This window comes from Apus apus, chromosome 9 (assembly GCF_020740795.1).
Source record: "Apus apus isolate bApuApu2 chromosome 9, bApuApu2.pri.cur, whole genome shotgun sequence".
NCBI classification, from domain to species: domain Eukaryota; kingdom Metazoa; phylum Chordata; class Aves; order Apodiformes; family Apodidae; genus Apus; species Apus apus.
The window spans coordinates 806,602-928,497 of NC_067290.1; the positions used below are offsets into that span (position 1 = coordinate 806,602).

The 121,896-nt window shown below is 43.8% G+C and overlaps 1 protein-coding gene across 5 annotated transcripts; it reads right to left on the bottom strand.

Annotated features, from left to right (window-relative positions):
- Positions 1–8,008: 8,008 nt before the first annotated feature.
- FGD3 (FYVE, RhoGEF and PH domain containing 3) lies at positions 8,009–120,917 on the bottom strand. Of its 5 annotated transcripts, none has more exons than XM_051627702.1 (19): positions 120,710–120,916; positions 62,500–62,670; positions 59,576–59,744; positions 57,842–58,439; positions 49,144–49,233; positions 47,779–47,915; positions 45,992–46,148; positions 37,123–37,261; positions 36,226–36,284; positions 33,457–33,603; positions 32,795–32,887; positions 32,289–32,368; positions 31,209–31,239; positions 30,624–30,725; positions 26,855–26,920; positions 20,096–20,218; positions 18,001–18,153; positions 15,529–15,669; positions 8,009–9,414 (listed from the first exon to the last, which is right to left on the bottom strand). In XM_051627702.1, the coding sequence occupies exons 1-19, from the start codon at positions 120,846–120,848 to the stop codon at positions 9,190–9,192; spliced, it is 2,820 nt and encodes a 939-aa protein (XP_051483662.1). In that variant the 5' UTR covers positions 120,849–120,916; the 3' UTR covers positions 8,009–9,189. The 5 variants fall into 5 exon arrangements, with proteins under 5 accessions (XP_051483662.1, XP_051483666.1, XP_051483665.1 ...); XM_051627706.1 differs by lacking the exon at positions 120,710–120,916 and adding an exon at positions 89,570–89,684; XM_051627705.1 differs by lacking the exon at positions 120,710–120,916 and adding an exon at positions 89,110–89,519.
- Between the last annotated feature and the right edge of the window lie 979 nt (positions 120,918–121,896).

Here is a 121,896-nt window from a genome sequence, read left to right on the forward strand (position 1 = left end):
GAATCCTAGCTCTGTTTCTGAAAAGATGGAATTCACTTCTACTAGTTCACTGCAAATAAATTCAACCTAAATTGCACTCTAAGTTAGTGCTTTGTTATTAAAAGCGTATGCATGAAACTTTCAGAAAGAGGAAGCGAAACAAAGCTTTGCACTTTTTAATTATTGTTATCCTTCCCACTGCCAGCTCCTTTTCAGCTCAATTTTTCTGATGCTTGTGCAGAAATCTCTACTAAATCTGCCATTAAAGTCAGTGCTAATGGCAGTAATTAAACCTAAAGACTGCTGATAGTTACCAGAAATCACAGTTCAGGTTATTGGCAGTTCCTGTGCTGAGATATCATGGGTGAGCTTGTAAGACATAGTCTGGTGCAAAATGAAGAAAATGTCAGCACCTGAAACAACTTTGACTCATAAATGAGTAGCAGGCTGGCAATCTTCTGCTTTTTAATTTATTACTCACTTCTGTGATGGTTCCTCTCTCCACAGAGCAGCACCCTGAAGGTGAGCATCGAGCAGCCCCAGGGAGGGAGCACGGCTGCCCTTTGAGCCTCCAGCCAACGGGCCAGAGGCAGTGGCAAGGGACAGGGCACAGGTGCCAGTGCCACCTCCCCAGTTTGGTGCAGTCATAGAAAAATTAAACCATCATCAGGGTTGGAAAAGACCTTCAAGATCATCAGTTCCAACCATCCATGCTGCAAGCCCCACCACTGAACCACCTCCTGGAACACACGTCCATCCCTTTTCTGAGCCCTGCAGCCTGTGCCTGGTACCCAGCACCAGCACCTCAGGCTGCAGCAAATGCAGGTTTCATCAGTGGCCCAAACTGGACACAACTATAGGACAATTTAAGCTGAGTGGGTGTATACGACCAGGGAATGTGCAGGAGCCACAAGAAACACTTGAACAGAGGGAAGGGACACACTCACCCCTACACACCCCTCTGCCTCCCACACCATTCCCAGTTGCAGCCAGGGCTTATTTTCTCTTAATTCATGGACCCTCCATCCCCTACCAGGAGCCCTGAACTGCAGGCAGGTATATCAGCTTTACTCTGCAGGAATGCTCAGGATGTATTTGTACAGATGATGGTGACTGAAATGTAAAAGGGATTGAGCTTAAACAGCCTGTCACAGTTTGCATGGTGGGATGCTTGTGATTAATATCCAAACAACATGTTGTTGGGTCTCATGAGATCAAAGTAGGATAAATCCATACATTTGAAAAAAATAAATCCCCTGTCAAAACACAAACCGCAAAATCCAGCAGCTACTCATTTTCAGGATGACACTGCTGAAGAATAAACAATTTTAATATACATCCAGTGGAAACTCTTCAGAGTTCTTGTAATTAGAGGTGTGAATGTCACAGCACTGAGACGAGACAGCACCAGGTTGAAGCTGGCAGCTTCATGAGCACGTTTTGCTTTTGGCCACAGGTCCCCAAGCCAGGGCACTGTCGAGTTTCTTCCTGCAGCTGGGCAGCTTGGGGCTTCCAGGGAAGCTCAGGACAAGCTCCTATCAATTTGCAAGGAATTGTTTTGTGAGTGTGAACACAAAAGATGTGTGAAAGGAACCAGTGCTGAATTTAACTATATCGAGTCAGACCTCAGGAAGATGCATGTGGTTTCAGCAGCTGAAGGTACTGCCCCTGCCCATCTCAGTGGCAGGTTACCATCACCACAGCTGATTCAGGATGGTAGGGAGAAGTGCCCCAGAACCCAAATGCCAAACCAGCCTGCCCTGGTTTCAGTCAATGTCTACAAAGCACCATGGCTCAGGTGGAGCAGGGATGGGCACAGGTTTTATCTGAACTTCTGCATCACTGGGGCTGCAAGGTGGTGAACAGTCCTCTGCTGGAAAGGAAAACTTCCAGCCATTGCCCCGTGAGCCACAGAAGCTCAGCTGCCCGTGGCCCATGAAATATCAACACCCTCCAGAGCTCAGCCACACATTCTGCCTTCCAAACTAGTGCTGCTGGGAGAGCTGAAGTAGAAGGAGGATACTTGGTGGCAGCATCAGGCAGAGAGTAACCCAAGTTAGAAAAGAAAAAAATGTTTTTTCAGCAGGAAGAGTTCCTGTTTCACAACATGGTTAAGCATAAGACAGGGAGCAGCATCAGGTATGTGTCATTAAGGAGTTGCTTTGAGACCTCATTAGCAAAGATGGAGCATGTTTAATGAGCAGGGGCTCATTTCTGCCCAGGGAGGTGGTGGAGGCACCATCCCTGGAGGTGTTAAAAAAAGGGGCAGATGTGGTGTTTTGGGAGATGGTTTAGTGCTCACAGGGTTGCAGGGTGGGTGGTTGTACTTGATGATCTTGAAGGTCTTTCCAACCGTGATGATTCTATCATTCTTATGAAAGACTAAACCAGCACCACAGAGCACTGTATCATTTGAATCAGTCAACATGAGGAGCAACCACTGCCTGTGGAAGGGAGCACTGGAGGACTGGTAAGTACAGTCACGTTCAACAAGCACAGGAGCAGTCCTGAAGCAACCCATGGAGAGGGAGGGGGCAAAGCACAATGAAGGGGATCTGGGGAAGTAAGAGGTTTGCAGCAATGGGGAAAAGAACTAAGACAGAGCAGAGGGAAAATAGAAGTGAAGAAAAGTGGGTGGCCCAAAGGGGATGGAAGCACCCTTCTGTTTCTGTGTGCTCCTGCTTATCCTCAAGATGTTTACTGCATCTTCTCCAGGGTTTTGTTGCTAGAATCCCATTTTCTTCACTACTTGGCAGCCTAGCAAGAATGTGGCATGTTTTAGAGAACTTTGTCATCATCTTTGTTTCCAGATTTGTCTCATCAGCAAATTTATTTTTTATATTTGTTCAGATTGCTGTGACTTGCTTATTTTTATAGGAACCAGTCTTGCCTAGGGGAGCACCACAGTTTTATCAGTCCCTGCACAGCAAATCTGTCCCTTCTCCAGCTCTCAGCTCAGCAAGGCACCATCTCCCTCTTTTGTCTTTTTTTTATATTTAGAAAGATTTCAAGACGTCAGTCACCATCCCCACATGTGGCCCCTATTCGAGCAACAATAGCAAAGGACACCAAAGAATAAACAAGAAAAGGCAGATGGGGAAAGGTGAAGGACTAAGATCAGAAAGTGCTTTTGAGGAACTCAAGGAGCACCAGTCCCTGATGCTGGACTCTCCTCTGCCTGGGCCAAGGCGCAGGAATCCAGCAGATCTTTGGATCAGCTGCAAAATACCCCTCAGACAATGGCACAGGGTTTAGGGGGGTGATGCAAATTAAGCTTCTCCACCAGATGACAAGTTGCCTCTCCCTGCTCTACTTTGCAGTCACAGAGCCCAGGCCCATTTTCATGTGGCTCTGTGCCCACTGCACACCAAATGCTACTTTTTAAGAAATGAGGGCTTTACAGTGATGAAGATTAAATTCAGCCCCAGCTCAGAGTAAGTATCTCCTGCTCCCATCTCCAGCTGCTATTTTTCCCATCAACCAAACATACAAATAAGGCTACCCAAGGTATTTCCTTTAAAATAGAATTTGGGAGGAAAGGGGCTGCACAGCTGCACACCAAAGCTGTTTGGTACATCCATGGGATCCGACTAGAAAGGAGGTGGCAGGAAAATGGAAATTCTTCAGGAATTGCCACGTTCCTCTAAATGGTTTTGTGTGTCTAATTAACCTGCAACTGCATTAATTGGTGCTTTCCACCTCAGTGCCACCTTCTTGCAAACAGTGAAACACCTTCTCAGGAGACTGCTCTGGGATTTATCACTTGCCTGTGGCCCCACCGGGCAGGACTGGGCTGAAGTGGCTCTTTTCAATGGCTGGAACAGAGGGTAAAAGCTTCACAGGGCAAATACACCTTTTTTTTTTTTTTTTTTTTCTGTTTTTCAGTCCTCAGGATCATTTTTTCCCCCCAGTTAACTGGACTCAGGTCTTCCCCAGCCGTTTCTCTCTCTGTGTAGTACTTATTGATCTTCCTTCCACATCCCTCAGGACTTGCTGCTTTAAAAACCACACAAGCCTCTAGTAATTTCAGATGATCACTAGACTACAGGAGACAACATAGTCACGTTGTGGTGTCTTACCTGGCCATTTATTCCCTAATGTTGTGCTCAAACATGTATCTGGGGCCTCGAGTCACACACTCTGACCAGCTTCAGCACTCTCCCTCCACTGGCTGCCTTAAGCAGCCATGGACCACAGGGCTCCACGAGGTTCCCCCCTTTGGGTTGTCTATTTAGAAAATCACCAACAACTTCAATAGCTCTAGAGCAGCATGAGAACTGGACAAAGTAAGGCCAGGAGGAGGGCTGCTAGTGCAGTTATCACAGCAATCCCACTCCTGCCTGTGCCCTGTGAATTGAAGCTGCAGCCCCACACAGGCATGAATCTGGGAATTCCTCCTAGGCTGCGTGGTACCAGGGCCCCAGCACTCCTCAGCTCCAGAGTCATGCAGAACTACAAAACCATTAACTCAGCAAAACCACTCACACCACTCCCCCCTCCCAAATCCTACTTGTAATTTATTTTATAATATCCTATAATAATTCCATTCATTAGCTTACTGTAGGAATCTTTGCTGTTGCATCTCTTTGGATAACCAAAGTGGGAGCAAGCCAAGGCTTTTTTTGATTTCTTTTTAAAAAATGAAATTACCTTTTTAAGCAAAATCTTTCAACCCTCTCCCTCTCTCCTGAAATTTTGAAAAATGTTACAATGCAAAAATACAGCCTGAGAACTGGGCCATGTTCAGTGTCCATTGTATGTAGATGTTGAATTCAATGCCCCTCTACACAAGTTACACAGTGCCCAGGATGAAGCTGCCCCAGGGAGGATTCAGATCCACACAACTGAGGAATTTATTGTAATTTTGATGAGGAAGTAGTCTCATTTTGTGCAATGACTGCAAGATGATTCCAGCTCCTCCCTTTCCCCAGAACCTTTTCCACCCACAGAGGAGGCTGCTGCACACAATGCGGTTGGGTCCCACTGGCTCCCAGCACTGTCTCCTTTCCTGTGAGCTCTGATTTAGGAACTAGAGCCCTATGGCAAGTCCCCTTCCTACTGAGACACACATGGACACAGCCCTGTGTCACACGCTACTGACAAAGCTCAAATGACATGTCAGTTGGTTTGATTAAATCAATCTAGTCTCACACGGCCACCTAACGTGACTTTGAGAAGATCTTTTTACTGCCCCCCCAAAAAAAAATTGGGTGTTTTTTGACACTGGTTAACAGTGGAATTTGGGGCTTGATTATCAAGAGGGACTTCCTCACACATATTGATGAGCATGTGGTCTGGTCCAGACCTTCTCTCTGCGCTCTCAAGTTCTGCAGATAAGTCTAACTCTTCAGGTAGGACATGCACAGGACCAGGCATTATTTTAGCAATGGGTGTCTCTGACACAGCCTAAGGGACAGGCTTTAGATTTTCTCTCTTCTGTAATACACAATTTTACTACCCAAAGCAGAGCACTATTGCTTGCTCTCCCCAGCTGCTGACACACCATCCCTGAATCCTACCTAGGTCTAAGAGTTGTACGAGGCACACGTGGAGTTTATTTCCGTTTCACACTAACTTCAGTAAAAGGTTTTCCTATTTTAATTCCATTGCTGAGTTATTCCCTTCCTCCATGATGTGTTTTCAACAGCATTTGTTTTGATTAACACAGACTTCTAAAAACCCAAGGTATCATCTTCCTTGTGAAAAAATTCAATAGACTGTCCACTCTATGAACAGCACAATGCACTGGAGCTCCTAAAACACCATCTAATCCATGACTGCTGTGGACATATCCCAAGACTTCTTCTAGATTTGCCAAAAGCACCCAGACTACTATAACTTAATACCACAGGCAAGTTTGAAGTGTTGAAAACCAAAACTGCCAGAGATGCCTTTACAGCTTCAGTGCAACCTGAGTCAATACTTGGCCTTTTATAAACCAGAAATGCCCTGCCCAGCGTGGAGAGCGGAATTAGTAACGCATGCACAAGGCCAATATACCATGTTGAGTTATTCTTACCCAATTCAGAAGTCAGCTGGTACTTGCTGTCACCAGTTTCACGCCAAACGTTGGCACCTTCAGCTTGAAAGTTGCATCATCTTCAGCACTAGAAGTGGGACAACATTGCATTTTTCAATTTAACCTCTTCCTGCAAGTCACAGACCACCATGGAGCAAATGGTTAATTTTTGTAACACAATGTGGAAGTCTTGACAGCTTCTTGCCTGTTTTGTGATGCTGCTGTAACTGATCATTCCTTTTCAGCCTTAAATCCATGAGCTACAGGCCCTATGAAATCTCTTTGATCTGACTAGAGAAGGCAGAAACTCCCAAGTCTGCATCATTCTGAAACACGGGGAACTTACTTGACATTTGAAAGGAAAACAGGTCCACCTGACAAATGGATTTTGGAACCTGGAGCTTAGAGCTTTCCAACACAGTATGCAGAGTCCAGACACAGGAACACAAAGTCTCTTTGAGTTGCTGGGATCTCCATTTGTTTCCTTATCACCAAGCTGAGCACTGTGCCTCACTGGTCAGCGCCCGCTGCGCACCCGCTGCTCTGAAACCAGCTCTGACCCAGCCTGCTTTGGAGGGGACAGTGCAGAGTAAGGGGCCAAAAATACTGAGAAGAGGAAAGGCTTTTTTCAAATCTACTGTCACTCCAAACCAAATCAACATTACAGGGCTACGCTCACCTAGATGCATTGGTGAAGTTAATACAATTTATTCCAGGTGAGGATGTGCTGTTTGAATTTGGAACCACTTTGATAAGACACCTCTAAGTAACAGTCTTTTAACACTGGTATGTTAGCAGCAGCTCTAAGGTTAAGTTTGTTTTGCTGCATTTGAGCAAGTAATCTACAGAAGCTGGTTACAGCTCCCCAGAACTTTCAGAAGCTCCACATGGACTCCTTCCTCTAGCCCAACCTCCTGTGCTCAGGGATCACGCGGCACCTGCGAGCACAGCCAGCAACTGCTTGCTGAAAAGCCCATTTTGTCACCAGTTCATTTGACACCAAAATGCAACCACTCAACTCCACCAACCTTCCCTGGGCCTGCAGGGTTGTCAGGCCAAGTGCAAACCCAGACAAATTGCCCAAGAGCAGAAAAAAGAGAAATGGTGGGGGTGGAAAAAGGGAAGGTGCCTCTTTACCAGTTATGCAGTCGTTTATATTTAACAACTAGATGTTCCATCTGCTGAGGGAAGTCAAGCAGCTGGCAGGTTAACCACCAACTTTAATCTACACTTTCAGTATGGCTGGGCAGCTGCTTCTGGGAAACTATGCTGCGACGTAAAACAGGCAAGAAGACCCTTTATCATTTGTTACATCATCCCAAAGAAACAAGTATTGCTGCCTCTTGTACGAATAAGAGCTACTAAAAGGTAATATTTATCTCTTCATTTCTTGGAGTTCACTTTGGGCCTTGAAAAACACCTGCTAAATGGGTGATTTGATTGTCTTTTTTGAAGAAACCAAATAAACGGAGAAAGATACTATATTCATTTCAGAGCTGGATCGAAACCAATACATTTTGGAATAAAAAAGCACTTTTTGCTTTATCCTTTGATACAAGTTCTTTTCCATTATCAGCCAAAATGCTGGAAATCCAGTGTCCTGTATAAGAAGCAAGTCATCAGTTTAAAGAAAAAAAAAGTAAAAATTACTCTGCAAGAAACCTTTCCCTTGGTAACTGACTGGAGCAGGGGCAGGGAGGAGAGAGAAGATGCAGGTCTCAGGAAATGTCACCAGCAGATAATTAAATACATGGCTTCTATTTTTAGCATCAGGGAGTTCAGGTATATGATTTGTTACAGCAACGTTAAAAACAAGCAAACCAAACAACAAGCCCCAAACAAGGAAAAAGCAATAAATCCTTTTCTGTGAGTAAGAAAAATACTCACTGATGCAGGTCACTAATTGTCAACAATCCTAACAAACTCTGGCTGTAGGGAGTAGCTGTTTCTTTCTACTACTACCAGAAAATGTAGAAGGCTGAAGAGGAAACAAAAAGTTAAACCAAACCATTTAAAAATACAGTACTGTGACAGATTTTATTTCATTTTTATCAGTACCACATGCTTACTACCACTAGGAACAGACATGCCTTTTTGTTTTGTTTTGGTTACTTGTTTTGTTTCTTTAAAACCTATATTAAATGTTGATCTAAAGCTTGCTGAGCCTTGGAGATCTGGCTCAGGAGTTAACTGCTTGAATTTTTATTTAAATAGATAAACTTAAGTTTGAAAATAAGACAAATACAGATGAACAGGAAAATTAAATTACAAATTCAGTTCATACAAATATCTCTTATTCTACGCACTAAATCCTGTTAATTAGTTGAGGTCTTTTAAAAATTCTTAAAATACTTATGAAACATTATTTACAAATTATATAAATAAATTGTAGGTCACTTTAAAATTAACCAATACAACAAAAAAAGTCACCTTTTTGTGCTGTGTGTACTAAAAATGTTCTTGTTTATTGATCATAACCCAGTTTGCAGTATAAAACGTTTGTTCACTTACATCAAAATGGGTTCCAATAAAAGGAAGGTATCGGTTTCAAAAGAAAACAAAACAACATTATAAATGCTTAAAATCAATGAGGCTTCTTAATGTTCTTTTCTGCATCATTTGCAGTCACTTTTAGAAGTCCATTCTACAGTATTTGTCTTGTGAACAGGTCATCTCAAAATAGCAGAGACAGTTTCAGCCCAGGGAAGATACTCAGCACATCGCTCACACGTCACAAAGACCTTCTACCAGGAGGGCAGGGACAGAGGAGGGAATGTCAGTGGCCAGCACAAGCCTTTACAACATTTAACTTAAGAGCCAGCAGTTATAGAACTAATCACAGACTATACACATCCTGCACTGAACAGCAATCAAAAGGACTGGAAAATATACATTGAGGAAAACAAGAGACGGATGGTTTTCCAATGCCTTTGTTAAAATTAATGCTTTTCTTGCCTTTTGTTTTAAAACCAGCATTGACACCACCAACAACTACAACTACCTTTTCCTTTAACATCATCTATGCCAGGTAACTACTGTACGTGAGAAATGTACAATAAAAGCAGAGAAACCACTCAATTTCCTATGCAGACACGTGAAAACATAAAGCCATAGAGATTCCAAAGTGCCATGAATACCAAATTCAAGTGATGGTTTATAGCATGTGGGAAAGAAACTAAGTGGAACTTTCTCTATGGGTTGCTGAGTCCTTCAGCTGTATCTTCAGTTTCCCCTTTGGCTGCTTTGGTGAGAATTTCCATCCATTTTATCTGCAGCTCTTCATCTTCTGCACTGAAATACAGAGTTTGCTGGGACTGGCAAAGCTTAAAAACATGCTTCACTTCAAACTTCTCACCAGAAACTGGTAAACTGACTTCGTATCCAGGCAGAGGAATAGGACGTGGGCTCCGTCCATCCTAAAGAGGAAACAACAAATGTCAAAACTCAGGAATGAATGGTGTTTGAAAGTGGAGGAGTGGGGGTACCTCCATGGGGAGAGGTTTCCTCTCCATGGGGTTCAAGAAATGCCCATGTCTGATGGTTTGAAACTGTTTTCAGTTTTGAAACTCACTTTGAAGTAGCAAGATATAGTTGGAGATGCATTGCCCTACACCAAGCCATGGTCCCCCAGCCAAGCAGCTCCACTCCAAGTCCCACCAAAGTGGAGGGCACTGAAGCTCCAGCCCCACCAGGAGCTGGAATGGGCACAGCCAGGGGCACCTGCACCTGGCCCCTTGCCCAACACTGTGCTTCTGGAGCAGAGAACACTCACTACCTACCCTGAAACACCAAAAGGCTACAACAACTTCTCTGTGTTTCTCCCATCTTCCTCAACAGACTCCCCTTCTCAGTGAGAATGCTGAGCCAGCGGTGTCTCTGGGGACTGCCGTGGAATTTCACATAACACACACATGTTGTAAGGCCACCAGTATTGTGGTGCATTTGGGGTTCATCAGTGCCATGTTTGCTTGCTTTAGCACTGCCCAGAGGGCTGTGCTGCCATCCAATGTGACCTGGACAGGCTGAAGAGTTGGGCAGAGAGGAACCTAATGAGGTTCAACAAGGGCAAGTGTAGGGTCCTGCACCTGGGGAGGAAGAACCCTATGCACCAATACAGGTTAGGGGTGGAACTGCTGGAGAGCAGTTCTGGGGAGAAGGATCTGGGAGTCCAGGTAGACAGTAAATGATCCATGAGCCAGCAGTGTGTCCTTGTGGCCAAGCAGGCCAATGGAATCCTGGGGTGCGTAAGGAAGAGTGTGGCCGTTAGGTGGAGAGAGGTCATTGTCGCCCTCTACTCTGCCCTGGTGAGGCCACATCTGGAGTATTGTGTCCAGTTCTGGGCTCCCCAGTTCAAGGGAGACAGCGGGAGGGGGTCCAGGGAGGTCAACAAAGATGACTGGGGGACTGGAGCATCTCTCTTAATGAGGAAAGGCTGGGAGAGCTGGGACTGGTCAGCCTGGAGAAGAGAAGGCTGAGAGAGACCTTATCGATATATCTCAGGGTGGGTGCAGGAGGATGGAGCCAGACTCTGTTCAGTAGTTCCCAGTGACAGGACGAGGGTCAACGGGCATGAGCTGGAACATGGGAAGTGCCATTTAAATATGAGGAAAAACTTCTTAAGAGTGGGGGTGACAGAGCCCTGGGACAGGCTGCCCAGGGAGGTTGCAGAGTCTCCTTCTCTGGAGATGTTCAAGCCCCCCCCCGATGCAGCCCTGAGTAATGTGCTCCAGGGGATCCTGCATTAGTGGGGGAGTCAGACTGGATGATCTCTAGAGGTCCTTTCCAACCCTGACAATTCTGTAACAGAAGCTTCCTGATTTATTAATCTGCTTACTGTTATGCAACAATGCTGGAGTCCATCTACTTGAAGACCAAGCCCTATTCAAGGACATTTACAGTAATTTTGGTTCAAACAGAATTCAATTCCCCTTTGAGTGCAAGACATTGTGTTAAAAGCAGCAACCAGTTTCCTGACCCTGACACCACAGCCACATCACACCTACAAGGAGGTCCTGCCGAGCCCAGGTTTGCTCTGGTGTGTGCAGAGCAGCTCAAGGCCTGCCCAGGTGGCAGTGCTAAAGCAAGCAAACATGGCACTGATGAACCCCAAATGCACAAGAGTATTTGCCAGCTAAACCATGCCTGCTTCATTGGTCTGCTTCTAGAAAAAGAGACACTAAGACTTGGCAGATGAAAAATGGGAGTGTCACAGTTTGACTACTCAAACCAGGACATAGAAATGGTATCATCTGGAGCCAAGAAGTGCAGTGCAAGAACACCTGACATTTCCATGGTACACGTTCAACCTACCCAGCACGTGCAGGCACAGGCAGGTGAAGCAGACCACCTTCAGTCTTGCTTCCTCCCTTTTCTTAATGTGATGCCTCTGCTACTTTCTCTGTACCTGCCTGATTCAAAAGGGAGAGATTTAAACTCCCTCTGATTTAAATTCCCTCAGTAGCTGCCCCAATGACAGAGAATGATGAAGGTCTCAGTCTCCAGTCACCCCACACACCCAAACCGCTCTCTCTGCGGCACTGTGAGCATCTCAGGATTCCCACTGCCACAGAGCCCTTCCCCCCACCTAGAGTGCAACAAACTCAGGGGTTGTTCTGCACCCACAAGGAATCTGGGACCTACACCCAGCACCTTAGTACAATTTACAGGCCCAACAGGCAGATACATGTAATATTCTGTTTTTAAGAGCCTACTGGATTTGGCTGGTTGAATTGTGGTGTGTTTTTTAATATTTCTGTATGCAACATACTTGGGTTGCACAATATCAGTATTTCACCAAACCAAACCAGAGAAGAGATTTGTTTTGGGGTTAATTTCAATAGTTTTCCTGAGACAGTGAGTGATACACAAAAGTCTGCTGGATGTGTAACACTGTCAGTCATCACAAGCACTGTGCACTCATCTGACTGTAAAGCAGGAGAATACTAACATCTTATTTGTCTAGCTAATTACAGCAGCATTTATTTATTGCTTTACTACAGCCATCACAGCACCCAAGGTTGAAGATCTCCCACCACACAGGCAGTTCTATTTTGTGCACCTCTCCACAGTCACTCATGGATGGACCACTATAATTTTCCCCAACTACTTTTGAGTAGGCTTAGAAAATCTCTGGTTTTCCACCCAGATTCCACTTTCTACCCACTTACAATCTAATCCCAACCCTGCACAAATTGTTGAGAGTCTCCAGTGATGTGATGGCACACCAAGATGCAAAGTTCTGCAGGACCATGACAAAGGACAGGCAGAGTTTTGTGCAGGTCAGCAGACAAGTCACAAAAAATACTTCTCTAAAACCTCAAGCTCAACTTCTAACTCATCATGAGTAAATCACATTTACATGATGAATAAAATATTTTTCTTCAAAATTTATGAAGTAAAATTTTATTTTGGATCAACCCTGGTAATTATGATACACACTGGCTCTCACTACACTAGATTTACTCTCTGTGTTTCTCCAAAACTCATGACTTCCCTAGCTAGGACTCCTTAGTTCTGTGTTTCTCAATCAGATGTAAGGCCAAGTCAGAGCTCTGGAGGTAGTTGTGCATTTTACAAAGCCAATAGGTGCAGAAGCTCAATGTGGAGCCTTTGGAAAGATGGACTAATTCTGTAAAACCATTCATCCTTAAGCTTGAGGTGGTCTTTGCTTATAAACAAGCTCTTGTAATTCCACTCAGATAAACACAACATCCAGCTGAACAAGTTCTGTCTCAGTTTGAGGACAGATCAATTTGGTACAATTTCCACACCTAAATAAGCTGTGACTTTTATCCTCATGCATAAAGTCTTATGCAGGCCTTAAACCATGAACACTCAGGGGATTAGTTCATTCTCCTGGAACAAGGATCTAAAGCAAAAGAGCAGTTTTCTTGCTATTTTAAAGCCTAGGAGTTGTACTTCTATTTGCACTGGCATTTCTTCCTTCAGTGTGAGGGCTGGGGGTGCAGAGGATGAAAGCTGTCAGGGCTTTTACTGGATCAGAAGCTCCAGATTCAGCTTGGTTTGCTCCTGCTTCCCAAGAGGCAGCTATTCTTTCTTTTAAAAATAATCTCCCAGTTTTCAAGCTCCTATGGTCATTCTTGGTCTGTGTTTCAAGACGTTTAATACCACTGCTGGCAGTATCATTCCCAAAAGGCACCTCTTTTTAAGGCACTGAAATACTTCTTTGCAGGCCTAGAGAGGTTTCTGGGATGCATCAAGGTGGTTGTAAAAAACAAAACAATGCCTGGAAAAATAACATGAGTGTTTCCTGACTGATCCCAGACACTCAGCCACCAGGAAAACAGCTCTGGAAGAGATTTTTCTCAGAAATGTAGTGTGTATCACATAAACCAGAACTAACAAGTTGGATGCAAACTGAAAAAAATGGGAGTGGGAGCAGCAGGCCCTTGAAGAAGGGACTTATTTTTGCTGTTTATAGTTACAGTCTGCAACTGGCAATTCCTGATGGTAAAATCCAGGCTTCATTATTGAATGTAAGACAGATTAGCCTTGTCCTGGATGCTTTCTTGTTGCTTTACTGGGAGCTTTATCTCACACCTGAAACAGTTGAGGACACTCATCACTACATGTGACTGTCACAAAATCAATAATCAGAGTCAAAGGCACCCTTTTTCCCTACAATATAGGATCTTACTAATAGTATCATGAGGCTTAAGACCAAATTTAGCAGGACATGGAGCAAAGAAGCACAGTAACATCTGAAGCTCCTCCAGCTTCCAAACCTGGCTTGGCACCATGTTCAGGAGAGGACCTGGAGGACTAGGCATTATTCTGCTGTGCACTAAATACAGCTGCTTTATGTCACCTGGGTTACTGCTTGTGCTGCCCTGAGGCAACCAGCTGGGCAGCAGGAGAAACTATCCTTCTAGGTCACACCATTTAAGAGCTTCCCCATTGATGAGGAGAGAAGGCAGGCAGCAGGGATTGAGAGCTTCCTCCAGGGAGGTCTGAATCCTAGAGGAAGCCAAGTGAGCTGTGCCTGGAGCTCCAAATTCAAGCTTTCAGCCCCTCGAGCATGATGCTTAAAGCATTACACACACTTACTTAAAGCCAGGGGTGCTCCTGCTGGCAAGCAGCAAAACCAACACCCTTCTGAGGACAGCATGAACTCCTTGTTGAATACTTGCTGTGGGGTCAGTTTTCCTTGGAAGAGCTTTATGCAACCACAGGTAATGTTTAGTTCCCAGCCTGTTCCTAGACACAGCCATACAAACAGGCTAGTAAAAAGTAAACCCTTCACATCACTAAAATGAGAGCAGAGTAATGGCAGGCTGAACTTGGACTAATTTCTTCTTCCATCCCACCCAGGAGATAAAGCAACACTGTATAAAAATGTGTGAAGTGGCAAGTACAAAACTGGACATGAGGGATCTTATTTCAGCATTGTCATTCTTTATCTTCAGCATGAAGGAAGCATGACTGGAATTTTTGTTTTGGGTGTTCTTTTTCAGATATAGATATTTCTATCACTTGACTTCAATCACACACAACAAAAGCTGATCACACCTAGAGATCACAAGGACTTTGGGAAGTGACAACACAGGAAGTTCCACCTCAACCTGAGGAGAAACTTCTTTCCTGTGAGGGTGACAGAGCCCTGGGACAGGCTGCCCAGAGAGGCTGTGGAGTCTCCTTCTCTGGAGACTTTCCAGACCCATCTGGACACATTCCTGTGTGATCTGCTCTGGGGATCCTGCTGCAGCAAAGGGGTTGGACTTGATGATCTTCAGAGGTCCCTCCCAAACCCTGTGATTCTATGACAAATGCTAGTTAGTTTCAACAGCACACTTCAAAAAAACCACCAATGCTTACCACTGTAATTATTTCAAGTAAAGATAAAATCAAATGATGCTACAACATTGGACACTTCCATAGAGTTGTTTAAAAACCATGTGGATGTGACACTTCAGGAGATGGTTTAGTGAGCACAGTGGTGTTGGGTTAATGCTTGGACTTGATGATCTTAGAGGTCTTTTCCAACCTTAATGATTCTGTGACAAGGAGCTTTACCAAAACCAGTCCATTTTTCAGGCTGAAGAACACCTACATTTCCACAATTCCTCCATCCTCTCAACCCAGAACTAGGTTTATAAAAAAGGAGAAGCTTGAACCAGCAACTGCCATTTTCAGACTGCTTTGCAGTCCTATGAATTTTACAGGAAAGGGCTTTCCCTAACGACAGGGTAATAAGACCTCTGAATATACCTGTTTAGAACCTCCAAACCAACCAAAACAGAATCAAATTATCCTTGTTTTGTTCTTTTTTTGTTAAAAAATGGGAAAGCTGAGCTTAAACATTTGCTCACACCCGTATCAGCACTAGCTACACATAACAAGTAAATATGAAATTTCTGAGGCTTTGTGCTACATTCAGAATACCAAGCTCATTTTTGTTGTTAGAACCAAGCCAAAACCTTTGACCTGTTTCTCAGCTTGACATATTTAAACTTAGGCTTTTTGTTTTTTGGTTTTTTTTTTGCTGTTAACCCTCATGAATGTCATTTTACCTGGCTGCCTCCTTGCAGATACAGAACAAGAGGTTCTGTCTTGGGGATGGTCACCCACATTTTGTACCAAGTCCTCCCTTTTTCAAGGAACTGGAGGTAGCTGCTGAAGAGGCTGTTTTCAGCTGCAAAGATGCTTTGCTTCTGGATGGAAAAAAAAAAAGAAAAAAGAAAAAAGAAAAAAGAAAAAGATGTTTCCACTGATGTTTACATGGGCAAAATACTCCAAATAAAATAAAAAAATATACTTGATTTAAGTAAAATAGTAAGAGTCAAATAATACTGCAGGGACAATGCTGGGGAGCCCATTCTGAACAGAAGTTTAATCATTATTAACCATCAAGAAATAGCACTGTCAGATGCTGAAATAACATTCCCAGCAGACAGGAAGTTAAATTCCACCTCCACCAAGGAAACTGAGAATGGTATTTAAGATGATGCAGATATTTTCTTGCTTAGCAAAGTAGGCTCAGAGAGGATTTCAAATTAATGCAGAAAAACCAGACATACTTGTGCATGGAGCTAGAAATGTGAGCCAAATCAGAGAGGGCTAGGGCAAGAAAAGATTGAAATAAATTCTTGTTTTCTGATAGAAAGCAAAGAAAAAACAAATTCTGGTGACATGAGACTTTGCACAGAAGTCTCCTGGGGACTTCTGGCATCTGCTAATAACATTTGTAAAGTGGCAATCTTCTCAGCTGCTAATAAGCTTGTTAAGAAAGTTTATTGTAAATAGGAGGGAAAGAAAGAGACTGGCTCTCATTTTACTTTTTTCATACCCTTTCTTTCTTGCATTTTACCTGATCCTTTGAAGATTTAGCAGAGGGCCAGAAGCCTGAGCATGTAAAGGAAAAATTACTCTTTTCCTTGAGTTTTTACAATTGTAAATCTGCTTTCTGAAGAAAAGCCACAGGTCACATTTCACTGGTTTGGTTTTTGGCTTGTAGATGAGCTGAGCTCTGGGCTGGGTGTGTGTAGGTCTTCACCTCACTGGGAAACAGCTCTGCTGAAGCACTGCTGGAGGGTTATCCCAGAACACAGTGATGCAGATAAAATGCTCAGCTCCCATGGGCATACCTGTAGTGCAGATCTCAAGTGCTGATGGTACCAAGCTCTAGTTCCAGCTCCTTCTCTGTGCTCTGCAGACGTGGCAGTGCAGGGAGTGCATCTGTAGCTTTGTTCCTGAGATTCTGGAACCATTTGGGTACAAAGCAGACAAAGCACCTGAACAGCAGAGTTCAGATGCACACCTGGCACATCATGCTGGTGTAATTTTAGCCTGGCGAGAAATATGATATGCTGGGAAGCAGAGCACAGTCTAAAAGGACTATTTGAGGACTCATTTATTATAGGAGCTCTGGATGTGCACTGGCAGGTTTGTGCTCCTTGCTCAGCCCAGCTCTTTTCCAAGTAGTTTGGTTCTGATGAGGAGCACAGCAAGGCTGGAAGGCAACCTGATGGTGGTGTCTTCCAGACAGGTGTTTTTCAGGGTAAGAAGTTTTTCAGTATAGGCTGCAACTCTTCCCCACTTTTCCATGCAGTGCTCCAGGCAGGATGGTGCTGGTCAACATATGGGGAAGATGGCTTGCAATGAAGTTCTCAGTGTTTCAGTGGCTCTTTCAAGTATCTGATGTCTCTGTGGGTCCACTTTAAACTGAGATGAATGACCGACCTCTTTTACACATGCAGTGACTTCTGGCTGTATTTCACAGGTAAAATAAATACAACCTTTTCTTCAGGGTGGCCCATGAGAAGCACAGCATGTAACAGTACTCACAGTTCTGTCTGCTGACTAAAAAAAGCACTGGTAAGAGAAGGTTCAGTTGTTTTGGGTAAGGATCAAACAAACCAGTTTGCCAATATGTTTCTTGTTCTTGCACAAAAGAAGGGTAGAATGTACCAGCATCAAGGTCTAAAGCTTGGTGCCATCTGTGGCAATTGTGAAGCAGTAATTTATTTACACTGTGCATTTTGTGGAAGTCAGATCTTGGAGAAGAGAGTCTGCAGGTTTGAGAAAGTTCCAGTGAATCCTGACAGTCTTTCAGAAGGATGCCAGGCTTTTGTGAACTCAACTCAGAAAAAAACCTAGTTTCAATGGTATCATGATGTGATGTGAAATAAGGAGGGCAAATGTATCTTCCAGACGGAGATAACACTGAAAAAACAAATCTGGTTTTGCCAACACTTGTTGGAAATGCACCGTAATAGAAAGAAGACAGAATTTTTCCCTCTTTTTTCCTTACTTTGAAAGCTGAAGTTTAGCTGCAAAACCTGTGAGCATCCCTGCATGACCAGCATCCTACCATGAACACTCACAATCAGCAGTCAGGCTGCCTGCACATTTGAGTTACTGGGGGGGAAAGAGAATCAAACCATTTTCTTTGTTTAAAATAAATACATGGCGGGGGGGGGGGAGAAGAAAGAGACTCACAAGGGCAGCCATTGCAGCAAAAGGGACTTAGCTAAATACTGTACCTCTGCAGCTAGTCTTTTCTTTTGCTCTCCAACTGTTTCCACCCCAGGGCTGCACGGGCTGGATGGTAACTGCAGGAAACACTCTTTGCACACCCGGTTGTGACGGCTGTTATCTGCCAGTGGCTTGAACTCGGAGCATTTTGCACAGATCACCTGTATAAGGATGGTGCTTTATTAGCTGTCATTAAAACACGACCCTTCTTCAAGGGAAGTGACTTGCAAAACTGCTGTTATGAAAGTACAATCCAGAAAATCAATGTAAGATAGAGGGAACAATATAATATTTACTTTATCTACTTTCATTAATAATTAACATTTCTGTGATCCCACGCTGTGTACCAATAGACCTAATTACAGCAAGTGTGTGCCTTTTGGGAATTGCTTTATGATTAACATCCTGCAAGTTTGCTTTTCTTTTTCTGTAAGCCTTTATGAATAAAAAAGGGCTTAGGTTGGCAAAGCAATCAGTGCTTTTTAATGCCAATCCTCAAGTGGCCTAGGAAGGACTGATTTTCAGAGTAAAGGCAGTTGACGCTTCCTCATCAATGAGGCAGTTCAGCCTGACAGGACTGAGGAACCAGAAGATCACATCAAGAACACAGTCAAATATATTATCCATTAAAAACTACTTGTCAGAAGGCAAATTAACAACTTTTGCTTCCTTTCCTGAGCTGCCAAGAGCACACCATGACACACTGGTCCCCTGAAACCAGTGCCTGTGAAGATCTGCAGCTCTGGAACCTGTTTTCGTGCTTAACATCTGACTTGACCACTTGCTGCTGCTGCAGGGAGAGCAGCTGTCCTGGGGGCACAAGGCAGTGGCAGTCTGCTGGATTCCACAGCCATTCTGAATTGACTGTACAATAATATACCACAAATGCCCTCCGGGTTATTATTTGCTTCACTGCAAGGCATTGATTACTAGATGAAGGTAAATGCCTCAGAGCAGGAAGGGCTAAGTGAAGCACCATTCTACCAAGTGTCACAAACAAAAGCAAGCCAGCATTTTTAGAAACATGACAGTCTTTCCTTGAGATTAATTAACTCTTTTAATTTGAATGCTATGCCACATCACAAAACATTGCATAACCAATAACTCTTTAACAATAAATTATTAATAATGTATTTCCTTTTGTCTCTCTGTCCATGGGGGAAAGCCATGATTTAATTTATTTCATAATACTGAGCTTTGCAGTGGAACATTTTAAACCTCTAGAAATGTATTTAATTATTTAGTAATCATTAATAAAAACAAAGCCAGAAGGTGAAAAATCCCAATTCCGGTGCAAAAATATCTCCTCTCCAGTAATTTTATTTCAGTTGTTGAGACTGAGGCTTCTTCAAATATCTTAACTATACATTTAGATCTCTCTTCAGATGAAAAATGTATTTCCACTTCAAATGAATAATGGCATTTATATAACATTCTCTCTATTAGTTACATGACAAACACTGAACCTTGCAACTCAAGTCACAGCAGGCAGGTTTCAAGCCACATTGTAGAAATCAATCTCTTGGTCATGGCTGTGATTTTCAGAGTAAACCCTGAGAATTAAGATGTCAGCAGATGGCACTGGGGAAGGGTGGCTAAGAGCCTTCAGTAACCTGACCTTGAATCTCCAGGACTGAGTTGCTGTTGTTTTTTTTTACTTTTCAAGCAGGAGGAAACCACTTTGGTGCAGGCAATTCCCAACTCTGTTTTAGGGAAAGAAGAACCCATCATCTTTAATATTGTATGCTCAGCTGTTCATCCCAGAAAGAGCTCTGAGCGAAGGCTGCCAGAAGGCCATTCTTCTGTTCCTGCAAACAAAACAGAGGGGACAACCCCCTCCCCAGAGAAGGCACCACCTTTCTTTTTATCCACTGAGGAGCTGCATTTGCCTTTAAAATAACACAGACTAGGCCCCATGCACCAGAATTTTTCCCCTTTTTCCCCTTCTTCCCAAGGGATAAAGGAAGTGGAAAGATCTGCTCTGTCACCGACCTGCCACGAATCACAACATCTTTTCATTAGTTTCTGCACTGGAAAAATAAAGAAATTATCTTCAACAGTCTCTGTAGAAGAAACTAAAAGGCTCAGTGCACTGGTACTTACTGCCCCACACTGCTTGCAGTGGTGCCGCCTCTTCGTGATAGAGTTGAAGCTCTCACTGCAGCTCTTGCAAGCCTGTTTCTCCTTGTCTCGCTTGGATTTGGAAGATTTCCTGCAGGAATCACTCTGAAAAGAAAAATAAAATGATGTAATTTCTGTTTTCTTAGAAAAAAATAAGATTACAAAACAATTGATGGAATCCTGCTGCTGACAAAGATCCTCTTTGGGTTTCACGCCATTTTAGAAAAGAATTCAGGTCAGCTCTGCTAAAGGCCCATGCTTGGATGGACGGATGGATGGCTCAGCCATGGGGTGTTTCTGGTGTGGCATGACATGATCCAGATTGTTTGAGCCAATTTCTCAAGTCTCTCTCTGTCCACCTGTGCCTTGCCAGCCACTGAGCGACCAGCTCACCGTGTGCTGGGGAGGAAGAGGAGATGCCAAGCTGGGCTTGCCAAGAAGAGCTTTCCTCCTGGCACTCACCTCATCCTGCTGCAATGGGACTTGGTCAAGGTAAATGTTGTGGACTTTGTGCTGTAAACTGTTCTGTTCATGGGGAGGAGATGAGAATATTTTGGGGGAAGTGGCTTGACCCAAGAAGTGAATGGTGCTGGCAGTGGATTTTTGCAGCACCCAACGTCTAATGGTTAATTTGGGTGTTTCCTTAGGCTCCCACCCAGCCCCTGACAGAAGCATTAAGCTCCTAAGGAAGGTAGGGCCACCTACATCAGGAACCTGCTGTCAACTGCTCTTGGCAGAAGACACCTTCTATCAGCTGTCAAGATAGCAAAGCAGGTTTAGGCTCTTCAGCTAAGCACCTAAGCTGGTACATACAGTCACTCAGTGTAATTAAACCCAATTGTACCATTTCCTGATAAAATGAAGACCATTAACACGACAATGGAGAGTTCAGAAAAAATCAGCTCCACACAGAACTTCAAGCAGACCTCTTTTGTCTTATTTATTAAAGACATAAATACTATTCCTCCTTCCAGGCCAGGATGGCTAGGTGCAAGGGACCAGCAGTTCCCTGGGGATAAGCATCAGCATGGAGATCCCAGCCTGAAGGAGGTGTCTGTACCTTGTTCCTCCAGCACAGCTGATCCACGAGAAGAGGTCTGATAACTCTCCTCATTCTTGATTGCTTGACACAACCATTTAACAAACTACTGGGTGAAGAAACATTTCCTCTGAATCAAAAGAGCAGAGGTATTTTTCACTTTTTCTGAAAATCAGCCAGGTGAAGGTCAGCCCATTGTCGTTGACACAGACTCTGGACTCCTTGACAACCCCCCTTTCCCTTTAAACCATGTGCGCCCTAAGTCAAGCTCTGAAGTCCACTTGACAGAGAACAACTGGCTCAACAAATCTCCCCTTTTTCAAAGCCTTTCTTTAACAGAAGGATGTGGGCACCCTGGGGTGGGAGGGAAGGCAGCAGCAATTGCAGTTAGCAGAGGCTGCCCAGGGATCACCAGGCAGGTGTCTCCAGCGCCAGGGAAATCCTGTCATTTGCCCTAAGGTCTCACCTTAGCGGTCATGCCTAACCTGCATAAGTCACTAATGCAGGTTTTCAAGAAGAAAAAAAAAAAAAAAAATTAAAAAATCAAATTCTATAAGCCAACATGACTCTCCCATCTTTCAGCCTCCTGGAGTTTCTGCCCTGCTGCTCCTGGGCTACAGAGGAGAGCACATTGTCTTCAGCAGAACTATTGAAACCACCCCGCCTCGTAATGGCCTTACACAACAAACCCACAACTAATTCCTTCTAATTGGATTAGATATTTTCATTCTCATTCTCTCCTCTACAGCTGCAACAGCAATGTTTCAAGCTTGTATACAAGCACACAGGATGCTCTGCAGTTCTGCTTGGTGCAGCAGTCACGCGGACTTGCTCCTTCAGGACAATCCCTGCAGACCCACAGATGTACGTAGGAACTGCAGCAGAACAGAATGCCTGCAAATCCCAGCCCACCCACACACCTAAGCAGAGTGCAGTACTCCAGTTCCCTTGGGAAGAACCAGATGGAACCAGCACAACACTGAGTTACAACAACTGAACAATGCCTTGGATGAATCACTGGCAAAATGTTCCTCCCAGACTCCACTAGAGCTCTCCAAGCTGGGCAGACAATTGAGGCAATTCAAAAAGCTTTTACCAATCAGCAGCAATCTACAGAGCAACTATTCTTTGTGTCACATATATTGGCTAGTCAGCAGCTTCTCACTGATGTTGATGCTAATGCTATTTACTTTTTTAGAAGACTTCTTTTCCTTCTACTTGCTAAGGATGGATTCCCCTTCAGTTGTTGGATCAGAGCATTTCCTCACTGGTCAACCTTATTTTTTTTCTTCTTAATCATTAAAATGTACATAGAGCATAAATAGCCTTTTGATTCTTATGTAAACAGCAATTTCACTAGCGTTACTGTAATGGCAAGAGCATGAATGAAGGCACCACTTGGCCTGGTGAGCTGTGACTGGAAGATAATCTTAATGAATGCACAGCAAAACCAGTTTTGGCTTTCAGTCAACACCTACATAGAATCACAGAATTGTCAAGGTTGGAAAAGACCTTCAAGATCATCAAGTCCAACCACCCACCCTATAAGCCCCAACCACTAAACCATCTTATGAAACACCATGTCTACCCCTTTTTTTAACACCACCAGGGATGGCGCCTTCACCACCTCCCTGGGCAGCCTGTTCCAATGCCTCACCAAATGCCTTACATGTGCCTGCATAGGAGAAATGCTGAAGTTCCTCTAACATGAATTGAAAGGTCTGCTTCAGGATGGAACTGCTTAATTTGATTTGTACTTTAATAGGAATATCCATCATCATCCTCATGCATGTTTCTATAACACAAGCAAGCCTCAAGTTGGATACTTCCTCTCATGGGTCTTGCATTTGATTTCCTCCACAATGTGACACAGTCTGGACACTGTTCCCTTGCTGAAATACTTGACCCATATATTTGACAAAGGAAAAAAAGCAGAAAGAGTGTTATATTTGTTATAACAGTTATGCATGAGATTTTATTTTAGACCATCATATTTATTTTAGACTATTATATTTTAACTTGCACTGTGGCATACAAGCAGCATTTAATATTCATTTCACTAATCAAAAAAGGCTCTGTAGAAAGAGATCTTTAAGTGTTTGATGAATACAATTTTTCATAATATTTCTCAACATTATGAGAATACAGTGAAAACACAAGAGTTTGAAACATTGTTATTGCAGCTGTAGAGAAGATAATAAAACTGAAAATGTATTTTCTTTACAACTTGGCAAATTCCAATAAGCAATCACAGAAGAAAGGCTCATTCAGTGTTATGCTATTTAAATGCTGACACCAGGGAAGAATTAAGAAGCTCTTTGCCTTCCATCCCTGCCTGGGCAGCCCCCACAGAGATGGCTCCAAAGCTGACCTTGCCACACATTCTTAACTATACACCATCTGAACAGAGGTTTTTGTAGAAACAGGGATGTACCTTGTAATGCACAAACCTTGCTCATCAAAGATAAATTTAACAGTCACTTTGCAACTGTGTCCTTTACTTCACAAGCTTTGTTAAGTACTGTTGATGTTAAGAGGGAAGCTAATACAAAGCTGCCCTAGCTTCAGCTAGAGTGCACTGGGACCAATGCACTTGAGTAAGTTTTGTATTTCTCATCTTTCCTGTGTACCCTGCTCTGTTCTGAAACTGCTGAGTCTCACAGGAAAAACACCTGCACAAAATCTGTTCAGAGCCAGGATCTACACTACCTTCTTCCAGCCCAGGCTGCTTTGACCACTAATTTGCTTTTGCTCTGCATCTACATTTAAGTCTCTACATCTTGACAGAATCCTTCAACTTTAAAATTTTGGTGGAAAAAGAGTATTCCCCAGCGAGAGGTACAACTTGTGCTAAGTGACTTCCAGGTGAAGATCTGTGGCTTGGCTGCCTAGGAAAGCAGACATCTCCTCATCAGTGAACCTCTGGAGCCTCCACTGGCTTCTGAAAAGCAGGGAAGAGACACCAAGGAGCTGGTAGAACAGCAGGAAAACCAATGGGCTCAGGAGTCTCTTTTTCTGTCATTTATTACTTCCTATAGATGTCATTCTGCCTGGGCCAGGAGGTAGAAGTTAAGCCTCTCAGTGCTGGACATGAAATAGAAACCCAGTCTGAGTGGTGCCCTCAGCACAAGAAAGATATAGACCTGTTGGAGAGGGTCCAGAGAAAGGCCACCAAGATGATCCAAGGGCTGGAGCAGCTCTGCTATGAAGACAGGTTGGGAGAGTTGGGGTGTTCAGCCTGGAGAAGGCTCCAGGGAGACCTTAGAGCACCTTCCAGTGCCTGAAGGGGCTCCAGGAAAGCTGGGGAGGGGCTTTTCATCAGAGAAGACAGTGACAGGACAAGGGGTGATGGTTTTAAACTGAGAGAGGGGAGACTTAGGTGAGATATTAGGAAGAAATTCTTCACTCTGAGGGTGGTGAGGAAGTGGAATGGGTTGCCCAGGGAGGCTATTGATGCCCCATCCCTGGAGGTTTTTAAGGCCAGGTTGGATGAGGTTTTGTGCAGCCTGGTCTAGTGGGAGGGTTCCCTGCTCATGGCAGGGGGGTTGGAACTTGGTGATCTTTAAGGTCCCTTCCAACCTTAATGATTCTATGATGAGATTCTTATTCAGGCAGACATGAGCAACAAAGAGGTTTCAAATCTTTTGCTTCTTAGTATGCTTACCCAGCTGTGTACTTCCCATTGACTAATTACGTGTTTGGAGACACTCCCCAAAGGACAGAACCTCAGCAGGTGCTTCTGGAAATGCTGAATATATGTGAGAAATTATTTTAAATTATATAGCTCATTTTGTACTTTGTAATGCAGCAAAATGGTTTAGTTTGTCTCTCTCTGTATGTCAGCATCGTAGATGTGAGAGAACCTTCCACTGCACTTGAGCACTTTCCTTCCCTTGTGCCAGGGGAAGGTTGAGCACAAACTGTGCCAGCAGGGCAGGGCAGGGCAGCAGACAGGGAACCACAGCACTGGACAGCAAGCAGATGACACTCCTGCAGCAGGTTTTCACTGCCTGGTTATGGTGATGTGCATCTCTGAGGAAATCCCCAGGAGAGCCTTCAGGAGACACCAGAACCACAGGAAGGAGATGCTCGTTTGCTGACCACCACTACCACCAAGTGGTTTGCATGTGGAAGCTCTTAAGCACAGCATGTACTTGCTCATGCTCTGAGATGTTTCTCAAGGGATGTCATCATTAAAAAGTAGTATTTCCTGCAGCTGCAACTAACATCTGAATTCATTGCTCATGCTGATGTTCTCCATTTGCTATAATACAGCAGAATGAGATCCCAGAATCAATGATACACAACCTTGGATATTTTTAGCTTTGCTTTTTTGATTGACTCCATTTTTATTTCTATCTCAGGAATTAAATTTTTCTTTAAGGAAAATTTAACTTAAGGAAAATTACTTAATGTGTCAAGATAACTACGCAAATCACTGACACAACTATTTATAATAAAATAAAAATGTCTTTTGTAAACAATGTAATTGTAACTAAAAGTTAAATTTCCCTAAGAAACTTAAAACCAGCAGAAATGTTTATGTGTTTGTTTTAAAATACTACATAAATCATCTTCTTTGTTAAGTAGCTAGCTCACTATAGCATCTAAGTCAAGGACCAGGGGCACTAACCCCAAAACTGACTAAAAACAATTAAAAAATAGCTTAGAGAAGATATGAAGTGTGAACAAACAATAAACAGCACAGAGTACACTAACTACAAACACTTATTTTTAAAAAGCTCTTGTTGGTGTAGGTCAGGTTGCTGGCTTGTTTAACAGCTTTTCATTGATACTCTATGAGCTCTACCAGTAGGTTACAAGAGGTAACCTCTGCTTACCAGAGGTCTGGCAGAGCCTGCAAGGTGGATTCTTTGTGATCTACAAGGTCATGCTAACACCCTATAATAAGATCCTATAGAATGTCTCAGCAAACATGGGTTTTGTTGTTGTTTCTTCTTGTTGGGGCTTTTTTTAGTGAATTCAGCTGCCCCTAAGGCATTGCCTGAAAATCTGTTATTCTCAGAATACATTTTAGAAGGGAGAGAGAAGAATGCTAAAAATAGACATTATTATGGACTCAGATCATCTGGTTTGACTCAGCAGCAGTCAGTGATGTTGTACAGAGCAAAATGAAAAATACCTTTAAAAGTGTATTTTGCTTTTGCAGCAGCCAGCCCCTTACAGCCCAGAAAGACATGAAAGTACTGTCACCTCCTCCTCTCTACTGGCAGGAACACCAATGAAGTGTTAATCAAATGTCAGTTCTGGAGATCAAATCCTGGGTTGCACAGTATGACCAGTCAGGTTTCCTTGTCTCTCTTTGCTCTCCTCCCCTCCAAGCTTTCAGTGCACCTCCCATTAGAATTTAAAAACAAATGAAAAAAAAAATCCCCAAGGACACAAATGTAACAACCAACTTCCCTTCAGCCAGGCTGCCCATAGCCAGGGTCACTCTCAGGTGCAATATATGTCTCTGGAACAGAAGGATTTAAATTCACTGATGGTGCAAACTCTGGAAGTAGGTGTGGGTGTAACTGAGCCAAGAAGGACAGCCCAGCTGCAGCACCAGACAGCAGAATATTAACTGATATACTGAAGTACTGGGTTTTGCTCCTGCTACAAAAGAAGCACAACCCACTAACCCTCCACCCCCTGCCCTGGCTTTGCTCTACCACAAGTATTAGCTTCAAATTCCTTACCCCTCCAAATGCACCACCACCACCATCAGCTCCTGGCATCGATTCCACTGAGCTGGTGCTTGCTATCTGGGAGGAACAGAAGGAGACAGAACCATTTCAACATGGACTAAAATGCATGAAACACTGAAAAAGGAAACTTGGCATCATTTGCTTTTAGCCCCTCAACTCTTTGCTGGTGAACAGTTTCCCTGCATGTGGCCTGAAACACCCCTCAGCCACCCACACATGCTGGGTGGCCCCAAAGGGGGTGACACTGGAGAGGGCAGGACACTGCCATGCCTGCTGGTGCCTGCAGCCTGTGCCACCAACCCCAGCAGTGCTGCAGGGAGCCAGCAGGCAGGCTGGAACTGCACTTCTGAGCCCTGCCAGCCAAGGTAGCAACTGCTGGAGGAGGAAGAATATTTACTCCATTCCAACAGTCCTCAGTTAAGATTTGGTGAATTGTAACACATCTCTGGTTAACAAATGCAAACTGGCATCGAGATGGATTCAATACTGAGGATGCATAACAAGCTTATGTACACCAAAGTCACAGGTTACACTCCAAAAGGAAAACCATCTCATCTGTCATTAATTTGCAGGGAGTTTGTTTACAGAGCTTCTCAAAAGATCACACTCTCTCTGATAAATTCTCACATCATTCCCACAGATCATTCTTCCTATTCCAATTGGACATCTCATATTTCAAAAGTATCCAACTCTCCACTATCTTCTTGTACTCCATTCCATTGGAAAGCATGAAGGTTTCACCTCTGTCATTATAGAAACAGCCTGAACTGTAGCTTTGAGTAAGGAGCCAAATGAAGAGCTATTCATTCTGGTACCTAGTTGTGTCTATTTATATCCTAAAACAATCAACTGACTCTTAAGAAGAAGAAAACTAGCAAATCCCTCCTCCCCTGGGGCGGTGCCACCCCCAGAGCACTTCCCTAGGGAATGCAACTTCATTAAAGGGAAGAAGCATCATGTACTCAACTCTAGCCAACTATTTCTGCCTCCACAAAAACCCAGCAACCCTAGGGTCCTCATATCACCTCTTCCTCAATCCTGTGGAAAGCGGTTTCTTTCCACTGGAATCCTCATCAGCTCAGGAATTTAGATCCCTCTGCCCAGTTAATAGGACATATGTGCTGTGACTCTGGACTTGGGACAGGAAATGAAAAACGTGGAGAGAAACTGGAGTCTGAAGGAGAGATTGAGAAAACCTTCAGGAAGTTGAGGGAGAAAAGCAAATTTCTCTAGCTGCCCATTCAGATCCCCATGCCCTTTAATACTTATTGGGAATAATGTGCTAAAGATTAAATACTCTAAACCTGGAAAAAAATTAAAAAGGGCTTCTCCCCCTCTGTTAGCATTACTACTCAGAATGTGTAAAATTTGGTAAGGAGGAAGAAAGTTATTCACGTTTGTCAGAACTATGGAAGAACTAGGGGGAGGAACATAAAAGGCATAATCTTAAGAATCAGGTCAAACATCAGATCTCTGCACTTCCAAGAAACTGCAAGTCTTCCACAGGCAAATCCCAGGCTGAAAAGCAACCCTCATTTCTTGTATGAGCTCCCAGAAGTGAGCAGGGAAAACCAAAGCATGGGAAGAACTGTGTGCAAAGGCACGCAGCACTCATGCAGCTGAAACCCAGCAGCAGCACTGGAACAGGTCACACGTGTGGCCAAGGAGGGGAGAACAGCAATAGGGCTCTTTACCTACAGCCTTATTAGAACCAGAGTACAAATTCTAGTAGCTGTTACAGACCCAGCCTGGAATCCATGAGTGCATATCTATTTTTTGATTAATGAAAGCAAAAAACGAAGATTATTGTGATTTTTTTTTCCTCCAAAGCACACTGCTCAGTATTCCATAAAGATGATGAGGGAGGTTTGGTGGATGCTGCCTGCAGCAGCATATGGCTACTAAGAAACCTCTCAATATTTGTTCAGTTTTCCTTACAGAACAACCTTCAGCTACAGCCACTTCTCCACATTTAGCCATGACATCAGTTCTCAAAGCTGATTGTCTAGGTAAGCTAACACCCTAAAAATGCAGGCTAGCATTCTGGCATAAAAGAAATTCAGGTGCATACTGCATTTCATACCACAGCCAGGAGATAAACCAGACTTCTGCTCTGCTTGACTTTTATGAACCACTGGAGTATAGACATGTGGCTACACCATGACACAGAAACAAAGTAAAACGGAATTTACAAAGCAAGATAATAATAATATTGAAGTTGAACAGACACTGTGCATTATTGGATAGAAAGAAGTGTGCCTATAAGTTTGCTTATTAGCAATTTAATTTTTTCCATCAGAACATCCTGGTTCTGAAGGCAGCAATAAGTTAACTTAAAAATACAGACATTAACTGAATAATTTCCAATTTTTCCAAGTATTTTTAGCTAATGAATAGTTGATGATCAGTAAGCTATGCCATGTTCTGAAGATGGCTCATTGCTGGCTGCTATCAGCAACAGGATCCTAGACTCTGCAGAGGTTTGTGAAAATCTTTGCTGTCAGTCTGATTAATGCTGGGATGAAAGGAGAATCTAACATCTCTCCTGAGTCTCCTGGGAAATCAGTGAGATAAAAATCTAGCATTATTGAATCACTGAATCAGATCTGTCAAAGGAGAGGTTTCAAATATGGCTAGGTACCACCACCACCACCATTTAGGAGGGCAAAGGAGGGGGAAGATAGAAAGGTCCCCAAATTCAGTCTCTTCAGATGGACCTTCTCCCCCTGTACTCCAAGATCTACCATGTTTGACCACCAATATCATCAACACACACACAGCTCTGTATGGAATTTATAGAACCATAGATCTGTTTAGGTTGGAAAAGACCCTTGGGATCAAGAGTCCAACCATCATCCCTGCTCTACAGAGATCTCCCCTCAACCAGCTCCACCAACACCACATCCAAATGACCCTTCAACACATCCACGGATGGTGACTCCACCACCTCCCTGGGCAGCCCCTTCCAGGGTCTGACCACTCTTTGGGTGAAAAAAATGCTCCTAATGTCCAGTCTAAAACTGCCCTGTTGCAGCTTGAAGCCACTAATTCCTACTCATTTCCCTCTCCCAGGCCCTCTCCTCTTTAGCTTGTAGCCAATGACTGTCTCTAAGGTTACCACCATCATTTTCAACTCAAAATAAGAAATATTATCACCCTCACGTGCACAGTTCCAAAACAAAATTCCTAGCAAATACAGCATAGAGTAAGACATTACAGCTGTAGAGAAACAGAATAAAATTTCAATACTATGCTGCATATTTAGTTGAAGAGTATACTTTCTGAAATATACTGATTATCTGAAAGACAGTATTTGTAAGATCCTTTTAAAATGCATTACTTTCAACTCTTTTAAAACTTTCAAAATAATAGTAACATAAGAAAAGGGAAATAATCCCAAAATGTGGTGGGGAAAGGTAATGAACAAAATGTGTCAGGCACACAAACATCATTCCAGGACAGACAACCACCCATCACAATGAAGAGTTACAACTGTTAAGCTTAATGAGCCACTACTCTGGAAAACATTCCTGCTTGTTTCTTGCACAGCCCTACCCTGGGTAATTCATTCCAAGCCTGCATGGTTGAGTAACTATGATTGATAAGCATTGATTGATAAGCATTTGAGAGCCAGAGATGTGGAGCTGGCTGTACTGTAACCTCATCTAAATGCAAGAACAAGACTACACTATTTTAAAGCTAGCTTGGTAAGTCTAGTTTAGTTGTTGGCAAAGGAGTAGAAAAAAGCACTCCTACTTACTGAGGAATCAGGAAGGTGCTCCTCCTCTTGAGAAAAAGAGCTATTGAAAGCTCTAAATGTCTCACTGTTCTGTTTGTGCTTTTCAATTGTTGCTTGAATGACCTAAGACAAAAATTCCAGCAAAGATGAGAGGTATCACAAAAGGAGCCTTGGAAAAATTCTCTCATACAACATGGTTGGTATCATCACGTTAGTGATAAATCCTCAGACTTGCAGGAAGAAAATGGAAACTTAAAAACCTTAATAACTATGAGTGGTGCTGTTAACTCACTACTGTTCACGTTGAGAACTCAGGCTGCTATCAGACAGGGCCTCTACAAGCCAGGCTGCAAGAAAATAATCCCTGATTCCTCAGTCCCTTATCTCCTTGGCTTCAGGACTGCAGGACATGAAACCCATCTGAAGCCCCCATGTGCTGCCTGGAGACCCTGACTGTGGCTCCACACTTCTCTACAAGCAGCTCCACCAGGATGGCCCACCCAGCTTCCTCACACAGCTGCAGTCCTTCAGAACAGGTAATTTTAAAACCAGAAGGTGCTGACTGCATGGTGAATTCCACCCATATTGTAAGGGTTTTGTATTAACCTGAATCCATTCCCTCTTCTCTTCTTCTGTCCTGTTAAAACAAAACAAAACAAATACAGAAGACATCATAATTCTGCTTCAAATATGTTCAGTAAGTTCATATAATCACACCTTTATATCCATCAAGATTTTAGCTTTGCTATCTACTATTTTAAAAACATTATTAATAATTATTTACCTCAATTATTAACACCTAAATGCCAAAAATGTGTGAATTATTAACCTAGTGGAACCTACAAGCTCCGCTATAAACACGATAAGCACTCAATAAAGCAAATCAACAGAGCACTTCAACACAGTCTAGCTTAAGACCATTATATTCTCTTGCATACATAAGCTGCACATCTCTGCTGCTCATCTCCTGGTTCAAAGCTATGACACAGCCACAGCCCCATGATCATAAGTTTCCATGGGACAGTAAAGTGCCCTTGTGGCCAAGAGAGCCAACAGTATCTTGGGGTGTATTAAGAACAGTGTGGCCAGCAGGTCCAGGGAGGTTCTCATCCCCCTCTAATCTGCCCTCCTAAGACCACATCTGGAGTGTTGTGTCCAGTTCTGGGCTGCCCAGCTCAAGAGGGACAGGGAGATGCTGGAAAGAATCCAATGGAGGCTACAGGGATGATGAAGGGACCAGAACATCTGTCGTATGAGGAAAGGCTGAGAGACCTGGGGCTGTTAAGTCTAGAGAAGAGAAGACTAAGAAGGAACCTTATCAATGTCCATAAATATCTGCAGGGTGGGTGTCAAGAATGGGCCAGTCTCTGTTCAGTGGTGCCTGTGATAGGATGAGAGGAAACGGCACCAAGTGACAACACAGGAAGTTCCACCTTAACATGAGGAGACACTTCTTATCTGTGAGGGTGACAGAGCCCTGGGACAGGCTGCCCAGAGAGGCTGTGGAGTCTCCTCTGGAGACTTTCAAGACCCATCTGGACATGTTCCTGTGTGACCTGCCCTGGGTGTTCCTGCTACAGCAGGGGGGTTGGACTTGATGATCTTCAGAGGTCCCTCCCAACCCCTACGATCCTATGATTCTCCATAAACATTCACCAACCACAAAATACAGAACAAGCAACAAACCTGGCTTGTAGTTCCAGCGATCTCTTTTTTCCTGTTATTGAAAATGTATGAGCCACATTTTGCTTGGCAATTTCTTGGACCTATAAAAAGAACATGTCATTTTCTGACCAGTCTCCATTGTCTTTCAACCAAGTGACTTACAAATATATTCATTCTTTGAAATACTTATCACCCAGAATATACTTCAGACATGGAAAAAGCAAAGGATTGTTTCCACAATTACTCTTCTTGCTGTAAAACTTCTTTATCTGTCTCACCAAGGAGGCCCCTACAGCTCCAGTGTCAGCTGGGTGACAAGGGAAGGCCTTCAATCAAAGCATGGATAGGGTCATCATTTTATTACCCACCTTTGAATTATTGCCTCATAATAATAATAATTAAAAAATAAGACCCAAAGCTGAATTTTAGAAATAATTTTTCTATTTCAACATACTTTTGGATTCAGTGGGGATCTGATGCTATCCAGTGAGGAAGAATCACAGAGGGGGAGAAGGAGAGATGCAAACCTGCAGTCCTGCAATGTCCATCTTCTCTCGAACACTGAACTTCTGTCCTATCAGCCTGAGTTTTGGCACACAGTATAGCACCATGCTGTTGAACTGCAACAGGGGAAGAATGTCAGTGAAGGGATTACATGCTGGACACAACTTGCATTTTGATAGTTTGGGACTCAGGTGTGCTTTAGTCTAAGATGCAGTTCTCAAGAAGAGCCTGAAGGAGCAAGCTAGCCTCACATAGCATTACTTGACAGAAGTGGACAGATAGAAGCACATCAGCCAGCTACTTCCTCCTCTTCCCCCTCTCTAGTACCAGTTCAACTGCCTTGAAAGCAAAGGAGAGCTCCTCTCTCAGCATCAGTGAGAGCTGGCCATCTTAGGCAGCATGGTGGTACAGCTGGGAATGCATCTCCTTGGGCCCTTCCTAAAAACACAGCCCCTGAGGAGAGAGATGGGAAGACCTCTTTGGGCCTGCCAGGCCATCAGAAAAGGCATAAGCATGGAAGAGGGAAGGAAATCCTGAAGGTAAATGCACCAAGGGAAAACTACTGCTCAGAGGAAGGAGTAGTTGGCTCGGTTGGTCAATGCTTTTTGTATTGGAGACTGGGAAGATGGAAACGTAGCATTTCACAGCACAATTGTGAAAGTAAGGGAGCAACAGGAAAACTCACCAGGAATAAATACCTATCCTGTGCTGTGCCATTCTTTGCTGAAAGTTTCTGAATGTGTCCTTCTTTAATGAGCTCATTGGCTGGGTTAACAATATCCTCCTCGCCACCGAGTCGCTCATAGACTTCCAAAAGCTTGTGCATCTTTTCCTGCAAATACAAAACCAAAATGTAAATTTAAAAAATATATACAAAATTAAATGCTGCAGTTCTATGCAGGGGCCTCCATGGCAAAAAGTACCTCTGAACTAGACCAAGACAAAATGCTTGAAATACAGTTCAGGCCTTCAGGTGTCTTTATAACTTGTTCAAAACTCTTAATGAAATAATTACTGTTTCCTTTTCAGCAAAGCATTGTTTCTACTTTCACATTAAGGCATCCAAATACTTAAGTCCCTCTACACAGCATTCAAGTGGTTAAGGGGAACTAGTTCACCCAATTGCAGCAGCTGTATGAAGCTCTGCAGCAGCTTGAACAAGCCAAAATAAGAAATGTGTGTAAATCCTGCTACTGAGTTAGAGCATTCGGAAAGGTCTGGCTTTCAACCACGAGTTGGACTGATGTGCTCCAAATGGCACTGTCAGCAAGCTGTCAGTAAAGTGAGGACAGAGATCTATGCAATTACACCAAAATATATGCCCCAATACATCTCCAGATCACACCTCTACCTATCTGTAGATTAAGATGGAATTTCAGGTCTTCACACACCTTGTTTACCCCCACGTGACTCGAGAATTTTCACCAGTAATGTACATCACACAGGTTCCTGTCCTAATCAAGTCTTCTGACCAATGATTATTCAAAGAACCCCACATAAAACTAAATAGTTAAACATACTGCAAAAACAAAAGAGGGGGATGACTGTGGACAAAAACAAACAAACAAATCGCCCAAACCCCAAAAAAGCAGTAATTTTCTCCACCAAATAGGAAGTTGAGCAAGTGATCCCACTAATTCAAAAACAATCAAACAAAGAAACAAAACCCAAAGAACTTACCAAGAGATTTTTTTTTTTAGAGGAGAAATGAGAACACTAAGAGCAGATGCAAAAGCTGAGAGTCACCTGCACTTCTAGGAAGAGTCAGCTTTGGAAGCATGATTTATTTCTTCTGCTGCATCACAACAGGAGGAAGCACCAACAATTCATTCCAGCCTCCACTGACTTCAGGCTCTGCCCTGCTCCCTCTCACTGACCACCCTGGCACCTTCTGCTGCTCTGTGTGCATGGGACAACCATGAGGGGAAACCTGGAATTCTTCCTTGGATATTCTTCCTTGGAGTTTCTGTTCAGGCAAAACCTATTACTTTTGTAACCTATTGTTACTGAGGGGGGAATCTCATAGATGCTTATAAATATCTACAGGCGGTGTCAGGAAGATGGGGCCACTTTTCTGCAGTGCCCAGTGACAGGACAAGGGGCAATGGGCACAAACTGGATACAGGAGGATCAAGCTAAATGTAAGAAAAAACTTCTTTACTATGAGGGTAACAGAGCCCTGGGACAGGCTGCCCAGAGAAGTGGTGGAGTCTTCTCTGGAGACATTCCAAACCCATCTGGATGTGTTCCCGTGGGATCCACTGTAGGTCATGCTGCTCTGGCAGGGGGGTTGGGCTAGAAGATCTTCAGAGGTCCCTTCCAACCCTGACCACTCTGTGACTGTGACTAATTACAGATTTTGATGCAATAAGAAGTCCTGATTAAAGGCTTCAGATTCTCATCAGCAATAAACAAGAGGTGCAAAACTATGATAGCATATAACCTTTTCTAATAGCTTTTTGTGTAGTAAAATAAAAAGCAACCAACAGAGAAAGCAATTAGCTGGTGGCTTCATATTCCTGCTGTCTGTGGAGAAACTGCACTCAGGCCCTGGCAAAACAGTTGTTCAAACCAGGAACATTTCCACTAAAATACATCCTGATGAAGAGAACACAGTAGACTCAAATAGAAACAGATGGTTTCAAAACTGGTTTTCACTGAGACACACTGAAAATACACAGACATCAGCTGGTTACTCCCCTGTAGCAGCCACAGGAAACGTGGCCTCCTGATGTCCCCTGTGGCCAGAAGGAACTAAGGGTCTGATATGGAAGGGGATGTAAAACTTCTCCCCACAAATGGTCAGTGAGTGTTAAGCTGGACACGTGGCATTTCAGATCTATTAGGTACAAAAGTTCCTGAGGCCCTTGGGTGCACAGAAGAGATAACATCTGCAACTATAAAGTCCATCTTCTTTAAGAGTAATACACTAGCTGGTCCATATGGAAAGCATGTGCTAACATTCAAAATGTCTCAGACTGCCCAGCTTTAGAAATGTAGCTTCCCAAAGCTCCTAACACAGGCTAAATACACCCTCTGTGCACTTAAGAGGAGGCATAATCAAACCAAGACAACCCCCAGTCTGGTGCAGAACCATAGGACTAAAAACAAAAAGGTGTGAAAATCTGCAAACACCTTCAGAATGGACCTAACTGGAATACTTTCAACATTTTTCAATGAAAAATAAATGAGTTTTATGAAGACTTCCCTTCTCAACCCATTGCGTCCTTAAGAACCAGGAAAGTGAAATTTTGCCCCAACAACACAGGGTAACTGCAATAGGATTATGTTTATGATAAACACAACTCAAATATTCAACTGATGCTTAAAGCCTGACTCACTGTATTTGAGAATCCTCCCCAGCCCACTTTACTGACCCTCCTGCAGTGAGGGACCATTGGTTCAACCAAGCATTTCCATCAGATTCCAACCAAATGATGCAATTTCCACTCACCATCTTCCGGATGGCTGCATTGGAATGGTTTGCTGCTGTAGATATGAGCTCCAGTGACTCTGCAATAAAGGCAGCAACAGTTATGCATTCTTTGGATTGTATCTGTTAATGGCACCTTGGGGGGGGGTTCACCTCCCCCATTAATGTTTTTCCTGCAAAGCTGCTGTTGCAAAAGCAAGGATTGTATTTTTTTCCTTCCATAAAGTAAAAGGAATGCTAACTGGAAGTTAAAGATACAATCACTTCTGATGTTCAGCTGGTCTCTGTGCTGGTCCATGTGTATCTAAATGTTTAATCTTATCTAAAAGTCTGGGCAAGCCAAAGCACATAGTGACATACACACAAAACATCACCTTCTAGGAATCAACCTACTAGAAGTTAACTTCAGCTTCACTTAAGTCTTCATAAGCACCTTTGTAGAGTGTTTTCCTAAAACAGGGCTTGTGTGCTTCCAGTTTTGCACAAGATCACAAATTCCTGGAATCCAACAGAAGCCTGTTTCTCCTCTTTCTTTGTGTTAACACTCATCTGCTTTCCTAGGGAAGCACATACATTTAAGACCATTCTTATTCCTTCAGCTATTGCAGGATGTCCTCCTTATTTGTTCTTGGTCATTCAGTGGATTAAATAAAAATCCCAAGTGTTCTACCATCACAAACTCCAGTATCTTATCATTGCTTATTTGCCAAACCCCCCTGCATTCCTAGATCTGACATATCAGCTCTTTTCTTCTCTACTATAAGAGCATTCAAAATCCCTGGGTGCTATGCTTGGCAATAATACGATTCATTTTAATCTCCATTTCTACCACAGCCCTAGTTGAAAGTATCTGAACATGTGAAGAAAGAACTACAAGATTTTATTATGCTCACTAGACAGAGAGGAGTTGACACGTACTTTCAGCATCTTTCCTGTCTGGAGACTCTTCTGGAAGTTTCTTTAAATAGTCCTTTAGAAGAAGCTCGTAACGAGGAATCCTTTGCACTGGTTCAAGCATGTGATGCTGCAATGTCAGGTTTCCACACACCTCCTGTTTCTGTAATGGAGAGGACACAAGCACTGAAGGTTTGTTTTTTGTTCCTGCCTTTGCTATTTAGCAACAGTGGAAAATGACCGTTCACATAGTTAGAGAAGCAAAAAATAACTTCTTAAGAGATCACAGAATCATAGACTCATTAAGGCTGGAAAAGATAATAAAAGTCCAACCATTAACCCAACACTGTCAAAGCCACCACTAAACCATGTCCCTCAGCACCACATCTCCAGGGCTCTGAAATCCCTCCAGAGATGGGGACTCCACCCCTGCCCTGGGCAGCCTGGGCCAGGGCCTGATAATCCTGTCCACGAAGAAATTGTTCCCAAGCTCCAATCTAAACCTCCCCTGGCACAACTTGGGGCCATTTCCTCTCATCCTATCACATGTTCCTTGGGAGATGAGACCGACCCCCCTGGCTCCAACCTCCTTTTTTCAGGCAGCTGCAGAGCCAGAAGGTCTCCCCTCAGCCTCCTGGTCTCCAGGCTGGACACCCCCAGCTCCCTCAGCTGCTCCTGCTCAGACTTGTGCTCCAGCCCCTTCCCCAGCTCCCTTGCCCTTCTCTGGACACACTGCAGCCCCTCCATGTATTTTTTGGCATGAAGAACCCAAAACTCACCCCATGATTCAAGGTGCAAGGTGTCCAGGGGGAGAATCCCTGTCCTGGTCCTTCTGGCCACACTAGTGCTGAGATAAGCCAGGATGCTGGTGGCCTTCTTGGCCATCTGGGCATATGCTGGCTCATATTCAGCTTCTGTCAATCAACACCCCCAGGTGGTTTTCTTCCGGGCACTTTCTAGCCACACTTCCTCAAGCCTGGAGCATTGTCTGAGATTGGTGTGACCCCAGTACAGGACCCGGCACTGACTCTGGTTGAACCTCATACAATTGACCTTGGCCCATCTATCCAGCCTGTCCAGGTCCCTCTGCTGAGCCTCATACCCTCTAAAGCAGATACCAGAGCTGACAGGTTTCAAGTGAACCTTTGTCCCATGTCTGGGACATGAAACAATCTTCTTGATTTTGCATGTGCCTTCACAGGCTCAGAAAAGCTCTTCCTTTCCACCACCCTATGCAGCATTTCCCCACCCCCCAATGACTATGTCAAGTTAGAAACCCCAGGGAGATGCACTGCTTACAGAGTTTACTGTACGAGCAGCAGAGACACTGCTCACACACTTCCTCTGAAGAAGTTGCCTCAAATTCTCTTTGGTTTTATTCACTTGACCAAGAAGAGAGGAAGGTTTGAGACTGATGACACTAGATATTACCCCATAAGGCACTGATCTGCCCTGCTTGCAATGGCACTGAGTGCTGCAGTGTACTTATTTTTATAGAATCTCTGTGAAGTGAAGGGATATTTTTATGTAAAAGAGTAGAAGAAAGGAGAAACACAGGCCGAACAAGTGACTGGTTTTGAAGCACACAGGAAGTTTCTGTGAGTGATATACTCTGACTCCTGAATCCACATCCTCGTGTTAACCACGTACACACACAGGCCCTTCTCCATGGCATTAGGTGATGCCAGCTCACTAATGCCATGTCTTGGTCTGTACTCGTGTAAGCAACCCCTCAACACTCACATGGACTTCAGTATGTTTTTCTCAGAGAAAAGTACTTGTTGCAGGTATTTGTAAGTTGCCCCAATACGACAGCCCACGACACACTGTTGACTTGCCTGATTTTCATAGCAAAACCTGGGGATAAAGAGATGTATTTCTGATAGAAAAACATTAGCTATCCTTCCAGAAATTCAAAGGTACATGTTTGCTTTTAGAAATATCTTGTCCCAGTGTAGCAGGATGAACAATATTTCTGTTTACAGGAGATGAAGTGGATTTATTATGTCTTAGTTTTACAGCAGCATGCTTTGCAGAAAATACAACTGGGATGGAAAGAATGAGAATTTCCAGGAAGAACTAAGAGGGCCACAGAACTGCACTAATGCATATCTCCAAATCCACTTACTACAACTTTCTCCACTGTCTTTTTATTCCTGCAGTACAATGAACCTTAACACTGAATAGCAATGGGGAAGCAGAGGAGGAAGTCACTTCCCTGCTCACGTCAGTTGTGTCGTCTCTGAAAAGTCAGCAGTGACAAAATTAACTGTTACAAACAGGAAAAGTTTAATTTTTAAAAGGTCACTGCAATTCAAATGTCTTGACTAGAGGAAGGATATATGCTTATTCTGTGCTTAATTCATGTGAAAATCCACAACCCAGAAATAGCTACTAAAAAGTACTTATGTGATGGCATAAGAAGAAAGCTGACAGAAGAAAAGCCCTAATAAACTCACCAGCTCTCAAGTTTTGGCCTCAGTAGGTTGATATGAACCAAACAGAAAGTATGTTTACCTTCAGGGTCAGCTAAAGTAAACTTGGTAAGTCACAGTCATTCACTTGTAAGTAGCATTTGGGTTTTGTTTCCTGTTTTTCCTAGGTTAGCATAATTAATAATTGTTAATGCCTCAAGCTGTATAACTGTTCACAGAATCACAGTGCCAGGGGCTGGAAGGGATCTCCGAAGATCACTGAGTCCAACCCCCTGCCAGAGCAGGACCAAAACTAGGGCAGGTCACTCAGAAAGGCATCCAGACAGGTCCTGAAAGTCTCCAGAGAAGGAGACTCCACAACCTCTCAGGGCAGCCTGTCCCAGGGCTCTGTCACCCTCACAGGAAAGAAGTTCTTCCTCATGTTGAGGTGGAACTTCCTGGGCTCCAGTTTGAATCCATTGCCCCTTGTCCTGTCACAGGGCACAAGTGACAAGAGTTTGTTCCTGCCTTCTTGATGCCCTCATGTATTTACAGACATTCATTAGGTCCCCCCTCAGTCTTCTCCTCTCCAGACTAAACAGCCCCAGGTCTCTCAGCCTTTCCTCGTATTCCATTAACAGCTTAGATGGACAGTGCAGGATCCCAAGAGATTTGAACCGGTGTTTTGAAATGTAATGGTGTCTTTTGATAGCCCAGAGACAGCTCAGATGAACAGGCTGAATATTCTGGGTCAAACCTTTGCCTCCTGCAGCTATGGTCATTGACAGAAGCAAAAGGTGCTGTGACGGTGCTGCTGAAATAACCTACAGAGAAATCCTGTCATCAGTAGGCTTCAGAGTTCCATCTCCTGTGTGCCCTGCCTGTCAATGTTCTCCTCAAGCAACAGCACAACACCTCTGGTGTTGGCCAGCTGCAGCCCAGCTTTGCAGCCTGGCAGCTAACACAAAGCCTTTGTATTGGCAGCTTGGTGGTGAGAAGGGACAGATGAATTTTAGGGTGGGCAGATGCCTGTGCTGTAGGGCAACAGACACAAACTGGTTTACACTTCAGAAGCCACGCCTGCAGCTTGGCCCTGAGGACAGCAGGATGCCTGTGTGCTCTTCTTGCTGCGCAGAACATGGGTGAGTGCAGGCTGGGCTTGAGCCTGGCCTGAAATACAGGCAGTCCCATCTAAACATGAGGAAAAACTTCTTTAGTCTGAGGGTGGCAGAGCACAGGAACAGGCTGCCCAGAAAGGCTGTGGAGGCTCTGTCTCTGCAGACATTCAAAACCCATCTGGATGCCATTCTGAGCCACCTGGTTTAGGTGAACGTCCTCTGGCAGGAGGCGCTGGACAAGATCATCTCCAGAGGTCCCTTCTAACCCGCACTGTGCTGTGATTCCGTGACCTTCCCCAGTCCTGCTCCTCCAAGGCTCTGTCTGTGCTCTGGTGGCAGCCCCAGCCCCGTCCTCTCCCTCCCAGCCCGGCATTCCTTGCAGGCAGCTGGCCCAGCCAGGACCCTCCCCTGAGGGCAGGCAGCTGAGCTCCCTCACAGCTCATCTCTCCTGCCAGCTCTGCCCTTCCCTCCCCTCCCAAAGGAGGGATGTGCTTTCCCAGCACCACGGAGCCAGGCGTGCCAGCTGCTGGAGCCTGTGCCACCCCCTCAGCTGTCCCCGGGCCTGAGGGGAGAGGGAGGCTTTGTAGAGATGCCAGTGTAAGAACAGCTCTTCTTCACTCTCCACACAGCTTTTTATACAACGAAAACTCACGAAAATCCACACCAAGCATCCTCCTGCAGAGCTGTGAGCCACTTCATCAGCCTGAGACAAATCAGACCAACAGAAGATGCTGCCAGTGGCAGGCCCAAACTCAAACATACCCACCTCAGAATGAAAACATGTTTATTAAAAAGCAATTAAAAATTAGTAATGACAAAGAGAAATCAAAGAGTTTATGAATGGATACATTCACAGTCAGAATTTCTGGGCCAATGGCAAAGTTTCATTCTGTGACTTCTGATGTTCCTCTTAAATACGTGAGTGAAGAAAAAGCTACTGAAATGAAAAACCTGTCAAGATCTTTTTACTGTTCAACAGTGAAAGAGAATCATAGAATCATAGAACTATTTAGGTTGGAAAAGCCCCTTGGGATCACCCAGTCCAACCATCATCCCTACTCTACAAAGTTCTCCCCTAAACCATATCCACCAACACCACATCCAAATGACCCTTCAACACATCCAGGGATGGTGACTCCACCACCTCCCTGGGCAGCCCCTTCCAGGCTCTGACCACTCTTTGGGTGAAAAAACTTTTCCTGATGTCCAGGCTGACCCTGCCCTGGTGCAGCTTGAAGCCCTTCCCCCTTGTTCTGTGGCTAATGACCTGTGAGGAGAGACCAGCACCAACCTCTCTGCAATGACCTTTCAGGCAGCTCTAGAGACTGATGAGGTCTCCCCTCAGCCTCCTCTTCCTCACACTGAACATTCCCAGCTCCCTCAAGCCTTCTTCATCAGATGGATTCTCCAGGCCCTTCCCCAGCTCCGTTGCCTCCTCTGTCCTCGCTCCAGCACCTCGAGATCTCTCTGGAATTGAAGTGCCCAAAACTGGACACAACACTCCAGCTGTGGCCTCACCAGGGCTGAGCACAGGGGGACAATCCCCTCTCTGCTGCTGCTGGTCACACCATTTCTAAGGCAGGCCAGGATGCCACTGGCTCTCTTGGCCACCTGGGCACACACTGGCTCATGTTCAGCCGCTTGTCAGTGAGAACCCCCAGGGCCTTTCCTGCCAGACACTTTCCAGCCACACTTCCCCAGGCCTGGAGCGTTCCTGGGGTTGCTGTGGCCCAAGTGCAGGGCCCAGCACTTGGCCTTGTTGAAGCCCAGACCATGGACATCAGCCCAACGATCCAACCTATCCAGGTCTCTCTGCAGAGCCTCCCTGTCCTCATGCAGATCAACACTCCTGCCCAGCTTGGGGTCATCTCAAACTCACTGATGATAACTCTCTGTCCTTATCAAGGTCATCAATAAAGATGTTAAACAGAAATGGTCCCAACACTGAGCCCTGAGGACACCACTTGTGTCCAGCCCCAGCTGGACTGGACTCCAGTGACCACCACTCTCTGGGCGCAGCTGTCCAGCCAGTGCTTGGTCCAACAGATCGTTTGCTCATCCAGGCCACGAGCAGCCAGATTTTTTATGAGTTCTATGGGGAACAGCGTCAAATGCTTTTTGCAGGTCCAGATAGACAATATCCACAGCCTTTCCCTTGCCCAATAGTTGGGTCATCGGGTCATAGAAGGTGATCAGGTTCGTCTGGCAGGACCTGCCTTTCATAAACCCATGCTGACAGGGCCTGATCCCCTGGTTGTCCACTATATGTCTTCTAATGACACTCAAGATGATCTGCTCCATGACCTTCCCTGGTACCGAGGTCAGACTGACAGGTCTATAGTTTCCCGGATCCTCCTTTCTGCCTTTCTTGTAGATGGGTGTTACATTTACTACCCTCCAGTCCCTTGGGACCTCCTCAGTTAGCCAGGACTTCAGGTAAGTAATGGAAAGTGGCTTGGTGATCACGTCTGCCAGCTCTTTCAGCACCCTTGGATGTAACCCATCCTGTCCCAGGGACTTGTGCACGTCTAAGTGGTGTCGTAGGTCTCTGACCACTTCCTCTTTCATTGTGATGACCTCGTTCTGCATCCCCTCCCTGTCTCCTAGCTCGTGTGGCTGGGTACCCATGGAACAGCTAGTTGCACTGCTAAAGGCTGAGGCAAAGTAGGTGTTGAGCACCTCAGCCTTTTCCTCAGCCTTTGTTACTAAGATTCCCTCTGCATCCAATAAAGGATGGAGATTTTCCCTAATCCTCCTTTTGCTGTTAATGAACTTACAGAAACATTTTTTATTATCCCCAACAGCTGTAGCTAGTTTGAGCTCTAGCTGCGCTTTGGCTCTCCTGATTTTCACTCTGCACAGGTTCACTTCACCTTTATAGACTTCATGAGTGACTTGTCCCCTCTTCCAAAGGTCACAGACTCTCTTTTTGTTCTTAAGGTCCAGCAAAAGGCCCCTATTTAGCCAGGCTGGTCTCCTACCCCGCTTCCTGGGGCACATGGGGACAGCCTGCTCCTGTGCCTTTAAAACTTCTTTCTTGAAGTATGTCCAGCCTGCCTGGACTCCTTTATCCTTCAAGGCAGCCTCCCAAGGGACTTTGTCAATCAGTCTGAGCAGGTCAAAGTTTGCCCTCTGGAAGTCTAAGGTGGCAGTTTTACTGACCCCTTTCCTTGTTTCTCCAAGGATCAAAAAAACTCAATCATCTCATGATCACTGTGCCCTAGACAGCCTCCAACTTTTACTTCCCCCACAAGATCTTCCCTGTTCACCAGAACCAGGTCCAGGAGGGCACCCTCCCTGCTTGGCTCACTTGTCAGCTGTGTGAGGAAGTTATCTTCCACACATTCCGGGAACCTCTTGGAATGTTCCCTCTCTGCTGTGTTCTATTCCCAGCAGATGTCTGGGAGGTTAAAGTCCCCTACAAGAACAACAGCAAGTGACCGGAAGATTTCTCCCAACTGCTTACAGAAAGCTTCATCCACCTCACTGTTTGGTTGGGAGGTCTCTAGCAGACTCCCACAGCGATATCAGCTTTATTGGCCCTTAACCTCATCCAAACACTCTCAACCTCGTCATGACTATACTTAATTTCCAAGCTCTCATAACATTTTCTAACATACAGGGCCACTCCACCCCCTCTCCTTCCCTTTCTATCCCTCCTGAAGAGCTTGTAGCCATTGACTGTGGCACTCCAGTCGTGTGATGCATCCCACCACATTCCTGTGAGAGCCACTATGTCATAGTTTTCCTGGTGTATCACGGCTTCAAGCTCCCCCTGTCTGTTGCTCATCCTGTGTGCACTGGTATAGGTGCACTTCAGATGAGCTAATGATTCCAACACCTTTTTTGCACTGTGGGCCCCATGTCCTACCAGACCCTTCTCAGGTGCTTCCATGATTTCTAAACATCTATCCTTTCTCTCAAATGAAACAACAGAGTGAGAATCCTCCCTAGTCTACCATCCTTCAAGCCCTGGTATGTTTCTCTTGGGCTTGTCCCAAACAGGCCCAGCTATCTCCCCTTCCCCCTTCACATCTAGTTTAAAGCCCTCTCAATGATCCCCGCTAACTCCTGCCCCAAAAGCCTTTTCCCCCTCTGGGACAGGTGCATCTCACCTGCCACCAGCAGGCCAGGTGTCTCGTATAGCAGCCCATGACTGAAAAACCCAAAGCCCTGCCTTTGGCACCAGTCACGTAGCCACACATTGATCTGCAGACTCCTCCTGTTTATCTCTTCATCCTTTCTTGCAACAGGGATGGAGGCAAACACTACTTGTGCTCCAGACCCCCTAACCAGCCGTCCCAGGGCCCTGAAGTCTCTCTTCATTGCCCTTACACTCCTTGGAAGAATTTCATCACTGCCAACCTGCAAAATCAGCAGTGGACAGTAGTCAGAGGGCTGCATCAGATCAGAGAGCTTCCTTTTAACATCTCTAATCCAAGCCCCAGAGAGGCAGCAGATTTCCCTGTGGGATGGGTCTGGTCAACAAATGGGCCCTTCTGTTCCCCTCAGAAGGGAGTCACCCACCACAATTAACTCTCCTTTTCTTCTTAGTTGAATAAGTCCTAAGGTGTGGGGTGAGTGACAAGCCCTTGGTGACTCACTAGATGGATCTACCTCTCCATCTTCATTTGCCTGGCCATGAAGTTCCAAAGCCTCATACCTATTTTTCAAGGGCAACTGGGGGGTCTGTGAGGTTTTTCGCTTGCCTCTCGGAGGAGGGACCTCCCTCCATTCCTCCCTGACCCCTGAGTTCCCTCGTTCTGTCTGATGATAGGAGGGGATCCATCACTTGTGCAAGAAGTTCTTCCTTCTGCCCTTGCCTTAGGCTGTGGCTCCACCAATCTATTTCACTTTCGCATTCTGATGGTTCTTAGCCTTTCTACCTCCTCCCTCAGTTCAACCACCTGCCTGAGCAGATCACTTATTTGCTCACCCCGCACACACGTGGTGCCACCGGCTCCCCCGGCGCCAGCGCCAGGCTCAGGCACTCGCTGCAGCCCCAGACCTGCACGGCCTCATGTCTGCACGAAAGCTCAGTCTGAGTTCCCACATTCTTTCTCACTGCAGCTTTTGGTTGTGTTGTGACCATGATCATCTGTCCAGCTCAAAGAAAGGATCCGCTGTTTGCTGCCCTCACACACACCCACACTAAACTGCTTGTGCCAACCCCTCTAGCCCGCTCGGGCCGCTCTCTGCTCCGCGCTGCCGTGGAAGGAAGAAGGGATGGTTGTTAAAATGGTACTGCTTTGTATCACAGCAGTATCATCTTGTAGCTAAACAGCGTGTCATGCACCAGAAAAATAATAAACTCACACAAATTAGGACCTCCAACCCATATAATGCCAATTAACAACATACCTGGATGTTCTGAACAACATCTTTGAATGGAGAGGACCTCTGCATACATGTGTTCACCAGGTCCATCGCCCTATCAAAGTTCTTCACATATTCTCCGTACATCTTCAGAAAAGGAGCAAGTTTCTGTAGGATATCTCCAAGCCGTGGGTTGACATTCCTATGGGAAAGAGAGAGGAAAGTTCTGCAGTCTCTGGAAATCAAGACTATCTTCAGAGGCAAAACACAAATAAGAGACTTCCACAGCTGCCTCCCACATGCACAAGCTTACACACATATGCAATCAAGTTATTTTAATTTAGTTTGAAGTATTCTACATGGTATCCTAGATGAAATCTAAAACATTAATCTAGATGTACAAGGGCTGACATTTCTGTCCCCACCATCAATCTCCTAAGTGAAGATCAGATTCAAACTGACTTGACTACACATTGTGAAAGAAACACCTATTTGTCTCTGCTGTCCAGCACAAAACCTTGTAGGAAACTTTTACTTTTTAAAAATCATCTTTTCCACCACAGCCAAACATCTGAAGAGGTTTTAATGCAAAGAGATGGCCCAGTTCAACTGGATAAGTCCCAGGGGCCAGACACACATTTGCCTGGAGCCTCCCCCAGTTGGGAGCAGTAGAAGCAACACATCTTTGCCTCCTCCAAACGACAGGCCAAACAGAGCCAGCTGTTTTACCCCAGCTCTTTTCTCCCACTGAACTCGAGCCTTGCAATCTGGGCACACCAGACCCCCTCTGGCCATTTAACAAGCTTCTGACTACAGACTCTTCAGTTTTCCTCCCCTTTTATTACAGCTGTTCTTGTAAACGTAAGTCAGGTATAAAGGTGCTGAGACTCACATCCTTCTGGTCATTGATGGACTATGTGAAGATTGGACTTGGCCAAGACAGATGTGAACTCTGGTCTTGTCTCCATAATTCAGGGCACCTGGAAAGGTGTCGTGCCAGCACAATCTGCACCTTCCCCTGCAGGACACTCTTTGCAGCTAGTGTGTCATCTCAATTCCACTTTCCTATATCTGCCTGACAATGAACCTTTCTACCTAGCACTGCATTTCTGCACCAGCTACACTCTACCACAAGTGCCAAATTTTGATTGGTATTTGACCATTATTAGTCATTGAAAAAACCCAACCAACCCATACCTACTTTTTTAAAGAAAGCACATATCCACTGTAACCTATAACATTTATTAACTCCTAGAACAGAAGGCAACAAATCCTGGGGTATAACCTTGTGCAACACTGTGATGCTCAACAGCAGAAGTGGTTGCATAACAGACGTAAGCGGATTTACAGATATGAAGTCATCTATCTTATCTGTCCAGATTTTCCATTGGTTTGCAGCTATAATCCTGATTTTAACATTAAAATAAATTTTATATAACCATAAAAAGATTAATGTAACAAGAAAATTTAAAATGGATGTTTCTCATGAAGTCTCCAGCTTGGCATACATGATGATGCTTTCTCCTTTTTTGAGAAGTGGGGACAAAATACTTCATCTGCGGGGGCCAAAAAAGCTATTTTCCTTCCTTCCTAATACTGCAATTTCATAGTACTGCAAAAATAGAAGAGTGGAAACCAGCTTTGGCAATACCTTGGAGTGAAAAATTCTCACAATGTACTCCCAAGTTATTTTGAGTGCTCAGGTCTATTCCTGTATGTTAAGCAACAAGTAAACATTAAACAATTTGAACTCTGGAATTAAACTAGGCCTTATGGTTGCTGTAACTCCTTGAAAACATGCTTTTAAAGTACTTGTAGTGACAGTTACTCACCATTCTTGTGTAATTCTTGCTTTGAGCTCAGGAAGAAGAAATTGTCCATGGAAACAATAGATGGAAGAAATATTTGAAAAGATGCCTGTTACCACTTCAGATGAAACACCTGCTTCTGCCAACTTAGTGCAAAAAACCTGCATGAGACAACAAGACAGTACAACATATATTTACAAGAAAAACAACCCTGGGCACACTGACTTCAGACTGCAATATTACAAAAGCCTTAGAACAGAGATACAATTTTTGACTTCTGGTAGTCAGTCCTGGGAGGCTTTTGGGAGGTCACAAAACTTCAGCCCACTTTCAGTTAGGGTTAGATTTATGACTATGGGCCATAGAGGTGCATCTGAAAAATCTGACAGTTAAGTCAAAAAAGATTGAATCTACTGAGATGATCAGACATCTTGTATTTGGGAGTGCAAGTTGCTAAGAACAACCAGTCCCTGAAGAGCACTTACTTCTATGCATGTGAAGCAAAATAAACCATATGATTATTTTGTTTCTCTGTGGGAAAAATTACACTGTACTGAACAAAAGGGAAAGACACTCCCTACATTTCCACAGTCTCGAAAAGCCTCAACTCATCCAAAGAAAACACTGGAAACTCTTCCATAGAGGTCCTAGTGTCAGAGGGTGGAGAACTCTTCAAGTTACAGTTTCTAACAAGATTTCCAGCAAGGTGACAATTTTATTTTCTTACCCCCCTCCCCCCCACCTCATTTTCAAAAAGCCCTTGGTTAGCAATGTGACTCATCCTCATTTTTACTTCTTTTCTGCACATTCATGGCTTTTTTTTCTTTTGAGCTGATGACAGAAATGCCTGAACTGTGTAGACCTCCCCTCAGCATTTCTGTGGAAGAAAGTTCAGACTCATCACACTGGTTTTACTTTATCCCCACATGTAAACACAATGAACACCAATTACGAAACATGTGGGTTTTTAAAAAATAACTCCCTGTGAGCATGTGGCTGATCCACGTGGCCTGATTTTAGTAAAACTCAGACCTCTTGCGCATTTAAGAGCAATCATGGATTTCATCACTTCTCGGTGCCTTCAGTGTCCCCCACGGTTTCCCCTCCACAGATGCTCAGGGAGGAACCCCGTGCTGATGGTGCCTGTATCCTGGGCTGCTGCTTTACCATTCCTCTTTCTGACATCCCAACCCTTGGGTTCCAGGCTCAAGGAACCCACCTGCCAAAAGCTCACCCCTGGGACCCCATGGCACACAGCCTGGCAAGCAAACTCTGTGTCCCACCTACAAACAGGGGTTTCACACTACTGGGCTACAGGCTAGAGGATGAACATGAGACACCTTCACTGCTCACAGAAAGGGAAGCAGAGTCAATTTAAAATTGAATTACCTGGTCCAACAGATGGAGTCTTTTAACATAGGCTTCTTCTGTGTGGAGCAGCTCATTTGCAATGTTGAACAGCTTTTGGGGCTCTGTACACTGCAAAAAAGGTACAAATAACACAATGCATCTGTACTTACAAACTCAAGTTTCACCTACTCTTCTCTTTCCCATTTTCTCAGCAGGCCAAGTTCCCTGCCAGTAGAGACTGAAGTGAAGGAGGTTAACACATTCCAGAAACTGCTCCACATCCCTCATCAAAGGATCAGTTTGCTCCAGAGACTTTTTAAAGCTATTTGCTGAGAAAGCAATTAGTAATGCAGTCAATGGCTGGTCAGGACTGCACGTTAGTTCATTATGGTTTTCTGTAAGGAACCAGAAACATTCTCTAAATCTGGAAGTATGTCTAGTCTATTTGGTAAGTACAGCACTAGATTCTAAATCAACTCTTCTCCTTTTTGGTTTCATGTCTTGTGACTAGAAAGAAACCTGGAGACCAGGGCTGTCTGGCCATGGATTTCTCTCCCTGGCCAGCACAGTGTTACACTCCATGGCAGACTTCTAAGATTTCTATGCAGATTTAAACATTGGCCAATTCCCTGGAAAGAATTTCCAGCAATGTAACCCAAGTCACTCTGTGAAGTCTTTCATTAAGCTCATTTAAAAAAATAAATGAGAAAGGACTAATTAAAAAGCTTGCATGCAGTTATGAAGCACTGAACTTAACCACAGTTTAGCCAAAAGCTACATAGACTCTTTCCTCTCTAGGTGCTTAAAAATATTTTATTTACTCTCAGGCACATGGTGTGATTCTTGGGGTGCCCTACACAGTAACAGGAGTTGGACTCAATGATCCTGATGGGTCCCTTCCAGCTCAGCATATTGTATGATTCTATAGGCTTTTGAGGGTCCAGATTTTAAAGATCACTTTTGGTTATATGAGAGCATATAACCAAACCAAAACTATGGTCCAGAACTGAGGGCTGGCTGGTTTGTGTTCAGGAATATGAGCATCCAAAAGGGGCAGTTAGGATGATCAAATGTAGGAAAATTCTAGTGGGTTGAATTGGAAAAAAACAAACAAGACAACTGTGAGGAAGTTAAGAGAGATGTACAGATGTTTAACGGAACAGAGAGCATCAGCTGGGTGCAATTACTCACTATTACTTTCATGAGAAAACTAAAGAACATAAAATAAAATGACCGAGGTGCAGCTTCAAGACCAAAAGCCACTTCCTCGAACCACTTGTCATTAGCAGCGTCAGACAGCAAACCTTCCTGCAGGTTCCCAAAAGGACCAGTCAAATCCATGGAGTAAAAGTCCAGCTGAATTCTACTGAACACACGGGGCTGTTCCCAGCTCAGGAGGCACCCAGGCCCCTCACCAGCCATAGGGCTTTCTATCCCATATGTCTCTCTCTGTGCTCACTAGCATTTGTGGCAGGCATTTCTAGACATCATCCCGCTGGCCACCATCAGATTGTTAGAAAAAGTCAATTAAATGCTCTCTTTCAGCTTCTTCAACACCATCTTGTTTTGTTTTGTAAACAATGGTGATGAGAAAAATTTAAATAAACACCCACACACATTTAGGCAAGGTGCAATACAACAGGAAGACCTCACAGACATTTCAAAGCTATGTATGACTTCCAACAAACCAGACCCACAGCTGTCCTACATGACATGAGGTGCCCCTCAATACGGAGTACCCACAGATCTGTGATCTAAGTGTTAATGGAAGGAAGGTGACTAGCTTTTCTGGATGTGAAACAGCATCAGTCTTCCTTTAAAGCAGTCCCTCCCTTTCTAAGCACAAACCTGGAGATGGGCAACCACGTCATGAACAAAAAGCTTTGACACATACCCTGCCTACCTCACTACTCAAATTATTTTGAGAAAACTCAAATACTCTTTTAAGCTATTGGAACATGCTACATAACACCCTGCTCCATTCATGTGATAAATGTAAATATTTAGGGAGAAAGAAAAAAAAGTCATGGCACAACAAAGCTTTGAACTTGTTCCATGCAAATACAACACATTACAGCAGCTCATAATTAAATGCACTGCTGGCCATTCAAATTCCAATAACGATAAAGATCTCTCACTGAGAAAGAATTTATTTGCCAGTTTTGCTGAGTAGAGAAGAGCACATGAATGAAAGGCACTGCCCTAGCCAGGCCGGCATGCCAGTTGCCAAGAACATTCTTTCATTTGTTTGAATTCAGAATTTGAAAAATAGTGATTTCCAACCAAATACATTTGTTCTCAGAAGTAAATCTTTACATGGCACGGGCACTTTTTAACCTCCTGAACTGCATCATCTACAACTCAGTTTGTATCTCAAAAAAACCCTGCTGACATCTCCTTCAATACCAAACAACGGCGGTACAGACACCCAGTTTGAGCTCCGCTTCAAAGACTGACTCCATCTTCAGTAGCTGTCTCTGCTAGTGGCAGAGACAGGCATGTTTTTTGGACTAATTTGCAACATACTTGCCTTTCAATGGACATATAATTTTAAATGAAATTGAACATGAGGCAGTCCCACCCTCCTTTGTGCCATGGCAGGACAGCTTTAACAAAGCCTGAGCTATAATTCAGTTCATTATAAGCAAGATATTTCATGGTCTGTGTTTCTGAAGAAAAAGTAAAAGAACTTTGCACAATGTGCCATTTCTGAGGTACATAAATGTAAAATATTTATAGTCTTCCACCCTATGCAGATTTTTGGCTGTTGGATTCTTGGAAATATCTTCCAGTCTTGCTTTGCACAAAGCACTTGGCTGGCTGACTGCTCGGCATGGCCACGGCACCTTGTGGCTACCCTCCACAGCCAGACACTACAGCCATCCATCTACTGCAGAGGCTTCTTAAAACAGTTCAGCTGGCAGGGTGACAAGAAAGATGAGAAAAGGGAAGCTGTAGGTGTTGACTTCACGCCACAGGAAGCTCACTTCAGTGCTCAAAGCAGCGAGATCGCATGACACTCCTCCACTTCTTTGCAGAAGGTTCAGAAATGCATTTCCAGCTGTAACTGCCCATAAAGCATCATAAAGGAGGAGGAAATGCCAGCCTGAGAAGCAACTTCTCATAAAGGTCACGTTCACACCTGGGAGCTGGGAGCACATTTGCACTTCAAATACCCCAGTCCCAGCTGCAGTTTGGGGAATGGCACATGCTGAGCTGATTTGTGCAATTCGCTGCCTGATGTGCATCCCTGCATCCCACCAACCCACCCCCCACCCAGCCGGGTGTCCCCAGGGGACACCCAGGTCATGGATTCACAAAGACTGACCTGGCTACCACAAAAAGAAAATCTGAAATTAATATTTTAAGTAAAAACCAAAGGCTTGATATAAGAAAACTTGGGCACCATGCTGCTGCAGCCGTTTTTCAAACAACTGGTTGTATGCACCAGGGGAGATTCAGGTTGGACATCAAGAAAAAAATCTTTCCTGTGAGGGTGGCGAGATGCTGGCACAGGCTGCTCAGGGAGGCTGTGGATGCCACCTCCGTGGAAGTGTTCAAGGCCAGGCTGGATGGGGCCTTGAGCAACCTGTTCTAGCGGGAGGGGGTTGGAACTAGATGATCTTTAAGGTCCTTTCCAATCCCAGCCATTCCATGATTCTGTACTCAGTCAGCACCTCTATCAGGAGAGGCTTCCAGCAAATCTTGCAAGAAAGCTGCTGGGATACAGCTTGGGTTAAAATCATAGACAGTTATGCTTTAAAACCCCACCAGTAACCCCTACAAGGAACACAGACAGTCCCAGAAGGATTATAGACAACTTCCTACACAAAAATGCTGAAAACAATATGGAAAAGTTATCCTGTGCCTGGTCTCTGATACGCTTGGTTATACCGATATCTCATTTTCCTTAGGGTATTTAAACAACAAAAACAAACAAATAAACAAAATATAAGAACATATCTCATTTTTCTTAACCAGCATTTATGACTAAAACATTGACCTATGCAATTTTTTTTCAGAAATTACATGAAGATAATCTTAACCAAAGGTCTGACTTTCAGGCCTGTGGGCCAGACTTTCCAACACAAACCATACAATGAACTGAGAACTGAAATTCCAGCTGAGTACAGGCAGAATGCGAGTGTGTCTCAGTGACTGTAAGAGGCCCACATGGGACTTCATTATTACTATTTTACCCAGCAGGAAGTAGGACAGATAGAGAAAGGTGTTTTTTGGTGATTACGAATGAGCATATAATACTCTTAGTGAAAAATATCTAAATACAAAGATACAAATAAGTGTTAACCATCTCAGAAGCATCACTCTGCTGCTCCCAGGCAGTCAGCAAAAGCCTTGGGTATATGACTACAGAACTTGACAGCCTCTCACTCTCACTTCTATGCAATTTCTGTAACTACCAAGGCTAGCATGCCTCAATTCTTGGAGCTCCTGACATTTCCTGACATGTTATAAAAACTAATAAGCTCCCCTTGTTCATTTTCATTTGAGAAAAGATAACTGGAAATCCCAGGAAGCCAATCCTAAGATTTTAAAACATATTCCAATAATTGTGTGCTAATAGTGAGACCTATTAAGACTGTGCTGCAGACTCCCAAAGGAAGCCACATCACACTGCACAGCTAAACCTAGACCAAGTAAATATATCAGTACTTCCCTAGCCCTGGGATGTGTGAAAGCTCTGGTGGAGGACAGAGAAATTAGAGAAGAAAAAGCAAATCTGATTTTTTTTCTTTCTACTTATGTCTCTTTAATGAGCTTCACTTAACTTGATATCCTGGGAGTAACTGGGCCATCACTAAATCACTCTACAGCTGCACTGCTTAAGCATCCTCCTCTGACTGTAACCAAGCCTGCTGGAAACGTGTCTGGTTAGTGAGGGTGCTGGTTACCTGCACCCTGCAGCTGCAAAGCCTGCTGCTAGGGGTGGGAAGAGGGAAGCAGGAAAGAGATGCTGGCTCCCATCTGGAGGAGCTGGGATCTCCCCCGCCCTCCTGCGAGCAGCTGCTGACAACTGAACACTCCTCTCCTCTTTCCAGAGTGGCAGGTACCTTGTTTTCAGTTTGGTCACATGTGATGTGAACTTCCAGCCTAGGAATAACCACTGGGCTCTTTTTCCAGGCAACCAGTGACAGGACGAGAGGGCCAGGCCTGGCCTGAAGCTGCTCCAGGGGAGGGTTAGGTTGGATATCAGGAAGCACTTCCCATGGAAAGGGTGATCAGACCTTGGGATGGACTGCCCAGGGAAGTGGTGGAGGCACCATCCCTGGAGGTGTCCAAGGAGAGGCTGGATGTGGCTCTTAGTGCCATGGTCTGGAGATGTGGTGGTGTCAGGTCATAGGCTGGACTTGATGATCTTAAGAGGTCTTTTCCAGCCTTAGTGATGCTGTGATTCTGTGAATCCTTGCTGGCTCCCCTTGCTGGCAGACACAGCCCTTTACTCAAACCCTTAGTCCATGCCCCACATCTGCAACAGACCCAAAGGGGAGGGCGGGAGGGGGATGTGAACACCTAACACACCAATTGGCTTCACAGGCGGTGTCCCCAGAAAAAGACACAATCCTTAGCCAACCTCTAAGCCTTACCTCTCCCTCGTGGCTGCAAAAATAAGTTTAGTGTCACTTGATGAGAGTTAAAAACGCCTGTTTGAAGGTAAAATCAACTCAAAATCTAAGGGAGAACCTGAAGCACATCACAGAAACACTTCAGGAAAAGAGTAGCATAAGAAAACAAAAAAACCTTCCTCTGGAGATAATTAATGAACAATATTTTCAATGGTATTTCCGTTGTACACATGCACATACATATACATAATGAAGGTAAAATAATTAAACTATTTATGGGAGGATTGGCTGATCCACCTGAAGGCTGTGCAGCCATTCAGTGAGATTTGGACAGGCTGAAGAGCTAGACAAAGAGGAACCTAGTGAGGTTCAACAGAGTCCTGCACCTGGGAAGGAATAGCAAAAGGCACCAGTACAGGCCAGGAGGTGATCTGCTAGAGAGCAGCTCCGTGGAGAAGGACCTTGGGAGTCCTGGTGGACAACAAGTTATCCATGGGACAGCAACGTGCCCTTGTAGCCAAGAAGACCAGTGTTATCTTGGGGTACATTAGGAGGAGTGTGTCCAGTAGGTCAAGGGAGGTTCTTCTCCCCCTCTACTCGGCCCTGGTGAGACCTCACTTGGAGTGTTGTGTCCAGTTCTGGGCTGCCCAGTTCCAGAGGGACAGGGATCTACTGGAGAGTCCAAGGGAGACTACGAGGATGATGAAGGGACTGGAACACCTGCCTGATGGGGAAAGGCTGAGAGACCTGGGGCTGTTCAGTCTGGAGAGGAGAAGATTGAGGGGGATCTAATTAACGTCTATCAATCCATGAGGGCATCAAGAAGGCAGGACAAGCTCTTGTCACTTGTGCCCTGTGACAGAACAAGGGGCAAGGGATTCAAACTGGAGCCCAGGAAGTTCCACCTCAACATGAGGAGAAACTTCTTTCCTGTAAGGATGACAGAGCCCTGGGACAGGCTGCCCAGAGAGGCTGTGGAGGCTCCTCTGGAGACTTTCCAGACCTGTCTGGATGCCTTTCTGAGTGACCTGCCCTAGTTTTGGTCCTGCTCTGGCAGGGGGGTTGGACTTGATGATCTTTGGAGGTCCCTTCCAGATGCTGACACTCTGTGATTCTGTGATTCTATTTCACAGTGTGTATGTGTGTATAAACACACAGAAAGGAAATCCAACAGCAAAAGGGGAGAAGCCTTGCACTGTGCTGGTGATGCTGTCCATTGGAGATGTAAACCAGCTTTCACCTTCAGCAGACTGCTGAGGAGATATGAGGTGCCAATGGATATGGACTAGATGTTGTGTTACTAGATGCTGAATGACAGATGTTCATTGGAATCTCCATCACTAAGATGTTTCTTGCTGACCCCCCCACAAGATAAAAGGCAGAGATCTCCTTGGGCAGTACAGACCCTGCAGTCCTGCTGGAGCTCCTGGCTCACTTTGCCATGGATTTAGTCCTGCACAGCTCAAGCCAATCTGCTCTGTAGCCTTCCATGCCCAGGCAGTCACATCGATGTGCCATGGCAAGGGTGTCCTCCCTGTCTTTCAGGGAGGTGGGACAGGTTGATGGGTTCCTCCTCCTGAATCCACACCCACTGCCAGGTGGGACTGCAGAAGGGCAGACAGGTACATTTGATCACATTCTCCTCACCTACAGAAAGCAATTGGGTTTGGCCAAGCAGACCTGGTTCCTGCAGCCCTCACTGCTTCCTTGTCGGCTGGGTCCTTTCCACTGCCCTTTGACTAACTTACCCTGGCAGGTTTGATATTCACTGAAGTTGAAGAAGCAGCAGATTGGCCATGAAGTGCTGGAGAGTCCCAGGCTGCAGAGGCAGCTTCTGAACACCATAGAGTGGATGGAAAGTCCAGTTCCTCCAGGATAAGCTGGGGATAAAGCAGCAGGAAGACTGGCAACGTAGAGCAACTCATTCATAAGAGAATGTCTGGGGCTTTTTCATGCCTTCCTGTAGGTATGTTTGCCTCATCAAGCTGTCTTCTATTCTTGGAAAAAGGGGACAGCACCGAGCAGTAGCTGTACTCTGAAACTGCACTCATCAGCTCTGATGACAGAACTTCTTGCACACCACAGACCCACATACAGTTGTCATCACTCTTCAGCAGTCACCGGCTGAGTTGATCCAGAAGTTACTGAATGAGTTTTAACTGCCACATTTCCCAAGGGACAAGCTCTTAAATACCCTAACCAGGATATATTTGGTGATTTCAACAGAACTACATGATGTGCACAAGCTGAGGTGTGAACACTATAGTTCACTAGTTACAGCTCATCAGTTGCTAGTGATCACCATATTCTTTAAAAAACCAAAACGCCAGTATAACTTTACTGTCATGATGGCTGAGGGGGGGGGAAGCCCCAAACACAAACAAAACACCACACTAAACAAAAAGGGGAATATTTTGCAGACATTTTAGTCAAAGCATCTTCTGTTTTCTTTTTCTGGAAGAAGATAACCTTTTCTGTCGTCACTATTTCTGAAATTAATATCTTGATGAACAGATCATCAAAGGAATCTGTCATTTATCTTATACTCAACAGCCTGGGCTACACTATCCTGAACTGAAGAAAAATCTCTTCTAGCTACAGTTCCCTATATTTGATATAAGCACTCTCAAAAGAACTTCTTTGCACACCAACAGAAACACAGGCCTTGTGCAAAAAAAACATAATAAAAGAAACAACAAGTGTGTTAGAAGAGATTTCCATCAAGCATGTCCTTCTTGGATGCAAAACCCTGGCTGTGCAAGATTCACTATCCAAGCAGCCCCCTGCATATCACGGAGCCCCACTGAAAACAACATGATCCAACAACCAGAAGCTGAACCTTCACAAATCCAAAGAAGAAACGCAAGTTGGAAGCCTCTGCCTTACAAAAGCATTTATATTTTAACAACTTACCTCTGGCTATGATGGATACTCTTACATGAAACCTTTTAAATCAAGACTGGAAACCTTTCTAAAAGATACTGTCTAAGTCAGGAACAAGTTATGACCTGCACCATGCAGGAAATTACAGTGACTCTCATGATCCTTTGACAGAAAACCAACCTAACAACCAACCCAAACAATTTATTAAAGTGAGACAAAGAATCTCTGGCCAGAGTCAGGAACTAGTTTCAGAACACAAACTACCTTACCTTGTTTACATCCAAATATTCTAACTTTGGCACTTCTGCTGTCTCTTGTTCCTCACTGCTTCCTTCATCAATGTCACTGTCTTCATCCTGTGTGGAGTCTCTCTTCTGCTCTGCACAGGAAGGTTTGGTGCCCTTTTTTTCAGGTTCCACCTCCCCTGGGTTCCCAGCCATGCTGAGCTTCTTTTGCTCTGCACCATCTTCGCTAGGAAAAGTCTCCCCTGCCACACTGCAAGAAGGACTGTCAATCCCACTGTCTCTGTTGGGAATTTTACCATTACTGTTCAGTTCTGCAGTCGAGTCTTTATTGCCAAACTCTCCAGAGGGCTCTTTGCTCACAGTCACAGCACCAGAGTCTTCATGGGTTTTGCTATCACCTATGCTTAGCTCTTTAATTTTCATGATGTCTGTGGTAGATAGATCCGTGCTGCATGGTACATCTGGCTCATTTTCATCTGGTTCACTTTTTTCATTTGTGGAAGAGCCACTGGAAGCCACCACGTCACAGTCACATGAGCTCGGTTGTTTGGATGAGTCCAGGGCAGGTTCCATCTTAAGAGTTAAATTTAGCTGGTTTCTTTGAAGAATATGTACAGGTTGCCTGCAGGTGAGGAGAAAGCACCACAGTCATTCACATTAACACTCAGAGGGAGGTTTCAGAAGTGCCCCAAAAGACTTGATTACCCCTTGATTCAAGTTTTATTTCTTGCACGCCCCTTACAATCCTAGGAGGCCAGTGTTTACACATTGCTGTAGTAATATTCACCAACACTTTTGGCTACAAACACACCACCTCTAGCCACAAGTTTTACCGAAATGGCACCACCAGAATCCTGGGCCTTTAATAGTCCCCACGTTGCTTTGAAGAACAGTCTGGTTTGGAGGTTTGGGGAGGGAGGAGTTATCTTTTAAAAGGAGCATTTGGTTGTAGGCTCCTGTAAACAGGAACTCATGTTCTTCAACGGAAAAAAGCCCTTGGGGCAAGGTATTTTCTGACAGAGAGAGGACGTTTGTGAAGTACAAGAAGGCACAACTTTTTCTTTTTGAAAGACACTTTACTGGATTCACCCAGGTCACAATACACTCCAAGGCACAGTACAGTGTCTCTGTCTTCATCTCCCTCTTTACACAAAAACCCACTCAGCTCCATCAGTCACATCTGGTCTTTAGAGAATTTTCACGTGTTTGTAGGATGAGCTGGCTTTACAGCAAAATTCATACATTTAATCCTATTTAATGCCTCTTATGCATACATTTTCAGAGGAAATGCTGTTCTCCATGACATTGTTTCTAAGTACATTACAATTTAAGCCTCCCCTGCCTCCAAGAAGCAAACTAACAGTGTGTGTGACATTTACTGCACCTTAAGACAGACAACTAAATTATTTTCTATCACAATAATCAAGTTCTGATAATACAAAAACCAATCCCAACATCAAGTCAACTTACTGAAAGCAGACTCTGGGCTACTTGTTTCTGGCAGGACACTTAACAAATTTGCCAGGTCCTAAGCTCCTTAGAACAACTGTACATGACAAAACAAAAAGTTGCTGAAATACACACTTCTTTTAAAAAAAGAATAAAATAATTGTGTAGTCAGTGAAGTTGTGTACTTTGAGTAGAAAACATCCTGAGAGGAGTTTCTACATGATAATTACAACTGTTTTCTATTGTTATAGTCCAAGTTAAAAATCCAGAAAAGGGAGATGAAAGCAGATGTCATGGAGCCATATTTACCTAATACTTTCAAATTTCTCAATGAGCGTGTTGACTCCTGCTGATATTGGTATTTCTTCCTCTCCAGGGGCAAAGTTCCTTGATGACTTGGGATCCGCTGGCAAAGGCCGAGAAGGTGCAGGAGGAATTCTTTCCTGCCCAGGTTTGAGATGGACAGGCTTAGGAGGTACTAATAAAAGAGAGAGGAAAAAACAGGAGTATGAATCTCCATCTTCTTTATCCTAAACTGGGAACAAAATCCAAGCACTCAATGCAGAACGAGAGGTGTCCATTCTTTCACCATCCCTTATAAACAGCACCAGTGCAGTCCCAAAGCATTTCTGACACCAAAGCAAGCTGCTCTGTGCTGAAGAAAAATGATGGGCTTCTGTTTTGTATTCCTACAGCCGGTTCAGACGCATTAGCAAACCGAGCTGCTCGCGGAGCTTCACCGCTTCCTCGTTACCAAACAGGATGCACAGCTCACACTTCGTGTTTGAAATGTCCTCACCATCTCAGTCACACTAACAAGTTTCTCCTCCCATGACTTTTCAAAACTCAGGCACTCTGTTAAGTCTCATCTACTGGAGAAAAAAAGGAAGAAAAAACAGAAAATGACCCAAAACTAAGCACCAAAACCAATTCCACCTGGATTTCAGTGCCTTGTGCTGGCTTGGTCAAAAAGGCCACAGGCACAACAGAGCTGCTTTTCTTCCTTTCCTTCTCCCTCCCCCATCTCCTCTGTGGTGCAGTCTTCATAAATTTCCTTCCTCTTTTGGTTCTACGTTGAGTTATACATGATATAAATAAAACACACGTTGTAAGAACACACACGTCCTGCTTAAGGGTTTGTCAGGAGGCAAAGGTACAAAATATAATGCAGCACTGCTAAAAAAATGTCATGCAATTTGAATGGGATGCAATTAAAAAAAAATATTCAGACCTTATATTGCTTGCAAAGTGACTGGTTTTGGAAATACGCAAGCAGTTACCCATGGCAACGGGCTCACGTGCTGTGATGGCTTCATCCAGTGAAAGCAACTTCACACACGCAGAGCTGACACCAGAGGGTAGGAAAACAGCCTGTGCCATCACTCCCAAAGCATGTTGTTACTTGGAGAGGTGCTGCCAAGTACCACTCTGGTCTAGACTATCCAAAGAGTTACACATTACATGAGGAAACTCTAAATATGTGTTTCATTTAACAACATTTTTAAGAACAAGTTATTTCAAGCATTTCCAATTTTCAAATTGTCCATATGGCACATCAGCATAATGTGATTAACATTGTAATAGAGTTTTAATTAGCAACTGTTCTGAAGGTAATTTCAGTTACTTTCTTTAGGAGGCTAAATGAAGGCATATGCACCCAAAAAAAGCCACCTCCTATTGTTCCTACCCTGCAGAAGGCTCCTCATCAATTCTAAGCTCCACATCAGCCCAGACTGTTCCCCTGTGCTGGGCACTGGGGAGGGGGCACCTCGAATTCTGGGGTCAGTTCCGGGCCCCTCGTGACAAGAAGGACATGGAGGGGCTGGAGCATGTCCAGAGAAGGGCAAGGGAGCTGGGGAAGGGGCTGGAGCACAAGTCTGAGCAGGAGCAGCTGAGGGAGCTGGGGGTGTCCAGCCTGGAGACCAGGAGGTGAGGGGAGACCTGCTGGCTCTGCAACTGCCTGAGAGGAGGTTGGAGCCAGGGGGGTCGGGCTCTGCTCCCCAGGAACAAGCCATAGGGCAAGAGGAAATGGCCCAAGTTGTGCCAGGGGAGGTTTAGATTGGAGCTTGGGAACAATTTCTTCGTGGACAGGATTATCAGGCCCTGGCCCAGGCTGCCCAGGGCAGGGGTGGAGTCCCCATCTCTGGAGGGATTTCAAAGCCCTGGAGATGTGGTGCTGGGGGTCATGGTTTAGTGGTGGCCTTGACAGTGCTGGGTTAATGGTTGGACTTGATCTTAAAGGTCATTTCCAACCAAAATGGTTCCATGACTCTACAATTCCACTGTGACCAAAATCTCTTTTCTGTTTTTCTCACATGACAATGGCTGCCTATCACATGGACATGCTTCTTTAAATAAATTTAGTTATGAGCTTAGTATCTTCTTCAGGCTCATCCTCTTTTGCTCCCAGTGCCTCTCAAACTAAATGCTTTCTGCATCTGCAATTACCTTAAGTCAACCATCTACCAGATACATTATTTTAACCAATTGTCCAAAGCAGGAGGAGGTGGCAGTGGAGGCATTTGCAAACTGACATTACAGGCACCTTCAGTCATTTCACTGATGGAGAAACATGAAAACAATTTATTTTCTCTTTCAAGAAACTCGCTGCAGTGTTTTTTTCACAACTTTTAGGGAAGAAAAGTCTGGAGACACCAGACAACCTGCCTGGAAACAGCTGGAACATGCTTCGTCCTGGCTTCTCTTCCACCATACTTTGGGATGGCCACCTATTTGATTACGAGTCTGGAGCTACCCCAGCCCACATGCCACCCTTGCATGCAACTGCTTTAGCTTCTAGTTCTCATTTTTAAAACACAGTCATTCAATGTAGGTATTTCCTGTTGCCTGCATAGTTTTTACAATAAATGGAAAACAGACCAGGTTTAAACAATAAGCTATTCTTACCTAAATACTAAAAAAAAAAATAAAATGAAGACAACATTCCTAAATTAAACTTACACTTCCCAGCTGCATGAGGTATAGCAACAGTACAGGAAATAAAAATTGAGAAATTAAGTAATCTGGTCTGCCCAAATCAATTTTTTCTTGAAGGCTTCCCTAACAATCTAACATTGGAAAAATAGAAGGTAATCAAGGCCTAGCAGCAGTAATTGAACATAAAATAAATAAAATGTTGGATGTGACCTAAAATTAAAATAATTAATTAAAAACCATGATACTCCCCATGCAGTAGAAGCTTGTAGAACTGCTAGAAGAACAAAGCCACTTGCCTTGGGGTTTCTGCAGAGGATGCATTTTGGCCAGTGGAGTTTTGGTTTTGGGCTTCCTTCCAGTTTGATGGATACATTGCGCCGGGCTGATGTGCTGCAGCTCCCCACATGCTTCCAACACTGGACTGGAGTCAATGTGACACTTGATTTGAAAAGGAGAACAAGGGCAACCTAAGGGAGAGCAGGGAAAAAAAGGCAGGATTTATTTCATTCTGTCAATCCTGAAGAGAATTTGTGCTACTTCTGGAAGTGTATCACTCATCCAAGTTCCTGAGGAAAGGGAGGGGGGTAGAAGAAGGGTGAGCCACTCACAAGTTATTACAACCAATATATCCAGCCTTAATAGTGATGTCAACCTAGCTGACTGGTAAGACACACAGAATTTCTGTAATCATCAATGAATTAATTACTTCTTTACTTGGGACACCCCAAAAGAAAGAGTCAATGTAAAAGATAAAAAACATTTCAAAAGGATTTATCTGAACAGAAACAGAAGTGCCCCAGCACACAACATAATGGTCTTTGGTCTTTCATTTTAAATGGTCTTTAAATTATACGTATGTTACACCGAGCTAGAAATGTGTCCCATGTGGGGGGAATGGTGCAAGCCAGGAGATTTAATCATTCAAGCTGATTTATTATCATATGGCTATTTATTATTCCTCCTTACATCAAATATTAACATTCCTTCAGAAGGAAAGGCTCTGGTCTAGAAGATGCCATTAAGATATGATCCAGTGGGAAAACAGAGAAAACAGTGATGAATATGTTTGTCTTCTGATTTAACATTCTTGATTCATTTCAGTAGCCATCGTGGAAATAACCCCATATTTCCACTTTCACAGGGTGGATGCTGCATTTTTTGATTTGGGGTTTTCTTGGACTTGTGGCAAGCCTACAGCTAGCTTTACTCATGCTAGCTTTACTAAGTGTGTCATAAAAGAGTAAAAAAAAAAAAGGGTTTAGAAAGGACTGCAGTTTAAAATTGCTGCATGTGAACACATGAACTTCTAGGCTTCTGGCAGTATGGAGAAGCAGAAAACAGATCAAATGTAGAAATTGGAATGCTGATCCATAAAAAAAATAGCAAAGAAAACATGGCCAACATTCTTTCCATATTCCCATTTTAAAGTGGACTAGCTGAAATTACCAGCCTTGTGATGGAGTGAGAGGTGACTTGCTTTATGTAGAAAGGATTCATCTAAATCTGAAAAATCAACCTTCACCTTCCTGTGAAATGTTTAAGAACATTGCATTAGCTTCACAAATGCAACCAACTCTTGGCCAGATTTACATTAAGATCAAAAAACTGAAATGACAAGCACTTCCATCCATGTCAACTAAATTATCTTGGGTTTATACTAATGGTATTAAATCAGGATATGACCTTTTGAATAGACTTTGAAATCTGAGCCATACAGACTGCTTGGGAAGATTAGCTGAAAGCTGGCCTCAAAATACAGAAACTTTCACAGCAATATAGATTTTTTAATTTTTTAAAAAGAAGCATAAAATATTCAAGTCAATTTTGCTAACAAAAATAGATTCAGATACACAAATCTATTAATTGATCTCTGCCACCCAAATCCACAGCCCCTGAATGCCTCAGTATGCCTGCCAGTTGGTGCTGGTGAAGCTTCATTAGCATTTCTGCCACAAAATCTGCTTTTCAGCAGATTTGAGACCAGCTATTAAAACATCCTTCCAGCTGAAACCAGGAATTTATAAGTACTAGGTTTTATTCAAACGTAATTTCACTTATCAGGAAAATGCAGTGAAAGTAGAGTAGATTATTAGAGCAGATTAATAGATGACTGTGAACACAGGAAGAGCTGACACAGATGCCTCAGCTCTGGGTGCCGAGAGCTGCCTGTAACAGCAGCAGTGCTGTGGTGGGACAGCTTTTTGAGAACAGGACTGAGCTTTGCTCCTTATTAATGGGAGCTCAGCAAGAAACTGAAATAGTGCACAGGAGAAAAGTACAAATTCAAGAGAACAAGAAGGGCAGGGTAGAGGAGACAGAGCTCAGTGTTTCAGCAGTATCTCTGACTGATGGCAACCTTGTCTTTTCCTGAAAATTACTTCCAGGATCCAACTGTCAATGGACAGATCTCTGTACCTGCAACAGCTCCAGAAGAGACCAGAAGACATGTTTAAGTTGCTGTGCTGTTCCATCACAGCAGTAGGGCACCAGCGTCCTCTCTGGCGAGTGCTGAGGCCCCAGGAGACGCTGGATGTGGCCACAGTCCCTCTTAGAGGCTGGAGGAGAAGAACCTCCTCCTGTCCTGTGAGCATCCCAGGCCCAGCCCAGCTATCCTTGTTTTGACTTGGGATAAGGTACCAGGTGCCCTAAGCATTCCCTGTTTCTTTTCAACCACTGCCCCAAGATTGGACTGTCATGTTGGTATCATTCTGTCAAGCTTCAAAAAGGAACTAAAGCCCAAGCTCTTTTTTTTTTTTTCCTTTCCCTGCTGAGACTCCCTGTTGTGAAAGCAGGTCTGACCACCTTTTTCTCTCACTGATAAAACTAAGAGCTAGTGGCTACTTGCTTGCTCTTGAGTGCATGGCACCACCAGACACCTCCCTCATGTCAAGGTTGGCAGCTCTTATGACTTGCTTACACTACTGAAAAGTGAAGTGCTTTGATCCATATTTTATGAATCCAGATACAAGTTTTTCTCTTCTACTGCATAACCCTGTCGAACAATCATGGCACAAGATCTTCCACTGGTAGTCAACAAATGCAACCTTCTTGCCCAAAACAAGCTCTGGACTTGGCTCCAAATGCTCTAGGGCTTGTGCTCAGAGGCATTTACAGAGTAAATACTTGGCAAAGCCTTATGCTACTTCCCATTAAACAACATCTAATATTAAAAAAAAAACCAACCAATCAAACAACAAACCCATCATCCTCTAAACCCACAAAATTTTATATTATCTTCATATTGCATGCATAAGTTACTGCTGAAAATATATCAGTTCACCTAGTGTCTGTGCTCAACCCATGAATTTATTGAGCAAGTGGGCACAAAGCAGACAATAAAACTGATAAGTAGTTGGAAAGAAGAACTTAGAAAGACACAAATGCCTTAAACACCAAATGTATTGCTGGCCCTAAATCAAGGAAAATACGCATGGGTGAAACCACAGAAGTGGCTTTCATTCTTTTTCATTTAATTGAAGCCAAGATGGTTCTCTCTGTTCAGCTCTGATGTGGCCCCTAAGGGCTGCTTTTTGCACACAAGACAAAAATCCACTTTCCTTACTTATTTTTTCAAGTGGTAGAAAACGATCTGTGAAAACTAGATTTCCTGGATTATTTCACATGGAATTCTCTGAAAGCAAACACCGCTGTCTGATGAGTGCGTGCCAGGGTGCTCCTGGGAATGGAAAACAAGAGGCACACCACAAATAACCCACTTCCAACACATCCGTGGCTCTGTCAGATGCTTCTAGAAGTTGGAGGGGTGATGGACCCCACACTGCCTGCCCTCCCACACTCATCAAGCCTGTGGGATCCAAGGCAGGAACCACCTTCTCTTTGCTCCCAGGTCCAACGCTGGACTGTGCAAACCCTCCCAGGACCGGATTAGCTGTAACTGCCATGGAAGCACTTGAGAAGGGCTCTGCTGTGTGCAAACTGACAAAAACTGGCTGTGCCCAAACCCTCTAAAAGGCTCCCACTAATAAACTGTTATTCCCAGAGAGCCTGGCTGGCACTAACTTCCCATCTGGTCCCTGGTTACCTGTGGCAGCTCCAGGCTGTGTCATCTCACCTGGGTGCAGAGCATGCCAGCATCTCTCAAGCACACACAGCTGGAGCCTGCACTTCCAAACACACAAAACTGCTTTGAAACACAGTCCTTGTGCCTCTAATGTATTTAAGCTCAAATACTTCACAGCCTGTTTGCAATTCTACTCACAAGAACAATCCTGTTTACAATTTCTCTTTTCAAAACCAATCCAAGCAGAAAAGGATAAAGATGATGCTTTCCAGAGATAATTTTTTGCATTATATTCTAAAATAATATATATTTAGGGCTCCTACTACTGAGGTAAAACAGAACTTCTGAAAATGTCTAAGGTAACGTACAATTTTTATTTTTCACTTCAATGGAAAAATCAGTCTTTCTGACAGAATGAAACACCATCAGGAAGCTCTCTGATGGCACAGAGAAAATTCTCAAGTATCTCCCCTTATCCTCACTAAGCTGTTTCCATCCAGAAGAAAGCTTCTGTTTTAAAAAAGTTTCTCTTAGTTGCAAAATCGAGGGCTACGATATATTCTACTATTAGACTAAGATAAAATACAAGGATTCAGGGTGCTCTGCTGAGTGTAATAGCAGAGACCAAAGCCCAGCAGATGAACTTCACTTCTCAGGCTTTTCACCCAGCCCACAGCACTTAGCTCCCAGTCCCCAGGCAGCAGCATCCAAAAATAATCACAGTTTTAAAGAAAAAAAAAATAATCTATTGGAGGCGCATGATAGACAGCAGCAAGAAGCAGAAATGTTATGACTAGCTACTGGTTTGGCACAGCCTATGTTTGCTGATCTGATAGGAGGACTTCTCAGCCAGCCCTCTTTTAGAGGACAGATTTTTACAGTATTCCTCTGAAATGAAGAAAGCCAGCAGCTCATCCTGCTAGGCCACCTCTTGCACCCCACAGGAGGCACAGTGCACAAGGAGCAAGAAGGATGACAAATGCTGGACTAACAGCAAAAGGCTCCACAGACTAGACACTCTGGAAAGGCATTAATAAAAACCACCTTCTTCAGAAATTTTCTTTCACCAGGAATTAATACTGTTGGGGGATTTCTCTATCCATCCTGAACTATGAACATGACTTTGAATGCCTGCTCAATGGAGGCTTCCTAATTATTTGCTAATTTAGGCTCTCTGCAATATCACTGAAGTCAACAGCTCCAAAAGGCAACTCAGTGTAATGCCAATTAGGTCCAACTCTAAGCATGGGAAGACATTATAATTCCCTAATCTTTCCTCAAGCATCTAAAAGTGAAAATATTTCAGACAGAAAAGGGCTGCTATATCCTGAAATGGTGCCTCCATTTCTAATGCTTTTTTTTAATATTCATGATGCACATCAAATGGATAAGCAACCATCACCAGTCTGATTAAAAACCTTTCTGCAGGAAATCACACAAAGATAAATGAACTAGAATCTATACAATGGAAAAACACACTTTCACACATAACAGGAGCCTACAACTAAGAACGTGGCCAGAACTGCACAGATTTAAAAATAACAACAAAAATCTCAGCTGTGAACATGTAGAGCTATTTTGAAACTTATTTCTTGCCTAACCATCCTTGCAGGACATAACAACAGACATCTCAACAGGAACTTAACTCTTCCCAAATGTCAGCGCATCCCTGCATTTCCAACTGAAACATCCACTCCAGGCATTCCTTAACACTGTCACTGACAGTGAAGTTCTCTCTCTTCATCTCTTCCTCTGCAGTAAAAGCCTTTCAAGAAGAAGAGGCTGCTCTTAAGGCAGAATCCTACCGCTAGAAAGCAAAGGGCTTCAAGGGCAGAGCTAATGCATGGATTTGAATGAATAAATATCACCAACCTACTTAGAGGAACTCTGACAGAGAAATTTAAAGGTGCTGATTAATGTCTTCCTTGCGTCAGCAGGAATCAGGCGAGCAGTATAATAACACTCTGTCCTTCATGCTCAGGCTGTGTTACCGACACTGCCAGGTAAGGACATCTCTGAAGAAGCCACAGCACTCACCACTGCAGGAAAATGCCATGTTGGCAGCCCTAACTGCCAGGCACTGCAGTGAAATCTATCTCCTGATGTCAGCCCTAGTAATGGCACAGCATTACCTGCTTGTGACAGTCAGCTACCAAGCACCCAACCCCATCCTCAGAGCGGGTCATGACCCACAGCTCCACAGTCTGTGTTTGCCCTCATCTCTCCAGTTCCACATGCTGCTCTGCACTAGCCCAGCTCCCAACCCCACCCTGCTGAGCTGGAGGGAGTGAAGCCCTTCCCACCCTGCCACCAACCGTACCCTTCATTTCCCTCTCACACTGCTTCATTAACTCCAGCATCATCCTCAAACCCACTGAAAAACTCACCTCATCCTATACGGCCCCTTGCAGGGCACCAAGCAGTGTGTGCTGGGGCTATCCACAGCCCCTTCTATCAACCCCAGCTCAATGACTCTGACAACAGTTATTTCACACCACATCTATTTTTCTGGCATTCCAAAATGTCAACTTCACTAAAGTCACAGCAAAGTTATCACCATAAGCTTTCAGGAACAGATACAATGAAGAAAACATTATGCTTGAAAGCAAGAGCCAATCTGGCACGGACTGCAACCTGTATCAAAAGAGATGTGTGTCACTTACTTGTGCGCATGCAGAGACCCCCACATTTTTTCTTATTTGCTCAAGCTGTAAGACAACCAGAAAAGGGAGACGAGCTCCTGACGCAGCTCTCATTTCATGCCATGCTGAAAGAAATTCTCCCCCATCCCACTTCCTACCGCCAGTGCGGTTGGGTGACTCAAAGGATAGAAACGTGGCAGAGGCGAGAGCGGGAGCTTTGCTGAGCACAAGTGACAGGAGATTGCTGGGAGCCTCCAGAAAAACACTCTGGTTTTAAGTTTCATATGCATCTGAAATGCAATACACAGGATGTGGATGATTTAGAAGCCTGAAACTTTCTGAAGTAGAAAAGAAGAGAAAGCTGGGTACCCTTAAAAAGCTTTCTGCCTCATTACAGCTCCAAGTTAATGCAAGGTCAGTAAGGGCAGTGACATGCCACAGAAACAAAAAAGTGTCCCAGTTCTCAGCACTCCAACTCTCCGTCTGCTTCATAGCTCCTCTGGGACATAAAGGGCCTAAGTGCAACCACACATAGTCTGCTCAAAAGGGTTGGATTGGGGTGTCTAAAGAGCTTTCTGGAGGTAAAGGTGCTAAGTCTGCTAGGAAACAGCCAGCAGAAGCCACACTAATGCCATTCAGCAGGCACGGGGTGGAGCTGGTTAAAGGATTTCCATAAAAAGTCCTGAAAGTTTTCAGTGTTCCTTCTCCCCTTCCTCCTGCTCTCCCAGCAGAATCCTACCATGGGAAACAATAAAGGAAGAAACAAAATGTAAAGTTTTTGAATGAAAAGCGAGCATCATACCTGGGGAGCTGCAAAGGGCTGCTCCTTGTGTCCCTAGGAAAGGAACACAAAGCCTCACACCACGCCAAACCACTGTCTGAGCAGGGCTGGGAGAAGTACAGTAAATTCAGTTTAACACATGTACAACATGGAAATTAATCCAGAAAAAAAAAAAAGTATTTTTCACAGAAAGAAGCAAGTAGCTAAAATAAACAAATATGTGCATATAAAGCACAAGGACCAGCAAGCTGGCACAGTTTGTTCAAGAGACAAGGCAGGACCAGTGTCAGCACAGGCTCTTGTAACATCCCAGATCTCCGGCTGTAGCTTGGTTATTAGGGCTTCTCCCTTAGACATGGGTTATCCGGCACACTGCTCTTAAAAGCTGGCTATAAAAGTGATTCTTAAGTGTCTGCTCTACATGTATATGTATGTATATATTTTATCTACATTTACATAATGTGCAACAGTCAGGAGAAGATCTCTGATCATCAGAGATTAGGAGCTTCACATTAATAATTCTGTATTGCAGCACTATGCCACATGGGTGTGTAAACCAAATTCCTGCAGAAATCTTTACACTTATTATGTAGCAAGGCAAAGAAAAAGCAGAAACACAAGCACGTCTTAAAAATCCTGCTGCTAGAAAGTAATTGCACACTACCTCACACTGGGGCAAGGAAAAAAGCAGACAAAAACCCAAGAGGGCACTCACTGCTAGTTTTAGGCTTACACTGCTCTGAATACAACTGAGCCACCACATCTCCCACAGGCAACACAAAGCAAGGACTCTTAAAAGACAGTTCAGATATTCCACATTTCCACCAAAGTGGAAAGAACAGTATCTGCTTAGGTGTAATTCAGCATCAACTCAACCCGCTACTGACAGAGAAAATTTAAACTGCTTTCCAGGACAAAAAGGCAGAATCTAGCATTAATTGTAAGGAAGGTCATTTTTCCCTAAAAAAAAAAAAAATTAAATAAAATAAAAAAGCTATTTACTATTTTCTTATTATTTTATAGCAGGCTGCCAAGCTAATTATCATGGAAAATGAGGCAAAGAGAAAATAACAGCAGCTGAAAGGGAACAAGGACCAGTCCCCTACCCTGGTGATTCCAAGGGGGCTGCAGGAGTGGATGGATCAGAAAACCCACACTGAGAACAGAGTAAAACTATGCTCACTTCAAAGTAAAATGAGAAAGAAACCAAAGAAAAGAACCACTGAAAACATTCTCTGTCAGGACTAGCAATAGGCACATTAAAGCCCTAAACAAAAATATTTTCTTTCCTGTAGGAAACAGGAGGTGGCATCACAGCCAGCAACTGCTTACCTTTCTCTCCTGAGGTTATTAGTGACATGAAATCAAAAAAAGCTGTTGTCTTTTGTACCAAGCTGCACCCTCTGCTAACATCTGCACAGACCATGTGCTGCTCTTATCCAGGCACCAGATGGATGCAAGTCCTGAGACTAGAAAACTCCAATTATCTCTTGGCTAATAAACTTAATAAACTTGGCTAAGTAAACTTAATTTAAACTCTGCTGGAGTTTAGGTGGGGGCTAATGGATTTTATTTTTGTTGTTCTGGGCCTTTTTTTAAGTAGTCATGTGTGCTCTTGTGGCTCCATTCAAATCTTGTAATTTCTGGCTCTGATTTCTGTCCCTGCTACCTGAGTTGCAACAGCAAAGCACCCAGTCCTGACACTAATCTAAGTCACTTACCTAAGTGACAACTCTCAAGCTCTTTCTTGCTCTTTTGTGACAAACCTGTACCAAAGCAATTCTTTATTTTGCTTGCATTTTGTACCACCCCTCTGGAGAATACCAGTCTGCCCTTAGCTTTCATCTCCACAGCTGACTCCACCACAAACACCTACCAGGAACCTTTTCAGGGCAACAGCATCTTTCTCACAGCTCAGAATTTGGACACATCTCACCAGATCTTAGTCCCAACCTTTGGCAATACCATTTCAAGCCTCAAGTGACATTCATGCAAAGGACGAAGGAAAAAGATTTTAAATTAAAAAAAAACAAACACATTTCAATAATTTTAGTGTTGGACACTGTTCACAAGTAAGGCAGTTTTTGGATTTAGCTGTAGTTTTCTCAACATTTACTCCCAGCCTGCTTTCATACAGGGAGACACAGAGTAAATGCTGGGGGACACTGAACATCAAGTCTCCATAACTGGAAAGAAGAATTACGAACTTCTATGATTTAACAAAGTGAAACAGAAACCTACAGAAAACTCATTCTTCTGGAGGAAGAATTTAGCTGACCTTCCCCCCAAGATGGCATAATTAGAATCACAGAGTTGTAAAGCTTGGAAAAGACCTTCAAGATCATCAAGTCCAACCTTAATTGAACTACTCTAGGCTAAAACAATAAACACAGGAACTTTCTGTGACACTGAGATCAAAGGGAAAAAAGCCTGAAACTCTCCAATTTAGTAAGAAAAGCAGGTCAAATGAGGTATAAAGATTGCAGCATAAAGAGTGACAAGCCTGGGATAGATGTCAGCCAGCCTGACACTGCAGGTGACAAAAGCCCTGCCAGAAACACAGCTCACATCAGGAGATTTGGCCATCACGGGGAATGTCAAATGATGTTCCTCTATAACAGAACGGTAGGCAAGAGGAGAAGAGCAGCCAGGCTCATCTCTGTGGTGCACACAAATCTTCTCTTATTTTTGCATGTTGAAGTGCAAAGCAACTTGCTTAACTTCAGCACTAGATTCCAGATTGAATTCCTGCAGCAGGCAAGGACGCAGGCTGCAGCATTCCATGGGCTTTCCTCTTAGATGAACACAAAGTTATTTATTTTCTTTTTTTTTTTTTTCCCCTTGACAGGTAACAGGTTTTTCATTATGATGAAAGGTTCCTAATTTATAATTACACTGATGAAGCAAAACTAAGACGGTATTTCAAGCTAATAACATTCCTGGGACTTCATATCTATACTGCTTTAACACAGGAATTGCCGCACCAGAGCAATCCATTACTGTAAAACCTAAAGAGATTTTATAACTGTTAGACACAAACAAATTATCCCAGACAAAAGCCATTTCAATTTGTTCCTTTCAGACTACCTGCGCATGGGTGATTTACTGTCTTGAGGGTTCTCTACCAAGAATAAAGAGAAAGATCTGCAGATCTGCAGTTCCCAGAATTGTTTATATGGTGGGAAGGGACAAAAAAATAAAGAACAAGAAACAAGAGGGAAAATCATTACATTGTCCATTTTCCAGTGATTTAAAAGACTATTCTACACAAAAGTGAGAAAAAGCCTTATGTTAGTCCTGTGTCATAAAAAGAAATAAAAAGGTTTCATGTCCTTCATTTCTCCTTTTACTAGGAGCTTATTAAAATGTTTGCCACCGACAGAAGCACCGTGCAAGACTCTCACTCTGCACAGCTGATGTGCTTGTGAGCCTGGTCCACATGACAATGAGGAAACTCTCATTCAACCAATATGGAGAGTAAAAATGATTCTTCACTTAAGATTTAATGGCAATGTAATACATCTCCAACAGTGTCTCAACCAACTGGCTTTCTTTTTTAATCTTTGTTTTATTAACGTCAGTAAATGAATAATTAGCCTCTGCTATTTCAAAGTCTTTTTAGGTACTAAATAAAAGGAGGTTAAACTGAGCTCAGATTCTCTGCTACAGAACTGAGCTTTGCAGGGCAGGAGCAGCTTTTCTGCACTACCACAACGGGCTGTCATGCCATACTGTAGAAGTTCAGAAAATTTGACTTCATTGCTGAAAAGCAGAATCACAGAATCATCAAGGTTGGAAAAGACCTTCAAGATCTTCAAGTCCAACTGTCCTCCCTACAACCCCTAACCACTAACCCATCTCCTGAAACACCACATCTACCTGTTTTTTGAACACCTCCAGGGATGGGGTCTCCACCACCTCCCTGGGCAGCCTGTTCATTTTTACACTGCTACGCTATCCTGGTAGCAGAGCAGGACACTGCAAAATACGGAACAATTTCACAGCAGCACATTTTCAGTACCTCACCATAATCATTAAAGGAGAACATAACTTCAGTTCAGTGTTGGTTGGCAACTCTCCACTTGAAGTTTAGTGCCTTTACAGAAAAGGACCAAGCTGCAGTTGTTGAGGGTGGAACCGTCCAGTTCAACCCCTCTGCTTGAAGCAGGGTCACGTATTGCAGGTTGCTCAGGACCTGGTTTGACTATCTCCAAGGATGGACACACATAAAATGGTATGACATCTATAACAGTATTTTTTTTCCTGTTTAATACAAATGTGACAGTGATGCACTTTATTGAGAAGTCAGAAGAAAACAGTTTATTTCTCCCTGATGGTTGAACATGAGCAGGAGAGGAGCAAACAGGTCCCTGTGGTACCCTCAGCTGCCCACTGGAAACTGGGGCAAGGCCCTGGGCCACAACAGCAACGGCAGGGTAGAGTAGCCTGCAGAAGCCTGCCCAGCCCTGAGGAGCTGCAAGTAAGAGCATCCTTCGCTCCGTGCCACTCCCTTGTGCCTGTACTTCATAGAATGGTTTGGGTCGGAAGGGACCTTAAAGCTCATCTAGATCGAACCCCCCTGCATGGGCAGGGACACCTCCCACCAGCCCAGGCTGCTCCAAGCCCCATCCAACCTGCCCTTCAACGCTTTCAGGGATTAGGCTTCTGCTATCTCATCAGGCAACCTGTTCCAGTGTCTCACCACCCTCATAGTGAAGAGTTTCCTCCTAACATCCAATCTAAATCTCCCATCCTCCAGTTTCAATCCATTCCCCCTTGTCCTCTCACTCCCTGCCCTTGTCAAAACTCCCTCCTCAGCTTCACTGTAGCCCCTTCAGGCACTGGAAGGTGCTCCAAGGTCTCCAGGCTGAACACCCCCAGCTCTCTCAGCTCTGTAACAAAGCAATCCCTCATGGCTACTGCAAAGCCAGCCCAGCACAGGCCTTGGCAGGTTCCAGCCACGACAGCCCAGACACCACTTCTTGGAGACTCTGGGCAGCCCACGACGATGCTCCATGGTACCCTGCACTGGTTTCTCAGCTAACTCGGAAGCACAATCCCTACCTCCACCACCACTTCTGCAGGCCCTGGCTCTGCCCAAAGCTTGCACTGGTGCAGCAGGGACGAGCTGTCAGGTGATTCCACGGTGCTGCACCCCCAGTGCTCCCAACACCCAGCTGTATTCCTTCCCTTGCATGAACATCTCCTTAGCCCAGACCAATACTTCTTCATGCTGTGACTCACAGTCTGTAAGGTCCAAAGCAAGAGCAAGAAAAAGGACCTGGAAAGGTTAAAGGTGTTCCATGGAATCAACGCACAAATGAATAAACTGGAAGAAACTGAAACCCACTGAATTGGCTCCAGTATTCTGGATCCCAGAGTGGACACAGGATAATATAGAGCATCCTTTATTTTTATTTCAGCCTGGCAAGCTCCAAGGAAAGTAACAGCAGCTCCAAGGCCTGCAACACAGACTACTGCAAAAGCTGCAGTCATTTATTGTACCTGTAGCAACCAAAACTCCAGTTAATTTATGGTAACTGTAGCAACCATTTCATCTCTCCTGCCATCTATAATTGCATTTTCATCAAATCAGTACCTACAAGAAGTGAAAACAAGGATATTTTGTAAGGACCTAGGTGATTATTTAGGACAACAATTGTAAATCAGGCACTAAAAAATCCTTATGACCAACTGGTAAATCTTCATTTTAAAGAAAAAATATAATTCATCTCTAACTTACATTACAACTCTGCCAGTAATGATTTTTAAATAAATTTTTAATAAATCTGAAGCTCAAGATGAACAGGTAACAATTTCAGAATCAGATCCTTAATCCAAAATATGTATTCAAATTAATACCTTGAAAATAGCATACATTTTTTCGTGTTTATGATAGTTTTCAATCCTGAAATTAAGAAAGAGTTCAGTTAAATGAAAATGTAACTAGCAACTAGCATTTTCAAATATAAATGTATAGCTAATCAAGGTAATTATAAACCATGTTACTTGCACAGGATATATCTGAGTAATTGTGCTTAAAATTATATTGCATAAAACAGCATTTACTGTATGGCAGCCACTGTTTCAATAATTAGAGGTTTTCATGGAATTTCTGCATCATTATTCCATGGAGAATACTTGGTGCACACAATCTATGCTTGCTGGCAAAGCTGCGTTACTAAGGGGAAGGGATGACTGGAAATAATGGAGGGATTTAAACACAGAAATTTTGAAGCTATTACCACAAATGCAAAGAATTTTCATTTCTGAATGAAAGACAAATGTAAAAAAAAAAATTCAGTTACTAAAAGATCATTACAAGACTATTTGAGATAATGAATGACTCTTGTAACGAGTCTATAATTCTGAGTTCTTACAGTCATTGACAGGAAAGTACAATTTATTTATATCACCACAATTGCATCAGCTCCTTATAATAGGTTCTGGATAAATCATTTTTGGCTCAGTTGGAATTTTTCAGATCTAATATTGCGTATTGGCTTCAGCTAGCCTGAACTCCTGCAGGTGCTACATCACAAGGAGATGAATGAGGCACCTTTTCAAGCAATATCTTCACCCCTGAAGTGAGGACCTGAGTTAGCAGACATCGATAACCAATAACATAGTGATACATCTCCAAGCTCCCTGCTGCACTTTCTGCTTCCTTGGCAGCACACTCACTGCTCAGTGTCCGCAAACTCAAGAGGCCACCAAAGCCCTTCCAAAGCAAGCAAACAAACCAAGAGAAGGACAAAGCCCAGGCACACATGAATTTCAGCAGAGCATGATCATGCCCTTAGCTTGCTCCAGCCCACCGTGCTCCACCCGGCAAGCGACAGACCCGGCTGGGCTAAGGTGACTTACCCACCACTGGCCTCTGGCACTAGAGGTCTGCTGGCTGCCTTTGCATATAATGAGCAACCCTCCCCAAGTACAGAATGACTGTAACCAAAGACAGTGCTCAGAAGGTGCCTGGAGCCCTGTTATCCTGCTCAGAAATGAACTGGGAAAAATGAGATGCTCAGAGCTTTGCTGCCTCCCCCTGCCTAAAGCTGGCAGGCATAACCATACACAGGATCTCCACCTGTCTCAGCTTCCCACCCCCTTCTGATGGCTCCCTTAGGAGGAACCCCAACAGGAGGGCAGCAGCCATGGGTGGTCTCGAGGGGTAAGGAGAGCCCTGCCAGTGTTCCCAGCCCCATGTCCCCTGCTGTGGCTCAGAAGGACCCAGCACTGCCACTCCTGCCCCAGCCCACAAGCCACAGAGACCAACCCAGACCAACCCTGATCTCCAGGCTCCTTTAGCTGAAGCTCTGCTCCCAAAATGCAAACACTCTGCTCAGGTTTTACTATGGACTGTGGCAGAGGACAACCCGTAACAGTCCAGCGAAATAATCTCTTGGAGGTGATTTTTAAATTAAAAGTTAATTTGCAGTGATGATCAGGAAGGATATTGTGTTTTGTTCACTGCAAGATGCATGGCTGCTGACAAAACAGCCAGAATAAAACTAGAGACAACTGGAAAAATTCTAGTTAATCTCTCAGATTTTCTGGTGACAGATTAGAGCCGATTTCCTCCTCCTTGCCTTGGTGAACCTTCTCTGCTTGGCTAGATATGGGAATGCAACTTCTACAGCATTGTTCTCCTAAGCAGGCATCCAGGACACCCATCCTTGGACTGAGCTGACACTTCTTCCTTCCCACAAAGCAGCCAGCTGTGGATTCTCAGGGGCACAGAAAAGCACCAGCCCTTGCTGCAGGTCTCAGTCAAGCCAGAGGCACAGAGCACAAGCTGCACAGCTGAGGAACACCACATGGATCTGCCGCTTCCTGACACACAGAGATGCACACGCTAAAAGGCAGGCCTGGTGGGCTTCAGTGCAACAAACATTCAGTGTGTTAATGACTGATTCTTTTTGCATTGACAAGTTTCATCCAGCCGATAGCAAACAGACCTTTCACTAACCTTAGAATTCTGCTAATGTGATTTTAAAACATTAAATAATATTTGAATACCAGTGTGCACAGCATACACAAAGTACGTGCAGTTCTCAAAAGAAGTGACCCAACCAGAGACAATCCCCAAATATCTCATTTGATGATGGAATTACCTTGAGCAGATTACAGTTAAACAAAAAAAATTTGTCCTAGCTGTGAAAACTGTACCAACTTTTTCATATCAACTAAAATTTAATTTATCACATCTTCTAAACTGTACTATATGCTGGGGTTCCTCATTCTCCTATACAGCAAGATACAGTTTATTTTAAAACATTTTCAGAATTATAGAAAAAAAAGTTACAGTCATAACAATACATTTGTTTCTTTGAACACAGAACTTAAAATTGAAATTCCATTTAACAGCATAAAATTCCAATCCACTCAGCAATCTGCTGGAAAAACAGATAATGTTAAATTACAATTACTGGGCCATGGCATTTGGGGAAAAAAAAAAGTCATTTTTAAACACTGAAAATAGTCACCTGAAAGGCAGATTGCAGGACTTGTAGTGACTGCATATGAAATGCAAAGGCTGTCAAATGAAGTAGCTTCTGTGTTCAAATAGGATGCAAAGAAGTTGATTAAGTGCCACCACCCTGGTCACCAGGGACCAGGAATGGTGGGGCAGGAGTCTCTGCTCTCCCCAGGGAAACACCACACTGCAAGACAACCATTACCATTACTACTTACACCACACCATAGATGTTCAGTGACACTTTACAGACAGATAAAGACTAGAAAGCCCTGCCCTTGGGAATCAACATCCACCAGGACAGAGCGAAGCTGCAGGAGCAGAACTTGCACGCGTGCCTTTTTGAGGCAGCCCAAACAAACTGGGTACACACTGCAGCCCAGCCCTTGGGCACACTGCAGCAGCAAGAACAGAGACACAGTCAGGATGCTCATTCCCACCTTGTTTGGCTCATTGTGCAACACAAAAAGCCTGGGCTGTGCTGGGAGGGAAGAATGGATCCACAGAGAAAAGGCTTGGGCAGCATGGTTCTCTCTCAGAGCAGGGACTAGCAGCCACAGCAGAGAGAGCTGGGAGCAGAGAGGGCTAGAAACTTGCACTAGCTTGAACTGACAGGTTTTTTCCTTCATGTCTAATTTTTCCTTTTTTGATGAAGGAAGGAGACCATATAGTTGGGAAATCCCTGGAATAAGGAGATGATGCATTGGAAACACTCATACACCACAATGACAGCCACAAAGCCAAACAAAACCAGCGAGTTAGATTAGGGCATCAAATGGATGAGAAGGGAGGTCAACCTGTGACTAACAGAGGCATGAGCAGGTAAGAAGCAGCAACAACATGAAATACTCTGCTCCTGGTTTAGCCTTCCCTGATGGTCTTTATTTTCCCTTCCTGTAGAAATTACTATTTTAATTTGCCTATGGGTGGCACTTTGCACTATTACAAGATGATGGGCATCAGCAGTAAGTGCTCCAGAAGTCAGCAAGCAATGAGAAGAAATCCTGCAAACATTCAACACCAGGAAAAACAAGTGTCTTCCTTCCCCTCTGCTGCTGACTCCAGGCAGGAGGGATGCAGCCCCAGCACAGCTCAGATCAACTCGACAAATTACTGCCTCCTCAGAAGACCTGCCATCAGTGCCTGTGTGATCACAGGGAACAAGAAACCTCAAACTGACACATTCTACCCCAAAATTGGGGCAGACTAAGAGTCTGCACATTAACCACTGAGGATCTGGGCTAATGGTAACTTACAGTTCTATTGTAATTTGATTGCAAATGGTTGCATTCCTGGATTCTTAAAAGGTTAAAATTCTTATTCTGGTGTTTGTGTTTGTTTTTTTTTTCTCCCACATTCCTAATTTAGAACAAATTAAAAACAGAAGGAAAGGAGAAGCAACCCCCAAACTCCCAAAATTCAACAGGAGTGTATCAGTGGCCAGTACTGGTCCCTTAACTACTTCAATTCTATTCACATTTTCAGGCTACCTGAGAACAGACCCAAGGTCTAACAGCACAAAAATATTCTGTACCTTGCACTGCAGAAGCTGCATTTAATCCTCTTTGCTCACTTGACTCAGAGGTTAAACCTGCAAAGGAGGAGTGGAAATAATTCCTGGACATTTTTCAAATGCTCCATTTTCCAATAAAGATGAGAATGTCTTTTAACAGAGGGAAGTTTTGTTAAGCAAAAATAAAAACTCCCATAAGCAGCACTCACCCACAATCATAAGAGAATCATCACTTTGCTATTTTCTAAATTCACTTTTCTTTTTGTAGGTATTTGGATAAGGGAGCAGATCAGATAGATTCAGCCAGACCATGTATGTAGCAAGGTGCACATGGCATTTATATAACCAAAAGTGTATTTTATATGTGCCTTCTCCTCCTTTCTCACAATCTGAACAAATCTGTGCACTGGATTCATTGCTATTGTTACCACAGCTTAAACACCATGTGTGCATACACACATATAGACACATACACCCGCCCATACACACACGTATATACACACACATAAATATATACACACAATCATCCCTCCAGTCTGACAGAAATCGTCTCCCACACTTGCTCTAACAGGCAGTTTGCTTCAGCACAGCTCTGAGCACGGATTTCCCACCTTGCCAACACTTTCTGTAGAGCACAAAGCCATGAACACAAACACTGACACTTTCCAAGAAGGCCTGCAAGATTCAGGCCAAGTTTTAATCAGCTTGTTTTTGTTTGTTTGTTTTTACAGACACACAATTTTTTCTTTTGTTTTTTTTAATACCAAGGAAGGAATAGGCTAGTATTCCTATCTGCTATGGGTAATTATCTCAACAAGCTTAGCTCATCTTTCTGCACAGGGTTTCTAAAGGCAGACAAATGACAGCAGATTCTATCAGTACCATTCAAAATGCCATATTTTGTAGAAGCTATTTATTCTTCACTTTGTCCTTAACAATGCTTTATATCAATTGCTGATTTGTCTGGATAATTAACATCCCAAATCCAATTGTCCACAGATGAATTGGAGTGAGCTGGAGTACCAGGGATGGCAGGTATTCATCAGCAGACAGTTTGCACGGGGTGGACAATGGATTACACTTTACCACACATGGATGACAATGGAATTACCAAGCTTGAAAGGAACACAATCTATACCACCAAAGAAAGAATTAATAGCAGTATGATCAGTGAAGGACAAACAATAAAGCAATATTTTATATCACTGCATGAAACAACCGTACTGATTTGCAAAATCTAATTGCCATCATTATGTGTAGCCATGGTAAGAAATAGCAAGTACTTCAGTGGAAAACTCATCATGAAGAGACCTGGATGACCCAGGGCTCAAGGAAGCTGTATGAAGTCTGATGTCCTTAGGTGGCTGTTATGAGTCCATTCACTCATACCAGTCTTACTCCCATTGCGACTTATAATGTAACTATACCCATGGCAAACGTATTTTTAACTTGTCTCTCCAAAAGATACACCTGAATTCTTCCTGTATGTTGACTTCCATCATCAAAATTTTAAGCCATGAACTCGGCAGATCTCATGGTGCAGAACCTGTCTTGGGTAAGGTGATCATGCAGTTTGCAGCCAGTAGCCCTGCAGTAACTTCTGGCTAGCCTTGCTGGTGGAAAAACATTTCAACTACTGCAGGTCCTGTCTGAGATACTCATGGTGTTGATGGCAAACTTCCTCTACATTAAAGAGAATCAATGGTCACACTTCCTGCATTTCACATATTGAATGCACTTCTGGTTTCCCCCTTATTATGATATACAGTATTATTGGGAGCTACTTTACATGTAGCAATGGATAAGCCCATATCCATCAGAGGAATTATTCTCCCACCAGTAGATGTAATGTCTTCATTCTGCCCCACTACTCCATGTTGGTAAGTTGGTGACAAGTTAAACTTGTGTTCCTTTTCTCTGTTTTCCTCAGTTGAGCTCCAAACACACCACATGGGCACACACCATGGGAACAGGGGTAGAAAGGCAGCTGCCCTTGCTTCCAGCAGGGCGATTCTTCACTTGCACAGCACAACCATCTTTTTGTTTATGGAACTGTGTTTCTTGATCCATAAACACAACACAAATTATGCCAGGATGGAAACATTACCCACTTTAAATGTAGGCTCTGTTATTCTGAAGAATTCCTTAAAACCATGAGCAAAACCCTGGAGACAACATGATGTCGTGAAACAATTGCTTGTTTTCTTTTTAAAATGAAGCTTAAGTCAAAGTGAACAGCTTGTACAGTTTTTCCTTTACATGCTCCACCTGAGCCAATGGGTAAGCTGATGCTGGACACCACAGCTCTAAGCAGAAAATGTGTCTTTAGAAAGCTCCTGATATGCATAGCTTCATTTTCCCAAACACTTTTCTTCTGCCTTTTTTCACTTATATTGTTTCTTTAAGGTCAAAACAACTTTCTCCCCACCACATACCTGCTAGCACCCTGGCCCAAACCACCCAGGCACCACCCTGCTGTCTGCCCCCACAGGGATCATCCCTTCTCTCTAGGCATGCTTCCAACTGGCAGCAAATGTGTAGCCTGAAAGACTTGCAGGTCCCCCTAGATTTCATTAAGTGGCTTAGAAATAAATCCATTTCATATTAATTTAATAGGCAGATTCACATACTATTTGAGAGAGCTCTTTAGTCGGTTTCCAAGTACATAAGGATGAAGAAAAAAACACAGGATTTTCCCTTCTTTGAAATATTCTCTTAGTCTTCACGAAGCCATCCAGACCTCTGTACTTTGGGTGCACAACGTGGGACAAGTGCAGGAACAAATGGGGATGTATTGGTCAGATAATGTAGCCGTCAGTTGAGTACTTCAGGGAGCCAGACTGCCAGATTTTATTTCTACTTTAAAAAAAGTTACTGAAATGTTTCCATTTGAATACCTTGTTAGGAACAGGCACAAGAGACTGCTGCTCAGAAAATGCATTTGGTAGAAATGACTTATTTGCACGAAAAAGACAGACAATCTTTTCAAATTAAGGTTACAGCTCTTTGTTTCAAGAGCACTAGATACAGCTACCTTTGAATTTTGTAGAACATTTTGTCTCTCTCAATTGCAAAGATGCTGCCATTTAATCTCATCAGCAATGCTCCTGCCTTGATACCCACGCTAGAAATCATTGCTAAACAATATCATTATGGAAGTAGAAAGACACAAAAAGTTCCATTGTATACAGCAAACTGTATATCTTTGCATATCTCTGTATATGCTGTTTATTTATACCTTAAAGTTTAAAAAAGCATGTAATTCCATTTCCTTGGAAATATAAGAAACCATGAGAAAAAACAATATTATTGGGAATGTTTGCCTGTCTTTCCCACACATTTTAAAACCACCTTTCTAATCATAAGCACAGGGGGTGTGAATGCTTCTCGGGGTTCACATCGATACTGAAGTTGCTTTTCCTTTCCTATGAACATTGGAGATAATAGTGTAGTTTGAGCAATTATCAGCAAAAATCTCCAATTAATTCCAACACACAGATAATCCTCTCCTGGAGCAGACAAGAAACCAACCAGAAACATCAAGTCTAGGGACAAGAAAAAAATAAATAAATTACTCAGAGCTATTTTCACTGAATGACAATTTACAAACTCCAGCATCACGACCACAGGGATGAAATAAACCTATTTCCAAACCTAAATCTCATCCTTTTGGAAAGATGGTCACCTTTCTGCTACAGCAGTAAGTGTCTCCATGTCCCTTACTTATTCCCAGCTTGCTTTTCCCATTTAAATACAGACATCAACCATAAAAAAAGGCAAGTCCTATTAACGCAGGTTTTTCAGTAAGATTCATGCAGTGGATTCTTCTGATACTACTACTACTACTAATAATACAGATAATTACTGATACCCAGCCCTTCTCACAATAGTATTTAAAATTCTGAGCTAATCCAACTTCTTTTCTTTTCCAGCCAGACTGGCACAGCTGTGCTCTGAGGAGTCTCCCTGGGAACTGTTCCTCAGAGGTACAGCAGCACCAAGCTTGCTCAGACCCTGCTTCTGGGCTGGTCTGGCCCACAGCAGAGGGAGGACATGACAGACCAGACCTGACCCTTGCAGACCTTACCCAGGATGCTAAATTAAAGCTCTTCAAGCCTGACCGTGGACATGGCCAGACACAGGAGCAATGCTATGGATTTCAGGGCACTGCTCCCAGGACTACAATGCCAACACATCCCATGCAGACACCCAGTTTTCAAAGCTGGGACTCCCCGTATGGTTGAGAAGTGGTTTATGGGTCAGAGCCATGCAGAGAGTCAGCAAGACATTGAATTTTGTAAGCATTGCCTCAGAAAAGACAACAAATTACCAGCATTTAATCTTCAAAACATCTACTATTATTAGGAAGTAGGCTCCAGTAGGGCTGTAGGATATGATGAAATACAGAAGTAAGGGTTCTAGAAAGCACATTTAGAGACTCATTGCACACCTCACCTCTTGCAAAGCAACAGAAATGTAACTAAGAACACAAATGCAACAGAAAGTTCAAGTAGAAACTCAAAATGTGCTGCTAATACTAGGTAGAAGATACCATCCAGTCTCTCTGTAACCAACATAAAACCCACCAGCTGTCAGTAATGTTCAGGCTTTCTCCAGTCTCAGACCCCCCATGACCTAAATATTCATTGATTTGTACTTCTGTGCATTTAACTCTTTCAGGTCCTGGTCCTGAAACCCTTGGTATTTCCCCATCCAAGCTGCTGCAAGAGAAGACAAGAGCATGGGGCAGCCCCTTTGGAAGGGAATCTCAACACCTTGCAAATTTGCATGGGATCTTTTTGACTAGATTAGGTTGCTTAGAGCCTTGTCAGGCCTGACCTTGAATGTTTCCAGGACTGGGCCTCCACCACCTCCTTGTGCAGCCTGTTCCAGTGCTTCACCACCCCCATTGTAACAAATGTCTTCCTAATGTCTAATCTAAATCTAGCCTGCTCTAGTTTAAAACCATTGCTCCTTGTGTCCTATCATTACACTAAACAGTCCCTCCCCAGCTTTCCTGTAGCCCCTTCAGGCACTGGAAGGCTGCTATAAGGTCTCCTGGAGGCATCTCCTCTCCAGGCTGGACACCCCCAGCTCTCTCAACCTAGGAGAGATCCAGCCCTCAGATCATTTCTGTAGCCTTTCTCTGGACTCGCTCCAACAGCTCCATGTCCCTCTTATGCTGAGGACTCCAGAGCTGTTCACAGCACTCAAGGTGGAGTTCACCAGAGCAGATCAGAGGGGCAGAATCACCTTCCTGGCCCTGCTGGCCACACTTCTTTTGATGCACCCTAGGATGCAACTGGCCCTCTGACCTGCAAGTTCACATTGCTTGCTCATGTACAACTTTCTGTCCACCAGTGCCCCCAAGTCCCTCTCTGCAGGCTGCTCTCTATCCCCTCATCCCCCAGCCTGTATCAATAGTAAAGACTGCCCCTACCCAGAAGCAGGACCTTGCACTGGTCTATCAAGTTAATGGCAACTGCTATTAATTCCGTGTCTCAAGGCAATGTTTCCAGAACTGAACAATTAAACAATCCAGTCCAAACATTCAACTGCAGATAGAAATGGTAAATCCTGTGCTAAGGGACAGAATTTAACACAGGTGCAAGATACAGGTGATGGGACTATGCTGCAGGAGTCCTCCTGTCCTGCTCCTTCAACCACAGACACTATATTATTCTTGGTTAGAAGGTTTTTTTCAGGTCAATGAATTAACCCAACCATGAGCTGATTCAGCTCACCCATTGTGCAGGGAAGTGGTGTGAAGGCAGGCAGTGCTTCGGGTGGAAGTGGACCCGGGCTCCGAGACATCTCCTACTGCAGCACAACAGCCAGTGAGGCTATTTTGACACCTCCCATGCTCAGCAGAAACCTGGGAAACCCTGAGGGTTTCCAACCGCTCAACTGGTAGTAAGCAGAAACACTTTGTCTCCATTATTTTTGCCCAATGGCATGGGAAAAAAAATATAAAAATAGAAACCTCTTATTCTACAACAAAATACTTTCACTGGAAAGCAGCAGTACTGAAAGAAGTAAAAAGAAAAAAAAAAATCAATACTATTCTTTCTTCTTAAAAACAAAGTTACCTTTACAAGCAAAATAACCAGTTTCCTCCTCCCACCTTCTCAGACCATGACATTTTGGCCAGTCATTCCAGAAATTTAACCCAAGTTAAAACAAGCTTGTGTCTTTGACAACCAAAGAGGTTGAGACCTTCAGCTTTTTCAGTGAAGCATTTTTTCCAGACCTCTATCATTTTTCTGGCAAGGGTTTCTTCATGCCACATCTGCATCTATAGGGGAAATGGAATTTCAGTTGACCCCATACTTAAGTGAAAATGCTCAATTTTGGTTTCTCACTGGAACTTGCAAATGTAGAAACTTTTTTTGGGGGGAGAAGGCAGAGAACAATAGTTCTATAAAAACAGGATTCAGTTTTAACAATGAATATTCCAGTGAATTTATCCATTAAGGCAAATTTCTTCCCTTTTTTGGGTGGTTTGGGGGGGAGACACCCCGTAAGTTAGAATTTGTGGACCTTGGATGTGTGACATGGTTTGACAATGTCGTTCTTCATGGCAGACCAGCAACGCCCATGTACTAGGAAAGACCAAGACAATGTATTACACTGCAAGCTAGCACCAGCCTCTGACACAGAGAAAAAACAGGTTCTTCCCAATAAAATATTGCCAACAGAATCACAGAATATCAGGGATTGGAAGGGACCTCCAAAGATCATCAAGTCCAACCCCTCTGCCAGAGCAGGACCAAAACTAGGGCAGGTCACTCAGAAAGGCATCCAGACAGGTCTGGAAAGTCTCCAGAGAAGGAGACTCCACCACTTCTCTGGGCAGCCTGTCCCAGGGCTCTGTCACCCTCACAGGAAAGAAGTTGAGGGGGAACTTCCTGTGCTAGAGTTTGAATCCATTGCCCCAAACCAATGTGACCCTATTCCAAGCCTGTCCTTTCCCTGCTTAGAAATGGACACAATTAGTAGGAAAAAAAACCTCACCAAAAAATGCCTTGATTTCAGGTGAATGTCAGTGGGCCCTTAAAGCTCTACTGCTGACATCAGAGGGAGTAAAAAGCTTCATTCCCATCTCCAGGATTGCTGCGTATGAAGAACACCGTAAGGCCATCTTCATTACCCACCTGTCCTACCCCACTGGACTTGCAGACATCTCCAGGGACTTCTTTTGGTTGGGATTTCCCTACAGCTCCAGGACTGGCTCACACTTTGGGAATAAGAGGGGGCTTGTTTTGTTGGTTGTGTGGTGAGGGTTTTTTTGGGGGGTGGTGGTTTAGGTTTGTTTTTAACTTTTCCTAAGTCAATTACTTTCAATTTTTTGCCTCTACAATTTATGGTACATTTTCTAACTTTAAGGATCTTGAAAACAAGGTATGTAACCACAAAAATCTGTATAACCTAATTCCATCAGAGTCTTGCTCTTACTTTTTGTTCTCATCACTTGTTTTACCTCATTTTTTTGAGCCTCTGAATCATCGTATCATCGACTCATAGAATGCCAGGTTGGAAGGGACCTCAAAGATCACCTGGTCAAACCTCTGGCTCAAATAAAATATCTTCTCAGATACTCAAGACGAAATTCCAAATAAAACATCAGGTTGATGGGAGTGGAAAGGAAAGCATCTGTTTTTTCACTTTCTCATGTCAAGTGTGTAGGGCAATAAGACATGGACAAAAGTGACTGTCATGTTGTATTTGCTTTTCAATTGCCCCATGCTGAAAAACGTTCACAGCTCTGCCACAAGTGCAATACATCCATTCTTTCTCAGAAGACATCACAGATACTACACTTCTACTCCAGGTTTACACAGGCACAAGTGACAACTGCAATGATTTTTACTTCCATTTACCCAAATTACAGTGCTTTTTTTTCCATAAAGAAGTATGACAATAACTTAGAAATGTGTAATTACTCTCCTCTGCTGACACTGAAACATCATGTCCACAGAACATCTATTCCCACTTGTTATTACACTAAATTCACTGAGTTCCACAGGTTGCTGTTACAGGTAGGAAACAAAGACCTTCCCTCCCACCCTACAAACCCTGCCAAGAGGAGGCAGAAAATGGCACCAGGGAGAGATCTTCAGGTAAGTTATCTACTCCTCCAAGTAAATACTCACCTAGAAGACCCTTGAGTGTGGTCACCCCAAGGCACTAACCATGACGTTAGCACCCATCTAACTCCATGCACATGCCTGCAGCTGTGGGAGTGGTGACCAGAAGCCAGATGTTCTCCCACCACCACTCCCCATCAAAGCCTCTGTCCGCTGTGCTGCAGCCACTGCCTGTCCTGCACACCCTCTCTAACCTGATGGGGTTTTTCTTTCTAAACCCTGCCAGCACTTCACAAGAGCTCAAGGTGCCCTGTAGGGTCTAACCTTTGGCAGGCTGGAAAAAATGGTGAGTGGTGAAATTTGAGTGCCTCAGACCAAAAGGTGGGCTGAACACAAATCCTGCTCCACCACGGTCAGTGTGTCTTAGGAAGCCCCAGTGAGTAGTAAGGAATGGCTAGCACCATCTCCAGCAAAACCCTCCACCCTCTTCCCACCTGGGAGGTGCATTCAGCACCCCTTAGCAAAGAAAGGTGGAAGAACTGTTTCTTGATCATAATCAGACTCTTTCTTGCTGTCCCCAAGCCTCAGACTCCAGCCATGCCTGAATATCTTGCTCTTACACCTTAGTTGGTACATAACTTTCAGCAGTCCCCAGGCTCCCACTTGGCAATACCATGAGAACACAGGCAGCCCCAGGACCATGCAAGAGCTCAGCCGAAGTTTTCAGGGCTGCAATGCCAGAATCATGGGAAAGGCAGATCCTTAATTCCTGCTAGAGGTGTTGATGTCCTTCTTTAGATCCCACCTGAGATGCAAAGCAAATCAAATATATACATTGGATTACGTGTAATCAAAGAAAACCCTGCAAACATAATGTACTTTAAGAGCTGGGTATCACTGAAAGTCCTGTAGCAACAGGAGCTGTAAGATGCTCCCTCCTACATCCCAGAAAATGCATAAATAACAAATGTTTAGAAAACAACAAAACAGAAAAGGGGTGGAGGGAAAATCTTGATCCAGGTCCCCGTGTTGTCATGGTGACTTCACAGCCATTATGTACTTCAGACACATTTAGAAGAAAGCTACATTTTCAACCCTCGGCGAACAAATAATGCAAGGAAGGAAAAACAACAATCCCGACAGCTTGTCACAAGCCAATCACACAGCAATCCAGTCCTTTGATCAAGCAGCAACCCTGAAATATTTTAATCACCAATATCACTGCACTGTGATTAATGTACTCAGACAACACGGAAACAGACATAAGCAGAAAATTAAAAATCATAATCTGTCCAATCCAAGATGAGGACACGGAAACATTTCTGACCACGCTTGTATCAGGCAGGTTTAGAATATTTTCAGAATATTTTAAAAATAATTACTTACAAGATCATTTCATTCTTCTTCATTTCCAGATACTGTCTGCAAGCAATTGGTTCTCTTTTACCAAGTACTACCAGTTCCACATGTTATTCTTACCACACACAGCAACCACATAGCCTTAGCCTGCTCAAGTAGAATAGAATCCTCTCAAGATCTGCACGCAAATGCTGCATAAATCCTGATTTTAGAGAGCACAGAGCGTGGAGATCATAAAATCAATCCAGCTCATTATGGCAGGAAACCCAGCAAACGCTTCACTACCAGCTTCTGAATTCCTCACACAGAGCACGCGCTGCCAGATGCCGCCAAATGTCCCCACTCCTGCACCAGTAACAGGCAAATGCACAGTACAGTCAAAGAGCAGGCATCTGTTAAGACACCATTTTCTAAACGATACCTGAACAGACATTAAAGACTCCATGAGAAAGCAAGATTTGCAACAGCTCACAGCATGCAAGCTTACCAGTGGCTCTCCAGCACAGCCTGCCCTGCCATCTGTCCCTTTCCCCCACCTCGAAGCTGCTCCAGGAACTCGCCGCGTTCGCTTCCCAGAAGGACAATTCTGGTAGCTCCCACCCTCCAAGTTAATCAATTAACAAAGCAAGACTCCTTATGAAGCAATGGATGGACACTAGGTCACTTGAAGGTTGCCCCTTCTTTCCTGCTGCAGGGCCTCCCAAATTGCAACCGCCCATCCAAATTCAGCGGTGCGTTTTCTTTTTCTTTTTTATATTCATTCAAAGCTGCAGGAATACACTCAGCCCTCGACAATGCCAGCTTGCATGATGAAAGAGCAAAAGTAGTTTTGAGGCTGCAGAATGCCTTCCCCAGGTTACCATGGAAATAAATGTGGGAAGGGGAGGGGGCTTCGCTGATGGCAGTGCTGCTACTCAGTGGAGATGCTTTAAAGCCAGGCTGCGTGGGACTGGACACCAGGAGAATACTACTACCACTATCATTTTACCTGCACTTACTTCCGTTTTCACCCAATTTCATATAGCTGAAGCATGAAACTTCTCTGAGATGCTGGGGAGATGCTGTTTGAAACAAGTGTGGTGTAAGAGCCCTCCGAAGAGGAGCTGGAGAACTGGAACTTTATTTACATATTGGAATTTGCACAGATGGGGATTAATGCTCAACTGCAATTAAAAATTGATTGGCAAGGATGAACCTGTTGCAGAGCTGAGGCTGTAGCAAGGACGACTTATTTCAGAAAGGCTCAATAAAGGAGCATCAGCTTATCCTTAAAATGCAGGGTAGGGTTTCTGTAATAGACAAGTATCATGCTCAGTATGACACAGATCACCTCAGTGATTTTGCTGTCATTTGCAAAACTGAGAAAAGCCCACCAGCAAAAGCAGGGTGAGCATCCTGACACACCACTCCACAGCTCTGGCTTCACACCAGCACCACGCCCCCTCTCCTTGGGTCTTGTCAGAATTCCCATTAAGTCAACCACAATAATCCATGGTAGGCTGAAGCCTGGTACCAAACTCCTGGTGAGGACAGCCAACACAGTTTCATCAAACTGATTAAATTTGATACAAATTTGATTTCTATGAAGAGCTGCTAGGTGCAGTGACATTAAATTAACACAACGCTTCTGACCAAAGGACAACACTCACAATCCAGTACCTGCCACAAAGCAACAGCAACTTCCACAGACATCAGTTTACCATTAACTAGTACTAGTGCATTTTCATTTTGTATGTGAAAAATGTCCCCAAGCACTGTCTCTGAACACACAGGAATTGCTAAATGCTTTTTAATAATAGTTATTAAATAGAGAGCTCCACCTTGGCACACCAGCCAGTCCTCCTCTCTCCTCAGCCTCTACTCAGAGGGCACCAGAAGCCTGCACTACACAACAGACCACTCTGGGTTTGCAGACAAGGCAGCTAAAGGAGATCCACTCCAAATTCCACCATGTGTTTCCTTATCATTCCCAACAGGCTTTTTAAAAAAGCTACACCAAGGAGAGAAAAGGGAACTGAGTTGTGGACCATACAAAAGGACACACGTGGAGAAAAACTGAGGTGAAGACACAAGGCTGGAGAGACCCATCAGGCTGGGGAGGCTCTGCAGAAAATCTAGGGGCAGCAGCTCCCAAAGCTGCTCCAGCCACCGCAGCAGCAGCTGCCTTTGCTCCAGTCCCACCGGAGGGAAAAGGAAACACCACTGGGGTCCCAGCACCCCTAATGAGGTGGCTGAGGCCTCCCACCCATGTGGGGCCAGGAGAACCGGTGGGAGAAACATCCTAAGCTGTGCTCCTTTCTGACTACTCTCACTGCAAGAATTTCTGCCTTTGAGTTGACAATGTGCACCTTGTGCAAGAGCATCTTTTATTTGAGAGAATAATTAAAAAAAAAAAAAAAAAGTAATGAAAAATTCTTCTCCCCAGTCACAGCTCCCAGCAGGAAGATGAAGCAATATTACATTTATACATATAACATCCCTAGAAGACAGTGCTGGTACAGGGGTGGAGAAACCCCAGAGGGAAGGTATCCATTTTCCTACAAAGCAGAGAGCAAACAGCCTCATCCACAGATTTCTACCAGTTCTCATCCCCAGACAAACAGAATTTCAACATTTCTTTACTAGGCCACAAATCAAAAAGTCTAATAAAGTAAAAAACAAATAATACTTTTTGTATGACATCACAATTTTAAGAAGTTCTGCTGATTACACAGAGCATGATTCTCTGTTTTCCTGCACTTCTACAGCTGCCCCCACGGTCACATCTTTTAAAGACCAGCAGCAAAGTTTCACTCAAAGCAAAATCCCCATTCACACACATACTCAAGGAAGAGCAGAACTAGATCTGCCAATTCAAACACAGCGAAACACCAGAAACCACCAACTGCTACAAACAATGGGGAAGGACTAAAAAGGCTTAAAAATCCCTACAGCTAGAAACCAGAGCAGCCCAGCCAAAGGCCAAGGAGCAGCTCTGCACCCTGCCCTGGCCTAGTCCTACATGTCTGACATGTTCCTGGCATGTCCTGCTGCCCATTGGCAGCTTCCCTCCCTGCCCTTCCCAGCCCCAGTGGGCGCTGACCAGCACAGGACGGGGCTGCTCTGGAGCAACTCATGTGTCCATTGTCCAGCTGGCACCTGCCAACTCGATGGCTTTGTCCACTCATCTCCTTCTTCTCCAGGGACACGTCTATTTGGTGAGTGAATTTTGGGCAAATTAAAAGGAAAAAGAAAAAAAATAAAATACTGGAGCTCTTTGCCCCTTTTATCAACCTGCTCTGAAACGAGCCTGCAGTCCCAAGAGCAACAGGAGGCTAACAGCAGAGCTGCACACACCTCACACCTCCTCAGGAAACCAGAGTAGAAAGCTGTGCTGCCAGCTACCAAGGAAGCTTGGCAAGATCACGGGAATTCACACGGGAGCAGCTCAGATGTACTGTTCCTTTCTCTATTAGGTAGCCTGCCAGGGCGAGACTAAGGGAACAACTGAAGCACAGCAGGAGGTGAAAAACTGCAGGAATAGCACATATCATAGACTGGTTTGGGTTGGAAGGGACCTTAAGGATCATCCAGTCCCAACCCCCCTGTATGGGCAGGGACACCTCCCACCAGCCCAGGCTGCTCCAAGCCCCATCCAACCTGCCCTTCAACACTGCCAGGGATGGGGCTTCTACGACCTCCCTGGGCAACCTGTTCCAGTGCCTCACCATCCTCATAGGAAAGAATTTCTTCCTAATATCTAATCTAACTTTCCCCTCTTCAAGTTTTAAACCATTGCCCCTTGTCCCCTCGCTACATACCTGTGCAAAAAGTCCTGCCCCAGCTTTCTTGTAGGCCCCATCATACTGATTATCAAAATTCAAATAATAACTTTTTTTTTTTTAATGTATATAAAAATCACAAGTATCCAGATATGTCTGGAAAGGACATATAGGAGGTTTCTTCAAAACACCCTGAACAAATACAACAGCATTGCTGCTTCCAACTTCCTAACAGCTAAATAGCAACAGCCTCTCCCAGCCCACACTCCTGTGATTAAGTGGCTAATACCCCTGTGCTTATAACATTCATATCATACCACGTCTCCTAGTAACAAGGCAAGATATCAGGGCAACACTGAGGGGGAAGAAAAACCCCATCAGACTTCAGTCTTTCATTAAGAAGGAATAAATGGAACAAAAATGACAAGTGAATGGCTATTTATTACTATGTGAGCCTCCTGTAATCTTCTTGAAGCTTTTTATTAGAATTGTTAACACTCAACAAATGAAGAATTAATCTTGTTTGCTGGCAGCTCTTAGATTACTGATAACCTCTTCCAGGAAGTAGAAAATAAAGGTATAATTAAAAAAAAAAAAAAAAGAAAAATTAAAAAAAGAGGCTATCATTAAAGATAAACACTTTGAATCATGTACGCAGCAAAAGAGGGGAAAAAGGAGATACCTGTGATTTGTTTAACCTCTAGTTAATATTCTGACAATGATATTCACCTGTGAATGAAACAAAGGACAGCACTGTCAGCTTCCTAACTGCAATGCTCAGTATCTGATGCAGACACTTGAAGTGCTGTGTAATAATACCATCAGTAGTTGCATGCAGCAGAAATCACCAAAAACCCCAGAAGATGCAAGAAATCACTCAAGCTGCAAGGTGACACTATGCAAAAGAGCCTTTTTTTTTTTTTTTAATGGAATAATAACTTTCAAATAACCAAGAGAAAAAATAACAACTACTAATTTGTCTGAGAGCTACACAAGCTCATAATGTGAATACATTCCAGCTTCCCCAGTAAATCAACTAAAGGTACAATGGTACCAGGTCTTGGAGATTTAGAGGTAACTGTTTTATATAGGGATGATCTATGGTTTTATATATGTATTTTTTCAATTTTCTCCTGCCCAGAGCTGCATGTGTGGGCAGACAGACACCTCAGGATGCTCTTCATGAGCCACACAAGCTTTCCATGTACTCCAACCTAGTCAAGTCACCAGAAAGAAAGCTGAAGTAATTTTTTAAAAGATGACTTTTCACAACCCTCCTTAAGTTTTCAACATTTAAAAACCCCTCTCTGCTAACGGCCAGCATTTCCTTCTCATACAACACCAGGAAAATGTCTCAAATGCACTAATAAGGCTTACAGATGTTACCCTAAAAGCTAAGTCTGGTTTAAAATATCAATTAAAAATAATTTATCAAACAGTGTTATTATTTATTCCCCCTCCCCAAATCTGCAATTACTACAGGGGCATTGCAATGTTAAAACATGCTTGTTTCAATCCACTCTGGAGTTTCCTTGGTGGCATTAAGCCAGCAATGGGGGTTTATTACTGTTTAGTTGCAAGGTAATTTTCTCAAAACCTACTAAATTTTGACAAAATTAAAGTAGCTTTACTGTCAGTCACCTCTGCTGGCAAAATACACTCCTTTGAGAAGTCAACATCTTTGGGTTTTTAGGCTTAAACTAACTAAACAGAAAATTCTGTTCTGGTCACATGGTTTTCTGCAACTTATTTTAGACAATTCCCCTTAAGATTCTGCAGGAAAAAGAGAAAGAAGTCTGAATCACTTAGAGGGTGCAACTGGTGTCAAAAGAAGGTAAAACACTCAATTTCAGCTACTTAGGTTTGCTAATTTTTCTTCCAAAATCAGAAGTTATCCAGCAATAAAACTAGATTAATGGGTCTTTATATAAGAGATCTTCGATACATCCATTTCATCCCACACGTTCAGTAAGTGTATTTCATTGTACTAGTGACAGATAATTCATTGTTACTGTTATCATCATCAACAGGCAGTGCTGGTAATTACCTTTAGCAGTGAACCCTCATGTCACCAGAGCTGTACTCCAGAAGCCACATCAGGGAGTGTCAGGAGAAAACCAAGAGCCAAGTCAGTGACCAGTGCGGAAAAGGGGGAGCCTGGTTAGTCCAGGTAGTACAATGAAATGCAACATATCAGAAACAAGTATGAAAGGGGTAAAGTGCCTTATCATAGAATCGTTAAGGTTGGAAGGACCTTAAATATCATCAGGTTCCAACCCACCTGCTACGAAGCAGCGACACCTCACACTAGACCAGGCTGCACAAGCCTCATCAAACCTGGCCTTGAACACCTCCAGGGAGGGGCCATCAACAAATTCCCTTTTTCCATTCTCATGGTCAGTGTGTGCTTTCAAAGTACTGTACTAAGTCACTGACCTGAGCTTTATAATTTCTTCCAAAACATTCAGAAAAGAGGAACAGAACTGGAAAGCAGAAACGATAAAAACATTACACACATATTTATTCATAGTTGACTTTGCAATTTCCAATTTGGTTTTTATCAGGACAAAAACCTATGTACTCATTTCCTCCAGTTTCCAGCCAAATTCATTATTAAAACAGTGAGTTTTAAATAGATCATGACTTCACACAAAAAACAAAGACAGCCTTTGTACAAGGGGAACCACAGTTGTGTACTTTGAATAGTGCGTAACACTGAACAGCTTTAGCAAGACCATGAGCTGAGCCAACTCTTTTTAAAGATATATATATATAACTCTTAATTGTACACATATCTATCTATATATACATGTGTGCATATATTTTTTAGCTATGTGTGCATATATATATGCAGTTTGTCATTCCCTGTAATAACTACAAACTTACAATCATGCTTTAAAGTTCAATACCCCTGTAGTAATTGCAGATGAAGAGGGGAAAGGTTTTCTGCTGTTACAGTAATTTTTAATTAGCAATTTTATGCATAATCTCTTACAAGTAATAGGAATAAAAGCTGATTTATAATAACACAACAATTAACAATTTTGTTCCAAAAACCCTAATCTCTGCTGCTGCAGAGAGCTGCACAGTTAGTGCTCAGGTCTGGGAAGTTCTAAAATCATCCTGGCACTATGCTAATGCTGAAAAATACTCACTGTTACTTATTTTGCCAAGTAAGAAGAGTGGCATTTAATCCATGGATCCTTCTCAAAACAGCTCATGGGGCAAGCAGCAAGCAGACACCCTCATTAGAAGCTGTGCTTTCTAAAGCTACCTTTTCCTCTTCCTCCTGCCAAATCCTGGACGCCGTTGGTCCCACAGGATCTCCCAGGCATATCCCCACAAAAAGACAAAGCCAGTACCATCCAAGCCCTGAGGTGGCCTCCTGGAGCCTCTTCCCAATGCACTGAGGGGGGGTCACGGTCCCCTCCACGCAGCACCTGTGCCAAGGGGTGTGAGAGGCTGTGGGGAAGGGGCAAGAGGAAGGGAAGGGGCAGTGAAGAGAACGAGCAGGAGCTCAACAGCTGCCATGAGTTGAATAGATGGGTATAGATGGGTATGTGTGATACCAAGCCTGCCACCTGCACTTCTGTGGATTTCACACTTTTTTTGGAAAATTTGGGAGGTGGAATGCCAACCCTTGTTCTTGGTGAGAGCACTTTGATAGCAGCCTGTTTAACCAGTATCTAGTTTTAATTCTATAACTACTACAAAAGCACCTTACAACCCCCCCAAGGAAAGCAGAGCCCAGCGAGATAGGCACTGTACAAATACGTTTTAAAAACAGTCTTTCTTCAGAGTCCAAAAAAAGAATGCTTCAAAATTAAAGAAGCGGGGGGGGGGGGGAGAAGGGGGAGGGGGGTGGGAGGAAGAAGTGTTGCCAAGGTTTCACAGCAGGAACAGAAGTGGAGCAGGGACTCCTGGCCAGTCGCTCATTGGCACCTGCCATTGAGCTGGCACTCTCGGTTCAGAAAAAGCAGTAACTGGGAGCCTTTGCTGTCCCACTTCCAAACATAAATAAATGAAGTAGATGCATTCTTGATGCACACAACTCCTCACTGGCACACGGGAGAGGCAGGGAAATTCCTGTGGGAATCCCCTGCTAAAAGACTGGCAGAACATCCCTGGCGCTACAGAAAGCAAACCTGTGCATTAGTCACGGTCCAACGCAAACAGAATGTGCAGTTCTGCAGGGGAAAAAATGTGGAGAAGCACACATGTGTAGAGAAGTTCATATCACAGCAGCATTTCAGGCAAGAAGTAGTAAAAAGAACACAGTATTCTACCCTCCAGACTCACTCACACTGAGCAGTAAGTGTACCTGCAAATAAATTGTTCCCTTCAAAGATGTAAATCAGTGTGTCCAAGCAGAACGTCAAGGTCTTGCACAGAACGTGCTCCCTCTCCGTGCCATGCTGAAGCTGGGTCATCCCACTGCTGCCATCACCAGGGTTAACCTTTGTCTTGTCCTTCACAAGTAGAAGAGCATTGGATTTACCTTCACAACTCTTAAAGATTGCTTTTAAAGGTATCTTTTGGCACATGGAAAGAGGCAGGTGGGCTCATATATAGATTTGTATCAAAGTAATACTATACAGAACAGAAACTATATTTTTGTAAGGATCTATATGGAAATCTGGGATGCTCTAAACAGGGACCAATTCTCTTCCACATGCCAAAACACAGCAGTCTAAATTAAAGAAATGGAAAAGTTTAATGGAATTAATGTAACTGAATTAACAGCTATTTTTCCTGGGCAAAGGTGACAGGACCCTGCAATAGGAGAGTCTTCTCCTCTTCACTGATTTCAGGCCTGGCACAAGCCATCTCTCCTGGGGCAGGCAGAATATGGCACTGTCTTCCTGTAATTAAATACACAAAATATCCAGAGTTGTTCTGCTTTCTTTTACTCTGTTCTCAAACTGATTCAGAAACAACAGAAATGGTGTAAGACAAATTACTCTGCGGAAATTTGCACAACAACAAAGAGATCATTATTATATTACCAATTTTAGTACAGACTATTACTCTAATTCTGACTTAAGAAAAAAAGCTTTTGCATTCAAAGCTTTACCCTTCTGCAGCTTTTGCAATCATGTGTACATGTGTGTCTTTTCCTGAAAAACAAAGGTCTTTCTCCCCCCTCCCTTCATTTTATCCTTTGTTGTAAAGATAAAGGTTACAATTCACTCAATTGCTCATTTCTCTACCAGGCTTAAGAGGTACAAAGAGGTACCTAGTTTTCTTGCCAGGAACCAGCAGCAGCACACTTGCATGGCAAATCCATGCAACTTGCTACACGAAGAGGAAATTTAAAACTGCATTGACACAAATTATTAAAAAAAAAATAACAATCTGGGCATTCCTATTACCTTCTGTATTGCATCGATCAAAAATCAGGGCCTGTACAAAGATATGCAAAATTACAAACAACTCAAGCCTTTAGTATATTGAACCTTCATCTTGAATTCTGGAATGTGTTCAATCATAACTAATCAAGCTTAATGATAATCTTATTACACAAAAGGATTTTAAAAAATAATAATCCAAAGCACTTTATCGAGTAACATTTCCACTGACATGAAATAACAATTACAGAAATTCAGTCACCTCCCAGCTGAGATTTACAAGGTTTTTGGTTAAGGGAACCAGACAAAGAAAGACAAATCAACAGACTGAATTCTTTGCCTTTTGCCAGCTGCTACTTTGCAGCATTCTTACGGGACACTGAGCACAGCTACTTGGAGGAGAGCTGCTCCATGACTAGAGCCCGACCTGAGATGCTCTGGACCTAGAACCAGCTCAGTATCTGCAGAAAAAGGATTTACTTTTGTTCTCTTATTTTCCAAATAGCCATGAAAGTACATCCTGGCTTGAGGAATAGTTACCAGGCTCTCTTGTCGTGCACTAACTTGCCTATTTTACGGCACCCAGGGCTTCTATTTTGAATGTTGCTCTTTAAGGCCAGTCTTTTGCATGGGTTTAAATTAAATGTCTGGCACAAGATAGTCAAAAGAGTTCTTTGTTCCAGCTTGCTGCCAGGAGGTTTGGATTTGGGCTGGTTACCATTTCTTTTTCATCCATACTAATGACATGCTTCAGACAAACATTTGGCAATGCATTCTTGGCTCAAGAAACCCATTTTCTCGAGGAAATTTCTTTCTTTACTGCTAAATGAATATGAAAAAAGACAATCCCTACATGGAAAAGGTAAAAACTTCTGCACTGGTTACAAAAGAAAACACAACACAATCTGGACCTGCTGGATTACATGGAAAAAACAGGAGGGCACCAATAAAGCAAGGAAAGGCAAAACACCATATTCAAGAAATACGCAGGTTTCCCACAGCGAGCAAATCCGTGTGCTGCAGAGTCAAACAAATTACCCGTGCCCCTCGATTAGTTCCAACAGTACTAAACCAGAGCTTCACTGAACCACCTTATGACTGTTGTCCTGCTGTACTCTTCTCCAACCTGTAAAACCTGATTTTCTACACATGGAAGTTCAAGCTCATACTAAGAGAAGTATTTTGTTGCCCGTGGAACTTCACAGCCTGCCTTTGGGATCTGTTCAGATCCTCTTTAATAAATAATAAAAGTAAGTTTTATGCTTTATCTTTTGTGCCCTTCAGTAGCACACCTTTAGAAGATTCTGGATCCCTTTTTTTTGTTTGTTTGGTTGGTTTGTTTGTTTGTTTTTTAATGAAACAAGTTGCTTTGATTTCAAGATAGACAAGGGACTTTCTTGCCTCTGGCAGCAACCCCACAGAGTGGGCAGAGCACTCAGGACTGACCTTCCTGGGCTCACCAACAAATTGTGATGAGGCACTTCCAGAATCCCACAAACACCCAAGAACTGCATCTCAGGCAGCAATAATCTGCTGTAATTCATGAGGTTGAGCTTTAACAGATGCTTAATCAGGGCTGAGGTTTATCATCCATAAATTTGTCATGCTCGCTTAGCTTTGGTACTAATTAGGGATGCACAAACTCCCATCTCTTAATTTCAAATCTTTGAATGCACAAAGTTTAGCTGGTCTCAGTATTACTGCTTCATGCTTTCAGTATAATTTTTAATGGGGTTTTGAGGCAAAACTAAAGAAAAGAGTAAAAAAAGAGATGACCATAAGCATTACAAGTAAAACAAACAAACAAACAAAAAACCACATACACAAAACGAAACAAAAAAACAACAAAGGATCAGAAACAGATGGAAAGGGAAGGGGGACAGAAGCAGGGAACATGACCAATACCTCTAAACTACTTCATCCCAGCTTAGCTTTGGTGCCATCAGATGTGGCATTCCTCTATTTTAGTAACCTGCCCAGGTATGAGGGGTGGAGGAAGTGAAAGAGGAAGAGAGGTAAAGGATGTGTTTTCAGTCTGAGCACAGGATAAAGTACAAAGGGAAACTTCAATTACAAAGGGTACCAATTCGATCTTGCCAACCCTCCAAACACAAACTTTTATGTTCCTCCTGACACTGAAAAAGACATGAAAGAGCTTTCCAAGCTGTGTTTTGGAACAAATGGAGGGACCCTGGCAACCCTGACAAGTAACCACTTGGTAACCATTTCTAAATTGATTCCAGACTAACCCTTTGTCTGCATTACAGAAATTCTGATGCCCAACATCAGAACTTCTGCCTGAGCTAAAGACAATGTGTATCACCTGAAAAATTAGAAGTGTAGACTTGAAAAAGTCTACAAAAGTAAATATTGTTCATTGATGCTGAACACCACAGACCAGGACCTTAGCCAGAAGAACTGCTAGGTTGACAGACAACACTGCTCCCCATGCACACCTGCCTTCAGCTCTGGCAGCTCTTGATCCAGCTCTGAAAAGCAGTCCTCCAAAAGACAACCATCCTGCCACTGCAGTCTGCTCTCACAAGGTGCCTGCAGCTTCACCTGTCTTGTCTTTCCCCCTCCTTTCTTTTTCCTACAATCTTTCAGGAGAAATGTTTCACTGGGTCAGATCAATATCCACAAGCAACTCTTCAAGCCTCCTCTGTATTCTCTTCAACTTAAGGAAATAAAAAGAGCAGTGGAAACCTACAGGATGGGCCACACAGCATAAATCTGCAGCTCCTTAAAATTAGCAGTCATGAACAGACAAGCAACCCAATCTTTCCAACTGTCCAGACTGAATTAAACTCCTGAGCTAGGGTGCACTAATGAAACAGACTCATTCCCCATTTTCCTAAGATTAATGCTAGTCTGATTTCAAACACAGGTGGTCATGCCAACATGTGTACTGCAACGTCACTTACTGATGATGGATTTTATCAGTGGAACTCAGTCATTACATCAAGAATGCACATGAATCCATGAGCTACACAAACACAGGGTTGCAAGGCTTAATTTAAACATCTGCTAAGCAGATGATTCTCAAGGCTTCAGCAAGAAATAAAATTCTCCATCACTTCTCTGGTTCTGCACAATTTTTGCCCTTTACTAGCTGTTCAGAGAGAGAGCCATTGGTTATATTGTGTTAAGACAAGGGAGACTGGGTTTATCAGGGGTGTCTGCACCCCTGTGTGAGATTCATCTTTACTAAAATATAAACAAAATACTGGCACTGAATCTGAGATTTCAAAATTTCCCCATAAAGCCCTAAGCTCTTCAGATTTTATAACGCGCATTAGAAAAGATTATTTCCAAGAGCTCAGGACTGTAAGGACACCTCATGGTTTGCAATCTCCCAGCTCCAGCAGCAAAACCAGCAGCCAGGATGCACCTAAGGCCCCCGTGCCTGGCACATCCACAGAGACCTCCATGGGTGCTGCCACCACCCCTTGCCTGCACCTCAGATGCTGAGGATGTTTAAGGACAAAGAGTCTTAGAGGAATTTCATCAAGTGCCATGATTTGGTACTTTCCAACCAGGCAAAAAAAAAAACCAAACCAAAAAACATAAGGAAATGCTCAATTTTCACTTCAGCCAATCCAGCACAGCTGCCAGATTCTGAGACCATACCCTGATGTGTCACACTGAAAATGCCTCTGTTAAATGTTTGTGCGCACTGGAGCTCCTTTAATCATCACAAATGGCATCAAGAGAAGAGAAACAAGAATGTCAAGTGTCTCAGAGAAAGTAACTTGAACCACTAATTCCAGGTCACAGCCACATAAAGCAAAACTGTTTCCTAGGATCAAAAGCCTCAAAGCAGACTCTTTGGTGAGCAACACCAACTGCCTGATAAATAAAGAAATACAAATAAGTTACCTTGGAAGCAACTAAGGTACAGCCACAGATTTATGTTTTCCACTGGGAGAAGAAACATATTTAATGTGTTGGCTACTGAAGTTGTATTATTTTGAAAATAACATCAATAAAATTTTAGATTAATCTTCAAGCTTGTGACTAAAAACACCAGTGAGACACACTACTTCAAAAATTGTGGTGTGATTGATCACATTGCTCAGGCACAGCACTCTAGTAATAGGTCCACCAGAGGAAAAAAAGACAAACAGAGCAAAAAAGAATTGCAACAAAGTAAGTTACTTCGTGGGAGGGGGTTACTTAACAAGAAATCCTGCCTTTTGCTCACAAACTCAGCCACAGAACCACTTTATCCATCTGTATGCCTCCTAAATACCAACACTTGGTACTGACGTAGCTAAATGGGACCCATCTCGTACTTCCCTCTGTCTAATTATCAATTGCTTCTTTGGATGAACATCAGGGAGAAACTGCTCCACCTGTGAAGAGGACTGCTGAGCTCCCCAAGGCAGCAAACCAGGGTGCAGTTGCAGGTATCCACGCCTACAGGGTCGGTTGCGAAGGGGCTGAGCCCCACTTCTCCCATCACTCAGGAGCCTGTGGTGCCCACCCAGAGTTCTTTCTGATGGTGTGAGTCCAGGTTGATAAAAAAAAAAAATCACACAGAACCCTTTCTCAGCATTTTACTGGCTGAAGAATCACAGAATCACCAAAGCTGGAAAAGACCTCTAAGATCACCAAGTCCAGCCTATGACCTGACACCACCACATCTCCAGACCATGGCACTAAGAGCCACATCAGCCTTTCCTTGGACACCTCCAGGGATGGTGCCTCCACCACTTCCCTGGGCAGCCCATCCCAAGGTCTGATCACCCTTTCCATGGGAAGTGCTTCCTGATATCCCACCTAAACCTCCCCTGGAGCAGCTTCAGGCCAGGCCCTCTCGTCCTGTCACTGGTTGCCTGGAAAAAGAGCCCAGACCCCCCTGAGCACATCCTCCCTTCAGGTGGTTGCAGAGAGTGAGAAGGTCCCCCCTGAGTCTCCTCTTCTCCAGGCTAAACAACCCCAGCTCCCTCAGCCTCTCCCTGTAAGACTTTCCCTCCAGTCCCTTCACCAGCCTCGCTGTCTCCCCTGGACCTGCTCCAGCACCTCAAGACCCTTCTTGCAGTGAGGGGCCCAGAGCTGCACCCAGGACTGGAGGTGAGACCCCCCCAGTGCTGAGCACAGGGGGAATCACATCCCTGCTCCTGCTGGCCACACCATTCCTGACACAAGCCAGGATGCCACTGGCCTTCCAGGCCACCTGGGCACACTGCTCCAGCAAAGTTTTCTATCACTTTTTTCTACTCTGTTTTCTATACACATTAAAATACATACAGGAGGTGGATGCTAACACCAGATTTGAATCCTCTGGCGCATCACACCATTGCTACAAAACAGAACAGCCTTCCCTGGGTTTTACATCAGAGCTTGGCTTGCATGGATGGGATGTGTTCCAGGCCATTTTGCATTGACAAAGCTGTGTCTGAACCATTTTTATATTTGTAATTACTGTCAATATTGTGGTAAAGCCTGCAAAGGCACCAGGACTCTACTGCCCAAATGGATCACAAAAACACCTCCCTTCTGATGAGCTTAACAGTGTAAGAACATATTCTCCAAGTGCCTTTGTTCCCCACCATTAACCTCTCGCTCAGCAGGAGCGGGCACCCTTCGTGGGAACAGTTCATCAGATGGTGACACTGGCCATGGCTTTACCTGTCCTGGTTAGAGCCAGCATGAAGTAAATTTGCCTTTTAACAAACTTTTTTTCCTTCAGTAAGTTCTCTTTTAGCTGGCAGCAAGCATTCCACCTAGTTGTCCCCAGTTTAACTGCCAATCTAATTCAAGCTGTGACATTACTGTTTGCACAGTTTTCTTCAAAGCCCTTATAAAAAAGTCTCTCTTCAATACTTTTTTTTTTTCCTAGGAAAAGCCCAAGTAGAGCATATAAGCACTTCTGATACACACATTTAAAATTTTACAAGTACCACGTGAAACCATTGTATGTTTTAGAAAGAAAATGTTCTGAATTTTACTCTTTTTCTCAATTAACAAAGTAATCCAGAATTTTTAATGTAAGACATTAATGTAAGACAATCTTTTAATCTTCAAGCATCAAGTGTCATCTGGTGGATTGACACAGAACTGCACTGAAAGTAACCTTTCCTTACAGAAAATTTTACTAGGGAAGTAACAACAAACTAAGCAGAGATCATATGTACCTGTGACCTCAGAAATGCAAGTATCAGAAATATCAACCTCCATCAGGTGCAGGTGTTTAGAAGGGAATCAGTCATAAGACTCTTATAATACATCTAGGGATTTGATGAACTTACCTCACTAAAATTTGGGTAACTCAAGCTATTTATTACTTACTACCCAAAAGCTACTAAAAAAGCATTAAAAAAGCTACTAAAAAGCTGTACATCTCCAGCAAGGGCATAAAAAATTGTAGTCAAATTATTAATTTTTTTTCAATGTAATCTGAGATCTATAAGTAATGACCTGAATCTGGAACTGGAGCTCTAAAGGAAAACAGTCACCTTTGGTGATCTGTCAAACTGTTTTCCCTCCTTGGGGGAAAAAAAATCAGATGCCTTGCTCAAGGCCAAAAACTATGCTGCAATGCTTTAAATAAAAGAGCAAATACTTAACTAGAAACCAAACTTCTTACGTCTTTCTGCGCCTTTTCAACACACATTCTGGTCTGCTATCTCTAAACCAGAGATACCTCTGACATGGTGATTTTTTAAAAATACATTTCCTCTCTTGTCACTGAAGAGAAGTAACAGACTGAGCTAAGAAGACTACAACAAATTTCTAATGAAGCTCCAGAGAAAACAAGACAAACCAAACCAAAACAAACCCAAATAATGCCTTTGCCAGGATGACCACCAAGAAGATTAACTTCTACCAGTTTTAACGCTTCAACTCTAAAAGTAACTCCTCCCTGAACAAATGTATTACTTTGAAGACACTGGCTCTGGAATACATTCTTTAGGAAACTTGTAAAGCAAACCATGGGACAGACACCTTTGGGAAACACAGACTTCTAGGAAGAAGAGTGTTAATCAAGTTACAAAGCAGAAAAATCTGCAGGATCTTCCTGGACTTTCAAACAATTTCATCACATGCTGCGGAAGATCATGGCTATCAATAGAACTAAAGTGACTTTTAACTGTTTGAAACCACTGCAAAATCTGATCACTGGAGAAGGCAACCTAGCCTCCACAACATGGTCTGTTTGTCAAGGTCTGCAGAAGCTTGACTCTGTTGAGTTCAAGCATTAATCCAAAGTTAACTTGATGTGCAAAGGATCCCCTCTCTGGTGCTCTTTCCCTGTGTGGGATTGAAGGTTTGGACAGAGAATACTGGACAAGTATCAACTGGAGCTATGGAGCACAGCCCTGCTAAGCCTGCCCAGGATTCCAGCAGGGCTGGCAATGGATGTGTCACTGTCCCCATTTCATGTCTGACCAAAGAGCTCCTCTGAAGCCAGTCTCCCAGCTCCCCTCACCCTACTGTTTTGGTTTGTAGTTTAGCACAGTCTCGGAGAACGTGACCTGGACTCTCTATAGAGCAAATGAAATGAGAAGAGGCATTGAAGGAGTGTATCCAGCACACAAGCACAGGCAACAGGCACTTGGTGCACAGGGTCTACCTAGAGCTGATCTAACACAAAAGCCCTTCAAAAATACCCAGGGCCGATGTAGGGTCCTCAGCACCAGCTTCCTTCCAAAGATCCACTTCCACAGGCTGCATTTACTGCTGATGTAGACAAAACAGACATAAGATATTACTCCTTTCTTTGATATGCTTCCCCTAAAAGTAAATGGTTTACCTATGCAAAACCTATGGCTAAACTTTTAAAACCAAGAATAATCCTAATAGGGACAATACCAAGTGGAACAGCTTCCCATTCCTGAACAAGGAACAAAAATATTTCAAGAATTGTTTATATGCCTGCCCTACAAGCCAAATCCAGTCTTCCCCAAACCTAACACAAGAGAGAAGCCAGCCACTGCAGCATTTTTTAAAACCAAGTCCAGGCTATTCAGGAGGAGGCAGAGCAAGCCTCTCAGCAGGGATTTCTAACAGGCAGCATCCACTGGAAAAATGTTTGTTAGGGACTGCTCACCTCAGCATCCCATGTCACAGCTGCTGTTGATAAATACCAAAGCCACGGAGAGCTGATCCCTTCTGGCTGCCAGGGATATTGTGTGTTTACACACTCTAAATTAAGTTGAAACCTTAAAGGTTATCCAAAACACCCACAGACCCAGTTCTTCATGCAAAGAGCTGCCTTGCTGGTAGCAAGGTAGCCTAGATCCAGCCCAAGCTTTTGGGCAGCCTTAAAGCTGAACCTCTTCCCAACTTTCTCAATAGCTGTCAGAAATCCAACTGAGCTGACACAGCCCAAAAAGCATTACCTCAAGGCTCAATTCTAAGGTAGCTGATTCACAGTCAGATTAAAGTGCAAGTGCTGTATAGTAACATCTAAAGGCTCGACTGTTTAAATTATACAGTGTAAGTCAGTAATGGAAACAGGACAAGTGCAAAACCTGGTCTGCCTAACTGCAGAAAAAGCTGAAACAACAGTCACGTCAGCAGCACTTTCCCTCCTAATAACCTAGTTCCACACCCAGCTGTTTTGTGTGAAATCTAAAAACACTTAAGATAACTAAAGAGGTTAAAATAGTTATTTAAATAAACAAACAAAAAAGTATATAATAATAATCAGTTACAGCCCCATGCATGTACTCCTGGTGCTCCAAAGTGAAGATATGGTCCTGCTAGAAGGACAAAAAGCTTCTCTGCATATAAGATAAGAGAAGCCCTCCTCCACGAACTGCAGTGCCAGCATCAAGCTGTGTTATGGCTCAAGGCCCCAGCAGATCTTCACACAGTGCCAAGGAAAGCCACTTCAATGTGGTGTCTTCATACCCCATTAGGGATTGCAAACCCTGTGTTTAGGGGCATGGAAAGAAGCTAAGAGATTTACAAGAATTAGCATGGCTATATCTAGAGTTTCCTACAACACCCACTTTTTCCAGTAAAGGAGAGTTGTGGTCTTCTGAGGACTCAATTAAATGTTGGTTTATTCAATACAAACAGGCAGAACTCCACCATGGCACCAGCTTCCATCTGAAGAAATCTTCCATCTTACAAGACATCCATCTTGCAGACTCCCTAAATACACATCTTTCTAGTGCTGCCTTTATTCTTGGTGTCAAGTATGCTGTCTGCCAGCAGTCGTAACTTAGGCTTGCAATGTAAGGGGAGGAGGTGGGGGGAACAAAAGCATTCCCAACGATATTAACAATTAGGAGTTTCCTGCAAAAGCAGCAGAGCACTGGTGAACAGCTGCAGAAATGCAGAAAATGCTTTTTTTTGCCTCTTAGACTTGATTAGCCATTTTAAGATGTTAAAACAACCTCTGCTACCACTGTGACTCCCTGCAAGACACCCAGTACAGAGGCAGACAAGGTTCACAGTACTCACTGAATATCATCATTGCAAAGCTTATTTCCTTGACAGAACCCAAATCTCCCCACTTTTCAGCATCCAGTATCTTACTTTTCTCTTACTTACTGCCCTCATAAGTATGTATGTGATCCCCAAGCCACTGACCAGAAAACATCTTACAATCACAAGAACAACAGATACCTTTGGCTGCTGCAATTTTTCCTCATCTCCCAAGTTCAATGAAATCTAGTTTTTCTAGATGTGACCATGTTCTTCATAGGCAGAACTGCAAATGGAGCCTCTTCAACTAATTTCTGCTGTAATGAACCCAACACCCATCGGACAAAGAGGAAAATAAAGGGGAAAAAAAAAAAAATTGTTGTTCCTACTTTTATTTTCCCATTGGAACAGAGGGGTGTAGCAGACAGTACACATTTGTCCCCGTCATTTCCTGCTCTCATTGACCAAAGCCTGTCCTGCCACCTAAATGATAAAACCCCTATCAAGCCTGTAATTAGAGAGTGGAAAAGATAGCAGAAAAACAACTTAAAATAGCTTGTGTTTTTTTTTCCTAATTATATTGATATGTTGCAGAAAGTAACTGTTAAGCATCCTAGATCCTTTACAATCTGTATCCTCAAAGACTTAAAAATAATCTAAGGATTACCCAATAATTGAACATGGAGAAAAAACCCATGCCATGACTTGCAGGAAGTTTGCTTCCCATCTTCTGAACATACTTGCAATCTAAGCCTGAGCAAAATAAATACCAGTTTTCTTACAAAGCTGGATAAAATTGCAAGGCAATATACTGAATCCCCATGAACTTGGAAGAATCTTTTTTTTCCCCTGGCAAGATATTGGTAAATATTCCATCTTCTGCTGTGCTGAGTCTGCTTAGTATTGTAGGCTGCCTACAGCACTAAAAATAAAATATCAGTGCTTGTTTTTGAAGCACTATCCTAAAACCCATGAAACTAAACATGACTATCCAGTGAGCAGAAAGCATTTTACTGCTCATAATAATCCTGGCTACATGATCCAAGACTATGGCATGCCCCAGCTTACAAACATTACAAGTCCACTTTTAGCAGTGGGTTGGCCAACCAGAACTCAGCAGATAATGTTCATTTTCTAGAGGAAAAGTCCACCCAAGAATATAAAGCAAATTAAAGCTGTGCTCATATTGCCAGGGATCTGCTCTTAATTTCAACTGGGATGGAGGTATCTCATCATGTGCACAACAGATGATGTTATTTTCAAAGGCCTTCTTACAAAATAAATACACACACAGAAACACCCCACACCCCAAAACACTACCTGTAACAAAGGTCTTGCTGACTTTGCAGACAGCAGACCCTCAGCTACCCTGGCCATGCCTCAGCCTAGTTTACATGATCAGCCCCAAATAACCACAGAGTGCTCCTAAATTTGGAGACTAGCAAAAAGAAACAATTCAAATTTAAATAAAAATAGTTATTTTCACATGGTCATTACGACACAAGTTGAGGGAAGGAAAAAACTGTTCGCATTAATCTACTGGAAAAGTTACCGTGCTGGGAATGGATCTGGAAGCAAGTCTGCCTGACAGACCATGAATCTGCCAGTTTGGACCAAATATTTACAAGACAATTGTCAGTGCTGAAAAACAGCCCAGAAGGAAGGAAGTTATATTCCTGATTGCTCTCAAGACAGGACTGTGCTGCAGCTAAGACAAAAACCCGAAACCCTACAAAACAAAGGCCAAGCCAAAACCCATGTGAGATTCTATAGTCAACAAAAACTGAAAATGCATTTAACTTGATTCTAGCCCTTTTATTTGGAGCGCCCAGAGAACAGCTGCAACCAGTGGGCCTGGAAAGAGAGCACCAACACTGACACAAGTCAGACCAGCTCCTCAGGAGAGAACAGATATGTTGGTGCCTTTACTTAACATGCTACATATTTCAGCCAGGGCACAGCACCAAACACTATCATTATTTAACTTCTACAAACACTTCTAAGCTCTCTAAAATTCTGCTTGTAGAAATCCACAGCTGAGTCTATGCTCCAAACCCCACATAAATCAAACTTTATCACGACTGCCATTAAATAAACGTAAAAATAACAATGCAGAAAAAATGCAGACTTCCAGTTTTTGTTGGCTTTTTGTTTAAACAAACTAGCTCAAATCCTGCAATTGTGAGATCCAGCCTGGAGCTCTAAAAAACACATTTAATGCATTTTAAGAGGAGAAAAAAGACCCCAGACACTACAATTTAATCAGTATCAGCAAATTTAAATGAGGATCCTATACATCATTTTGATAGGCCAGCTGGGTGCAGGGAGTGGGGACAAACTCAGAGTCAGTTCAGGTGTCAGCCAATGACACACCAACACTTTTCTGTCAATAAAAACCAAAACAAGTTAGAGCCAAAACAAGAAAGAGTAACAATCTACATCCAGTTTCTGTACATTCCTAACACAGAAAAATCAAAACTACTTGCTAAATGTAGTCCTTATGAAGAAAAATCTGTGAACTACATGTCTTTAATTCAGGACATAATATATAGCATTAATTACATATTAATTCAATAGACACATTTCCATGATCCTATTACCCAGCTGTAACACCACCTAAAAATAAATAAATAAGTATCATTTGAAGTAGAACTTTGCATATAAATCTAACAGAAACTTGACCATCACCACCAATATTTCCAGTGCAGGCTCCCTTCTGGATAAGCATTTTTCAGACTCCATTTCTCAACAGGAACACAATATGGCTGATTGACTCTCATCCTGTACTGTTTACCTACTGACAGTAGAAGACATCCAAGAACACTCAATATCCATGCAAAGTCCTGCCTACTCAGTCTGTTTAGACAAGGCTTTACCTTGATCCATCCTCTCTTGATCCCTTTCAGTGTGACCTCCCCTCAACAGCTGGCAGAAGTGTCAGGGACAAAAATGTAAAACTCCTTTGGGTCACGTCTTTGAACTCCAAAGTTGCTGAAAAACTAAAATCCAGAACAGTCTACATACTCTGTTCTAAGTGAAATAAATTCTAAGTCTCCTATTTTGCATCATTATGCCAGACTGAAAAAGAACAATGTTGATGTTAAGGTTTGCCATGTGCCTTCACTGCAGTCACCTTCATCAACTTAAAAAAACCCCTTGAACCGCCACCAAATTTTCACGTATTACAAAGTAACAAACAAAACCAAAATGGAAGTTACAGAATCAAGTTATGTTTGAACTGCTCCCCTTTTATAACTGCTCCCTTTGAAAATCCGAACCAATTCGATTCCACAAAAAAGGAGTGTAAGGCCTTTATTGCAAATTATGATTTTGCAGTATTTTTAGGAACTAAGGCACATGACATTTAGACATCTTTAATGCACTGAGAAGATAGATTAATATGAGATACCGACTTACTAATCAAATGGATGTTAGATAAAGCCTCCTCTTTTTTTTCCCCCCTGTATGGTGAAACCATGCCTCAGTTTTCAGTGCCAAGCACCTCCTTGTTGGGTGCCTGAGGGACTCTCTGCCCTTCCCCTTGTAGGATGCACAATTCTAGGGAATGACAACAATGATCAATTTCATTACTTGTCCTATCACCACACCCAGGATTCTGCAAGCTACACCCAAAACCTACGTGCTTAAAAGTCTGATTTCATACACAAGATATTTTTTTTTCATTGCAAGATAGAAGAACATAAATTCTGGGGGGAAAAAATAAAGAGGAAACAGCAGCTGAATTATGCAGTTATCAAAACTGCATGCACATGATCTAGCTAGACCTCAAGGTTTTGGATTTAAAACCAAACGTTTCAGAGGGCTAAAATTATAAAGGTGCATTATTGCTATCTGGCCACCAGAAGGATCTGAAGATCAATGCTAAGTTAGCCTGAAACTGTAGGAACTTGGGTTTTAACTTTCATGACAAACTGTGAGGAAAGCAGATGCCACAACAGAAACGTATCTTGGAAAGAGATGTTGCCAGAAATATCCTGAAAGTACCACAGGCTGCAAGATGCCAGGAGAGGTGAAAGACCAAGAACAGTGAGATATGGAAAAAGCAAGTGGGAGAGGCTGATGCTGAGCCTCACAGGTAACACCCGGGGGGGTTCCTCATCTTGGAGTGGGACAAAGAAGTGACCAGGACTCAAGAGAAGTTTGAGATTTACCCACTGAAGCTGATGGAATAAGTCAGGAAACAGGAGACAGGATAATCTAACGATTTTGGCAGATTCGGAATATACCATGGCAGCTGATACCCAAGTAGTTGCTAACCCAGTACCTTGCTAACCCAAGCAATGTAGGTGCAAAAGCAGACAGTAGAAACCAAATAGTCAAGTTTAAAACCTGTGCTCTCAAGGTTTAAGATCTTCAAGAGCATTTCAAGAAGCCATTTCCAAATTACAGGCATCACTTATGGCTCCTGGGTTTCTGACCCTCCAACAAACAGTAAATAAAGCTATAGAGGTTCTGCTGCCAGAGACTAGCATTGAGCAAGATCCTGCTCAACTTTCAACAGTGGTTTTGTTTGAAACTTAATTCAAAAAGCAGGAGGGAGAGAAAAGGGAGCATCAAAACAGTGTATGTTGTGCACCAGTTGGAGGCAACTTCCCTGCAGGTTTCTTACTGCTTTGGAGTCAGCTTACATTCAAAATGCAACGTTTTGCCTGTGCACACAGCAGGGGGGCTGAATATCCCCCACCTCCCCAAGTTTACTGCCAAAATACAGTATCTCAGCACTTCAAACAGACAAGTAAAACAGTGGCACCACTCTACATATTTTCTCAATAACTAGAAATCTTTTTTTTTAATAATATGTACTAGCAACCCTGAATCTGTTACCAGCCAGAAGAAAATTTCTAAGTGGAGGCCATAAATTCTGTGAGTTTAAGAACCCTCCTGCTTTAAGACAACACAATTTTTAAACAATTGGGCCTGGGGGGAAAAAAAGGGGAGAAAAAAAAAAAAGAAACTACTTTTTTGTACCAACTCTTCCATAACCATTTGCTACAAAGTTTTTCACAGCTGAAGCAGTGGCTGTGGCCAGGGCAGAGCTTGAACCCTGGCCTAGAGGGATGATTAACCCAAGAGTTCCTTTACCATCAAAATTCACTTCCACAGTTTCTTTGTCCTAACAAGAGGACTTGCAATTTTTAAAATAACTTTTGGGACTTTCATGGTCTGAGAAATAAAAAAAAAAAAAAAAAAGAAATAAATAAATGAGACTATCCTTTCAAGTGAATAAGAAAAGCATCTGTTCAGCATTCCAAGTGAAGCAACTTTTTTGACTACACAATCATTGAAATCAAGCAGCCGTAACTTAGACCAGTGACCCCATTCCAGTAACTCCAGACTATGGATGAGACAGGGCTTTTTTTATTTTGGTTTGTTTTTTTTATTTTACTATTTTTAAGGAAACCTTACTCTCTTCTAGCTGTGAGCATTTGCACCCCTTTTAGTAAACTAAGAACAGCAAGGCAAGTAATGTATTTGCTTAAGTTTACAAAAATACTAAGCAATTAATTTCTTAACTGTGTAATAATTGGGAGGGGATTGTTCCCCCCAGATTTGGTATTTGGCTCTGCACTTTTACAGATGAGAAAAAGGCTGTAAGAATTTCAATAGCAATTAGTAAAACAGATGCAGGAAGGCTCAGCAGGGCAGCACTGATTGTTCCTCCATGGGAAACTTCACTGGGAGCGAAGGACTCGGGTGGGCAGCAGGAGTGATGCATGGAGCACAGAGCTGGCACACCTGGCTCCAACAGGAAATTGGAGTCACTGAGATTTTCCTCCAGGCAAAATTCATCCACCCCCAATCCGGGGCTTTGCAGATATTCAACAAATGGCAAAAAAGGGGGGGTGGGGAAATTCAACAGACAAAGCAAATACGGTACTTTGATGCAAAGTGTAACAGTCCCAACATGAAGCTGTATGCTGTTCAGCCTGGGCTAAACCTTTATTCAGTGTAATTACTGTAGCTTCAGCCTCAGTTGCAGTGGAATCAAGTCAACCAACAGTACAAATTCGTGGGGGCAAAAGCCCTTTTCCTGTCACTTTTGTAAGGGAATATCAGACACAGTTTGCACTGGCTCGTGCATTCAGCTCTCATATGCCAGGGTGCCCTCCTGGCAGCCTGTCCTCAGCGGTGTGGCAGCTTCAGCCTTTGGCCCAAGGGACAGACAGACCACCAGACAGACCACCAGACAGACCACCAGACAGATCACCACGGCAGGGCTCCAAACAGAGCCCCAAGCAGTGTGTCACAGATGGGCTGAAGAGAGAGACTGACACCAGTGCTGAGCTTCTGCTGAGAACCATCAGGAGAAACCTGCCTATTTCTCCCACCAAGGGTGTGAGAATGAAGTTCACTATTCCTTCCTCCTCACCTCTTTCCTTCCCAGAAACAGTGCCACCAGCACAGAGAAAGCAGTTGTATGACACTGGTGAAATCTAGAAAACAAAAGCCCAGGAGTTTGAGATCTGATGGTGTTTTCGTCCACTGGTTTTGGAGGAAATCACTCCTCCTCTGCCATATTTATTCAGTTCTCCATTGTTCTGTTCCGGGGAGAACCTTTCCTTTACTTCTGTAGTGTCCAGAGGTTAATTCCAGTGTTTGTACCGTCTTCTTCTTCTACAAATTTCAGATTTCTTGACTAATTCTGACTTTAAAACCTTCTTTCTTCAAAAGCTCTTCCTATACCTCTTCTATGTTTCTTGCATTGCACTCACCACTTTTTCCTTCTTTCCCACCTCACTTCTACCACCCTTTTCACTTCAGTTCTTATGCAAACATTTGTATTCAGCATTTTGAAGATGTGAGTGAAATTCAAATCGTGAGCACCCACTGGATGCAGAGGGCCAGGTGGCAGGAAATAATGGTATCTGTAAATCTCGTTCTGGAATACAGCAACATTTCTGGAGTGACAACCAAAATACACTGAACAGGTGATTCCTACCAAATATGGCAAAACCGCACTTGGAGGCTTCTTCAGGCTTCCTTCCCTGGCTCCTTCCCCAGCCCCAGTGTTTGGTACAGCTACTTTCTCTTCCAACCTCCAGGCCCAAAATGATCGCTGAAGTAGCAAGAATCTCGTGAATGTAAATATTTGCTCAGGATGAAGTTACCAAGAGAGAATTTCTGCTCAGTGCTTGCAAGCTCAAAAAGAATAGAAAGAGGCCAAGAGTTTAAGAAAACTAGAGCCCAGTGTTAAATTCCTTCTTTATAGTCAGACACCTGCCTGCTTTGCAGAAATCTAAAATAAACAGGAGAAACCTCTGACATACACATGATGTTTAGATGTCTTCCTGCTTTTTTCAAATGTACTGGGGCTACCAGGCCCTTTGGACTTTAAGGAATCAGATTCTTTAATGTGGAGGTTGGTAGCCTCCAAAAATCTGCACACGTGTAGGTTCATACATACACTACACCCCTACACCCAAATGCTCCATCCAAATGATGGGAGACTGGGCTCTCAATAACAGATTAACAACCCACTGGAGTACAAAGTGTCAGTGATTTAGCCTTTCACATTAATTAGCCAGCTCAATGAGTACCATAAATTAACACTAGAGGTAGCTCAACTTAAAGCAGTGACTCTGTATATTCAGCAACAGAATAGTCAAAATGCTTGAAGAGAGAAAAATGACAAATTTAATGCAAAGTTGGTTCATTCAGCAGTTCTGCATAAACACAGTCTCCTTAAATCTTCATTGAGACAAAGAATTTCTAAGAAGCAGCATCAAATCCATCTTTGGAGAAATGAAAGAACTAGAATAATCTTTCAAAAAGAGATACTTCAATATTTTAAAAATATAATTTAAGTTATATAATTAATCGTGGGCACAATGAAATTCATGAGGAGCTACAACATTTAGCAGTTCCTTCCCTCTCAGCAGTTGCCAGTGGTCTGCTCTGTCCCTTTTTGCTAATGGCTTGGAGATTCTGTCCTCCCAAGAGGTGCCTTTTCCTATGACTAACAAGAGAGGACCATGAACTGTATGTTCCTCTCTGTTCACTGCCTGACAATGGATGGCTTCGTACCCCACATCAGGAGGTTGCTTCAGAACACTGGTCAGCACTTCCAATACATTTAAATGTACCACAGAAGCCCCAACAATTAAAAAACTTGGAACAGTCATTCTTGCTTTTAGTAACACTGAGCTAGAAGTCACCAACATTTAGTAAAGATATAAAAGTTGGTAACACTTGACACACTTCTTCAAGACATAAAAGCTGACCAGCCCCTTGGGGATGCCATGCAACAGTAAGCCCAGATTTCCCAGTCCCACCACCAATGCACACAACATGATTCAGGCAGGACCAAGTGTCTTAACACAGCAGAAAAATCCCATACTAGCACTTCTGAAACTTTTTTTACGTTAGCAGTCGAAGAGCTGTGGGTTTTTAGAGTTCATAACCAAAAGACTAGAGAGAAGAAAGACAGTGAGAGAAAAGTGTCCTAACAATATCTGAAGAGTTATTCAGACAGCCCAGCTCTGAAGGAGGAACCTTGAGCTTCTGCAGGTGACAATGAAATGACTTGAGTCTCCCACAGACCTTGCAGGGAACTCTGCACAAGATGACTGAGGTTACACTACGGAAACACCCTCCTCTCCCCCCAGCCTTCCTTCCCAATTCCCCACCCAGACCCCCCTGGCAGTTAAATCACCAGCTTTCTTTCCCACACCAGGATCTTAAGCCTGGGCAAATAATAAGAAAAGAGCTACCGAGCAAACAAGGAAGCCAGTAATACCAATAAACTCTGAGATACAATTGTATGTAACAGAAAGACAAAAATAGCAATGAAAGTCGGTGACACCTGAAGGAAAAGGAGCATTTTGAGAGGCAGTGGTCAGGGACCAGGGAAGCAACGTGCTTTAAATAATGCCACTTAAACTCAGTAACTTCACCCTAAGAAGCCAGGTCACAACTGCACACCCTGGGTATTTCTCACAGAAGTACACGGTGACTACTGCCTGAAAAAGCAATGGCCATACCCACGAGGGAATGGAGAGGAACACCACCAGGCCCCTGCTCCCTTCAGCACTGCAGGAGAGGACACTGTGCACCAGTGTTTCTTCTCTGGCCTGGCTGGTACAGCATCCCCCAGGACGAGGGTAGAGCAAACTTTAGAACCAGAAACTCCTGAAGATAGCCAGTACAGAAAGAGTGAAAAGCCACGAACTCAGAAATAAAATTCAAAGACCCATAAAGTTTGAAGACACTGCAATGCTTAAAATGCAAATACAGTTAGACTGAAACTTGCTTTTAGGAGAAAACTGGGGAATGGGAGGGGGAAGAGTAGAGGGAGGGGCAAAAAGTTTGACTGGAAGCACTTTCCAGTGCACCTCCACTATTGTTCCACCAACAAAGGCCTTCTCAAATTTCACTACTCATAACCTCCAAACCAGCCAGAGTTTCGTGCTGTGACTGACTGCCTTCCAATTACTGTATGCTCCAGAGAATGCAACACTGATCTACAAACATCTATGCCAAATTTCACGGTGGATTTTCACGGTGTAGGTCTGGGGTCCTGTGCTGGTGAATACTGGGCTCAGTGCTCCATTGGGGGAGTTCAAAGGGGTTGGCAGGGGGCAAGAAAACGAGAGACCTGAATGCTGGTGGTGGGTACTCAGCTGAGAAACAGGCTGTAAGAATTTCAGTAGTACTCAGCGTGGCTTGAGAGCTGCCACATCATGGAAAGAGCTAGCTGAGAAGTTCAGTGATACTCCCTCATAATTTCTCTCTCTTTCACTTGTACCTTACTTCACCTTAGCTCAGGCTATCCCAATTTTTGTGTTTCCACATCTGAAAAATGTATTTTTTTTTTCGTTAAAAGGAACTTTCAACTAGTTCAGAGAATTTGGAACAAGATAGATATTTTGCAAACAGTATCAGTGTTTATCATTATGCAGGAATCATAAACCAAGGTCTCTCAAGAGAAGCAATCACTTTCACATTAAAATTTGATAGCGCTGAAAAAAATGAATACCACAATAGTTATTACTGCTTTTAATCTGTCACATTATTTACTCCACTCATTCAAGTTAACAGCTACATAATCAATAGCTCAAATCTCTAACAGTACCTGTATCCTTTCCAGGGAGCTAGACAAGTGTTTCTTACTTAGCTTTTACCAGCCATCTCTTTTGAATAATTTCAAGTTATTTGAGTATTTAGTAAATGAAAAATATATTAGATGTTTACAAAACCGCTTGAAGAAGAAAATGTTACTCAAAAGCACGTTACAAGTTTATAGCTTTAGTATAAACTGGTGTACAGTCAGACATAAACCAAAGCACTAACCACACCATGGTTGCATTTACACTCTCTGCCCTTCCAGTCCCCATACAGACCATTTGGCCACTCTCACTAAGCAAAGCAGCACCCGTATTACTGATGTCTGATAACAAGGTGCTTAAAACAAGAAAAGGTACTAACAATTTGAAAAAAAAAGCATAGATTCAAAATTATTGAGCTGGATCAGTAGTAACAGACAAGCTTCAGTCAGAACATCCAGTGTCCATTGAGCTGGACACTTACAGACACACTGGAAGACAAAGCTGTTCCCAAAAACCTCCTACAGAAGTTAGTTGATTCGTTTTTCACTGAAAACCAGAGGGAAACACATGAATTTTAGATAGCATTTCAGAGGGCCGCAGTCTCCAGATCAACCCATCTCACACAACCTGTGTGAAATCAACGCTTCCCCAAAACCAAACACAGAGCAACCTGATCAGGATGCTCGGGATATAAAACCTGGGATGCTTTGGAAATCCCAACCACAAAGCCTGGCATGAGACCACTGCAATGCAAACAATGCACAAGCTGAACACCAGCACCTTGGATTCTGACTTCCCAGCTCTTTCTCTCCTGGTGTCCCAGAGTTTTGACAACCCACTTCCACTGCTACTGACCTAAGACAGTCTTTGTCATTCTGGATCATGCTGTGGAAGCTCATGCCACACAAGAAGCCATGAGGACCATCACCACCACTATTTTGATTCCATCATTTTTACTGGTTTGAATATAATATCTTCGCTCCCATCTCTGAGGTGCTTAAGATCTAATAAGCTTTGTAGTCCTAACATCAGCTGATGATTGTAGTTTGGGGGACATCCACAAGAACTCTGCAGGTCAGTATTTCCCATGGCATTACTGTACTACACTGGATCTCCTTAAGGAAAGGACAACCTAGTACCAAACCTTCGTCTTTCTTCCCCATCTTTGTGGAAAATACTTGACAGGACTTGAATCTGCACATTTGGAAAGAGGCAGAACTCCTCTGGGAAGGGTCATTTTCAGCAGGACTTTTAGGCATCCATTTAAATGCAAGGAGCTGCACCAAAATAGCAATTCCAGCTCCATTCAAGAGTGATTCGAGTCAGGACTACACAAGGAAGGGACATTTTATGAAAGTCCCAAGAGCAAGGAAGATTAGCTTCTATGAACTTCCATGAGACCACCACAGAACTAACTCTCTCACTGAAGACAGCCACAGGCAACAAAACTACATACTCACGAGTACATAGATACGTAGAGCACCTACCTACAAGCACCTAAGGTGACAGCCCCACTTCTTCTGTAACTAACAGAGAGAGGCTGCTAACACTGGTACCCCAGCTCCCACAGGCTCCAATCCATGTGGGAGGACCTAGCTTCAAACTTACCATAACCTTCCTTGAGTTGATCCAGCCTTTATCTACCCAAGAAGCAGGGCAGAGAACTTCCATTTTTTAAACATAAGGATTTGTTTCTTCAAAAGAAGGAATTCCCTTAAACTCAATTTCACTTTTATCCTTTTTCTTTAGCTTTATTACAGTAAGAAGACATGCAATGTAAAGAACTGGGTCATAAACAAGCTCAATCAGGAACAAAACCAGCTTGCTTATTTTAGGGTATGATTTTATAAACACAGCTCTGCTAGTCTGAATACCAATTGTCTAAAACATCCTAAACAGCATTGTGAAAGCTAGCTTTCTATTAAAAATTAACTTCTTATGAAGAATGCAAGAATACTTTTATTAACGTATTTGTCACCATATGCATGCCATTTACATAATGCACACTTCTCCACTTGGACAACAAAACCACTTCTGGTCATTCACAACTGCCAAGAGTCTCCTCCACTCCCTGGTGCTGCTGTGTATCAGGCACTGCAAGAAGTGGTTAGTCCCAGATTCTTTTAAATTGTACAGCCATTTTCCTTTGTGTTACAATTCCTTAAAGCTTGCAAGGAAACTAAGGTACGAGTGTAACCCTTTAGCATAGTTTAATCACTCTTAATATTTGGAATGGAAAATGTGACCAGTCCCGAGGCTTAAAAAACAGCCACAACGTGTGCAGCCAGTTTTCTAAACATGAACCTCGTAAGATTTCTTAGGGCTTTTTTCTTTTCCTTTCTTTCTTTTGCATGAGAATGTCGGGCTCACAGGAGACAGCCAGCTAAATGCAACAGATACGGCTCAGAGATTCCAAATTTGGGTCTAGAAATGGCTCACACTGTAAGTACTAACAGCTCCAAAAGGTATGTAAAAAGGGGAGAAAAACTTGGCATTTCTCGAGTGCCTAAATATGGATTGGCAGGAAACAAATTTGATCTATGCAGTTAATAACAGTCTTACCAAAGTAAGCGCTGAACAGAACCGGTTTCATGTGGTTTTAGAAGTAAAAGCACCTTCGCGCAGCCCGGCCGTGTGCTGCCCGCAGGCTGCAGCCCCGGGCGGCCGGGCCCTGACAATGGCTGCGCGGGGGGAGGGGAAACCGCTTCGGAAAGGGGGGGAAAAAAAAATAAAGAAAGAAAAGTTGAGGGTCGCCGCGGGCCCGTTCCGGCTCCTCCGCCCCAGGCCGGGCCCCTCGCCCCCCCGGACAGCCCGAGCCCCGCGGGCAGGGAGCGGGAGCGCCCGCCGAGCCGGGGGGGTCCGGGGGGTCCCGGGGGCCGCGCTGCCCCGGCCCGGACACCTGAGGGGCCCGGGCTGCCCCTGCCCCGCCGCCCGGCCCCCCCGCTCCCCGCCGCCCCAGCCTCCGCGGCGGGGAAGCCCGGCCGGGCGGGCGCGGGGCTGGCACAGAAACCTCCTCCCGGGGGCGGCAGCCGAACCGCCGCCGTGGCAGCGGGGCCCGCAGCCTTACCCTCCGGCTCCATCTGCTCCCGCCGCGCTCCGCCGCTCCCCGAGCTGCTGCGAGTTGCGCCGGGCGCGCCGGGCTGCGCGGTTACAAAGGCGGCCGAGCGAGGGGGGTGGGTTTCCTCTCCCTCCCCCTGCAGCTGCATCGCGCCGTGCGGCGCCGCGAGCGGGACCGGGCGCCCCCGAAGGCGGCGGAGGCGGGAGGGGCTCCCGGCGCCGCCGAACCCGCCCCGGCCCGGCCCGGCCCGGCGGCCGCGGGACCCGCCGGCAGCGACCGCGGCGGCTGCTCCGGCCCGGAGCGCGGCGGGAGAGGCGGGAACCGCCCGGGCTGGCGCGGGGGGCGGGGGCCCTGCGGGGCGGGGGGGGCTCGTTCCCGCCGAGCGGGCAGAAACGCGTCCCCGGGCAGCGCTGCCCGGCGGCCCCGCGGAGCCCGAGGCGCGGGCGGGCAGGGGGTCCCGGCGCGCTCCCCGCTCCCCGCGGGTGCAGCCGCAGGGAAGGGCCCCTCGGGGCACCGCGCGGCGCCGGGACGGGGCTGCTCGTGTCCGTGGCCAAGGAACGGGAATCGTGCCCGGGGCAGAGTCCAGAATCGCGTCCCGGCAGGAGCGCGGGGCTGCACGTGGCCGCGGGCCCCGCAGCAGCTGCTGCCCGCACGGCCCGCGCCCCGGCCCCCCGCACGGCAGCGCGGCTGCAGGCCCCGCGCCTCGTCCCCTCCGACAGCCGTCCTCCCTGCAAACACTCCTGCCGAGCTCCAAGGTCTTTCAGACTTGCCGAGAGCAGGAGCTGCCCGCAGGTCCCGCCGCGCGGTGCCGGCGGGGCTGGTGTCCCGGGCACGGCGGGTGCGCGGCCCGGCCCGCAGCTGCGGGACGCGCGTCCAGGAGGTTCCCGGGAGTCAGGAGCTTCTCCTCACAACGAGTGAATAACACAGATGTATTCAACCTAGAAGCACGTATCGAGCAGTCAGTCTCTGAAGGAAAAGCACCCAGAGCTGCCCTCGCACAGGCGTTTTCCTTTAGGAAAAGAGGCAAAACTGTGAATTCAAAAGTTAACAACGCTGGGCTTTAATTACATCTCCTGCTACCCAGTAATTGGTCGTTGCTCCATGTCTGTGCCCTGAAATGTTTGGCTTCGGTGTAGGTGCCGTTACAGAAACACTCTCAGGTAACTCCAGCAGCGCGGGGGAATGGACGAGTTTTT

Bases quoted from the DNA above. Each gene is read 5' to 3' on its own strand.
- FGD3 (XM_051627702.1), bottom strand. From the start codon at position 120,848: ATGCAGCTGCAGGGGGAGGGAGAGGAAACCCACCCCCCTCGCTCGGCC. The intron at 36,285-37,122 runs GTACGTGTCAAC...CCTTTATTGCAG, and splicing joins AGACAGGAAAGATGCTGAAA to AGTCACTGGAGCTCATATCT. The intron at 15,670-18,000 runs GTACAGTATTTA...TTTTCCATCCAG, and splicing joins AGAAAAGACTAGCTGCAGAG to AAGCAAAGCATCTTTGCAGC.